The sequence below is a fragment of the Girardinichthys multiradiatus genome, chromosome 20, assembly GCF_021462225.1.
Source record: "Girardinichthys multiradiatus isolate DD_20200921_A chromosome 20, DD_fGirMul_XY1, whole genome shotgun sequence".
Taxonomy (NCBI): domain Eukaryota; kingdom Metazoa; phylum Chordata; class Actinopteri; order Cyprinodontiformes; family Goodeidae; genus Girardinichthys; species Girardinichthys multiradiatus.
In genome coordinates, this window is record NC_061812.1 from 12,352,193 (window position 1) to 12,496,371 (window position 144,179).

At 38.8% G+C, this 144,179-nt stretch overlaps 7 protein-coding genes, 1 long non-coding RNA gene and 1 pseudogene across 12 annotated transcripts in view; 3 read left to right on the plus strand and 6 right to left on the minus strand.

The window, feature by feature from the left end:
* Window positions 1-1,578: 1,578 nt before the first annotated feature.
* Window positions 1,579-3,057, minus strand: LOC124857190 (transcription factor HES-5-like). Its single transcript, XM_047348344.1, has 2 exons — window positions 2,947-3,057; window positions 1,579-2,833 (listed from the first exon to the last, which is right to left on the minus strand). The coding sequence occupies exons 1-2, from the start codon at window positions 3,013-3,015 to the stop codon at window positions 2,408-2,410; spliced, it is 495 nt and encodes a 164-aa protein (XP_047204300.1). The 5' UTR covers window positions 3,016-3,057; the 3' UTR covers window positions 1,579-2,407.
* A 3,335-nt stretch (window positions 3,058-6,392) lies between these two features.
* Window positions 6,393-8,298, minus strand: LOC124857316 (transcription factor HES-5-like). The gene is made up of 2 exons (XM_047348530.1): window positions 7,318-8,298; window positions 6,393-7,220 (listed from the first exon to the last, which is right to left on the minus strand). Exons 1-2 carry the CDS (start codon window positions 7,354-7,356, stop codon window positions 6,954-6,956), a joined length of 306 nt encoding a protein of 101 aa, XP_047204486.1. The 5' UTR covers window positions 7,357-8,298; the 3' UTR covers window positions 6,393-6,953.
* Window positions 8,299-15,962: 7,664 nt separating this feature from the next.
* LOC124857197 lies at window positions 15,963-17,795 on the minus strand. Its single transcript, XR_007035533.1, has 2 exons — window positions 17,698-17,795; window positions 15,963-17,584 (listed from the first exon to the last, which is right to left on the minus strand). It is a non-coding gene; the product is annotated as an uncharacterized LOC124857197 (long non-coding RNA).
* Window positions 17,796-26,148: 8,353 nt separating this feature from the next.
* Window positions 26,149-27,909, minus strand: LOC124857282 (annotated as a pseudogene).
* A 4,149-nt stretch (window positions 27,910-32,058) lies between these two features.
* LOC124857417 lies at window positions 32,059-49,133 on the minus strand. Its single transcript, XM_047348669.1, has 6 exons — window positions 48,681-49,133; window positions 43,993-44,216; window positions 43,310-43,412; window positions 42,176-42,271; window positions 40,988-41,502; window positions 32,059-39,420 (listed from the first exon to the last, which is right to left on the minus strand). The coding sequence occupies exons 1-6, from the start codon at window positions 48,720-48,722 to the stop codon at window positions 37,944-37,946; spliced, it is 2,457 nt and encodes an 818-aa protein (XP_047204625.1). The 5' UTR covers window positions 48,723-49,133; the 3' UTR covers window positions 32,059-37,943.
* A 5,871-nt stretch (window positions 49,134-55,004) lies between these two features.
* LOC124856701 (ATR interacting protein) lies at window positions 55,005-65,058 on the plus strand. 2 transcript variants are annotated; one of them, XM_047347451.1, is made up of 18 exons: window positions 55,005-55,307; window positions 57,379-57,698; window positions 58,291-58,373; window positions 58,831-59,001; window positions 59,083-59,195; window positions 59,436-59,581; window positions 59,683-59,784; window positions 60,673-60,766; window positions 61,058-61,222; window positions 61,488-61,749; window positions 61,857-61,913; window positions 61,990-62,168; window positions 63,201-63,337; window positions 63,484-63,575; window positions 63,902-63,985; window positions 64,058-64,130; window positions 64,207-64,395; window positions 64,738-65,058. In XM_047347451.1, the coding sequence occupies exons 2-18, from the start codon at window positions 57,380-57,382 to the stop codon at window positions 64,809-64,811; spliced, it is 2,340 nt and encodes a 779-aa protein (XP_047203407.1). In that variant the 5' UTR covers window positions 55,005-55,307; window position 57,379; the 3' UTR covers window positions 64,812-65,058. The 2 variants fall into 2 exon arrangements, with proteins under 2 accessions (XP_047203407.1, XP_047203408.1); XM_047347452.1 differs by having other exon boundaries at window positions 61,857-61,901.
* Window positions 65,059-66,698: 1,640 nt separating this feature from the next.
* On the minus strand, window positions 66,699-75,958 carry LOC124856702 (tribbles homolog 2-like). Of its 3 annotated transcripts, none has more exons than XM_047347456.1 (5): window positions 75,363-75,958; window positions 73,782-73,895; window positions 72,087-72,371; window positions 71,679-71,971; window positions 66,699-68,442 (listed from the first exon to the last, which is right to left on the minus strand). In XM_047347456.1, the coding sequence occupies exons 3-5, from the start codon at window positions 72,357-72,359 to the stop codon at window positions 67,956-67,958; spliced, it is 1,053 nt and encodes a 350-aa protein (XP_047203412.1). In that variant the 5' UTR covers window positions 72,360-72,371; window positions 73,782-73,895; window positions 75,363-75,958; the 3' UTR covers window positions 66,699-67,955. The 3 variants fall into 3 exon arrangements, with proteins under 3 accessions (XP_047203412.1, XP_047203411.1, XP_047203410.1); XM_047347455.1 differs by having other exon boundaries at window positions 73,782-73,898; XM_047347454.1 differs by lacking the exon at window positions 73,782-73,895 and having other exon boundaries at window positions 75,363-75,956.
* Window positions 75,959-115,149: 39,191 nt separating this feature from the next.
* On the plus strand, window positions 115,150-123,711 carry pnp4a (purine nucleoside phosphorylase 4a). Its single transcript, XM_047348212.1, has 7 exons — window positions 115,150-115,251; window positions 116,061-116,224; window positions 116,691-116,794; window positions 118,562-118,737; window positions 118,864-119,054; window positions 123,030-123,109; window positions 123,285-123,711. The coding sequence occupies exons 1-7, from the start codon at window positions 115,229-115,231 to the stop codon at window positions 123,435-123,437; spliced, it is 891 nt and encodes a 296-aa protein (XP_047204168.1). The 5' UTR covers window positions 115,150-115,228; the 3' UTR covers window positions 123,438-123,711.
* Window positions 123,712-129,320: 5,609 nt separating this feature from the next.
* rem1 (RAS (RAD and GEM)-like GTP-binding 1) overlaps window positions 129,321-144,179 on the plus strand; it is a 19,641-nt gene continuing 4,782 nt past the window's right edge. The window contains exons 1-4 of one of the 2 annotated variants that reach the window (XM_047346650.1): window positions 129,321-129,396; window positions 133,514-133,629; window positions 136,652-137,040; window positions 141,407-141,489. In XM_047346650.1, coding sequence (XP_047202606.1) covers window positions 136,686-137,040; window positions 141,407-141,489 — 438 coding nt within the window. In that variant the 5' untranslated portion in view covers window positions 129,321-129,396; window positions 133,514-133,629; window positions 136,652-136,685. Of the gene's footprint in view, window positions 129,397-133,395; window positions 133,630-136,651; window positions 137,041-141,406; window positions 141,490-144,179 lie in introns of those variants that run through there. The other variant, XM_047346649.1, reaches the window with a different exon arrangement.

Sequence of the window (144,179 nt, forward strand, 5' to 3'; positions counted from 1 at the left end):
TTCTATGATCTCTTAGTTTTATTCTGTTTGATCCACTTTAGGAAAACTAACTACTATCTAGCTACCCTGGAGCCTTTCCATGCTGTTATTAGTTTAGAATTGTGGTTCACATTTGAGTTTTAATTCAGATCTAAAACAGATTTACATTGAAGTCAATGTGAATGATAAACTGACCTAATTTTTCAGTCTGACTTTAAGATCAAAAAATTTAAAAGCCAAAAAATCGGAGGTTTAATTGAGCTTTTATTGCAAATGCTAAATCTCTGTCACTGAAGAAAGTTTCACCAAGTACGTATAAAACAAAACATCAGAAGTTGTCTTTTACCTCTGCTCATCTTTCAAATAATCTAAAATCTTTTGGAAATATTGGTTATTTGACATATTTTGAACTTTCCATAATTGGATCAAATGTTTAGACCCATTTAGAATGGGAGGGGCTGCTTTTCGACTTGTGCCAAATCCCTTTGGGGCATGGTCGGCTGCTGGTGAAGTCAATTAAATGACATCCACTCCTCCACCAAATGAACATTCCAGTGTTCCTTGTTTTAAATCATTTTCCTATGTCTTCATAACATTTAGAATTGATCACATTTCTTGAATGCAAGGGTATTAAGAGTCAAACATATTATTCCATTATCTCTACCTCAGCTGAAATCAACATATGACAATATAATACTTAATTTATTTTTACTGAATACTTTGCTCAGTGATGAGTATTTATGTTCCTAAACTAAGTTAAGCAAACTGTATTTTTTAAAGTATACACATTTATTTCAGATTTATCCTTCAAAGATATGTCTTTTAACTTTAAAGAGCCTTTCCAACAAGGTAAAAAGGGTCTTACAAAAACATTAATAAAGTTTGTTTCTATTTATGTTAAATTAAATTAGCAAAGACCAACAATTCAATAATATAACTAATAATTGAATGAAATACCAAAACAATACAATCATGAATTCAGACAAGATGTCTAATTTCAGTACATTTATCTTGTAAGAACTTGAAGAAAGAGATATTAGTATTGTGTAAAGATACAAAGTTATTTAAGAATAAAAAAAGTAGATATCAGCTGGATTACTAAAACATAAAATAATACATTCTGAAACATGCAGGTCTTTTACAATTAGTGCTCAGTCTCCCAGTTGACCTGTTTCTCTTCTGGTCAAAGGACCGAATCTATTGTTCCACAGTGGGTTTCCTCTGGTTTCCCACAGTCTGTGCTTTCATTGCAGGAACAATAGAAGTGTGCCCCATCATGCATCACATTAGATATGCTGTCAGAACTCTTAAAAGGGGAAATGCTTCAAGCCATATTTTAATTCGAACCCTGAGATCTAAGCCAACACATAAAATAATGCTGTAGCAAATTTTGGAATTCAGATGTGCAAAATCTTATTAATAGAAATTAGATATTTAAATAGAATGTATAGAACCCTCTTTTTCCTCATCGTCTCATCTGTAGGTCAGTTATTGCTCTAAAGTTTGTGAAACTTCAGTCATCTATTGATTATTATTATCTGCTCTGAATTTACATAAATCGTGTTGATTGTACTTTGTTACCTAAAAAGCAAGAGGAAATAAAGATAAATTATGCAATGAGGTGAAAACATTTTAGTTTCAGCTCAGTTGTTTATTAAAGGCACAATGAGACAGAAAGTACAGAAGCTCCAGCAGGAAGAGATGATACATCACAACAACAACTTGTAGATTTCAACAAGACATAGTGTACTCACAGAGTGTAGAGATCAGAGAAACATCTTTTTAAAAGACAATACATTTGCAGCAGTTGCAAATACAACTCATAGTATTGATAAAATACTTAATAAACTGAAGATAAAAATTGACTGACCTTACAAAAGATCACATGAGCCTAAACCTTGCTTAAGTATGAGACAAACCCACTACAACAGTGATAAAATAACATTGAAAAAAAAAGAATATATGTTGCCAAAATGTTTAGATAAGTTTTCAATCATCGGACAAATAAATCCCTCAAAAATGAAGGTATTCAGTTATCACTGCGGTGATGTTGTTTCGCGTTAGGTGATAACTCAAGTAAAGTTTAAAAGAAAAATTTGTCCTAAAGAAGGGCAATTTCTTTTTTGACCATTATGATCAGCAATACACAATTTGTAGTAAATCACAGAATTACAGAGAAATCAAAATTGCAAAGGCAATAAGATTTGGTCAATGTGACATGACAGATGTTTCTTTTGTTTTAAAAGGAAACATATTATTGTCATTTCCACAGGAAATGTGATAATGTACAGTATAAAAGCACAATTAAATTCAAGGCTAATATACATTTAGAAAAGGCAGTCCTTAGAAATACATGATATTCAGCTGACTAATTCAGTCTACCAGTCTGGTATACTTTCTTGAGGGAGTAACTTCAGTCTGTAGATGTCTACCATGGCCTCCAGAGGGCGCTGTTGATTGGACTCTCATCTTTATTAATGCTTGTCTGGACTGTGGAGTTCAGAGTAGAGATTTCAACCTCTTCCAGGTTCTTGTCAGAGGAAGTCTGCAGCTTATTCAAGTGGTTCAGCAGTCTTCTCTGGGACTGGGTCTCCAGCTCACCTTTGGACAGGAAGTGCACAACTCTCTGGACACATTTGGAGTAGCCCAGATCACCAGCTCCTTTGTCCACAGCTGCATGCTGCTGCTGTTGCAGTTGTCTCAGGAAGCAAACTGTCATCTCCAGGATGTCTGCCTTCTCCAGCTTGGAGTCTGGCTGCTGTTTGAGGAACTCTGGACCCAGGAGAGACTTGAGCTGTTCGATGCTGCTGTTGATTCGCTCTCTGCGTAACTTCTCCACCAGAGGCTTTCTGAGCTGCAAAAACATAAACAAAGCTGTTATTAAACTTATTTTACAGTTTAGCATTGGTATTAACGATTACAAATTCCCCTGAATGATAATTAACCTTCTCTGAATTTCATATTTACCTTGTGCTTAAGAATCAAATGCTCCTGAGAGTTGGTCATTGCTGCCACGTCTGTCATTGTGGGAGCCATGTCTGGATCTCTGTGCTGTAAAGGTCTCTGTTGAGAGAATCTGATCTCTGCTGGCTTTATCCCTTCTATTTATAGGCCTGCATCTCCATCTGAATGTGTGGGTCTTGGTCTGGAAGACGTTTCCCACACTCTGAACCAATCACAACACAGGCCAAGAAAGAATAGAAGTCTGCCCTGCCACATGCTCAATGCTCATGTTAGTAGGGGACAAAAGTTTGACCTCAGGGGAAAAAGTGGAGGAGTGGTGAGAGATAGAGGCAAATAGGCACTGAGCTCTGTATGAATCTGGGAAAGAAGTGACTCCTCATGGATATCAGATCTGCTGTGGAGATCAGTTACATTACTGAGTACACACTCATTTTCTTCCCTCGCACTGGTAAAACATATTCATTCTAGATTCAATATTTAAGATTCATTATTGTCATTATGTAACCATAATGAAATTTAGCTGAGAAATTTTAAAAATTTTGTATTTTGTTTTATTTCTTGACATGAAAGATTTAGCATGTTGTGCTTGCAGCGGTGTTTTTTTTATTTATAAAACCTTAAGAGGGTATATATTTGGTTCTTTTATAAAGTCAAAATTATTCAATTTTAAAATATCCAATGGATGTTTGCTTTAATCTGACTCAAATTCAGCAGCAGGTGTACCCATCAATAGAGGGTTTGCTCACATTCTTGTGCTTCGGAGTGTGAGCAGAAAGTTTCTCCCAGTTTCCCACAATCAGTCTTTTATTGATGTGGTCAGTGTACTACAAAAGGACTTTGAAAGGATCCTTGGGTGACAGATGCAAGACGTGTGCTCTAACAGAGATAGAACCTGACGTCACCAACCATCTGGAGGGAAACAATGTGATTGGTTGCCTTTAATATTTGAGCCAAACTTTTGATGACTTATATCATTAACATGTTCAGCTTTACATCTTTATGGAGGGGTGAGACACAACTGAAGCGTATCAAATTCAGTTGTTGTTGTTGAGGTTAAGAATATTAATTAAAGCCACACACATACTATTAAACAGTATCTGCTGACAGTAGGTACAGGTACATCTCAGTAAATTGGATTATGAGGTTCTTTTATCAGATTAAAAGCTCCTTTTAAAAAGAACCTTCGAGGATTAGGTATTAAAGCTTTTCATTAGGTTTAATACATAATAATACAGGTTTATCACTAACTTCTAAAAAACTGTCATTCAAATGATCTTTTAAAGTTTCTGAAGTTCCTTACATGACGAATAAAAAGAAAAACTATTTCAATATTGAACAGAATTAGTTTCAGTAATTCTTTGCTACTTACTTAGTCTTCAAATTCATGGTTGAATTGTTTCGGGTTAGGTCATTATTGGATTGACCTGAATAAACTTGCCAGAGATAACTTTAGAGAAACATCAATCCGGTTATATAACTCACTAATATGTCTAAATTAGTCTTTTCGACAGCTTTCAATTTAAACATGTTTAGAAGGGGTCTCCCACCATATTTTTTGTCCCCTGACACTGTTTGATAAAATGGATGTATTGTCCTTTAGGGATTCTGTGAGTTTCTTCTGGTTTCCCACACTCTGTCCTTTCACTGGTCACTGCTTTAACTAAAGGAACACAATAAGTGTGTCTCCTTACCCCTCACATTGGTTCTCCTAAAAGTTTTGATATTCAATACCTGGAAGTAAAGATTGCTCCAGTTTGATTACTAGAAAAAGGTCTGTAATTGTGTTTTTTAACCAGTGAATTTACTTTGTTTAGGCTGGAAACCCTTATACAGGGTACATTTCATGTGCGGAACACATTGTTATCATACAACTGACCAATCAGCACAATAACTGAAATCCTCTGTACAAAGATTTTAGTTATGTTGATGTTAACTACAACTTGGTAACATGTCAAAAACTGTATGCTAAAACTAAATAAGGGACTAATTGACTTCACAAATGACTTCTGGGAACACTCTTAGATGACAGTTGCTGTTTCCATTGTTTAAAATCATTTTTAAAATCATTTGTAAAACTATAGTTATACAACTACATTTTGTGAGCTTGATATTTTTAAATTACAGTCATATGTCTGAGTCAAACTTTTATCTCTCCATGTTGGGGGGGTAAGATGTTGAGGCAGCTGCTTTTTGACACGAGCCAAATCCCTTTAGAGAACAATTGACAGGGCTGGTGGTGCTAATCATACTAAATGCTCCTCTCCAGAGCTTTCGCAGACTCCATTAAGGCATGTGCCCAAATATAAACTGAAAATGTACAGATTCCCATTTTACTATATTTAGTTTTTATTATTGAATTTATTAATTTTGGAACTGATATTTTTTTTAGTAAAACAAACAATTTTAGAATAACCAGAAATATTTCATTAAGCCTGTATCTCTATTAAATGAAACTAGGTGATTTTCTTGCAGCCATATTATTTGAATAAATTCTGTCTTGTGAAGCATAGTTACCAGACATTTAATTTAACAAATGTATAAAGAATTCTATTGAACTTATACAACTATTTTGTTTTTCAACTTTGTCAAATTGATGAGGATGTATGCCATTTTAAACTGGTAATTATATGCAAAAACATAATATAGAGCAATGAAAAGAACAGAAACACAAGTATGAGCTAAAATAAAACTTAGTGACTATTCAGACCAGAAAATGCATTTTAAGTGAAATATATAATACTATATACTAAACTATATATACTAAAATATTTTACATTGAAGGAAAGATTCATTTGATTTTTGAGATTTGCTAGTGTTCTCTCAGGGCAAAGGTTCAGCTCTATTGTCCCTCAGTGGTTCTCCAAGTGAGGTTCCTCCAGTTTCCCACACTGGTTTCACTGGTTGAACAATAGACACGTGCCTCATTCTACATCACAATAGGCCTTCATAAAAAGGGGGGGGGGGACAGTCCAACCTGTTTTGGACACCATCATTTAGTAACTTTGAGCACAAGACAATTTTGGTCAGCAGATATATTGCATTTAGGGCTTATGATTGGTTTTTAAATTAGGCTAAAGCCTTACTGAGGGAATTTTATAAGGTCAGTGTTCATGATTCAACATAAAGAGCAAACATGTGGGTTTGGATAGATTTCTTTTCATGAATGAAATCATTTCAAAGCTGTTTTGTGTTTACTCATGTTATCTTTGTCAACTGCTGAAATAAGTTTGATGATCTGAAAGCTTTAAGTGTGATTAAGACAAAAGAAAAAACATTTAAAAAAATCTTTAAGGGGGTAGATATGTTTTCACGGTACTATTTGTCACATTCATCTAGCAAATTATTATACTCAGATTAAGAGCATATACAAAGAACAGAAAGGACGCTAACAAGTTATGTTTTGATTGATTTAAAAGAAATGTACTTAAAACATTCACTGGAGTCAGAAATCTGATGATACATCACTAAATGAATGCAATTTACTTCACATTAAACAAAATCTGTACATTTTAAAAATGAATGAAACAATTACATTACACCAGGTCTCCAATATTACAAGCATATGATAGATTAATAATACATACAGTATCAGTTTCCTTTAACCACGTTTTGAGTCTCACAAGATCTCCTTTTTGCGAAAAAAGTGGTATTAAAAACGTATTGCTAAGTATTAGTATTCCTCAAGGAAACACTACATAAAAATACACTGAGATAGAGAAAACCCGTCTGTAAATATGAAAAAACTCCTTACATTTTAGAGGATTCGGTGCCATTATTCTTTGTCCAGCATTTTTTATTTCCATTGGAAAAGGAAAAAAACATTATTTTCTCAGAAAATATTTCAGTAAATAACACAAAAAAGGTTAAAACTGATGACATTTCAAATTTAACCCAGTCATCAATGACCAATATGGTCTTATGGTTATAACCTCAGTCTGTCCATAGAAGGCGCTGCTGTCTTTGCAGATACTGATCTGGTCTATGAAGCTCACATAGCAGAAGTCAAACTCTCAAAAGTTTTTCCCAGAAGAAGACTGCAACTTATTAAATGTATAGCAGTCTGTTCTTCTTTGGACAGGAAGTTCACCGCCTGCTGCTGCCTCAACCTGCTGGATGCTGCTCTGCTGCATTCTTCTCAGGGAGCAAACTGTCATGTCCAGGATGTCTGCTTTCTTCAGCTCAGAGTCAGGCTGCCCTTTGAGGAACTCTGGACCCAGGAGAGACTTAAGCTGCTGTTGATTCGCTCCGTTTAATTTCTCCACCAGAAGCTTTTTGAGCTGCAGATAAAAGACCAAAATCATTAGTAAACCTTTTATTTAAGGAAGCAGTGGTATACTCAGATCTTAACAGGCTCTCCCTGAGTCTTATTTGTACCTTGTAGTTGAGAGTCAGATGCACCTGTGAGTTGGTCATTGCTGCTGTTATTTTAAAGGGCCATGATTGGATCTCTGCGCTGTAGAGAGAATCTCATCTCTGCTGGCTTCATCCCTCCTATTTATGGTCCCACATCTCCATTTGAGTGTGTGGGTCTCGGTTTGGATGAGGTTTCCCACAGTCTGAACCAATCAGCGTTCAAGCCGCAAGAGAATAGAAGTCTGCCCTGCCACATGCTCAGTGCTCATCGTGTGATTCAAGTTTGGTCATATTCTTAGAGGGTAAGAATTTGATTTTAGGGTAACAGATGGAGGTCTGATGACATCTAAGGAAGCCTCATTGTTTTTGGAATTTATTACAACTATAAAATGAATTAAAATGTTTATATTAATTGAAAAGTAGGGGAAAGGGTTGTTTAGAAGTTTAGGAGTATAAAATTTCATCGGTGACCAAAACATGCCAACATAACAGCATCATTAGGGGACTTTAAGAGCTAAATGTGAAGGTTGAATTTTAAGAGTTAACATTTTATGGAACAATTTCTTTCAGCGTGAATGATACATTCTTGGTCCAATTCTTTTTTTTCCACCCATATTCTGATACATTTAATTGATATAATCTCAACAGGGTTTCAACTTTTTGAGAAAGTATGGCTTTGTTTAAGATGCCTGATTGAAAATGTAACTTTCTGTAAAATGTTATAATTTTACCCTCTAAAACTGATGATGGTTCAGGGTTAGTTTATCATTGATGCCAACTCCAAATTTAAAATATAATCTGTTAAAATTCACAGAGATAAGACTGTCATGCTGTGTTAAGGTAGGACTTAAATTTGAAGCATAATGGAGTAGATGAGGAGGATTTAATAGTAAAGAAACTTACAACTTGCCCAAATACAGGAACACAACCAGGTGAGTGACATGAACAGAATGATAACAGGAGCATGGGAACAGAGAACATGGACTCTAGCAGCAAGTAGGGTAGAAATCAGGGAGGAAACAGTGGCAAACAATAAAAACCAGAGAGGATAAATACTAAGGGAAGTGGTAAATGGACCAACGAACTGAGGAGGCTAATCAGGGAGAGAATCAGGAGCAGCTGGTGAACGGGAGCCTAAAGAATACTGAGGGAGAGTGACTAATTAACACAAGTAAGCATAGAGTACAGGGAGGTAACAAAAGTTACTTGTACTTGTAACAGATCTGGGCTCATTTATCAAACTTGGATAAAGCTAAAGCTTGGGAATGTTTTCAAAGACAAAGTGACACATATCCCATTCTTTCTGCTTAGAATAGGCCAAAGCTTTTGTCCAGACCAAGAAGGCGACTGTGGGAAGAGGACTCATCATGCACTCTGAACGCTGTGGGTTTGATTCCAGCTTCCTCCTGCCATATGTTGATTAGCCCTTGGGCAAGGTACTTAACCTCAAATTGCCTACCAATCTGCACATCGGTGCATGAATGTGTGCGTGGTTGTATATGCGATTGGGTGAATGTGGCTCTAGTGCAAATTGCTTTGAGTGGTCGGTTTGACGGTTTAAAAAGCACTGTTTAAATTCAGTCAACATTTTCTAGATCCATTTTCTTCAAATATTTCACTGCTCTGTGTTGTTGAATAATATATTGAGTGATTATTGTTGAGCAGGTGAAAAAATGAATCACAATCAAATCATTTTTGTGTTTTTACGTTAAAAGCTGTAATTGTTGTGTCCCATGAGGAATTTCAATTTAACAGCTTCTGGACATTACTGTGTTAGAATATACTGTGAGCAAAGACATAACATTTCAACAGTTTGTATGTGAGATTCTTTTCCATTTCTTAGCAGCGTGTAAATGAATCACAACTTAAATAGAAACAGTTCCAGTTCCATTTTTCTTTGACTGTATGACGCATCTCAAAGGGAAATTGTTTTTTTTTTTTAGTCTTAAACATGTTGAGTTCATATAGGGAAATTTTACTTTTATAGAGAAAAAAATCTATTGAACATAGAAAAGTAATTTAACATTGTCAGTCAATCAAATCTTTCACAGGCAGGGAAATACTGGATTAAAGGAATACAGCATGGAAGGAAAATTCTAAGCTTGTTGAATTAGAGTTTTTGTTTATTGTATATAAAGTCCATCAGATGATGCATTTCTAAACAAACATGTTGTTCATTACATCATAACATTAACTTGGACAAATCTCCAAAACACTTTGCTCAAAAAAGAGTTGAGAAACAAATGTCTTTACAGACAAGACTGGAACATTACGGGATGAAGCATTATTCTGTTTTTCATAGAAAATATTTCACAATGTGCATTATCTGCGTTTCACATAAAAGATAAAGAAAATTCTGATCTTAGAACAGATCGTTTAAAATTCAGCTCAAAAGGATTTGAGGATATTCGTAACAGTAAAAGCCAGAATATTTTCAGAAGAAACAAGATTCCTGTAAATTCCAGTACAGACAGAATCTGCCGACAAGATCCCCTTTTAGATAAAAGGAGTATATAAAAACATTACAATCTCATATAAGATCACGACTGTTATATAATTTTCAAAAGAAACAAGTAATAAAATACAAATATCACAAAACCCTTTCTATAAATACCAGGGAATAGGCTCCTGTGAATGTTTTTGATTAATCTTTGACCAACATGATCTTTGAAGCTTGTTACACTTTTTTTCTTTCTAAACAAAAAAAATCTTCTGGCCATTTCCTCAGGAAATATAATGTGGTAAAAAAAAAATGACACGATGTAATTATCTGTGAATTCACAAAAACAATAAATAGAACTTGAAGCAAGCCATTCCAGCTATCTTTGACCAATATGGTCTTCTCAGGGTAACTCCAATCTGAAGGTGTCTACCGCGGCCTCCAGGGGGCGAACTGACCTCACTCTTTCTATTGAAGGTGCTCTGAACTGTGGAGTTTAGAGGTGAGACTTATCAGACTTATACTGTAGCTTTTCTAACTTGTTTTCTTTGGGACTGTGTCTTCACTTCATCACACATCTGGGGCACATCTGGAGTAGGCCTGATCAACAGCTAGGAGCTGTTGCTGTTGTCTCAGCAAACAAACTGTCTGCTTTCTCCAGCTTGGACTCTGGCATCAGTTTAAGGATCTTTGAACCAAGGAGACACTTGAGCTGTTCGATGATTCTGCTGATGTGCTCTCTGTGTAACCTCTCCACCAGAGGCTTTCTAAACTGCGGGGTGAAGAAAAAAATGACCATTAAACTTCTTCTGAAGTTCAGCTGTGGTATCAACAATCACAAACTCCCATAAAGGATAGTTAACTTTCTATGAATCTGATGTTACCTCGTGGTTCAAAGTCAGATGCTCCTAAGAGTTGGTCATTGCTGCAGGCGTTGTGGGTGCCATGGTTGGATCTCTGTGCTGTAGAGGGAATCTGATCTCTGATGGCTTCATCCCTCCTCTTTATAGTCCCACATCTACATCTGAATGCATGAGTCTTGGTCTAGATTGAGTTTCCCACAGTCTAAACCAGTTGGCTTATCCGAAGCTAGTTTGAAAATAATGTAAACAGGCTTACAGAAATACAAATCTTTTTTTTTTTGACAGAAATATTTTGATCCATCCAACTGGGTTATACCTGAAGCTGCATGTAAATATTCAATATTAAATGAGCAGACTCTTCTCTGCATGTGCCAAATTCCCTTTGAGAATGGCTGGCTGCTGCTGTGGTTGATCCTACAAATCAGGATCAGCTTTTCTGTCAAAAACATTCCCACACAGATCATAAGAACTTCATGTTGGGACCCATCATGAAGTTCTAATGTATACAGATGTTATCAAAACAGGATATTTTCTCTTTAATGCTTGTGGTTAAAAAAATGTTTGTAAATGCAAAAGTAAACGTATGAATCTAGTGCTTAAAATGAAGTTATTTTAGTATTCATATTTGAACATTTTTGATACCGTTTTCCAAAAAGGGTTTATATATAATCTATTATATTATATTACTTATATGGCTAAAATGTGTATACAATGAATTTACAAGTTTTCAAGGGTTTTGTTTTGGAAAAGTGTTTAAAGATTTCTATCACACATATATACAAGTTGAATACTGTGATTTATAGCATGTCAGTATCTTTTTGCCTTTCAGCCTTCCAGTTAAGCTGCTCCTCAGGTCAAAGGTCTGGGTCTGTTGTCCCACCGTGACTTCGAGCGTGAGTTTCCGCTGGTTTCCCACACTCTGTCCTTTCACTTCAGGAACAATAGAAGTGTGTCTCATTATGCATCACATTAGATACACAATCACACTTCTTTTGAAATAAACAAATGTTTTAAAGTTGAACGTTTTCTTCAAACACTCACAGCTGAGCTTATTCATAATGTCATGCTGCAACAAAAGTACAAGTTTAAGTTACTTAAATCATGTTACTGATGCTATTTATTTATAGATATACAAATTTCTTACAACAACCAGAAGAAAGAACTGCTTTAAAGTTTTTATTGCCTAAATATGCATGTTTTTCTCTATAAGCTTCATATGCAAAGATAATCTTTATTTTATATATTTAATTATACGATTATTATTATTCCTGCAATAGAATCTCCCTTTATTTTTTTCTTACTTTGGCAGATGGACAGGTGTGTTTTGTGACATGTAGTTGGCATCAACAGAAAGTTTCTCAGTTTCCCACACTTAATAAATGACAAATGTGGTGTGCAACCAGAAAAAGACTTTGACAACAGCATCTGTGATGGATACTGCCCGTTCGCTCCAACAAGGACCGAGTCCGACATCACCGACCATCTGGAGGAAACAAGACTGCCTCAAATAACTGATAAAATCCACAAATATCTTCAAACAGTATCAGCTGTAAACTGTCACACTACCTTTCCATCTGTGCAAAGTTTTGTGTTACGAAATTATTTTGACAGAGTTTACAGACAGGGAAGTGTGTCAAATCCCCTCGGGTTTACGTTAAATAATTTCAACACGTTCGTCAACAGCTTTCACACACATTTTTTTTTTTTTTAACAGACAGAGTTGAGGAGCAAGTGGATTGGTTTCCAGCTTGAATTAAATGTTGCTTAAACTGATGAATGCTTTATCAGCAAGTATATATATATTTCAAACACTTTTTTATCAAAATTGCTCATAATTAAAGGGTTGTATTTGTAGGTGAAGAAATTTCTGGTCTGTTTTTACATAAATAAATAAAATAAAGAAATCTATACATTGATATCAAGAGATGTGAAAGAGTTATGAGTAATCTTGAATACAGAGATTTATGTAGCTTTCAAGTAAAATTTGATGAGCTAAGCTATGTTTTTGGGTCTATGTATAGAAATGTGAAGGAATAAAGAATAAACTGGGTGATTTACATATCTGAAAGTCCACTGAACAACAAATATGTCTCGAGTCCAAATGTAGCAGGTGATCTCTGTTTGGGATGTAAGTGTGAGCAGAAAGTTTCTCCCGGTTTCCCACAAGTCTTTTATTGATGTGCTCATTGCACTTCAATAGGAATTTGAAAGCAGCTTTTGTGGTGGGTGCTGGTCGCGTCTATAACCATCTGGAGGAAAGCAATATTGGCTGCCTCAGATTTTCCTTTTGGAAAACATATTGTCAGTAAGAAATCTCCTGATAAACATAAACTGGCCTTCTGTTTGGTTTAAATTTCCACAAATTTAAAATTTTCCATCACGTGACATTGTTCATTTGATCAAATAGTTTACATATTTATTAATGAGAGATCCTGGCAGATGCTTTATTAAGTGTGCCAAATCAACAATTGTCAGGTGTTGGTGTTAAAGATGCAAATTAACTTGAACTTTCACACACTTACCCATAATTAAAGCTTGGCAAGTTCTCTTTTAGGTTGACATAAGTAGTGACTTTTACTCTGATTTATTTTTTTACATTTCTGTTTTTTTCAACCAGCGTTCTCAAGTTTTGTTTATGTTAGGCTTGGCATGAAACACACAAGCATGATCCAGAAGACAAGACATTTGAAAAATGTTTCTGCGATGAATAACTGAACAGGTGTGTATATATGGAGGGTAAACCAGGTGGAGCAATGAGACAGATTAGCTTGGAACAGGTGAACCAGATAAAGATAATTAACAGACAGAACACAACATGACAGGGACAAAACAGAACTTCAAGGATACAAACAAATACAGGTCCTTCTCAAAATATTAGCATATTGTGATAAAGTTCATTATTTTCCATAATGTCATGATGAAAACTTAACATTCATATATTTTAGATTCATTGCACACTAACTGAAATATTTCAGGTCTTTCATTGTCTTAATATGGATGATTTTGGCATACAGCTCATGAAAACCCAAAATTCCTATCTCAAAAATTAGCATATTTCATCCGACCAATAAAAGAAAAGTGTTTTTAATACAAAAAACATCAACTTTCAAATAATCATGTACAGTTATGCACTCAATCCTTTTGCAGAAATGACTGCTTCAATGCGGCGTGGCATGGAGGCAATCAGCCTGTGGCACTGCTGAGGTCTTATGGAGGCCCAGGATGCTTCGATAGCGGCCTTCAGCTCATCCAGAGTGTTGGGTCTTGAGTCTCTCAACGTTCTCTTCACAATATCCCACAGATTCTCTATGGGGTTCAGGTCAGGAGAGTTGGCAGGCCAATTGAGCACATTGATACCATGGTCAGTAAACCATTTACCAGTGGTTTTGGCACTGTGAGCAGGTGCCAGGTCGTGCTGAAAAATGAAATCTTCATCTCCATAAAGCTTTTCAGCAGATGGAAGCATGAAGTGCTCCAAAATCTCCTGATAGCTAGCTGCATTGACCCTGCCCTTGATAAAAGACAGTGGACCAACACCAGCAGCTGACACGGCACCCCAGACCATCACTGACTGTGGGTTCTTGACACTAGACTTCTGGCATTTTGGCATTTCCTTCTCCCCAGTCTTCCTCCAGACTCTGGCACCTTGATTTCCGAATGACATGCAGAATTTGCTTTCATCCGAAAAAAGTACTTTGGACCACTGAGCAACAGTCCAGTGCTGCTTCTCTATAGCCCAGGTCAGGTGCTTCTGCCGCTGTTTCTGGTTCAAAAGTGGCTTGACCTGGGGAATGCGGCACCTGTAGCCTATTTCCTGCACACGCCTTTGCACGGTGGCTCTGGATGTTTCTACTCCAGACTCAGTCCACTGCTTCCGCAGGTCCCCCAAGGTCTGGAATCGGCCCTTCTCCACAATCTTCCTCAGGGTCCGGTCACCTCTTCTCGTTGTGCAGCGTTTTCTGCCACACTTTTTCCTTCCCACAGACTTCCCACTGAGGTGCCTTGATACAGCACTCTGGGAACAGCCTATTCGTTCAGAAATTTCTTTCTGTGTCTTACCCTCTTGCTTGAGGGTGTCAATAGTGGCCTTCTGGACAGCAGTCAGGTCGGCAGTCTTACCCATGATTGGGGTTTTGAGTGATGAACCAGGCTGGGAGTTTTAAAGGCCTCAGGAATCTTTTGCAGGTGTTTAGAGTTAACTCGTTGATTCAGATGATTAGGTTCATAGCTCGTTTAGAGACCCTTTTAATGATATGCTAATTTTGTGAGATAGGAATTTTGGGTTTTCATGAACTGTATGCCAAAATCATCCGTATTAAGACAATAAAAGACCTGAAATATTTCAGTTAGTGTGCAATGAATCTAAAATATATGAATGTTAAATTTTCATCATGACATTATGGAAAATAATGAACTTTATCACAATATGCTAATATTTTGAGAAGGACCTGTAGAAATCTAACTAGAAAAACATGAAACCAAAGCATAACCAGAAGCCCAATCCAAGTACACAACTAAGCAAAACATGAATACAAAAACTAAAGCATGACCAGGAAAACAAACAGAAACATGATTCAAAATCTAAGAATAATAATAATAAACAAAAGAACTATTCAAAACCTTAACTGTAAAAAACATATACAGAAAAAACCTGAAACCAAAACAACCCCAAATCATAATAGTTTAGAGAAATAATGATAATTGCACAAGGATTCAGATATGAAGATGTTTGCAAATATCTACTGGATTTTATAGTGTATGGTAAAAAAAATAGCTTCAAAATGTCCTTGATCGTTTTGTAACGCCATCTCTTTTTATTTTTAACTCATAAGAAGTGCAATGGGGATAGTACAACTGTCCATGTATATTGATCTTAAATAATATGGGAAATTTAAGTGACATAACTTGCTGTGTGTAAATGAAGGTAAGGAACAGTTTTAAAACTGATTTAGGCACATATCTGTCATTTTAACTTTAAATTTTTATTTAGGAAAAATATTGTTCCAGGGAACACTAAGAAGGTTTATTCTAATTTCCGCCTGCTTTGAATATACGTGATCACTATGTAATGCAATGCAACATTTTAACTCAGGCCAACACATTCCAGTTATAAGGTTAACCTTACACTGGGTTTGGGTCATAAAAGACCCTGATTTAGTGTTAACTTTTTAAAACTGTCTGTTCAGAAAATATTCTGTTGCACATAAATTATCACCAGTGATTACTATGATAGAGGTTTATACACAGAGCAGAATGATCACTTAAGGAATTTGTATGTCATCACTGCGAGAAAGCTGTGCATTAAAACTCCACCCTCAAACATTATTTATGAACAGTTACAAACCACACAGAAATGGATTTGCTTTTTTTTTGTGCTTTGTTTTTAATAAAAACAAATTCAATCAAAATTATGACAGTAACATGATTATACATTACAACAATACTTGGAAAAATCTCCGAGACACTTGACACACAAAATGAGTGGAGGAACGACTGTCTTTACAAAAGACTAAATCATAATGACAAAAATCATTCTTAATTTTTTCATAGAAAATATTTTAAGGTGTGCAAAATCTGCACTTTACAGAAGTTTTAAAGACAGAACTAACCTCAGAACAGATCAGGTTTTAGGTTTATGGTTGTGCATAGCATGTTTATAAAAAAATAAAATCCAATACATAAAAATAAAAAACCGAAAATTTAAATATCTTTACAGCCAAGACAATCTCATGCTGAAAGAATATCCTTTCAGATAAAATGAATAAAAATAACTTTTAGATCTGTCAGAAGATCAATTCTAAACAATCCACCATTGCATAAAGAATGGCCTTTAAAATATGCATACCAAATTAAAGAACTTCCTGTGCATACAGAAAAACAATTCAGCTGCATTAATTCAAACCAACATGGTCTATTATTGTTCAGTGGTAAAATTATTGTCCTTCTCATTTTGAAAGATATTGTCATTTCCTCACAAAATATAAAAATAAAGAATTAAAAAATATTTCAACAGAAATATTAATTAAACAGAATTTAAACAAGTTTAGTCCAGTTTACTTTAACCAAAATGATCTTCTTCATGTGTCTGCAACAACAGTCTGTTTGCTGTAGTGTAACAACAGGTGACATGCCAAGAAGAATAAACGTCTCTAAAAAAAATAGTTTTGAATTTCAAAAATACAGTAAAATGAAGAACAATAAATAATCACTTAGATCTCCTAACAGATTTTTGTGAGAGGAAGTTCACTAAGATCATTTATCCTCAGAAAAGAAGTGAGAACATTGACAATTTGATGAATATGATCAGGAATGAACAACCATAAATGTGATCATAAAAATACAAAGGAATCACAATTGCAGATGCAATCATATTTTGTTCATGCAACACATAATTCTTTGTTAAAAGAACAAATATTTATGTAATTTCCACAGGAAAAGTAATTCTATGCATTAAAGTGCATCAAGAAATATATTCTTCTGTTCCTTCAGAAGAAGCAGTCCATATGACTATATATAAATCAATCAATAATGATTTACCAATATGGCATAGTAAATTTATCTCGGCCACTCCAGCCTGTAGGTCTCTACCACTGCCTCCGGGCGCTGTTTACTGGTCTCCTGCTTTTACTGATGCTGGGCTGGACACAGAAGAGAGACGTCAGCCTCCTTCAAATTCTTCGCAGAGAAGGTCTGCAGCTTGTTGAAGGGGTTCAGCAGTCTTCTCTGGGATTGTGTCTTCAGCTTATCTTTTGACAAGAAGTGATCCACCTATTGGATACATTTGGAGTAGCCCTGATCAACAGCTGCTGAGTCCACGGCTGGATGCTGCTGCTGCAGTTGTCTGAAAGCATCTCCAGGATATATGCTTTCTTCTGTTTGGAGTCTGGCAGCTTTGAGGAACTATTAACTCTGAAGAAACTTAAGTCTTTCGATGCGGCTGTTGATTTGCTTTCTACGTAACTTCTCCACCAGAGGCTTTCTGTGCCTGCAGAAACAAGAACAAACTCATTAGTCAACTTATTTTGCCCTGCACTGTTGATATGAAGTAACACAAATCTAGGGAATAAAGTGTTAGTTTTCCCTTAATCTCATATTTACCTTGTGGTTGGGACTCAGATGCTCCTCAGAGTTGATCATTCCTGATCTGCTTGTAGGTGCCATGGTTGGATCTCTGTGCTGTAGAAGTCTCTGTAGAGAGATTCTGATCTCTGCTGGCTTCATCCCTCCTATTTATAGCCCCACATCTCCATCTGAATGTGTGGGTCTCGGCTTGGAAGAGGTTTCCCACAGTCTGAACCAATCAGAGCTCAAGAAAGGAGAGAATAGACATCTGCCCTGCCACATGCACAGTGCTCATAATGTGATTCAACTTTTTAATCTCAGGGAAGCAGGTGGAGAAGCTGTGGTGGGGGTCCCTGAGCTCTGAATGAATGTGGGAAAGCAGTGACTGTTTATGGAGATCCATCTTTTGCCTGATGCTGACATCAATGACTTACTGAGTACATGTGCAGTGCTGTGTTTTGTAACTACAACCAATAGCTGCTGTATTTACATAGATCATTTTGTCGCCTCATTTTATTTAACATTTGACTTCAATAACCATGAAACATTTCTTTAAGACTTTAATTCTGACAGGTGTGTTAAAAGTCAATCTTTGAATTTAAAGAATGATAGCTCACTCATTATCACTCTAACTGTAATCATTAAACCACAAAACTTGAAAAATTTACTTTGTGACTCAAACTTGTGTTTATTATACAGAGATATTGAAACATAATAGATGAAACACTAGTTTTATGTTAAGAAAAACGATAGCAAACTTCTCAAACTAAATGTAGATTTTACATTATGGTGGGATTTTTGACCCACTAAAGAGCCTTTGAGTCTGCAGCAAATAAATTTAAGATGCATACACAAAGGTTGGATGATTAAGCAGCTATTTTCCCACACGTGCCAAATCCCTCTGGATAATATTCTGCTCCTGGTGGGGTTGATCATGCTAATCATGTTAAGTCTTTGTCTCAAAAACATTCTCATGCGCAAATCATTTAGCAGGCATTAAGGTGTCTCCATCAAAATTAACATAGGTTTTTAAAATGTAACATGTTAATATAAATCTTTTCCCACTTTCATCTGGTTTTAACCTGATAGAATTTCAACAGAAAAAACAATGAAAACATTTTAGATGTTACTAATGAGGACTATGAGCTGCCAGTGACAGCTTATTGTACTTCAAGCAATGACATTTAACAGTTTTCCCTTTTTAACAGTCTCATCTCTAGTTTCAAAATGACTTGGATGTCTTAATTGTTAATATTACTGGACTGCCTGAGTCGAAACATGAACATTTAAAATTAGCATATTAACTTTAGCATTGAACTGTTGCAAAAGAGATTTACAAAGTTTTCTTCATTTTTGTAATAGGACAAAAAAAAAACTGTGAAAAAGTAAAAGTTTAAACAGTGATTGAAAGCATGTCAGTATGTTTCTGTTAACCTGCTTCTCCTCAGGTCAAAGGTCTGAAACTATTTAATGTTCTTGCTATCTAATTTGCGTGTATTTGTTCTTAAAAAATCTGAGCGTTATTTGGTGCTGATGTAACAGGTGTGTCTTCTGTTTTGCTATATGCAGATCGCATGAGCAGAAATGTCCTCGTTTTCCCACACATTCACTGACCATTGTGGTCAGTGAAATACAAAAGGCCTTTAAAGGCAGCTTTTGTGAAGGATGCTGACTGTGTGCTCCAAAAGAAACAGAGTCTGACGTCAACATCTAACTGGAGGGAAACAACAGGACTGATTGCTTCAAATAACTGATAAAAATGTAAAATACACTCAGACATCATGAGTGAACATTTATTATTTTAGAGATCAAGCACATGTCTCAGTGAAGGGCTTTGCCTGAAATTCATAAATGAAAAATGAAAAATGCTCTTTATTTGTTTAATACCTTTTGTTTTAATATCATTATATAAATTTTGCCCAACTTTTATTTTTTGCAAAATCCAAAAATGTTAAAATAGCTCTTTTCAAACAATATTGTTTAGATGATTTATTTCTATCACAGAACATCAACTTTATCACCATGCAGGGTTTACTCTCATTCCACCATATTGTGCCCAGTGTTTCTGCAAGACAGAGGTCAGAATCTATTGTCCCTCTGAGCCTCTGAGACTGAGATTTCTTGGTTTCCCACACTTTGTGCTTTCACTGAAGGATAGATGTAAGTGTGCCTTTGTTTAAAGACATTTGGACAATAGTTTTGTGTTTTGACATTCCTCCACCTCACACAGTGAAGTGATCGATACATGTTTGTTACTGAAGTACAGATACCACCAAAATACCAAACCTTGTTAACATGCATTCATTTTTAGACTACAACTTTTGCATTCTCACATGAAAGAGATGACTTGATTCTTTTTATAATATTAAGCAAAAACATTTAAAAAAAAAGCTAAGCTTGATGCATCTTTGCATGGAAAAAATTAAAATGTTTTTAACAGTTTGGCAAGAAATAGTCAATGACAACTTCTTGTCTCTTGAAAAGATTGATCCTTTCATGGAGTCTGCAAATACTGACTCAAACACTAACTCAAACACTGACTCAAACATTGACTCCGTTGTTAATAAAGCTTATGCACTTTTCCAGAATAGAGCCCACTGTATTTTCTAAAAACTGTTCTTGTGCTTTTACTGCTTCCCACTTGAATTTTGAAGTTGGGAGTGCAGATGGGTTAAAATCCTATATTTGTTTAAATTAGGAAGCTTGGAAAAAATTTATTTAGAGAAATATTTTTTTTTTCTTTCATTGATGTGCTCAGTCCACCACAAAATAACCTTTTTTTGAGACTTTTGTGCTACTCACGTGCTCCAACAGAGAGAAAGACTGACGTCACCAACCATCTGGAGGGAAACAACAGGATTGGCTGCCTGAGAAACTTTTCATGAAGGGTATCAAATAGCATTAAGCAACTCTCAGGAAGAAAAATGGAAGTCAACTTTGCTATTAAAAATTTTCCTACACTTTGTATTATTGAAACTCTGCCAAGTTAAAACCACACAAAATAAATAGATAACAGTGAAATATATTTAATTTATTTTTATTTCTGCAAACAAATCTTCTCAAAAATAAATTACCAAAAAATAAACCAAGCGGTTAATAGAGAAAATCTGTGCAAACGTTGGTTGGATTTTAAGATTTTATGATAATCAAACAAAGTCTAATTAGAGAAAAAATGGGATTTCACGACACATGATAATCCTATCTGTTGTGGCATTTCCTTTGACTGTAATCTCAGAAGGTTACAAAGGACATCAAACTCACACATCCATTAGCACACACATGTACAGTACTGTGTTTTAGGCAGGTGTGAAAAAATACTGTAAACAAAGGATGCTTTTAAAAATGGAATTGTTAATCATTTATTTTCATCAGTCAACAAAATGCAGTGAATGAACAAAAGAGAAATTTAAATAAAATCAATATTTGGTGTGACCACCCTTTGCCTTCAAAACAGCATCAATTGTTCTACACTTGCACACAGTTTTTGAAGGAACTCGGTTGGTAGATTGTTCCAAACATCTTGAAGAACTAACCACAGATCCTTTGTGGATGTAGGCTTTCTCACATCCTTCTGTCTCTTCATGTAATCCCAGACACACTCCGTGATGTTGAGATCAGGGCTCTGTGGGGGCCATACCATCACTTCCAGTAAGACTTGTTTTTCTTTACGCTGAAGATAGTCACTTAGCATTTTGTAAATTAATAAAAATAGACAATCATCATTTTTATTTCTGAAAGCATTCTTTGTTTACAGCATTTTTTCACACCTGCCTAAAACTTTTGCACAGTACTGTATGATAGCGTCTATGATTCAGAGCGTTTTATTAAATATTTAACCCCTACTTACTTTTCACAAAAATAACACACTATTCAAAATAAACTTCAATATGTGTGGTAAGAAAACTGTTGCTCTTCTCTCCAACCTGTCAGCCAACATGGTTGGCCTCTAGTCTCCCTAAGAACACACAGAAGGAGCAGAATAATTGCTGTAAATAATTTAAAGAGACAAACAAATGTAGAATAATGATTATACAGGTCCTTCTCAAAATATTAGCATTTTGTGATAAAGTTCATTATTTTCCATAATGTCATGATGAAAATTTAACATTCATATATTTTAGATTCATTGCACACTAACTGAAATATTTCAGGTCTTTTATTGTCTTAATACGGATGATTTTGGCATACAGCTCATGAAAACCCAAAATTCCTATCTCATAAAATTAGCATATCATTAAAAGGGTCTCTAAACAAGCTATGAACCTAATCATCTGAATCAACGAGTTAACTCTAAACACCTGCAAAAGATTCCTGAGGCCTTTAAAACTCCCAGCCTGGTTCATCACTCAAAACCCCAATCATGGGTAAGATTGCCGACCTGACTGCTGTCCAGAAGGCCACTATTGACACCCTCAAGCAAGAGGGTAAGACACAGAAAGAAATTTCTGAACGAATAGGCTGTTCCCAGAGTGCTGTATCAAGGCACCTCAGTGGGAAGTCTGTGGGAAGGAAAAAGTGTGGCAGAAAACGCTGCACAATGAGAAGAGGTGACCAGACCCTGAGGAAGATTGTGGAGAAGGGCCGATTCCAGACCTTGGGGGACCTGCGGAAGCAGTGGACTGAGTCTGGAGTAGAAACATCCAGAGCCACCGTGCACAGGCGTGTGCAGGAAATGGGCTACAGGTGCCGCATTCCCCAGGTCAAGCCACTTTTGAACCAGAAACAGCGGCAGAAGCGCCTGACCTGGGCTACAGAGAAGCAGTACTGGACTGTTGCTCAGTGGTCCAAAGTACTTTTTTCGGATGAAAGCAAATTCTGCATGTCATTCGGAAATCAAGGTGCCAGAGTCTGGAGGAAGACTGGGGAGAAGGAAATGCCAAAATGCCAGAGGTCCAGTGTCAAGTACCCACAGTCAGTGATGGTCTGGGGTGCCGTGTCAGCTGCTGGTGTTGGTCCACTGTGTTTTATCAAGGGCAGGGTCAATGCAGCTAGCTATCAGGAGATTTTGGAGCACTTCATGCTTCCATCTGCTGAAAAGCTTTATGGAGATGAAGATTTCATTTTTCAGCACGACCTGCCACCTGCTCACAGTGCCAAAACCACTGGTAAATGGTTTACTGACCATGGTATCACTGTGCTCAATTGGCCTGCCAACTCTCCTGACCTGAACCCCATAGAGAATCTGTGGGATATTGTGAAGAGAACGTTGAGAGACTCAAGACCCAACACTCTGGATGAGCTAAAGGCCGCTATCGAAGCATCCTGGGCCTCCATAAGACCTCAGCAGTGCCACAGGCTGATTGCCTCCATGCCACGCCGCATTGAAGCAGTCATTTCTGCAAAAGGATTCCCGACCAAGTATTGAGTGCATAACTGTACATGATTATTTGAAGGTTGACGTTTTTTGTATTAAAAACACTTTTCTTTTATTGGTCGGATGAAATATGCTAATTTTGTGAGATAGGAATTTTGGGTTTTCATGAGCTGTATGCCAAAATCATCCGTATTAAGACAATAAAAGACCTGAAATATTTCAGTTAGTGTGCAATGAATCTAAAATATATGAATGTTAAATTTTCATCATGACATTATGGAAAATAATGAACTTTATCACAATATGCTAATATTTTGAGAAGGACCTGTACAGACATGCCTGTAACAGTATTCTTTCTTTAGGACAAACACCTGTATGTATTGTTTTGTGGGGTTCTAATAGGGTTTATTTTGATTTTGTTCTAAAAACAGCAAGTCACCAAAAACCTGTTCATGTGATTAGTCATTGAAGGTTTGTGTAAAAACCTAAAAATGTGTCGGATAATAAAGACTCTCATCATTTTGTTAACAACAGTCCAGTACATTCAATCTCTTTTTAGGTGCACAAGAACTATCACCACCAGTGTTTGATATAAAATAAGCCATGAAGAGAGAGGATTGAGATTTAAGCCAGCAGTCACAACACAGCTGATCATCTGGAAAGAATTATTTCTATTGAAATCAGTACTTCATTATTGCTGTAAGGTTGTGCATTAAAACATATGAAGGGGAATGTTTAAAGGTCTTCTCTTTTTAATAAAACATCCAGTCAGAATAATGTCAACTTACACAAGAGGTACAGGAATGTGATGATACATCACAGCAATTACTTTAAGAAATCTTAAAGACACTTTACTCAGAAAAAGTGGAAGAACATATGTCTTTATAAAAGATGAAACTCTGTGAGACACGTCATTCTGTTTTCATAAGAAAATACCTAAAAATGTGCTTAACATGCAGTTCAACCTGGAAAGACTCACAAATGAGAGAAACACAGAGATGGCAGTTAGAGAAGTTCATTAGCTGATGTTTGATTTCTTTTGGCGCTCGGACCCCGGTGGAAGACATGGATGCTGATAATGATATGAGCTTGAATAAACATCTTAGGGTTAGAATTAGAGAAGTCTTCCACCCGGGATCCTGAAACTGGTGGTGGAGTGGAGGCCTGAGAAGATAAGGGAGTCGGAGGGAGCTTAAAGGCTGATGGCGGAGATGGGGTGGAGGAGGGTCGAAGCTCAGCTGAAGATCAGGAGATTCTGCGTTTGAAGATCTTTTAAAGCAAAGCCTGGAGGGATGACTGGCTGGAGAGGAATGTAGATCAGGAGCTCATTGGTTGGAACGGAGAATGTAGTGGAGTAATTAGATGGAGCTGGAAGTGGAGGTGAGTCTTCCAAGTTGAATTTTCGTCAAAACTCCATGTTACATTGAAGGAAACGAAAAACGAAATCTAAACGGAAAAAAAATCTGATCTTAAAACAGATCATCTTATGTTCCTTACAAAAGCATAAGCAAGGGGAAAAGAATCAGCAGATAAGAACATATCAGGGTCTTCACAATTAAGACATGTCATGCTGAAAAGATACTGTTTAAAAAATGGAATAAAATACCCTTTAGATTACATAAATCCTCAGCACTGCATAATTTCTAAGTTTGAGAAGATGCACATAGATTTAATTACATTGAGTTGGACCAGCATGGTCCATAAATGTCTGCATCGCAAGACTTTTTTTTTTTCTTATTTTGAAAGATTGTTTTATCATTAACTCAGAATATGACATCTTTTGAAAAATAACATCCAAAATAATTTCCTCTGTAAATTCAGAAGAACATGTCGACAAAAATTAAACTAGTTCTTTCCACTTAACCTTGACCGATATGGTCTTCTCTCACAGTCAGGAGGTGAGCTGTAGAGCAACAACAGGTCCTGTACAGCAGTAGTTTATTGGTTTCCCAAAGAAAAAGTGGAATTTGGTTGAAGTCAATGGATGACAATTTAGATCTCCAAACAACTTTTTTTTTAAACTAAGTTGGATGAAGTCTGGACAATTTATTCTCAAAGGACAAAATAAAAAATTTATTTGAGGATAAAATAAACAATTTGAACCCAAACAAAGACACAAACACCCTCAAATCACAACAGTAATGGAATTGCACTCTTTTCTAGATATTGACAAAACCATATGTGAAAGTTTCTTTTAAAATAATTCATAATTTAATAGGTTATCCACATTTTATCATGTGAATGTAGAATTTTTTTCTACTGTGTTCACTATGCTATAACAATAGCTACAAAGTTTTCCATTCTTAAATGATTTATTGACAATAATTTTCCATGACCAACTTTATTTTGACTTTGGTTGGAGGGTTGATTTCACTCATTGTTCAAATCAAAATCAGACAGTTTTTTGTGTTGTTTTGGCAGAATTTGTTTTGAATTTTTTTCTATCAATAAGACAAAGTTGTTCTTTCCAGATGCATTATGTGTATCAACTACTTTGTGACATGTAGTTGTTTAAGCAGATGTTTCTCTCTGTTTCCCACACTTTACAATGATCTGGTCAGTTTACAAAAGGACATTGAAAGCAGGTTTCATGACAGATGCAGCTTGCCCTTCTGAGATAGCCTGATGTTAACCATCTGGAGTGAAACAACAGGACTGACTATCCAAAAGACAGTTGTCAAAATAAAAAAAGATATAATCTCTTAAAATAGTTTTCTCTTCATTTGCATCTTTCTTTTTTGGATTGAATTATATGACTTAACACAGAACAAACAACCAGGCACACACACACTCACACCTGGGAGCCAGCTAACCTAACCCAAGCATGCATGGGAGAGACATGCAAACTTCATGGAGAAAGACCTCAGGCCTGGATTTATACCCAGTACATTCCTGCTGCAGGACAACAGTGCTAATAATTGTGCCACCATGCATGCCTGGCCTGTATATCAATAATCACTTTTTACCTGCTTTGTTGATGCACATAATTTTGTGAATCACACATAATTTCACTTAGGTTTATTTCTCTGAAGTTTATTATGAGGTACTATAAGGTAAACAAGCACTAAACAGAGCAGCTCAATATTAAGGTCTGGCAGACTAGACATAGCACCACATTAGCATCTGAAAAGAATTAGCACTAAACTGGCCATTAAAATAACAACACATTCAAATGCAAATGTATCTGAATTTATTAAATTTTTTAGGAAACTAAAATAACATCAAGAAAGATTCCTCAGGAGTTACAGAAAAACGATACATCACTGCAACAACTTGGGAAAATCTCCAAGACGCTTTACTCAGAAAGAGTGGAGGGGCAGTCGTCTTCACAAAAGACAGGAATGATAAAACGTGCTTGTAATATATACATTTCCTTTATATCAAAGCCAAAGATCAATCTGATATTTGAAAAAATCATGATGGGTGAATCATAAAGTCACATAGGCAAGTTCACAACATGTGAATTCAATATATTTTTCTTTTAATGAAATGCCTAGATCTCCATTTAGGTAAGAGGAAAAATATGTGATCCACTAAAAAAATCAATATGTAACGATTCAGTATTTCCATAGGAAATTAATTGAAAATGCCAGAATGAGAAGTCAGGTGAACTCTGCGCATTTAAAATAAAATGCAGTTATCTTTTATGACAAAAGAATGTAAACAGACCTGACAGATCAAAGCTATCTGAAAATAATTAATACTAATAATCAGTTTCAGTTCAGTTCAACAACCTCCTGTACATACAGAAGAATCAGTCTTTGAATTTCAAATATTTCAGTGTCATTTATATTTGACCAACATGGTCTATAGTATAAATTTACATCTGATGAGAAATCAGTATACAGGGGCCCAATCTTTCCATAAGAAAGAAAAATTCAAAGTACAAAAAACTAAATGAAAGAAAGTTTAGGTACACTTCAGGTAAAGTCAGTAGATTTTAAAGAAAAGTTAAAGTTCTCTTTTAATCCCAAAGAATGAAAATACTTTAAGATCTGACAGACCAAAACTGTCTGGTTGGATTTACCCGGTTCAGTGAGGATTTTCCTGTTTCAGTGCAGTTTAGTCATTTTTTTTCCTAAATAGTAGAATAAGTCTCTAAATTTCAATAATTTCAGTGTCATTAATCTGTGACCAACATGGTCTTTAGGTTTTTGCCAAAGTCTTTCTAAGCATTAAATATATTGTTCTAATTTCCTTAGGAAATATGTCATGAAAAATAACAACTCACAAAGGATCAAAAAGAACAAACTTCCAATAGAAGCCAGATAAATTCAGCTAAATAATATCTGACCAATGTGGTCGTCTTAATTTGAGTCGTTTTCACTCAAATCTTCAGATTTCTACCATGGCCGCCAGAGGACACTGTTGACTGAACTCTTGTCTTCATTGATGCTGGTCTGGATTTTGGAGCTCAGAGCAGAGAAGTCAGCCTCTCCTAGGCCCTTCTGAGAGGACGCATGCAGCTTGTTAAAGTGGTTCAGGAGTCTTCTCTGGGACTGTGTCTTCACTTTAACCTTAGACAGGAAGTGGACCACCTCTTGGACACATCTGGAATCAGTAATGACTGCAAGAGCAGCTGGGTGCTGCATTCATCCCAGGAAGCAAACTGTCTGCCTTTTCCAGCTTGGAGTTCATCTGCTGTTTGAGGAACTCTGGACCCAGAAGAGACTTGAGCTGCTCGATACTGTTGTTCATTCGGTCTCTGTGTAACCTTTCCACCAGAGGCTTTTTGAGCTGCAGAAACAAGAACAACGTCATTAGTAGACATATTATAGTATGTAGTGCTTCTATTAACATATATTTAAATATTAACATGTTATCCATGGATCTAATATTTACCTTGGGGTTTAGAGTCAGATGCTCCTGAGTGTCCGTCATTGCTGCCCTGGTGGTGCCATGGTTGGATCTCTATGTGTGGAGGTCTCGGTAGAGAGAATCTGATCTCCGCTGGCTTTACCACCTCCTATTTATGGTCCCACATCCCCATCTGGGTGTGTGGGTCTCGGTCTGGAAGAGGTTTCCCACAGTCTGAACCAATCAGAGACCAGGAGTAGAGAGAATAGAAGTCTGCTCAGCCACATGGTCAATACTCATGTTAGTAGAGGACAATGGTTTGATCTTAGGGGAACAGGTGGAGGACTGGGGGGAGTTTATGTGAATGTGGGAATGTTGTGACTTTTTGATCAGTAATGTTTATCACACATGCATCATTACAACACATCTGTAAAAACAAAAAGTATTCTCTTATTTCTTGTTAGTTTAGGGAGAACATGATTGCATTTTGTTGTTGTTTATGTTGTTTGACTGATCAGCCTCGTTTATCTAAATTTTAAAAGACTTTGTTCAACTTCACGTGTTTTAAAATGTGTCATACAGATCAATTTAACACTGGCAATAATAAATTGCATTTATCGTTAAAAATTTGCTGTTCATGTTTGCTGCAAAATCTGTTCAGATTATTAATTTTTTTAACATGTGTTTTAATAGTATTTTCAGAAATATGTTTGGTGTGAGTGGATCGTTTTCCGTAGTTTCCCACACCCAATCCTTCCTAGATGTGGTCAGTGATCTACAAAAGGACTTTTAATGGAGCTCTTGTGACAAATGCTGGTTATGTAAATGAGACAGAGCATGACTCAGGCAGTCTTAAACTATAAGCGCTGACAGTTAAAATTAATACAACTAAGCATTCAACAATTATCGACTTCTTAAGTTTACAGAAAAGGAGTTTTAGATTATTAGTAAACTTGGATTTTTTCCCCTTATATTCAGATGGTTTCAATTTCACAGTCTTATCTGAAGCAGGAATCAGAGCAGATGTCTCCTGAAGTGTGCCTCTTAAAAACTGTCTGCTGTTATTGTTGCTTAAGATGCAAATTTATTTGAACTTTGACTTTTCTCCCCAGAGGTTACTCAAATGTTTCCTTCACTGAACGTTTAGGCAGGCGCTCACGTAAGTTGACCAATGTAAAAATAAAAAATTTAAACTTTAAAATACAGCGTTTCTTTTTAAATTGTTCAAGTTAAAGCTACTGAATATCTTACTCAAGGACATTAAAGAAAGAATTTAGCATTCTGCTAACAATGCAGAACTATAAAGCACTAAGTTAAAATTGTAAAGTTGATCTTTCTCAAATGTACAGCTTCAGAATTAGATTGGGTGCATCAAACTATACATTAAAAAGATACTTTGTTAAAATTGATACCAGGATTACAACCTGCTGAATGAAAAATTTGCTTTTTATACAAGATCAATACACACGCATGAGCTGCAGCTGGTCCAAAATGCTGTTCCCAGAGAGAACATGTACAGTTGAATTAAACAACCCACACAAACAATATATTCAACTGGGCCATATTTTTGTTTTTTAGAAATAAAACCATGAAACTAAACTAGAGTGTGAAACATATGCTAATACAACATAATTACTTAAAATAGTGTGCAAGGCCCAATTGCCTTAAAGACTGGAGTATTGAATATTTACTAAAAACACAAACATGATAAGACATACTGTATGCCTCAGTTTTTCTTAAACACAGGATCAAAATAAGTTCAGTCAAAAGAGTTTTCTATCAAACAAAGGTTATATTTATAGAACAGACAACATTATGCTAACCATTTCACCTGTCAGGTAAAAGAAACACTATGCTTTCAGATCTGATAAGTGATCAGTACTCGGTACATCTTCTACGGAAAAGCATTCTGTACCTAAACTTGAAGAATTCTTTTAGGTTCATCTTTGACCAACATGAACTAAAGTTTGTTACATAAGGTTTTGTTCTGTCCATAAGAGATGTTGTTTCCTTACAAAAAGCCAAGTTGTAAAAAACGTAACACAAAATAGACTCCTCTCTATTACGAAATATTACCCCTGTGAAATCTTAAAGAATCCAGATCAATAATTTCTGACCAAAAATAGTCTGTCAAAAGGGAACTCCAGGTTATTGGTATCTACTATGGCCACCAGATGGCGCTGTTGGCTGGTCTAATGCTTAGTTGATTCCAATCTGGATTGAGGAGGAGAGTTGTCAGCCTTGCTCAGATTCTTCTCAGAGAAGGTCTGCAGCTTGTTGAAGTGGTTCAGCCGTGTTCTCCAGGACAAGGACTTTACCTGAACAGCAGTCAGAGAGATAATCTCTGAGCGTTGCAAACATCAGGGAAAGTAGGAATTGTGTTTACATCAACTCTACTCCCTTATGCCTGAATCAGTAACATTTACCAAGCCTTTGACAGACCTTTCAGATGTGCCACACAATTTTCCTATCCCAAGCCTATGGTGTCCTGAACCTTCAAAATATGAATGTTTTCATGACCGTGTCATGTTTTGCTGAAAATAAGTCCTGTCTGAACACCTGTCAGTGTTTCAAACCATCTCTTATGTAAATAATCTTATTTCACTGATTCAGAAATTGAGAAGGAGGTTTAAAATCTTTATTCGTTATAATTATTTATTAATTTTATATTCAGATTAATAAGGTAAACTCAGTCATCTAAACGTTCAGTTTTATTCAGTCTAAAACCTTGTATGAGGAGAAAGTATCAGACATTGTTATCTAAATTGTATGTGTACAATACTTGGTCTCTCTGTGAATTTAAAGAATATGTTAAAAATATATATATAATCCGGTTTTTTTTTATCGGCTATTGAGTCCGATATGGTCAGATGTTTCCTGAAGTCTGCCTCTGATTTGTTGGTCAGGCCCTTGTAATGACTCCTTCGACTGGAAGTTCTGATACACGGAGGATAAAGAAACAAAACCAGAACCAATGAGAGGTTTTGCCCTATTGAGTCAATGAGAAACCAAGATTTTGGGTTTGTTTTTTCTTTGTATTCAAATGGATGGTGGGGAATCACCAGTACAACCAACAATCTGAACCACAACAGTCAGCCTTCAAATCTCAGAGTTACCTGGCATATAGCATCTGTTGTGCCAGGGTCTCCCCATCAGGCAAGCTACGAGACGGGACTATGGGAGTTACTTTTATGATTTACCCAAGAGTCCGATCCCAGATCACAAAGGCACTTTGTTTAGCTGTTCTGTATTGGTAACTTTGGTGTGTGAAGCTGACTAATAAATGACTTTAAATACCCCCTCCTCATTATTTCCTCATCAGTCTCTGATTAACACCATTGGATCCCAGAATGATCTGCAAGACCCATTCTTTAAACTCATGAGAGTACAGAACATTTCTGATTTAAAGACCTATCTTTTATGACAGCTAGACTTTTAATCAAGTTAGTACTTTGAACGCCCATTTGAAGAAAGCTTTCCCCATTTTTTTCTGCTGTTGCAGAGTTGACAAAAATTGATAATGACTAATTGACAAAATTAGTTATTATTTCTCCTTGGTTTTTTTTTTTTTATATAATACTTTTTTAAAGTGTAATAATTTTAATGATCAAACATAAAACTTAATCTGAGAAATTTACTAGATTGCCCTTAATTTTTTTAATTTGGGAACTTAAAGAATTTTTTCTTCAGACATATATTTTTGATATACTGATCATAATAGGTATTATTTATGTGTATTTAAGTGCGTTGTCTATTAATGCATTAGTTAAGCGCCAAATCATTCACACCTCTGGAAAATTTAGCTTTTAAATAATTTTTATTTACTTAAAAGTTTCTTTCTCATAGGGTATCCACAACGCATCTCTCAAAAGATAATAAAACATCATATGTCATTTTTAAAAGTCTGTTCTTATTTTTACTGTATTAATAAATGACATATTGAAAATTATTAATTACCAGCTATCTGAATGTTTTCATTTGTATTTAGAAGTTTTATCTTTAGTGATGAGTCTTTGAGGTTAGAAAGCCTCGTTGCAATCTCCCTAATCTTTAGCTCTTTCCACAGATTCAGATCAGAAGTAACATGTTGGTAAAACAAAAATATTATTTATAAATCTTAATCTGCCAGAAGTTTGAATAATTTTGGGCTTAAATGTATGGTGTAATGGTGTATTAAAAATATCAGTCACTATTTTTAGCCCATCCAATGTAAGGTTTACAGCTTTTTAAAATCAGCAGTGTTTTTTTTTTTTTTTCACATAAAAATAAATCCCAAAACAGTGGCATAGCTAATTAAAATCTCTTTATTACAATCACATGTACATCATATTTTAAAAAGCTTGCCGTAGTGAAAAGTACCATTGCACAGACAGATGGGGTTGGTGTTGCAGGCTGGATGGAGGGATTGTCAGATGGAGTAGAACAAATGTTTCGTTTCCCAGCAGCAAGTGTCCCCGCTCCAGTGTGCTTTTAATTTCACATCACATGAGGACAGCAGAGCTATTTTCAGCCATCCATGTCCTTGTGTAACGTAAGCAAAGAGGGTGAAGGAGGGTGGGCGGTAAGGAAAATTTCTCTCTTCGTCATCCATTATTCAGACTGCTTGAATCACAACCGAGAGAGAAAGGAACATGGAAATAAACACAGTGAATGCAAGATTCAGTGAGAGAAGGCTTCTCTTACTAACCACCCAGCTCTCTGTTTTATTTTGGCCAAATGAATAAGAATCAAATGTTAACCCAAAAATGGACAGTTTACACAAATGCTGGAGGAAGTGGAAAGTTAAATTAAATGTACTAAATCCAGAGTCCACAGCAAATTAACTTAATGCCATTGTTAAACCACAATTTGGTATAGTGGTGACATTTTCAGGTATTTATCAAACAGTTCCCTTCACACTTGTTGACACCCCTTGTGAAGTTGTGTGAAAAACCTTAAAATAAATAACTTAATTTTAGTGCCAAGCATAATCTCACACAAAAGAATTGAGAAAGATGCAATCTTTAACTTCAATGCTAATTTCTTAGCATGGGAGTTTTTCCCCTTAACTTGTTTTTATCTACAACAACAGCACCATAATTATTGGCATGCACGACAATTCCCATTGATTTCCTTTTTCTCTGTGGTATAAACATGGGGTAGAGAGGTCTGTTTCTCTGAGCCACTCTTCAAAGTGAGAAAGACAAAAGGACACGTCATTCAAGTCAGGCAGACGTGTTGGGATCTTTACAAGTCAGTAAATGGCTACAAGAAAATAGTTAATTGCCCAAACCTGCCCATATTAACAAGCAGCGCAATAATTCAAAAGTTTAAATACCTGTTGTTATGACCAACAAGGCTGGATGAGGACCAAGTTTGTCTTCCCACCATGCACGGTCAGGAGAATGTTAGGGAAGGTAAAAAAAAATGTATGAGCTCACTATTGAGGAGTGACCGCATAGATTGACATCTTGGGATCATCACGTCTGCATAACAGCAATTTATTTTAAGGCTTTTGTTCACACACCTTGGCACCTAGGGTGCGAGTGAATGTATGGCGTTTAAAATATATTTTTAAGAATAAATGGTTCACACAGTCACATTTGTTTGTATGAATTGTATAAATTGGAAAAAAATTGAAATAGAGTCACATTTAATAAATTAGAATATGCATTCAGATGATGCTCATTTTCAGATTAAAAGTACTTTTTGAAAAAAACAACCTTTAAGCAGGTATCAAACATACTCTTCATTAGGCCCACATTTCTGTATCAAAATGTTTTTATAGGTCTGCTGTTATATTCTAATCTTAATTGTCATCTTTTAATTAGCTGTAAACGGAAAATCATCATAATCAACAGAAATGCTATGACTAAATAATACGACTATATCGCCATTACTGATGGATATGTAGGTCATAGAGTTGGGCTCAACATTATTCATCCCCTGGGAGATTAAGATTTAAATTAATTTTCATTCCAACAAGAAGTTTGTTTCTAATTGGAAGTGGTACTAGCATTTATAACTGCTAGAACAACATAGTAAAGATAATAATAATAAAATTTCTGGAAAAAGAAATCTATTTTTATTTACATATTATTAAACACAAAACAGTGTGTAAAAAACCATACCCCTATCAATGATCACTGGTAAAGCCTTTGGGGGCTGATGCATGTCTAATGGCCAAGAAATATTTTCATCAAATTAAACATAAGTTTAAATCTAAATCTGCCAGGGGTATAAACAAATATCTAACCTAACCATAGATGAAAAGATTAACCCTTACAAAAGTTCTAATTACTTTGTTTCTTTATAGTATCATGTTTAAGTGACTGACATATTTAGAGGTTGGTGTTGCAGCCTTACACTGTCACTAGTTTTCTTTGTACCGATTATGTAACAAAGGAGAAAAAAAATCATCGGATTGAACAGTTTTACAACAGCAAGCAGAATGAAGTGACAAAATGTAGCTTTTTAAGGCTAACGTTGGCACCAAGAACAAGTGATGTAACTTAAATTGTTTAATATTAACTCCACTTGCAGATTTCAGAAAACTTCTCCTGAAAAAGGAAATAGCATGACATAACGCTGTATTCCCTTGGCAATGTTTTCAAATTATCTTTGCAATGCAGTCATGTCATATATTTTGAGTGACATCTTCCAAAATTCTTATTAAATAACAGGGCAAAAAGGCATAATTTTGCATTAAAACTTTTCTAATTACTATGTTCTCACTCCTATTTGCTATCATATCTGAAGATGGAGAGAATAAATATAAAAAAAATAAAAAGGTGATGTCAACCTCACTCCAAACAGGGGTCAGATGCACCAAGTCTTTCAAAATCATACCTGAAAATTAGAATTTCTCTTTATATAACACATCTTATGGATAGCACTCTTAATTTTCAGAACAAACAGAAATTACCACTTATGAATAATGACGTGATGTTTTAAATATTCCGATGATGCAATTTTCATCTCTGTGCTGTATGTACAGCCTCCACAACACAGCTATAAATCTACAGAATCACATGATAAATCACTGGAGGCATCAGATGGCATCATCATCCCCTCAACTCTACTCTCAGCCGCACTGTGTGACAAAATCAATATGTACATATCATAATGACACAAAACAACAGTAAAATTCAATTTCAAAAATCCATTTAAAGAGACAATAATATTTATATAGTGTGTTCTCTTCATAAGAAAAGTAAATGAAAATCTCACTAGCTTTTAAATTACTTCAACTAGTATTGAAAGATTTAAAGATTATTAAAACTGTCCACCTTGGTTTTGAAACGTCACAAGAAAAATACTGAAATATGTTCAACACAACCACAATAAACTACTTTTTTTCCTCCATAAATCACTGTGATAGTTTATTACGAAAACATCAACAAACACTATCGTTCTATCTACAGCTGCTCCACTGGCCTATGTCCCTGGGACAGAAAGGTAAGGAAAACTTTTTATATAAAAACGATGTGCAAAAAGTTTTTTATTCTTAGGTCCCTCTCATGGAAAAACACTGTAAATATCTATATAACCTTTGCTGTTGCTGCTGTAGACTCCAAGATTACTGTGCACTTGTGGTGTCTTGTCATTTTGTTCATCCGTTTTGATTTAAAACAAATTACTGCATTCGCTGAAAAGCTGACACCGTCATAACCATGATAAAACTAACTTGAGGTATTATTGCACTTGTTCCTGAACTGTGGACCAGTCACCGGCTTGAAGTGGAATGTTTCTTGAGCTCTACCTGCAGAGCACACGCTGTGAACATCAGAACACCCCTGATTTGTAAGGTTAATCAGAGTCCAACTCTCCTTTCTCAAAAAACCTATTCTCCACAGTCAACTTGTCACTCTTGGTTTGAGTAAACATGCATAAACTCTTTTATGCGTAGATCTGTAAACATCCTGCCAATTGTTAAATCCCTGGCAGGAAAGGAGAGCCATGACCTAAGGTAGACTAATTATTCTATGCTGCATTCATGTCTCTAATTAAACTGTTTTGTATTGAAGCATAGAGATAACACAAAATATCAGTGGTGTTTAGTTTTCTAATGCTGCCAGATTCTAGTCAACTTGCTTGAATCCATTTAGTCTTATCTCCCTGGTAAAAGCAGCATGTAGCTAAAATTAGCAGGGACAACTAGAGACATGGTAATTATAATATTAAGAATTAAAGCTACTAATAGTGTAGTCACTGTAATTATCTGAATATTTACATCAGTCCTAACAGTAGATTCTAATCAGAGATAAGCAAAAACAGTGATCAGTTTACCACTGCTTTTACTCTGACGTGCTTTTACTTGAAATCACCTGATTACTTTTCCCTAAAGTGGGAAACATTTGCAATCATATGCATGTAGTTTTATAGTGCCATTAACAATGTAACATGAATGCAGCATAAAATCCTGCCCAAGCATTGCAGCATATGATTTTACTGATTAAAGTTGTCGGTAAAACCTTTTACATGTTGCTTACCACTGATCAACACCGTTCTGTTTGTGTTGCACCAACTCCTACAGATTAATGTTTTTAATATTTTTTTGTAAACAGTTGTTATTTAAAAAAAGACATTCAGGGTATCAAATCTCATAGGTATCATTATCTGCTTTCCTACCATTTATTTTTGTCTTTGTCATCGATGTAAAAGGAGTTTGTGATCTATTTTAGGTGCACAGACAAGAACATATATCTAGCAGATATAGTATTGCTCTCAAAATATCCCATGGCCTGCTGGAGGTTCAAACCCAATTATCTGAAATTGTTTCAAAGATTCTGTGAAATATATTTAGCACTGGATGTTGCATGAATCACATGGTGCAAACACACACGAGCTCGTCTGGCCTTGCTCATTTGTTATTTTAAGCGTCATGCATTGACTCACACGTTTTGTCCGGAGTGCTGTACAGTGGTCACACACGCACACAAGTAAAGCTATCAGTTGAGGTGATGCAAAGCAGTGAGAGTGAAGTTCCCTTTCAGACATAATATGTTAAAAGAACAATGCAACAGTTGTGTAAATGCTCTTGTTTTCTGTCTTCCACAGACACATTAGAGAATGGATGTCAGTTTTCTCTTTGCATTTCACTGAAGGTAATTAGTTAATTAATGAAGTTCCCAAAGATTTTAGTAAGAACTCTTAGTTGATAATAGACCAGAACATTAATAACTGACTATCTGTGAATGCAGTCAGACAGTGGCAGTTCTAGCATGAATTGAGCCCAGGGGGAACTTCTCCATCTACCCCCCATCGCCGGATATAGTTGTATAGTTTTGCTTCTTGTTTTCCTTTTAATAGAAATCTAAGAATTTTCTTTTCTGAAAAAAACAAATTGGACATTTTACAGCCTGTGATCAGTGCAAAAATATATAGTTCCAGGTTTGATGATTGTATATATTGCAGGTTTGACTAGTAAAAGTATTTTAGATTTTGTACACAACATGATCAAAAACATGGAGCAATTAAGCTCCAAATTGAAAGCTGGGAATCAGACACCAACCAGCATAATTTGCTTCCATACTGCCCATTGACTGCACATGCAAAAATCAATATAGAGCTGGTTTGGGGACAACTGACAATTGCTTTTTTTTTGTCAAGTGCTCCCGACCACACACAACTCATCATCCCCACCACACCCATATACTCCCTGGGCAATGTTCCATATAACATTTATCAAAACCTCCACTGAAGTCAGGTTCTAATGGGGCCATTAAGGAACTTTGTGCTCTGGAGTTATAGCTGAAGTCCAGCAAAAAAGACTGAATTGAGGATGGCTGACTGGATTTTTGGTATTTCCTTTTTTTATAAGGGTTCTGTAAACCCAATGATGAATCCAAACATGCCTTGTTGAAGTGACGCAAGAGACTCAAGAAAGATTTATGTTTTCAGTTTTGTTGGGCAAGAGACAGCTGCCTGTCATGGACAAAAGAGTTTATTTAAAATAAATTGCTGCCATTGCTAATTTTCTTTTAAATTGTTTGGTTTTTTTTTTTCCTCCCAACTCTGAATGGACCTTCCACTATTCCCTAACTTGCTTTCTCTACAAGATGCCTACTTTAGCTGACATCCATCCTATCATCGAACCTATCATAGAAAGACAGAACAGGCAAATTCACATAATGTTACATTTTTAGGTTAAGATCACTCACACTTCCAATTACACATTATGTCAGTGCAGTTAGACAGTGGTGACTGTCAACAGGGAGCTTGGACATAACATGTCCTCCTGGTTGTCCAACCTGGTCCCATGAGTCAGCAGCTCTTCTACAGTTGTCCAGTCATCCAACAGCTTTCTGTTCCTCAGACGACTCAGCTTCCTTTGACTCAGTTCCAGGACAGTCTTGCATCGTCTCTCAGCAAAAGGTCCAACTCCCCTGCTTTCCACCAAGCCTTCTTCTCCAATAGATGCTCCTCCCCAGCTAATAGCATCTCGTACAGGCCCACCTCTGGCCAGCAGCTGTTGCTGCTTTTGCTCCCGAGCCAACAGGAAATGTTCTCTTCTCTCTGTTCGACTCCAGTAGCGACCCAGGAGCATGTCAGTGTTGGTCTCTTCATCGGTGCTCATTCCACTCCGTTCATCTGCCAGCTGATGAGCCCGATCTCTGAGCAACTGGCTCCTTGTGACTCGTGAGGTTGTGTTGGATCTAGAGCTTGAATTAGGTTTTGGCTGCAGACTGGAACTGGGATTAGGACTTGAGTTTGCATTTATTTGTCCATTCTTTGCCACACATTCAGCAGCAGTTCCAACACCTGTGTGGCCCTCCAAAGTGCTGTAGAGACCTCTACTTCCTCCACCACCATAGGACTGACGACTGGCTGGTTTTGGCCAGGTGTCATTGACGTCTCCTGCCTGGGGAGGGACGACATGACTCTGGAGGTGCTGCTGCTCTCTAGCTCTGCTCCTTTCCAGCTCCAGTTGCCTTTCTCTTTCCTTCTCCTCTTGCAGCTTTGCCTCCCTCTCCCTCTCCCTCTCTCTCTCTCTCTCAATCTCTCTTTCCCTTTCCCTTTCTCTCTCCCTCTCCAGCTCCTTTTCCTTTTGCAGTTGTCTTTTTTGTTCCAATTCCCTCTCCATCTCCCTGTCTCTTTCTGCCATCACTGGCTCAGGCATTAAGCCTCTATCTTGAGTGTGCCACCAGTCATTTTGATTGATCTGGCCACTCAAGTTGTTGTCATAGCATCGCTCATTGGTGTTGGTGCCCCTGACGTGCCCCAAAGCAACCGGGTGTTGTTGGGGTGACAAGGCCATGCCTGTTGGGTGAGAAGCCATCACACCAGCCTCTAGCTCACCTTCCTCTGGCAGCCCTGCTGGAAGGATGTTGTGTGGCATGACACCTCCACAGTAGTGCAGAGTTGCAGCACAATAGGAAGGTGATGCTGGGTGGCTGGCCCGGCGGCGGTATTCCTGTGGAGGAGGTCGATGGTGCAGGGTTCGACTTCTCCTTAGCATCCCTACCGAGCTTGAACCCTGGTGGTTGTACTGCTGCTGCATGGGTATTTGTGGTCTTCGATGGCTGGAGGGTGTGCTGCAGGTGGAGAGGACCGGAGCATTAATTCGTGGGACTGCTGCATAGGAGGGGTTGAAGAGGGCTCCACTGCTGGAACTGTGACGGTTCAGACATGGTCGGTCAGCTTTATGGAACTGGACTGATGAAACCCTGAAAAGAAAATCATCTAATTAACCAACAGAACAACAGAACCAGATGTTTACATACACACTATAAAAAGACACATTACGATTTTTTCTCACTACCAAACAATAAATCAGACAACTGATATGTCGTGTCAGTTGGGATTACCAAAACTATTTGTATTTGCAAAATTCCTAAATAATGAAAGTGATAATTGTTTTTAGAAAATTGTTTATTACTTTCTATGAATTCAGAAGTTAAGATGCACAAAGATCTATGGCTTTAAACAACTTGGGAAAGCCTCTTGTGTAGCATTAAGTTAAAACCAACCAAGAGATCAGGAATATAACTGTGGACCTCCATAAGTCTGGTTCATCCTTAAGTACAGGTTTCGAGATGCCTGAGGATACATGATTCAGCTGCTCATAAAATTGTTGGCAAGAATAAACCCCTAAGGAATGTCCAGTCATAATACCATTCAGGAAGGAGGCAGGTTATTTGTCCTGTTAGCAAGGAAGAGGCAATTACTCGAAAAGCAACATAAAAAGACAGATCACTGGTGGCACAATCTAATTTGTATGAGCAAAACAATTCTTGATTCACATACTATGAATGTTTGACAATAAAATCCAAAATTAAATATCTTGATCTATTTAAACTGGAAAGTGATGCCTTAAATGTATCTGAACAATTTATTTTTTTATATATATTGTTACTCTTAAACAAGCCAGCCCATTTATTAATGAGCAGTGAAAAACAAAAGGTTTTGGTGAAGGACAAAATTATGTCAAAGTTTTAAACACAGGTAAGTGAAGGAAAGTACTATTTTTAAACGAAAGGCTATGAGCTGCAAGGCAGGTTGTCCAAAAAATAAACAAATGGTTGGCTGAGTACAGATTTGATATGACAGAACACACACTGCAAATAAAGATAGAAATCTAACATAGGACTACTGAAAATTCACTGTTACAAATACTAAAATAGGTGATGAATATTTTTTGGAAAGTATAATAACATGGATTCAAAAACCTGGTGATTGGTTAGCTGAAAATGAAAACAAAACATAAGCAAAACTGAACAGATCATGCCTAGTTCTTTATATATGAAAAAATACATGGCATGACAAGCCAAATTTAAAGGAACTTGAACAAGCATTAAACCAGTTAAAACAGAGTCATTTAGTAAGAGGTAACTTTATCTTATCTTTTAAAAACAAGATTTATTGTTTTGGTCTGATTCAGGTAAATACAATATTCAAAACACATAAGACTCATCCCTCAGGTCAGTCTCACTATAAACCAAATTTCTATTCTGAAGCAATTATCATGAGTTGTAACCCTGATATTATGGTTTGGAAAAAATGGTCCCAAGGAAACTTTTTACTCTTTTGTGTCCTGCTAAAGCAAATTTAAACAATAAGCTTGACAGGATTGTCTTTTTTGTTGTTACCAGCCCATTCTTGGCATCTGTTTCTGACTTATTGCTTTCCTGAAAACTGTTTTGAGTTTTGGATTTCAAATGATTTCTGTACTCACAATAAAAAAATCTAACTCAAAGTAAGTAAGAATGCATCAATGTAACTGGTCCAAATTACCTGAAAAGTCCACGAGGCTGGACGTCCATGACTGGCCCAGCTCCATCCTCCACCCCATGCTGTAGGTGCTGACATGGGGGCTGTATCGTCAAGGCCTCTGGTATAGACTCGAGCAGCTCTCTGTGGCTCTTGGGGCAGCTGTCACGCCTCTCGCGTCTCTCACATGGCTCACCCTGATGCTGCATCCTGGCATTGTACAGACGCATCCTTTTTTCTAGGAGCCTCTGGAAGTGCCTGAACTCCCCAGTGCTTACACTGTAGAAGCCTGAGTCGCTGAGCTCTGACGAAATGAAAGACTCTGAGGACGGAGATCCCCCACCTCCGAACCCCCCACACCCTGCTGTGGCAAAGTTCCCATGTGGATGGCAGTCTTCCAGACCTCCCTCCTCTGTCTCTAGTCCTGAGAGCTCACCCTGATGGAGGGAGCCATCCGTCCAACCCAGGCCACTGTCCAACTCATGGTGGAGGGGCATGAAACCCAATGGCTTCTCTAGGATGAAGTCCTCATCATCTGTCTAGAAGAAAATAGATGCTCATTCTAATGGGCAGTTCACAAACAGACAGTTGAGAAGCTAAAAAGAGCTGCATGTTTTACATTTTATATGTATTTTCTCAGAACAAACTGAATGAGTTTTTGGAACAAAACTCTGCCAAATACTAAAAGATATATTGTAAAAACTCTGTAACATTTTCAGTTTATTTTATCTAGTTTAGATTTTAATTGACTGATTAAAGCAGAAGATGTATATTAAAGAGACGATAGGCAAATTGTATACAAAAAGGTCTCCAAAATCCCCAAAACAGTTAAATAATCAACAGGTGTAGACTCCTTCAGTCTTTTTTTTTTTCAGTCTCCGGCCTTTATAAAATCTTGCTCAAATGTCTTTACTTTTCTTTTTCAAATATTTAATTTTAGTTTTACTAAAACAAAATATTTGCATTAACTAAGGTAAATTGTGCATTTGCAGAAGGTTTTCATTGCCAAAGACATCTGACACTGCATCCTAATGTTATATAAGTCATGTACATGTGTAGGGATCATTAGACATGCTCACGGATGTTTGATCCGACATGTTTAAGAGCTACACTAATCTTCTCACCTGGTGGTTGAAAAAGGACATTGGTTTTGGAAGAGAGTACTAGCAGACAGAATTACTGCTACTGTAAAAGAGGTGTTAATCTAGATACCTGGCTGTGGCAGGTGGTAGGTTCATCTAAGTCAGGATTGCAACATCCCATCAGGCAGTTCTTCTTTTTTTGTCGACGACGGGCGAGTTCTAGATCCTATGGAATCCAGGGTGAGACAAATAGGGAATAATTAATGTACTGAACTTAAACGCCCTACTTTGCTAGTCCTATTTACACCCATAACGTATTTCTAAAAAGCACTATAAGAATTGACAGTGAGTAAAACCATAATAGACTATTTAAAACTGTTGGTGAGCTCTTCATCTGCCATGGATGTTTTTACCCAATATGTTAATCTAGAAAACACTCCATTAAGCCACACAGTGCCTTGCAAAAGTATTCATACCTCTTGCACCTTTTCACATTTTATTATTTTACAGCAATCTATATTTTATGTATGTGATAGCCTAGAGGAAAGTCAACAGAATTGGGAAGTAGAAGAAAAATGAGACAAGTTTTCAAATGATTTGCTCATAAAAAAAAACTAAATAAGGACACCATGCTTTAGGGATGGTCTTATTTAAAGGTGAAAGGGAAGCTGGTCAGAGCTGATGGGAAGATGGAGAGTTTAATACAGAATAAATCTGAAAGAAAACCTGTTTGAGGCTGCAAAAGAGTGGGGTGAGGTTTATGTTCCAACAGGACAAACACTCATAACATCCAGCCTTCGCTACAATGGCATGGTTTTAAAGCATGTTCATGTGTTAGTATGGCCCAGTCAAAGTCCAGATCTAAACATGTGGTAAGACTTGAAAGATGTTCCCAGAGGCTACCCTTCCAATCTGACTGAGCTTGAAGTATTGTGCAAGAAGAACGATTGAAGGATTCAGCCTCTGGATGTGTAACGCTGGTAGAGACATACCTCAGAGGACTTTTAGCTGGAAGTGCAGAGAACAGCAGTTTTATGAAATTTTTGGACTCAAGAGAGTTGAATAACGATGCACACCACGCTTTATTTTTATTTGTGAATAAGTTTTAAAAACAATGTATCGTCTTCCTTCCACTCCACAATTATGTATTTCTGTGTGCTGGTTGATCAAATAAAATCCCAATTAAACACACTTCTGGTGGTGTATATGTCACAGACATATATTCATTATATTGTTAATTTCTTTGAGTTTTTTTAAGTGTCACCTGATGGTTGATTTCCACGGTGTCCCGTGGAGAGCTAGACATGTAGCTATACCGTCCTCCATCACAGTGATCTTGTGGCAGAGACAGATGACCGTAATAATGTCTAGGAGAAAACAAAAATAAAGGTTTAGACAGTTTTAAAATGATATGTCTCATGAAGGCTGTGTTTAAAGTCTATTCAGAAGATTGGAACTTTTGGAAATTCATAGAAGGTCTTGAAGAATATGTGCTTAATGAGAACATTTTATTCTAAAAGTTTCATTTGACTTTTCTCATGAGAACACACTTAATTTACTGAATTAGGCTCAAAATGACCAAGTACGGGCCCAGAATACTTTTTGTGGTGTTTAGGCCTATATTACAGAGCAAAGCAATCAACACACCTTTAATTAATTTTAAATGTTTATGCAACCACATGATACCTTAGACTGGTCTGTTCTCCTCTGGCAGTTTTTGGCTGTGGTATTCATAAATAATATATATTTTTGTTTGTTTTCTGTAAAAAACCTTAAAATAAGTACATTTAGCAAATGAATGAAGATATTGTGATTGGTGGTAATCACTTATTCAAATAAAGCCATTTAATACACAGATAAACAGTTCTTCATAGAAACTGTTTATTAACATGCAGACCATAAATGTCATTACACATTATGTGTGTGTATGTGTGCGTGTGTGTGTACCTATCTGGGTAGGAGGGGCTAGATGTGTTAATTCCTGCCCCCCTCATTGGAAGCGGTAGGTTGAGGTGCTGCAAGTTGAGCGGCAGGGGTTCCCAGGAGCCCCTGTCTCCCTCATTGCCCCGCCTCCTTTGGCCCTTGATCTGCAAGGTGATGGGGCGCTGACTCGCAGCAATAATCCTTAAAGCATCCCGCTGGTTAAGGTGCGCTAGACTCCGCCCACTCATCTGAGTTGAGAGAACAAACACATATACATGATGTTTGGGAGTACAAGACCTCAATTTGCTTTTCACTGTTTTTACAATTAAGTTACTACAAATTAATTAAACCCCACATCTTCATTAAAGGCATATAATTATTTTTCAGAGCCAAATATTTTCGATAGTCCTGATATACATAAATTTTGCCTGTCAACTTTTTTCAAAGCAGGTAAATAATGGTAAAACACACTTACTATAGTTTTTGTAGAGAGTTACAGAACCTGGATGGTTTGTTGTAAAAAGAAGAGCACAGCAACAAGGACATGCAAATCATTGTGTGGCCAGCGTTAATGTGGCAACAGTGTAAAGGATGAAGTGAGCATCTTTACTTTCCCCAATGATTCAACTATGTGGAAAAAGTTGGTAAAATTCATGTCAGTGAAGGGGTCTGACTTTTTTACCTATCAGAAACAACATTATGGAAACACTTATTGCCATAAATCTTATGCACAATCTTGGCTTTAAGGGGAAGAATAACACAAGACTGATCAATGGGGCACACCCCACAGTTACAACCACCGAAACAACATGTAGCTCTAGCAGAGTCAGCAGTCAGACTATCAAAACAACTACAGGCATCAGTTGTATTGATGTCTGAATTTTATTAGGTTAGGAAATGTGTTTACCAACTTGCCAAATTATTGTCTCTTGTGTTCCCTCTATCAGATCGTGTCACTAAATAAATCAATTACTGTTCTCTTTAACGTTTTCCACAGCGTAGTTTTACCCACACTTATCAGCAGCACTGCCAAGTAATTTTTTCCTCAGTGTCTGAGTAAGATGAACAACGATTGACTGCAGTCTGACTTTATATGAGTATTTTAACCCTAACCATATACCACATGTTTACCAATACCTTGTAGTGACTTTTCAGTGTCAAGCATTAAGAAACTAACTACCCACTGAGCAATGGACCAAATTTCAACACTGAGGCCAAATATAGATCTCACTTAGACATCAGTCGATGTAAAGTCTATGTGCAACCCTGATTTAGACAGATATATTTATTTTAGATTTTCACCAAACATAAATGTCTGGTTTAAACAAGGTCTAAGCACAGACTTAGAAGTAAAAAATCACAAGGACCAAAAACAGGTTTGTGGAACATGGAAAAATATCAAAAAGCATGAACTCAAAAACTGCCTCATTTGATTCAGTCATTTTTCCCATCCTTTTTTCATCTACCATATCATGGTAATAATATCAATTCAAGAAAAAAAACTTTTCAGACTTTTAAATAATTTTTGTTTGTTTGAGAGTGAAAAACTGAGAGGACAGTGATGTATCTGAGAACATTAGACATTTGTACTATAATGTGATGCAAAAACAACATGCATTTTAATAAAACCTGTCATTAAATATTCAACCTGTAGGACAGCACTGTTAACAAGACATTTCTAACCAGAAATGTCTTGTCTCATACATGGGCAGCCTCTCACTGAACAACTTGTTGGTAACACAGATACAATGAACTGCTGAGAGAAGTTAATTATCGAAGGTTATCAGTCTATCACAGGACAACAGGGACATAAAGGACACACAACCATGCACACACACAAACTCAGTGGGCAATTTAGAGTCAACCTAATGTGTTTGCTTTTGTACTGTGGGAGGAAGCCACAGGGCCCAGAGATAACATTCAAACTCCATGCAGAAGAACCCATGAGCTTCTCATTCCAAGGCAACAGTGTTGACAATTGCACCACCGTGTAGCCCCCAAAAAACCAACTGTTGCATATTATTTAAACTCTACATTTACAGTGGGAGGTAATTTCACCACGCAAAATGAGAACGCCAAAAATAATATCAGAGGACAATACAAATGAACAGCAAACAGAATCTAGATACGAGTGAATGAAAACCAGTATATATGCTTCAGTAAAAACAGCAAAGCAAGCATCCTACTTTTCACTGATTGCAATCTAATGTGTTTTTCTTTTTGAGCTTCCAGTCCAGCAACCAGAGCTTTATTTAACAAAAATAATTTATTAAATTTAAATATCATTTAAATATCATTAGAAAACTAAATGTTCATTTGAATGCCTAGACATGACTGACTAATTAAATAAATTGGAACAGAAGCCAGGAAACCCCCAGTAATAAGATTATCCCTATTCACATGCAGGTTGGTTCTTTTTGAATTACAAAATCAAATTTGTAAACTGCTAAATTTGTATAACTTTACTATTGACCGAAAAAACTCAAAACTCAAATACAGTGCTGCAAAAAAGTGTTTGGCAGCTTAAATTTTTTTCAGTTATTTTATTTTCACATAAAATGTTTTGAATCATCAAGTATTAAATAATAGACAAAATAGCCCAAGTGAATACAAATTGCAGTTTTTAGAATGATGAAGAAGAAATATGAAAATGTAAACCCATAAACCTAATGCAGGGTTGCTCTACCTTTGCCAGGAACATGTCCCATCAAGAGTTTACTGTCAGGTTGTTATAAATAGCTTTGTTTTTTTCCGGTAATATACAAAACTATTGCCTGTATTTACACTAATTATATTTTTTCTGACAATAACATTTGCTTGATGATCTTAAAATCAAATTTGCCTGATGATCTTAGAGGCAAAAACAGAAGAAATATTTCCTTTTTCCCAAGGGTGTAAATAAAAAAAAAATGTCATGAGGATTCAGTGTCCTGAAAGCTGTTGTTGAAAACAATTCAGGTACAAAATGAATCAGTCCATTTGGGCTGTTTCGTACCAACCATAGGTCAAACGTACCCCCCAGGCAGACATTTCATGCTGCTTTTAGTGCTGCTTATTTATAGTAATTTTCTATATTCTACTGAAAGTCTTCTGTGAGAACATCTAGAAGTAGAATATCATTTAGAGTTATTCTGGGGGATCATAACCTCATGTATTTGTAGTAACAGTAGTAGAACAACTGGAGAAAAAAAAGAATGTAATAAAAATGGGACCTGCCATACTTTAGGAATCAGTTTAGGCCAGAAAATATGCAGACAGCTGCATCATGGAGAAAACAGTATGAACTTCCCTGCAGTTGCATTTTAGAATGTAGTGAAGACATGCAGATCTTACATTTTATGACACCACTTAATGTGGGAACCAACATGTACATATGTGGCATTGTTTATGGTACATCTTGCTCCCTTAGCCAATTAATGTCACTGTTACTGTACAATATTTGTGCATATCATTTTGGGCATAACCTCTTGCAGCTCTTAGTAGAGCAACTAGATGAAAGTACATAAAACCCTGGATTTGGGCAATCACTTTTTTCTTGACTTGAAGATTCAGCAAACTGCACACTGCACATCACAGTTCTGCGTGTGTATGAGTCAAGAGAAGGAAAAGCACGAGGACAGGTTTTTGTACTTTTTTAAAACGGAGAACAAACTCTCAGAAAAACTGGATAGATTGTTTGCTTAATCCTCGATTTAGCTTCCAATAACTTTATGACTTCTGTTGTTTTCCATTTCCTACATCCTTGTTGAAATTATGTCAACTTGGCCTTCATAACAAATTTATTGTGAGAACAAATGTTATGAACAGAGATGGGAATGCAGCTTAGCTAAAGACCAGATGCTGCTCTGTGGCATCAAGGGAACCACTGAGTAATTATTCCAGTTCAGTCATGGATTGTGGAAATCTACCATCCATCGGCAACACTGCATTTTTTGGAATGCAAGCTGCCATTTTGAAGCCAGAGTTCATACCATCATCTTTACGTCATCTTTTTTATTATTATCTTCATGGTTTGAACAGGATACATGCTGTAAACTGACAAAATTATAATACATAACTGGGCAGCAAGATTCTTCTGCTTTCTGACAGATGGTTGGATTAGTGACACCTAGGCAGTCACAATGTGGTGATCAAACACAACAAATATGAACATGGTCTCTGTAGGTCTGCAGTGAGGAGTGTTACCTCTGAAAAGCAACATAAACCCCATCCTGCTGGAAACATATAAGCGCATGCAGCTCAGCGGCCATCGAATTAAACGCATGAACAACATTGTTAACTCCAGCGCATCACAACCATGAGTCACCCTCCGCTACATTCAACTACACACACACACACACACACACGCACTCACATACACACAAATGCATACAGCGTGAGCAAGGGAGCACAAAATGGCACCTGTATGTGAAGACAGAGGATGGCAGCAGAATGAGTGTGATTCTTGAGGAGGTGTCAGTGACAGAAATTAGAAAAACTCTTACATAACTAAAAAATGACACTGGCAATTTAACATTGTGTTTAATAGTCTCACATTCAAGTACAGAGTCCTGCAGAAATCCTAATAACCCTTTTAAATCTCAATAAACACACACATACTGACACATCCACACAAACACATGAGCATTGACTTCTTTTTATCTCAGTCAAATGAGATTTCATTAAAAACAGAGCACAATTTCTAGCAGTCAGGCAGGTCTTTAATGGCTTACCGTTTGGTCACCCATCCATGGTCCAGAAAGCCAACAGCCCATCTCCACAGCAACAGAAGACAGCTGCCGAGGGTCTTGTAAAAATCAGCAGCGCTGCTGCTTTACTTCAGCAGATCGCCTCTTCTGCCTCCTCCTCTTCCTCCTCCTTACAATCTCTCTCACTCTTTCTCCTTCTCTTTTTCTCTCTCCCTCTCTTTCTCTCCTCAGGGTACCTCTTATCCTACTATTCTCTCCTCAGCATCTGTTTCCCCTCATTTTTGTCCAAGCAAGTAGCTCTTCTTTTCATCCTTTTTCTATTCCACCTATTTCTTCAGCATTTCTGGCATCGCTCCCTCCCCTTTAGTAACTGTGCAAAATTACAGCATTCTGCACACACACACACAAACAGATTCATGACATGCATGCATGGCAGGGCTGCAGTCATAAAAAAATATGCGCAGGCTGACATTGCGTTCAGAGATGGAGGGGGAACACATAGTCACACAGCAAGGATGCTGTCTGATTGGTTTTCTTTAAAGAGTCATCAGCCAATCGCATGCACTGTTCTCCTTGTGGAGGTTTTCCTCTGTGTCTGAAACTCCTCAGCAAAGCTTCATGCAAGAGGCAGCCTCCACTGCAGTGATACACTCAGCAGCAGGGGAAACACCATCAAACTATCCATCTTCTTGCTCTTCAGCTAGGATCCCCCTAGCGGATGCATGCTGGGAGATGTAGTGAAATCCTTGTGGCTGTTTCTTGTGTTTCAGAATCAACCTGAAAGATTTTGTTCTTTAATGAGTTTATTAATCACTAAAGAAATGGGACCTGCAGTAAACTGAGCAGAGGATGCAGCTGTCATCTGTTATATTGTAAGAACATCTCTTGTCCACAGCCCTCTCCAGTTGACCCCCAGGATTTTCAGGGATTTAATTCTGCACTTCCAATTTTTTTTTTGTCTCCCATTTAGAAATTCTTTTGTTGATTTAGAAAAATGCTTGGACTCATTGTGATGATGAAAAAAAAACCTCTTAATCATCAGCATTCTAGTGGACCACTGACAGTTTGGGGTCAATACTGTGGTATTCTGTTTATGATTGTTTGGGTTTTCATGCACCATGACTAAAATGTGTAGTTCAACCTGAAGAAAAGTAAACTCAGAGCATGGGGTGGGACAGTCTGAGGCACAACCTGGTGGCTTCGGCTGAACCTAAACATGATGTCCCAGAGATGTTTTATTTGGATTTAGTCAGGAGAACATGGAGGCAAGTCAATAGTATCAATTCCTTCATCCACCAGAAACTACCTTCATATTTTTGCCACATGAAGCTGGGCATTATCATTCACCAGGAGGAACCCAGGAGTGCACCAGCAAAATGGTCCAACATTCCATCCTGATATCTAATGGCAGTCAGCGTGCCATCATTGATCCTGTACAAATACAGGGTTGGACAATGAAACTGAAACACCTGTCATTTTAGTGTGGGAGGTTTCATGGCTAAATTGGACCAGCCTGGTAGCCAGTCTTCATTGATTGCACATTGCACCAGTAAGAGCAGAGTGTGAAGGTTCAATTAGCAGGGTAAGAGCACAGTTTTGCTCAAAATATTGAAATGCACACAACATTATGGGTGACATACCAGAGTTCAAAAGAGGACAAATTGTTGGTGCACGTCTTGCTGGCGCATCTGTGACCAAGACAGCAAGTCTTTGTGATGTATCAAGAGCCACAGTATCCAGGATAATGTCAGCATACCACCAAGAAGGACGAACCACATCCAACAGGATTAACAGTGGACGCAAGAGGAAGTTGTCTGAAAGGGATGTTCGGGTGCTAACCTGGATTGTATCCAAAAAACATAAAACCACGGCTGCCCAAATCACGGCAGAATTAAATGTGCACCTCAACTCTCCTGTTTCCACCAGAACTGTCCGTCGGGAGCTCCACAGGGTCAATATACACGGCCGGGCTGCTATAGCCAAACCTTTGGTCACTCATGCCAATGCCAAACGTTGGTTTCAATGGTGCAAGGAGCACAAATCTTGGGCTATGGACAATGTGAAACATGTATTGTTCTCTGATGAGTCCACCTTTACTGTTTTCCCCACATCCGAGAGAGTTACGGTGTGGAGAAGCCCCAAAGAAGCGTGCCCAGAGTGAAGCATGGGGGTGGATCAGTGATGGTTTGGGCTGCCATATCATGGCATTCCCTTGGCCCAATACTTGTGCTAGATGGGCGCGTCACTGCCAAGGACTACTGAACTATTCTTGAGGACCATGTGCATCCAATGGTTCAAACATTGTATCCTGAAGGCGGTGCCGTGTATCAGGATGACAATGCACCAATACACACAGCAAGACTGGTGAAAGATTGGTTTGATGAACATGAAAGTGAAGTTGAACATCTCCCATGGCCTGCACAGTTACCAGATCTAAATATTATTGAGCCACTTTGGGGTGTTTTGGAGGAGCGAGTCAGGAATCGTTTTCCTCCACCAGTATCATGTAGTGACCTGGCCACTATCCTGCAAGAAGAATGGCTTAAAATCCCTCTGACCACTGTGCAGGACTTGTATATGTCATTCCCAAGATGAATTGACGCTGTATTGGCTGCAAAAGGAGGCCCTACACCATACTAATAAATTATTGTGGTCTAAAACCAGGTGTTTCAGTTTCATTGTCCAACCCCTGTATGTGTGTCCCTCCATGGATATGCCTCCCCAGACCAACAATGACCCACCACCAAACCAATCATACTGAACAATGTTACAAGCAGCTTCCCCAGACTCCATCACGTCTGTCACAAGAGCTCAAAGTGAACCTGTTGTCATCTGTGAAGATTCAGGTGCCAGAAAACACCTGAATCTTCCAATTCAGGTGTTTTCTGGCAAATGCCAGCTGACCTTCATGGTGCCGGGCAGTGAGCAAAGGGCCTACTAGAGGACATTGAGCCCTCATGGTTTGATGTGTGTTTAATTATTTGTTCAGAGACATTTACACCAGTGACCACGTCACGATTGGCTCTGGCGGTACTCATCCTGCCCCCCTTGCACAAAAGAGCAGATAGTGGTTCTGCTGATAGGTTTAAGGACCTCCGATGGCCGTGTCCAGCTCTCCTAGAGTAACTGCCTGTCTCCTGGAATCTCCTCCATGCTCATGAGACTTTGCTGGGAGACACTGCAAACCTTTGAGCAATGGCTCGTGTTGAAGCGCCATCTTGGTGGAGATGAACTACCTGTGCAACCTCAGTACAGTCCAGGTATTGCCTCATGCTACTAGTAATGACACTGACCCTGGTCAAATGCAAACTACTGAAAAAATTATTCAACTAATTAATTTAATGCTATAATTATTATCTTCTTTTTAAATTTTATTTTATTTAACTTTTATTTATACAGGTTGTCTCAATGAGATCCAGTATCTCAATTGCAAGAGAGACCTGTTTGAAAAAACACAGAAAATGTTACGAACGCAGGACCTGAAAATGAGATGTTTCATTTGAGGGGTTAATCTATAGAGGAGGTGAGAGGTTGACCATCATCGACTGTTTAAACAGCGACTGTTTAAACAGACGTGTCGAAAAATTTTCTGCTACCGATATAAACCAGTTCCAATTAAAAGCACCCACCAGGACGATTTCTTGAAAATTTAACTAGACTAATGATGCCAAAGTATCAGAATGGGCAGAAAGAAGTCTGTAACAACCAACAACAGTCAGAAACTGCCCACTAGACAAGTCATCTTTAAAGATGAAAGTTCAAACTGTTCAGGAACAGATTTTGGGAGAAGGATCTGAACTCTAAGGAAGGATCTACCATATACAGCTACACAACCTCCTTTACATGGGCCGTCTGAGCAATAAATATTAAGGCCAAGAAAAGATACATCTTTCCATCTTGCAAGCTACGGATATGTATATGTAATATAAGCAGACCACTTGCCTTTTTAAAATTAGCAGGTGTATTACATTCAGTAATAGGACCAGGATTTGGCTGGATACCGGAAAGAAGTAAGAGAATTGTGGTTTTGGCTTCCTGAGGATGAGGGCTGTGGAGACTAAAACACCAAATATTCAAAACCCAGTGACATTGAAGATAGGCAAACCAGTCAAAGTCAACAATAGTTACAGATAAGTCCAGAAGAAAAAGTTCCCTGTATGGAGTTGATGTTACAGGATTCGTAGTTAGAAAACTTGGGTGTACAGAGTCCGGATTGCCTGGACCAAAGTCACTGAGACTCCATGCTGCAACAATGCAAAGGGCCACAAATAACCCCATCACAAAGAGAGGCCTGTTTGATGAGTTCTTCTCAGGTAACATAGTGAACAGAGCAGATGGCTAACAGCCAGAGCCGGTGGCTTTACATTTTTATTTGTAGATAAAGGAAAAATTAAAACCCATATACCCTTCTCCTTCCAATTTATGGTTAAGCTCTACTTTGTGTTGGTTTATAAAATAGAGTCCTAATAAAATGTATTGTAGTTTGTGGTTGTATCATGACAACGTGAAAAAGTTTAAGGGGTATAAATACATTTGTAGGGCATAGTACCTGCCAAACTGCTCAACCTCCTGAGCATAGGTTTTACCCTGGTTTTACCTTTGGATGGGTTAGGAAGCCATCACTTGATTGTAGAAATTGCTGTAAATATGTGTGATTTTGGTTGACAGCTTCTGAACAGCTGGTGAAGGAAATTTTTTACACAATATTATTTCCATCATAAATTGACATGTCTCAGATTTTCATAAGACAGCAGACCAGCTCCTGCTGCAAAGTAACCGTTGAAAACGTCTTCTACACCACTACCAGAAAACAGATATCTGTATGTCACTTGAAGATATTCATTTCATCTTGTTCATTCTAAATGACCTTAGTTTTTAACTGCTTGGTTGTCATGGTAACGGGATTGCATGAGAAAAAGTGATTGTGTGCTGTTTGTGAATTCACTGGAATGTCTTTTTCAGGAGCAGCTTTCTTTTTGTGCACCGATGCAGAATATGAGCATTACTGGTGAAACTGTGGAAGAACAGATGTTGATAGTAATGAATGCATGTCTTGCTGCTGATGATCGCGATGATGAGGAAGATGACGGGTGCATCTGGATGCCTGCAGATGAGCTCTGCCATTTTTGTACTGAAGTGCGGAGGCGGAGAGAAGGAGAGATGGAGATTGAGCACGTGTTCTTACGAGTCACACACACACACACACACACACATACTGTAGAGCCTCAACTGCGACACACAGACCTGTCTGTGGCTAAAAATGGAAAACATACTTGCTGTTGCTGAGAAGCCACACGAAGGCTGAATATGAGGCAAATGTACATGCTGAGTTTTATACTTACATACATTCACTTGAAATTACATGCCGTTTTAAATATTAAATAATAAAATCTATTTTAGCAACATTGTCTTTCCATTAAATAGCAACAATCCAATATGCTGAGCTACCTAATCTCATGTAATTATTCAAAGTTAAAAGGCCTTTTAAACAAGATGTTACACTGATAAATAAATTGTAAATAAATTGTAACACAATTCATGTATAATTGTTTTTTCAGGTTTATTTATTTAAACAGGGACAGTGCATATTAATGACAAAATGCACAGTATTTGTAAATATGCCAGATTATAACCGATGGCTAGTTTCCAACTGCTTGTCCCTTCACAGGTTGATCTTAACATACATAGATAAGAACCTAGACATAATGACAAAAGTCCCCCTTGAAATACAAACACAAAATTATGTAAAACACAAGGGAGAAAACACTGTGTTATGCCATCAGTGCCATCTTTCAGCACCCGGTTTTTATTCTAATGAGTCCATCTTTTATTCTGGTGATAATCACATTCAGGACACGATACAGACTGTGAACTCGAGTATGGTGACTAAAGTATCTAGGCTACAATTCACTTGTGTAGGAGTGTCTTGGTGCTTCCACATAAAAATTGGGTTTGATTTTTTGACAGTTAATTGTGGAGATGATATTATTTATAGGAAAACCTCAAGTTGAAGCTTTTCTGACAGTTACTTTTTTTAGATTTGTTTATTGTTTATCATTTGTAAATGGGTTTGCTGTCTATATATTATGCTTTAGAGCCACATCAAAGAGTGTGATTATGGACAATGGGGTTTCTTAATAATTAAACTAATAGTGAGCTCATCACTGGGCTTTAACTTGCTATTTGGCAGATTTTTTTATTATTATCTAGCTGGTCTAGTCTACCTTGTAATTTCAATTCAATTCTACAATGTTCGCGTTTAATACAGTTTGCCCTCGTTCGGCCCTTGTAGAGGGTCAATGCAAGTGAAGGGATGTCAATGATTGGTCAGATTGTCCAAGCTGTGTTGTGATTGGTTAGATTTGTGGAAGTAGCGGGGCGGGTAGTAAAGTCGCTCTACCGTGACTTCTTGTTATTTGTCTTCAGTTTTACTATTTTAGTAATGTATTTTTAGTGGAACCTAGTTGAGCAACAGTTGTGAAAGACTGCTGGCTACAGAAGCATCTTTTTTTAACTACATGTTACAAGATATTTACATGCTTTTGTGACAGAGTTAGCTCTGTTAGCTTAGCAGGCTAACCTCCCATTGGAACCACGATAGATAGCTTCCAAGGAGCTACAAAAGCAGCAGTAGTGACACCAATAGACGAGGTAACGAATCATAACACGGCTTGTAATAAGGTGTTAAGTTCGTGTTTTTTGACATTCTTTAAACTTAAAGCAAATGTGAGTAAATCGCATTAGGCTGTAGACAGCTGCTTCATTCTGACGTCGCATCTTTTTTAGCTTAAAATGACACACCTGTGGATTTTTATTTGGCTGAAGACAACTAATGTTAAGCAGCCAACACTAAGATAACTATTAAATGTTTACCTTTGACTTTTAGCTTTTCTTACCAGAAAGTTGAGCTGAGGCGCTTTAAGTAAGGTCCATGTTAATATTAACAAGTTTTAAGTGTTGGTCTTCAGTATGAATTGAACGTGTTTAATTTCAATTTGACCTAACCTCTATGGAAAATAGCCACTATAAAAAATAGTTTGGACCTTTCACAGTTGATGTTATGTGTTTTCCTCAAAGTAAAAATTGTATGCTTTTCAATAGCTAAGGTAGCAACATTTCAAAGGAGTTTCACGTCAAAATAATTTAATCTAAAAGAGCGATAAAATAATGTTGAAATGATACCAAGATTATGTTATTTATGTAGTTCCGTTATTCACTGAAACTTTAAAACATATGACAAAAAAATGTCATCAGTTATTTTTAGATATTGCTATGTAATGTTTAACAAGGGATCTTCGATGAATGCTCTTTAGTGGTTATAAATGTCAGATTATTGATTGATAATTGCCCTTTTTGTCAGCCAATAGGTCAAGTTTATTAATAAATGCAGCATATTATATTTTCAGCATTAATAACAGGCAACAAAAATATCATGCTATGAAAGCAAAGCACATTAAGCTTGCTTTCTTTTTTAAATGAAACATTATTGTTAAATCATAAACTGAAGATATAAATTATGTCTAATCTTTGATGGAATACACAACTTTAAATGTGAATTGTTGTATTCAGCATGTGACTTGCAATATAAAATATCTCTTTTTATCTATTGATACTTTGTTGGATGCTTCAAGGTTGGTGCTTCAATATCTTTTGTATTTTGAAAGAAAGATCATTTGCAAAATAAGAAAAACTCAATAAATATGTGAATATTTAACCCTTGGTTAGAGACTGGTTCTGATATGTTTTATTCTTTATTATTCTGTAAGAAAAAGTACAAAAGATCTTGCATGTTGAATTAATGGAAATGGCATGAGGCTTTGTGCACAGATGGTGTGTCATAAAAAAGAAATAATAAATAAATAAAGGACTGGACATAGTTTCCTCTCTATTATTCTGTGACAAACTTGTTTTTTCCCCTGAATATGAAGGGTCTTTTCAAGGTTTATCTTGTTAGATGGTGGCTTATTGGTGTGGTAAATTTTAACCACTAAACTCCTTTTACGTTACCTTATGCAAAAATTATGCTCATCATGAAACATTTGTTTACGGAGAAACAATGTTGTCAACAACCTGAATTTCTGATCTCGGAGGCAACAGTGATGATGATGGACCAATTACCAAGTTTTACACAAATTAATCAAACTGTGGTACAACATATGATATCATTTCTTTCCCATTACTACATTTCAATTTGCTGCTGTTCTCAACAGCATGAATGCAGCTAAGTAACCGCGTTCATGCAATTAACTATTATTATTTAGCGCTACACAATATCAGAAAAACATGTAATTGCGGTACTTTTGGTGAGAATTGCAATGATGATATCGATTACTATTAACCCACATTTGCATGACACCTTTCGTTCTTCAATATTACAGCAGGTAAACATCAGGTGTGACCATAAAGGACAGTTGGAGTCCATTCAACTGACTAAATTCCCGGCATATGAAGCACGGTATCCTACTAAATATTGCATCCAAGCACCTGTTTATGATTGTGATGTTGCACACTGGAAATTGTGATTTATTGTTATTATTTCCTAATAGGAACTTGCATATTTTCAATAATATGATACTTCTTGCATATAGTGCAAAATGGTGCACATTTCTTTCACATTCCTATTATTATTACAGCACTAGCAAGCCAACCAACAGATGATGATATTTAAAAGTCTTAGTGAGACTCCAGTTGGTCATCCCATCTGCTCCTTTGCTCCTCACAGCATGAATTGCCCACCCACAAAGCGTCTCCGAGGCCTAAACCAGGATGTTGTGACAGCAGTTGCCTTCGATGACCCTTTTGGAGATGATGAGGAATTCACCCAGGATGACTTGGATGAAATAGACGTCCTCGCCTCGCAGGCCTTCACTTCGGCAGTACCAGCGCCGGCGTCTAAACCAGTATCCAAACCCAAGAACCAAGCCCTTGGCTCCACCTTGCCATCCTCTCTGGGGCAAAACAATTCTGCAACCAACCAGAGCAAAGAGAACAAGTCTGAGATATACAGAGGAAATGCTGGAAAACACAGCAGGGAACATTTTGGTGAGTTAAAGGCAAATACAATTTATGTATCTCAATTAAAGTTACAAGAATTAACCTAATTAATTGAAATATTTAACTCCACCTTTAGCTGTTTCATTTCCTCCTATTTTACGTTTTTCTATAATAATTTTGCAGTTTTGACTGTCAACACTTAGACACTCACTATAAAGTTTGCACCTCTCAGCAATTCTGATCTCAGTTGGCTGCCTTTTTGATGACACTGGCAAAGCTCTGTTGTTTTAGTCTCACAATGTGTCATAAAGGTAATCATATCTAAGTGTTTAATAAAACTAACCTGGTAGCAACAGTAATAAGAGACTTTTCAAGGTAACAAAAGCTAAGCAGAGATTGCAAAGAAAAATACACAAAGGGTCTAAAAGTAAGGTTTAAAGAGGACAGAAGGCCTATTAGTATTTTATTATTCTACAAATCAAAGTTTAACGGTATAATAGAGGTTGTTTAGACCTCCACCAAAACATGCAGTGTTCATAAAGACAAAGGTATCCAAGTCAGTAAAGTTTAGTCTGTAATAGTTTGTGTTGTAGCAGTGTGTGAAGCAGTATTTGTTTTTTGTTTTTTTTATTGTGTTCAGGTAACATTCAGCAGCAGTTTGGGTCAGACAGAGAGGACTCCTATAGACTCCTGGAGGCACAGCAGGCAGAGCTTAAGAGGAAGGTGAGACTAACTGATTTTACAAAATGTCTGATGCAAGAACATCTTGTCCATCGTGTTATTTTGTTCAAACCAGGTTTCAAGAAAGTAACTGTTGCATAAGTGAATTCAAATATAATGTTCGCCGGACTTCTATCAGCCTTTCTTTTTGGTTCTCCCACTGTTACTTTTAATATTTACAATTATATCTTCACGTTTTTCCTATTTGCGTAATATGTTAAAATATATCCTTAAAAATTATAGCAAAGCTAAATCAAAATATTTGCATAGATTGCAGGCTTTTAAAACACTGTAACCCCATAAGGTTAATTTGAATCAAATCTGCAAAATGATTCTATAATGTAGCACCTGTTTACTACTTTCTGAGTATGTGTCTAAACACCTGAGCAGTTTAAGAATGTAGGTGTTTTGTGTTTTACACTCCGTCTTTTTTAAATCTGGGTTGTGTGTATGTTATTAGTTAAAGGAGGTGGAAGAGGAGATTCTGTTGAAGAGTGGTGAGATCCGTGTCCTGAGGGACTCTCTGAAATCAGCTCAACAAGAGAAGGAAGCGCAGAGACAGAACCAGATTCTGCTGGAGACTCAGAGGCAGAAGGAGCAGAGTGACCGAGAGAAGGAGCTCAACAGGAAGGTAAAGATGTTAAGGACATGAACACACATACACTGAGCTGATCAACCTTCACCGCAACTCTGACATGTTTTCTCTGCACAGGTTCAGTCTCTGCAGTCTGAGCTTCAGTTTAAAGAAGCAGAAATCAATGAGATGAAGACCAAACTTCTCACTTCAGACAAAAACAAGACAGCCTCTCCTCTGGCTAGGAATAGGTAGGCATCTACCACATTAACAGCAGCATATTTTTTTGTGAAATGTGTTATGTTACGTAGCTGCATATAATACTTTTTTCTTGTTCATTTCTTTCTAATCAGTCATTAAATTGCAGCCATCTTAAATGTTTTTTGGTGAACTCCAGCTCCGAATTTCTTATTGATCATCATGTAACATATTAACAGCTTAGTTTTCTGCTCACCCTTAATGAGATTGACTGCTTGTTTTTTATTTTTTAGTCCTAAAGTACTTGGCACTCTCAACCAGATGCATCAAATGAGTGGCAGCTCCTCCTCCTCTCCAGGAGGAAACGGTTTCATCACCAAGGAGGTGTTTGGAGCCCAGATTTCATCCCGAATGACACCAGTGAAAACTCTGAGAGATGGTGAGTCCTAAGATCATTGGGGAACTCATGAAGATCCTGAAACAGGGCACGTTTGCCTTATCTTTAGTTACAGTTAAACTCTGTGTGTGTGTGTGCTGCAGCAGCAGACAGAGGAGTATCTAACAGCAGATCTGGTGATGGACAGGAAACATCTCATCCAGACCCCTTCCTGTCCATCAGACCTGCACAGATGCACCACACAGGTATGTTACTTTGCAAAGCTGCTTCTAAGGGACTCCTGAGAGAGTGTTGCCGTTTCTTCATGCGACACAGCTGGGCTACTTGTGCAGAAAGTGATGAGAAATTATAAGCAACTGATTATGTTTGCATCTAAGGGGACTGTCATAAATGTCCTTTAGTTCTGAAAATAGACCAGAAGAATTTGTCGTGCATAATTTAACTATTAGTGTGGAATGTCCTGATCAGGTTTATTTTTAGTCCTTGATACTGATCCGAGTTGATACAGAGGCTGAATTGAAGAGCAAAATAACTCTACATATAAGTCTTTCATGGTCTATGTCAGTATGATGATTGTGTCCCTGTTTACTCTTTGATTAATGTCATTCAGGACACTGAAGTCTTTCCGTTTTAGTTGATTGGGACAAATATAATTGTACCTATCAGAGTTTCCGCAGGACAGAATAACTCCAACTCAAGGTTAAGTGGGTTATGGAAGGGACTGTAATGTTCTGATAATGCCTCATCTAAAATAAAGCAGGGAAGATCTGTGTCAGCTAAAACCATACTATACTATTTATTGGAGCAGAATCAACATATGAAAGCTGAGTGTTATGTATTGTGTAGTATAGTATCTCTTTTAATGAACTGAAATATCATTAACAGTTTGTGATTCAGTTCAGCATATTCTGTGTACATATCAGATATGATTACACACAGAGGGATTTATGCTTTATTCAGATATCTCTGTATGATGATCCAATGTAATCAAATTTTCGGAGAAACTGAAATTTGGGTTTCATTAGCTGTAATCCAGTGTAACTAAAATGCTTAATATACATCACTCTGCGTGTAATAAATCTATATGAGTTTCACTCTTTGAAATTAATTACCATTACTGTTTTGTCCTCTAGGTGGCGTCTTGCTTGGGGTGCTGTTGCAGCAGCCATTACTTCCTAGCAACCTCGGCCTCTCCCACCTGCTGTCGATGAGTGTGGCTGAATTCAGGTAAACATCTTAATCATTAACAAAGAATCTAACTTCCACCTTTACAAAGTTGTGGAAGCTTTAGAGAAGGCCCAGGCAGCAACAGCTTCAGAGGGAAAAGAGCAGATTCAAATGTTTAGTGTTTCACAATAAGTTCTGAATTACGAATTCATAACCATATTGGCCCAGAAATGACAATTGAAACTCAGGTTAAAGTCCGCATGCATGAGAACGTATCCTTCACACTCATTTTTAGGTAACTGTGTCTAAGTAAAACTGATGATTTGTTGTTTCATGTCGCTGTGTGTTCAGTCAGCTGTCGACTGGTCCTCAGCTCCACTCTGATTCCCTAGATGGTGCCAGCGCTGTTGGAGCCCCCAGAGCTTCTCTGAGTTTGGTCCAAAGTCTGGCTGCAACCGGATTCAACGTGCTGAGTCAGAGTCAAACAACAACAACAGTCGGCAACAGAAATAACAGGTAGTCTGGCAGACTTGGACCTTTCAAAAGGCTCTACTAAACCATGCTTTGTGGGCAGCAGAGTCCTCTTGTGGTCAAATGTTGTAAAAGCAGCATTGGCACAGCTGTTGTGATGTAGCTGTTTTTAAAAATATACTCTGCTACAAAATTACTCCATATCTATGTAGTTGTTCTTTTTAACCATTTGGTTTAAATAACAGCATTTTTCTGTTTTTCATATTTTTAGACATTTGTTTAAGTATGAAATGAAAAGTCTTTTTTGCAGGTCATGTCCTGGAGCAGTCTTCCTCCTCCCTTTGTTAGATCTTCATCTTTCTCAGCTCTGTTGTACTTTGGACTCCCTTCGCTCCTCCGCCTCTGGCGTTCGTGGGTCAGACTCTACCACGACCAGGTCACTCCCACCATGCCAAACTGTGTCTCCTGTTCTGGGGAGACTGGATGAGGCTGGTGTCACAGGTTTCAGTGTGGAGGAAACTGGTTTGACTGCACTCAAGCTTCTTTACCTACTTTTGGCCCAAAGTGATGAGGTGATGAAAGAAGTGTGGATGGGAAAAACATATAGGCAGATTTAGGTTTTTTTTTATATTAAAGGTCTTTTTCAGTTTTCTATGTTAATTTTTGTACTGCTCTTCAGGTGGTGAAAGCAGTGTTGTTGAGGAGAAACCTGACTACAGGCAATGTACATGAAAATGTAAAATTGAGCTTAAAGTTATACATAAGTTGCTTTTCTTTAATATGGCATTGATTTGTCTCTCATCTGTTTGTAGAATTATCACCCTGATACACACATGGGTCTTTGCTCCCAGAATGCCTTGCTGCAGTCACTACTCCGGTTGTGTGACGTACGTCTCGGTGGTAATGGCGCTCAAAAAGAGAAGCTCATCCTTAACGCTTTGAAGACTGTTTGCATCCTCATAAAAAGGACGCCACCCACTCATTCTGACAGGTACGTTAACATCAGCTGTTTTTTGTCTAGAATTAACCCCAGTGCAGAGATTCAACTATAGTTATGAAACACTGTCATTCATATTAACATCCTAAATTAAACCTTGCCTTAGATGGCTTATTTTCCCCTATGTGATGCAAGGTACCGTTAAAACCAGGTGTTTACATGCACAAAAAACACCTAACCTTATTTTTCTCACAGTTCAACATTAAATCAGACCAAATGTTTCCTGTTGTAGATCAGTCAGGGTTACCGAATGTATTTTTATTTGCTGATTGCTAGAATAATGAGAGAATAGATAAAGATTATGTAGTAAGCCTAGATGAGTTGAGTATATCATTACTTTATAAACTTCTAATGGGATTATCCAAGCATCAAATTGCTCCAGAAAGAAACTGGCTCTGCGTTCCAGAGATGAACGTGTTTTAGAGAACAAATTCTCTATCAGTCCTAAAGCGGAGGCAGCAGATCTGTGAATTTGTGACAAGAAAGATTTGTATACTTAAAGTAATTTAATGAACCGGAATAAAATATCAAAACAAGTATTAAGTGAATTAAGTTTAAATATAAACTCTAGAAATGCAAAAACTGTATGCTTTGCTTTTTCTGAATACTTGGAGGCCCCAAAGGTTCTCCTTGGCCAAGTTAATGTAACTAATGATGAAACATGAAAAACAGTTAGAGGGGAGCCTCTGAAGTTCACATGGTTCCTACGCTGTCTGGAAGGTATGGAGAAAAACTAGAGTATGCAAAAAAAAAAAAAAAAGGTATCTATCCATCCACCGCAGCTCATTTCCCAGCATGGTGGCACTCTTCACTGAATCAGAATAAGATCCGATTTTTCAGTTTCTGACTCACTAATAACCAGTCAGGACTGATCAAGCTAAAATCATCCAGTTCTCTTTACCAGCTAACTTCTCAGTGCATCATTACTTTAAACTACTCAGTCATGCATATTTATTTGGTTTCCTATGAACTTGCTATATTTATATTGTGCTTCTGTGAGGTATATTGTTTCTTTTCTTTCCTCAGGCTGCAGTGTGTGTTGCAGGTGGTATGTCTGTGTTTATCACAAGACACCAGGGTACAGACAGTTTCAGAGTGCGTCTCTGTTCTCACAGCCATGGCTGACCATCCGACACTGGCCAAGCAGCTCTGTTCCCAGCACGGTGAGACTCTTCCCCCATTTAAGCAAAATACTCCACCAACATAAACTCTGATGTAATTTAATGGCACTTACACACCACTGTTGTTGTGGTTTCACGTTATAAAAACAACTGTTAGATTTTTCTCTTTCTTCTCCATTCTGCGGCAGATACTTGTATTTTTCTTAAGTTGTTCCATTTGATCAGGACCAGACCAGACAACCAAGCAACACATGCAGATTTGATTTTGCTGGACCTGCAGGTATTTCCATATATGCATGTGGGAAGAATTTACAAGTAGATATTGTCTTACTGGTAACATATACAGTATCGTTTTGGAAACTCTTTGGAAAAACCTTTTTCTCTTGGTACCAAATGAAAGGTCTGACACCTATAAAAGCATCGGTCATAATGGCATCTGCCAAATGTGTGCCGGTCTTATATGAAAATAACACTTTGAAAATTAACTGAAGAAAGGACAGAGAGCTCTGGAAAAGTAACGATTTTTTATGTGAAAAATGTGTAGGAACCCTGCTGAAACTCCAGTTGATGTTTGGCACTCATTATATTTTTGCTGTTGTGCCCCAGGTTGTACGTTTGTTGAGCAGAGTGACTCAGAGGACCGAGAGCTGGCCAAACAACAACCAGAGCCCCTGCCAGTGTTATACTGAGGTAAACTAGTCTCACCCTGAGCTCTGTTTCTTATCGAATGTTTTTCCTACACATTTTTCTTTTTCTTCAAAGTTGGTTCAGGCAGTTGTGATCATTTTCCATCGTCAATGGTTGGATCTTCGCGGCTCTCAAGAGCAAACATCTGGTAAGTTGGGCAAATAAAAAGGAGATTCTCTTAAACGCACAATGAATCCTTACAGGCTTTGTGTTTTTTCCTTTAGCATCCTGCTTTCCTTATTGGAGCGGCGCAGCATCACTCCTCAGAGAGGCTCTGCTGCTGCTTCACTGGCTGCTGCTGCATCACAGGAGCTTCTCTGAAAGTTGCAGGCCGGTGTTGCACATGTATGACCAGATGATCCCTGCTGTACGTGAAACATTGAACAAGATCCCCGAGCTGAGTGACAGTGAAGGTACTGGTACACAAAACCTGAATGATCTTAGATCTTTACAGAGGAATTTATCCTCGGATTGTTGGACCAACCTAGCAGAAGTTGAATATTTTGTTGATCACTGGGTGGCATTTCAAAGAGGCTTCTCTGTTTATTATGGAATTGGATAGCTGCTTATTTATGTCCAAGTTAATGTTTAGGAAATGAGCACCGCTGAATGTTTGTCTTTGGTTGATAATCATTAAAAATACATCGACTTATATTTGAAAATCCTCATATGACCAGTTTTTCATTGAGTGTCCGTTTCACACAGCAGAGTAATGGCTGTTTGGACCTTACCTGGATTGTTTCTGTGTTTGTCAGAGCTGGCCTTGGAGGAGATATGCCGCTCTTACGGTGATGACACTGATGATATGGAAACTGACACCGCCTCATAACCTGCTGCTACTGTTCAGTCCGAGTCTGTTGGTGACTCCTTCAGCAAATATGAAGCACTGCTAACAGACTGTTAAAATAATTCAGACTAAGATTAGGACAGAACAGAGGCTTTCTGTTAAACGCTTGTCTGAAGTGAACATTACACAAAAATGATGGGTCAGAGCTGAGCTTTGACTGAAGGATCAGACTGGGATGAAGGAATCATTCTCCTTTTTGACGGATTCAATAAAAAATAAGGTGAATGAACTAAAGGTTTCAGAACCATTGTCACCTGTTTTTTGTCACTTTTACTTCAGAGGTGAGCTGACTTTAAGGGGCTGAAATAATCAATCCTGATTCATTCTTCTAACCAGACGTTTTATGAATGCATTGTGTACAACTGTCACAAACAGAAAATGTTTATTTGGATTTCCTCATAATGAAGATTTCATTGACGCAACTACTTTAACCATCGTTGCTCGATCCTTTCTTATGAATTACTGTCGAACTATTTGTTTTTTTAGAAATTTCAGATTTTTACTTGACAAAAACTTTTCCTGATTTTGAAAATGGTCAAATTAAATTCCAGATTTTTTAAGGTTGCATATCAAGCAATAACATTACTTTATAACGTAAAAAATTGTTTTTCCCTTAGCTGTCGTTAGTTATTCATGACCAGAGGGGACATTACACTGTCTGTTTTTGAGAGATTAAGCAAATCCAGAAACAGGATAGGGACATTAAACTCATTTTTGTTAGTAATTAGCACTATAAGCATGGTTAACAGTCTTTTTATATTTTCAAAATTCTAAATATTCCTACATTTTTTAAAATCTTCCAACAGGCTGCCAATATTTCCAAATCCTTCAAGGACCATGGCAGATAGAGGTCATAATAACTGAAAGCAACATGCTGTGATCTAGGATAAGCTTTCTTGATGTCTGTGCAGCTCCAAAGTTTCCTCCTTAGTTATTACTGTAATTAACAACCCAGCATAACTTCCACTGCTATAAATGTTTGTGAAAAACACACTGTACATATTTTTATGGTGAGCATTATAGTGCTCACTGCAGCAGACTGTCCACTGGCTTCTACAACAAGCTTTACCTGTATGTTTAAAGCTGTGCCAAATTGAGAAAATCTATTTAAATCATCTGTTTATATGCAGTTGAGGAGATTACCGTGTATATTTTATTTATGTGTATGACTATTTTTGTTTTGGGGTGTTAGTTTTGATTATCATAGTAAAATCAACTAAAAGATCTTTAGAAACATAAGACTGATCTGTGACCTTGGCTTGATATTGCGTTGGATCAGCCCCATTTCTAGTAATTTCCAAGCATTTTTATGTAGAGTTGTATGTCTTATGTTAAAGAGTAACTCTGGGCATATAGCACGCTGATATTATTTGGGCTGTCTGCTTGGGTATCCAGCCTGAAGACTGATGTTTAGTAGAGCTGTGGCTTGTAGCTTAACAACTGTATCATTTTTATATGTGCTTCTAGTTTCCACATCATGACTGTCTTTCATGATCTAAAATATTTGCAAACAGCTACATTTGTATTTCTAAGCAAGGAAAAAGTTTTGTGGCTGTTCTTTTTTTTCAGCCAGCTGACTTGCAGCACAAGGTGATAAGGGACGAGCAGCGCAGCATTACTTACATCTCTGCAACCCTGCAGAAAATGCTGGTCACTGGGACTTTCTCTGGTATCTTTCTTAAAAGGACTTAGAGCTATAGAAACAATGACATTCCTAAAACTGACTTTTTAAAAACTTATACCTTGATACCTATAAATGGCCCATACCCAAGTTTTACAAAAATGAAAGAAACGAGATGTTTACATGTACGTAACAAAACAGCAGTATTGAACAAAATTATCCAAAAAAAGTCCCATTTGGGACCAGAATATCTTTTAAAAGCCTTTATTGTGTCACAACTAAAATCAGAATTGCGCTGTACAATAAAAGCCATCCAGTTTGAAAACTTAATGCTAGTTGGGTAGTGATTTTTACCATCACTCACAAGTAAAACATACATTGAGTAAGGAATAATTCTCCAGTTACTTTAAAATCGTCATTTGTTTTTCATTTTAAGTGCTTATAATTTATCACCATTATTCTGAGATGGGATTAAATCCCAATCTACTCGAGGTTGGTCATGCAATTTGCACTATAAAAATGCCCCAAAACGTTTGATACTGATGCTTTGAGAAAACATTTCTTTTTATTTATATTGATGTGTTCTGATTAAATCTGATCTAAAAAATGTTTTTTACTGAACTTCAGAACCATCTTTTTTGTGCTACTAAAGAAGAATTTTGCAGTGATTATCTAATGCAGTTTTCATCTTTTTAACTGAAAACAAAATCAAAAGTAACATTATTGGAAAACTAAAAACACAATGGACCCCACCAGGATTCATAATGTAAACACTTGAAGGAAGTTCTGCCCTCTGCAGAGACTCTGGTTGAAATTCTGTGGTGCGTTCAGGTGATTTTCAACACCTTCAACTAACATCAATACAGCAGCAAATGGTGACTGAAGCTCGTTTTAAGTATCGGCAAAAGAAACTTGAGCACATTAACAAGCTCAACATTAAATGTTTAGAAATGAAGCCTACCTTTTTTAAGTTTTACCGACCAGTCTGTGTGTTGAGCCGAATTTCCAATAGGCTAAGTTCGACAAGATTTCGTTACATACATAGAAAGATCTTATTAAATGTAAATATTCGTCGTGGAAGGGCAAAACCAGGCTTCCCTTTGCAAATACCTTGTTTATCCATTTTCCAGACTTTGAAAAATCTGCCAACAGCAGATTAACTGGGCAACCTAAAAAAATAAAGGTTTCCACACTGCATAAGCTGAAACCCCTTATATGCTGTTAGAACTAATACAAAGCGTTACTTATGGGAGCTTAGCTGCAGCACATATAATCAGAGAGAGAAACAGCAGGTTTAAGTCTTTAGATGAGTTGTCATGTGGGACCAATCGGTCTGAAAGAGGTGTAAACTGAGACAACTACACAGACGAAGGCACTTGTGGTTCAAGTAATCCAGGATCATACCATTGGTAGCGTTTATCACTTTATGTATGTATACATTTATAAAAAGAGAAATTCACTGTAGGTTCTCACATGTATAAAGGTATAGTGTGTCTATAGAAGTTTTATTGTTTCTCAGTCCATGTTGGCACCACTTGGTCTTCCTCCTCCCGTTTGTTCTGCATCGTAATTTGGTTGTGATGTGCCTTGCGCACGTTGTGGTGTTGCATGCAAGGATTGGTCAGCCATGGGTGCATGAGCAGTTCAGATGCTTTTAGTCTCTCAACAGGCTCCTTCCTCAGCATGCAGCTTATCAGACACTTTGCCTGTGGCGACAGGCTGTTGGGGAGGCTGAACACTCCACGGCGGATCTTGGCAAACAGAGCAGCTGGCTGCATGTCCTGAAAAGGGTACCGCCCAATCAGCATGGTGTACAGAGACACACCCAGGCTCCAGATGTCTGCAGCGCGACCTGAATATGACCCGTTGCCGTTGGTCAGCAGCTCAGGGCCAACGTAGGCAGGACAGCCGTGTCTGTCTTTCAGAGAGTCGTCATCGAGATTGCCGTGCAGGACTACGCTGTCGTTTAGGCCGAGCAGGGCAAGACGAGTCCTGCAGAAAAAAAATATATATATATATATACAGGTCCTTCTCAAAATATTAGCATATTGTGATAAAGTTCATTATTTTCCATAATGTCACGATGAAAATTTAACATTCATATATTTTAGATTCATTGCACACTAACTGAAATATTTCAGGTCTTTTATTGTCTTAATACGGATGATTTTGGCATACAGCTCATGAAAACCCAAAATTCCTATCTCACAAAATTAGCATATCATTAAAAGGGTCTCTAAACGAGCTATGAACCTAATCATCTGAATCAACGAGTTAACTCTAAACATCTGCAAAAGATTCCTGAGGCCTTTAAAACTCCCAGCCTGGTTCATCACTCAAAACCCCAATCATGGGTAAGACTGCCGACCTGACTGCTGTCCAGAAGGCCACTATTGACACCCTCAAGCAAGAGGGTAAGACACAGAAAGAAATTTCTGAACGAATAGGCTGTTCCCAGAATGCTGTATCAAGGCACCTCTGTGGGAAGTCTGTGGGAAGGAAAAAGTGTGGCAGAAAACGCTACACAACGAGAAGAGGTGACCGGACCCTGAGGAAGATTGTGGAGAAGGGCCGATTCCAGACCTTGGAGGACCTGCGGAAGCAGTGGACTGAGTCTGGAGTAGAAACATCCAGAGCCACCGTGCACAGGCGTGTGCAGGAAATGGGCTACAGGTGCCGCATTCCCCAGGTCAAGCCACTTTTGAACCAGAAACAGCGGCAGAAGCGCCTGACCTGGGCTACAGAGAAGCAGCACTGGATTGTTGCTCAGTGGTCCAAAGTACTTTTTTCGGATGAAAGCAAATTCTGCATGTCATTCAGAAATCAAGGTGCCAGAGTCTGGAGGAAGACTGGGGAGAAGGAAATGCCAAAATGCCAGAAGTCCAGTGTCAAGTACCCACAGTCAGTGATGGTCTGGGGTGCCGTGTCAGCTGCTGGTGTTGGTCCACTGTGTTTTATCAAGGGCAGGGTCAATGCAGCTAGCTATCAGGAGATTTTGGAGCACTTCATGCTTCCATCTGCTGAAAAGCTTTATGGAGATGAAGATTTCATTTTTCAGCACGACCTGGCACCTGCTCACAGTGCCAAAACCACTGGTAAATGGTTTACTGACCATGGTATCAATGTGCTCAATTGGCCTGCCAACTCTCCTGACCTGAACCCCATAGAGAATCTGTGGGATATTGTGAAGAGAACGTTGAGAGACTCAAGACCCAACACTCTGGATGAGCTAAAGGCCGCTATCGAAGCATCCTGGGCCTCCATAAGACCTCAGCAGTGCCACAGGCTGATTGCCTCCATGCCACGCCGCATTGAAGCAGTCATTTCTGCCAAAGGATTCCTGACCAAGTATTGAGTGCATAACTGTACATGATTATTTGAAGGTTGATGTTTTTTGTATTAAAAACACTTTTCTTTTATTGGTCGGATGAAATATGCTAATTTTATGAGATAGGAATTTTGGGTTTTCATGAGCTGTATGCCAAAATCATCCATATTAAGACAATGAAAGACCTGAAATATTTCAGTTAGTGTGCAATGAATCTAAAATATATGAATGTTAAATTTTCATCATGACATTATGGAAAATAATGAACTTTATCACAATATGCTAATATTTTGAGAAGGACCTGTATATATACAAAAAAAATAAAGGGAAATCTTAAACAACACAATATAACTCCAAGTAAATCAAACTTCTGTGAAATCAAACCGTCCACTTTGGAAGCAACACTGATTGACAATCAATTTCACAACTGTTGTACAAATGGAATAGACAACAGGGGGAAATCTTTGGCGATTAGCAAGAAACACTCAATAAAGGAGTGGTTCTGCAGGTGGGGACCACAGACCTTTGCTTTCTGGCTGATGTTTTGGTCACTTTTGAATGTTGGTGGTGCTTTCACACTCGTGGTAGCATGAGACGGACTCTACAAGCCACACAAGTGGCTCAGGTAGTGCAGCTCATCCAGGATGGCACATCAATGCGAGCTGTGGCAAGAAGGTTTGCTCTGTCTGTCACCGTAGTGTCCAGAGCCTGGAGGCGCTACCAGGAGACATGCCAGTACACCAGGAGATGTGGAGGAAGCCCTAGGAGGGCAACAACCCAGCAGCAGGACCGCTACCTCTGCCTTTGTGCAAGGAAGAACAGGAGGAGCACTGCCAGAGACCTGCAAAATGACCTCCAGCAGGTCACAAATGTACATGTGTCTGCACAAATGGTTAGAAACCGACTCCATGAGGATGGTATGAGGGCCCGACATCCACAAATGGGGGTTGTGCTCACAACCCAACACCGTGTAGGACGCTTGGGATTTGCCAGAGAACACGAGCAATGGCAAATTCGCCACTGGCACCCTGTGCTCTTCACAGATGAAAGCAGGTTCACACTGAGCACATGTGACAGACGTGACAGAGTCTGGAGACACCGTGGAGAGCGATCTGCTGCCTGCAACATCCTTCAGCATGACCGGTTTAGCAGTGGGTCAGTAATGGTGTGAGGTGGCATTTCTTTGGAGGGCCGCATGGCCTTCCAAAGAAATGCCACCTCACACCATGTGCTCACACCATGTGCTCGCCAGAGGTAGCCTGACTGCCATTAGGTACCGAGATGAGATCCTCAGACCCCTTGTGAGACCATATGCTGGTGCGGTTGGCCCTGGGTTCCTCCTAATGCAGGACAATGCTAGACCTCATGTGGCTGGAGTGTGTCAGCAGTTCCTGCAAGATGAAGACATTGAAGATATGGACTGGCCCACCTGTTCCCCAGACCTGAATCTTATTGAGCACATCTGAGACATCATGTCTCGCTCCATCCACCACCGTCACGCTGCACCACAGACTGGTCCAGGAGTTGGCGGATGCTTTAGTCCAGGTCTGGGAGGAGATCCCTCAGGAGATCATCGTCCGTCTCATCAGGAGCATGCCCAGGCGTTGTAGGGAGGTCATACAGGCACGTGGAGGCCACACACAATACTGAGCCTCATTTTGACTTGTTTTAAGGACATTACATCAAAGTTGGATCATCCTCTAGTGTGTTTTTCCACTTTAATTTTGTGTATGACTCCAAATCCAGGCCTTCATTGGTTAATAAATTTGATTTCCATTGATGATTTTTGTGTGATTTTGTTGTCAGCACATTCAACTTTGTACAGAACAAAGTATTCAATGAGAATATTTCATTCATTCAGACCTAGGATGTGTTGTTGCCACCTGGGGCTGTATCTTACCTGTATTTGTCCATAAAGACGAATCGCCGCAGCTTCAGGTCTCTCAGGATGACTCCTTTGTGATGGCAGTATGTCACTGCATTCAGCATCTGAGCAAACAGACGCCCTGCCTCTTCCTCATCCAGGTGCTTCCTGCTGCGCACAAATGCATGCATGTCGCCATGGTGATCAGGCAGAAAGACGTACAGGTTATCTTGACCGACCACCACATCCTGCAGACCACAGATGTTGTCGTGTTTGCCAATGCGGTCGTAGGCCGCCAACCGTTCCTGGAAACCCTGCAGAGGGAGAATCTGCAACCAGGACACACAATTGCTTATAGTACGAAATATTACCTTCAACTGTATTTTTCAGAATATTGACATAATTGTCACCACAAGCGGCGTTATTAATGTTAGTCCGTCTTACCTGACAAGTGTACTGCTTTTGTGTACTTGTGTGCACGGCCCTATAGGTTTCCTCCCTCTCACAGCTTTCAAACAGGAGGTATGGTCCGACTCTGGATGGGGGCTGGCTTGGGCTGGACTTTGGTGCGGGATTTGTTGGTGTGAGGCAAGCTGATGGAACCCTGGCAGTATGGGAGGTCTCCAGATGGGCTCGTTTAAATTTCAGTAAATTTTCTTGAGGCTCAGCCAGCAGCCTTTTCAGACACAGCTGATTTCTGGTTGTAGCCACGCCCATCCTCGTTTATTACTGGCAATGGCAAGTAAAATCAGTTTTATTATTAAACATATATTTCACATATTCTCTATAGAAATGCAGAATGTATGGAAAGATAATTGTGATTTAGTTACAAACTGGCCTTTTTAAATTTTTATTTGGGAACATTGTGACTCAATTATTAACGAATTAAAAATCGAAAGATTTTTAAAAGGAAAATATTTAATCCCAGCCATGAATCCCCATGAAGCTTGATATAAAGAGAATTGCATCATCTTAACCTTACAGTGTCAAACATCAAATCCTATACCCATTTTCTGTCCTGTGGTGATGGTACTGGAGGTAGCAACCAACAGGTTTGTTCTAAAATCCATAATGTAAACTTTCTAAAAGCTTTTACTGAATATAAAATCCTTTCTTGCCCTGATATCAACTAATCATCTTACCAAATGCATTTTACACATTCTTTTTAAAAATGTAAAATGCATTGAAAAAGATTACAATGTAGTTTCAAAATACCAAGTATGGTAAAATACTGTTTAACTGTGCTATGTGGGTTTTTTTTTTACAGTGCATATAAATGTATCTTTTGGTTATGAAAACTACATGAGCCTAATGTTTCAGTTATAACACAAGAAATGGACAAAATCAGCCAGAGTTAGAAGACATCCAAATTAATAATTAATTTGAATTAATAATAATTTATTTTATGTTTCTTACACAAACAAGGTAAAACAGCACACTTCTTACAAAGCACTTAAATCAACAATGCTCTAGTTCATGCATCATTAATTGCTAATGCACATTTTTTATTATTATTTTATAAACAGTTTTTTTTCAGCTTCATGTAATGAAATGTGATTACTGATACAAAACATATTTACCTGAGTGTTATTTGGTGATCATGCAATATCCAATTTCATTATTAGGCTCATATTTCTCCTCACACTGTGACTCAAATATAAATCCGGTCTATTTTGTGTTTTAAATATAAAAACAACTGGGTGAAAAAGTTTATGGGATGTTGCATTTTATTTATTGATGCATTAGAAAACACTGTTTAATTTAAAATGTGGTGTTGGCTAACATGCTTGATTGGCTATTCTAAAGATCTTGTTTTTTTTAATCAAATTTAAAATTTGGTACAAATAATTAAAGTCGCTTCAAATTGCACAACAGCACCCCCTTCAGGTGAAACTGTAACTCTGCCTTATCTTATTACCAAAACCTCCTCAGTGACATTTTCACATGAAGTAAGAGCATGTATTAGTAACACATCTGACTGTGTTCTGCATCCCTGCTGCTTACATGTTACACAGTCGGTGTCTATAGGCTTCCTGATGCAACTTCCTGTAAGCTGACAAACACTACAGCTTTCAGATCGTTGCATCAGAGCAAAACAGTTTATAGTTTAAAAAGACTTTAAATATAATCAACACCTACATGCAAGCACATCCTCCAGGATGTGTGTTTGTGTGTGAGTAAGTTTCTCATAACATGTGGTCACCTTGGTGACACTAGGTGGAAACCGGCTGTGGGGCAACAATGCTTTCACTCCTGCTGAAACACCGAGTCACAATGTTAGTGTGGCAACGTCATCCACCCACCCACTTTTACACACACACACACACACAGAAAATCTGGCCTTGTTTGACACATTTGATTGTGAAACTGCAACTCAAAATAAAGTGACGGAGAAATTTCCAGAGATCTGACTGCTGAGTTATTCAGAAAGAAAATGTGATATTCCATGTGATTTCTCATTTGGCACTTAATTAATTCTTTTTTTTTTTTTTTTTTGTGGTGGGGACTATAAAAGTTGATTTCTCATAAGTGAGATTTTAATAAAGTTAGCCTGTATGTTTGTGAAAATGCACAAAAAGTACATCAAGAACAGTTCAACAGGATTATTTCTGAACACATAACTTTTCTCATGTCTATGATATCAATCAGTGGTCTTTTACAGTCTTTACTGTCTAATTAAATAGTTTAAAAAACACACATTGAATCAAAAGCATGAAATACCACAGGAAATAAAGATAGTGATGCAACTAAAAATACTTATGTGAGATTCATTCAAACCATCACTCTGATGCATCTTTATGAAGTTGCTTTATGAACATATTTTTCACAGGATACCAATGATACTTCCTTACTGTAAAACCAAATTATATTAAATTGGAATTGGACACCACCACTTTTAACCCAAAGAAAGAAGGCAGAGCTGCACAACATGTTAAAGTACAATCTTCATAACAATGTCAGCATGTGCAATATTGCCATTACAAACATCTACTTAGATGCAATATTCAGTTAAAAATGCTATTCCTGCATATCCACAATATATTTGGCCAGGTGGATGGGCTCTAACTGCCCTTTAATGCCCACACCTGATGCATATCTTTTGTGGCTGAGAAGCTAAAACAAAACCAGAGTGGTGGGGACATTGTGTTGTGGTACGGAGAGACATGCGGGTTAATCCTAAACCATGTTGTAATAACAATTTTCAGCAATGCTACATATTTTCCTGATATCCTGCAGCCCCGAAGAAATCAGGTTAGAAACAAAAACATTAAATATGTGTTTGCTGTTTTATCACACTAAAATAACCAACTAAGCAAACCTGGTTTGGTTTCTGTTTGTTTTATGAAAAGGTGCCAATCAGATACTTCAGACACTTTGTTGAATTAAAACACTAATTGTGACTTTCAGACTACTTGCATTTTTCATTTGGTTTTCAAAGTCAAAATAATGGATATGAATTTAATCCTCAAACTCCACCTGTTTATGAGTCACCGGAGCATAAATTCATATATTTCTGTTTCCAGTGCAGACTCGAGCAGCTTTAATATAGTGTACTTTTAAATAGTAAATTCCTCGTGTCTTTCATAATAGATTCATCTCTGCGAGAAAACAAACAGATCAGTTGGAAAAATCAGAGTTACATTTAAAAAGTAGCACAGTTTTTGTTTGGTTCTGATACTCATTCCGTTCAGTTCTGCTGATCTCAGGTCAGTTTCTCACCTTCAGAATGACTGACTGGTCCGGACTGCAGTCAACCCAGTAAAAACCACTGTGGAGATGGTTTTGGTCACTTGCCCGTGCTGCAGAGTTGCTAAACACAGATCTGAGAAGTAGTTTTATATTCCTGAAGCTGTACTCCGACTGGGACCAGTTATTGTGACTGGGAGAACTGGAGATGACGATTTTGCTTCTTCTTGCTGCTTCAGTTGCGCAACCTGTCGTTGGTCCGTTAGCTGGTCGCTCACTTTTGTTGCTCGGCGTAAATTAATGAGGTTAAGATAAGCTATCGACAGCTGTAAAGTTAAAAATGAATCTTGTTGAGTCTTTGTTGTTACTTCCGGCGCTGAAGTGGAAAAAGTGCGTTCAAAGCCGGTCCTCCTGTCTGTCTTGTCAACTGAAAACAGAAATCAGTCAGTCTATATCCCCACCGCTTTCAGCTGACCCTGTTGCTGGTTCTCCAGAACTTTCAGCTGGACTGGGGGCTCCGACTGACTCCGGGTTTGTTTGGTTTCGTTGTTTCCTCCCGCGGTGGCGTCAACCCGGAGGGGCGGTGCTTCGATGTTGCAATCCACAGCAGGTCGGTCGTCAGACGGAGCCGATCCGAGGGGAGTGGGGCATACCTCACACATTTCCGCTTAGAGTCATCATGACTTATAAGTCACAGTCTAAAATTATCTAACGACGCAAAGTTCCCCAGTAAAACCACAACAAAACATATCTGGAGACAACATCTCATGTGTTTGTGTCCTTAAGAGGAGCTTTTTCTTTTTTAGTTTTGGCCAACTATAATGAAAAAACGAACTCTGCATGTTACGCGCTAAGGCAACATAATTAATTATATTTTAAATAAGATTTTCTGCTCAGAATCAGGATTTCAAGTATCCGAAATCATTTAATCCTATCACATCCACAGCATGGCCAAAAAGCCAGTCATCCAAAGTCATAATCAACATTTTTGTCTTTAAGTAGTAATTTTAATATTAGAATCGCTGACAGTTTTATACCGCCTACTAACACCAGGAAGAGTGTTTTATCAGAGAACTTTTTCAAACGCATCTAAAAAGTTATTTTTAAACAAGGATTACATTCAATCTTGGCGTCAGGCAACTTACCTTTTTCCACTAGGGGCGCTGTTTTGTTCGAGAAACACAGCCCTAGCTACTTTTATCATGAAGCAGTGACCTTGTTTGCACCAGAAAAGTTTACTATAGATCTGTAACTGTACAAGGGATCCTTTATATATTCATAAAGCCTAGATTTAAAAAGAAAGTATTTAATCGTGGGGTTTAAGAGATAGATAAAGGGCATAGGGGCTATTGTTGCCCCTATGGCTTATGTTGTTAAATGGTTACCCAACTGTAACCTGAAGTAAATAAAACCACATGCCATTTATGGAAAAGTTTGCAAACAAATTAGGTGCACACGAAAAATATTACACATCTACAATATCCATTAAACCATAGGATTAAAAGGGTGTATACTTTCTATTTATTGTAATTGTATCATGTTTAAATATATGAAAAATGCTTGCCATGTACATAACTGCACAAGGGTGAAATTGCTCTAAACAATTCCAGTGAATTCCATAAAAAAAATAAACATCCAGAATCTTCTGTGATAAATAAAGGTGTGATAATTTAAAATAGGGCTGAAACATTACCCAGCAGGAATATTTGTCTTCCTTACACATATTTTTGTAAATTAGTAAACATGTTTTTCTTCTGTTCAGAAAGGACATAAACATCAAAAGAAAAATAGAATAAAACCATAACCTAAAGGTCCAGGCGTGTAAATAAACTGTTTTGTAATTTGAACTGTTGTTATTTTGCAGCTCCACCTGTCCCATTTTGGTTATAGGTTTAGGTAACAAAGATACATTTTACAAACGGAGGCATCCTCCCTTTGAAGCTGTCATTTTAGAACTGTGTTAAGTAAAAATTGCATGAATTATCTGCTGAAAGCTTCTGCTATACATTCTAAGCTCTGTTTAGATTCCAATCATTAGTGTTTGTGCAAATATACCTTCTAACTCTTTTTCTATTGTTGTAAATTAAGTGTACTAGGTGGGATATACATTGGCTGCAGGTGGCGCAGATGGTTGCACTGTTACCTTGTAGTGAGAAGGCCCTGGTTTCAAATCCTGACATGGGGTCTTTCTGCATGGAGTTTGCATGTTCCCTGCTGGCACTCTGGCTTCATCCCACTTATTTCATTTTAAAAAGAGATGTGTTTTTTTCATAGACACAAGGACAATTCTTGGAGTGAAATAATTTAGCAAGGCTTCGCAAAGGAAACCAATCTTTCCTAATTACAACATTATCAGATGATTATCAATGAAGGTAAGAATCTGATGCCTCACTAAGAATAACATTAAATTAAGTGCATCAATCATTATGTATTTTTTGTTTTATTTAAAAGGATTCTTACTTGGTTTCATGAAAATGCTGTGGATGCATCTTTAAAAACAGTCACGAACCTGTCTGTGTAATTTGTATTCCTTAAGACTGATTGTTGACCTCAATCCATCTAATAAGAACAGACCTTAATCTGTGTTCCTTCTGTAGTCATAGCTTCAGCAGCCACACTCTGTTAACTCACTTTAGTTACTTGTTCAAGCACAAATGATCATTTTAGTCACTGAAACCTATTAACCCTCTCAAATAGCATTTATAATATTGTAACAGAACTATTTGACCTAAATGTGTGTATTTCATTGTTGTTGTTATATTTGGCCAGATGTTCATTAGTGTGTAAAAAAGTCATGATTTTTATTATGTCCGTTAGGTCTTGCATTCTATAGTTAATTTCTCTTCTTGTTGAATCTTATTGTTTGGTATATTCCCTATTAGTTTATTCTTTGTAGTGTTCTTTGTATATTTAGAAATATTTCTGTTAGATCTCAGTTATTATCAACCTTGGGTTTTCTTTATGTTTCTGCTAAGCTCCTTCATGTTACTTAGCCTCCCTCCTTCAGTTGCTTTGCATTCCTTCTTCCACAGTTGCTCCAAGTCTCCTCTGATTGCTCTTCTGGTTTGCTTGTCATTTCTCCATTTAAGCTCTCTGGTTCTCATTGTTCTCACTGGATCCTACTGTTTCTATGCCTGTTTTTCCCTCGTTGTTTTCTCAGTCCTTTGTCCATTGTCCTGGCTCTGTTCTCTGTATTTTTCATTAAATCATTTACTCACCATGCTGCTTCCACGATCCTATCTGCAGTTTGGTCCAGCCCCTCCTTCACAAACCATGACATACAGGTCCTTCTCAAAATATTAGCATATTGTGATAAAGTTCATTATTTTTCATAATGTCATGATGAAAATTTAACATTCATATATTTTAGATTCATTGCACACTAACTGAAATATTTCAGGTCTTTTATTGTCTTAATACGGATGATTTTGGCATACAGCTCATGAAAACCCAAAATTCCTATCTCACAAAATTAGCATATTATTAAAAGGGTCTCTAAACGAGCTATGAACCTAATCATCTGAATCAACGAGTTAACTCTAAACACCTGCAAAAGATTCCTGAGGCCTTTAAAACTCCCAGCCTGGTTCATCACTCAAAACCCCAATCATGGGTAAGACTGCCGACCTGACTGCTGTCCAGAAGGCCACTATTGACACCCTCAAGCAAGAGGGTAAGACACAGAAAGAAATTTCTGAACGAATAGGCTGTTCCCAGAGTGCTGTATCAAGGCACCTCAGTGGGAAGTCTGTGGGAAGGAAAAAGTGTGGCAGAAAACGCTGCACAACGAGAAGAGGTGACCGGACCCTGAGGAAGATTGTGGAGAAGGGCCGATTCCAGACCTTGGGTGACCTGTGGAAGCAGTGGACTGAGTCTGGAGTAGAAACATCCAGAGCCACCGTGCACAGGCGTGTGCAGGAAATGGGCTACAGGTGCCGCATTCCCCAGGTCAAGCCACTTTTGAACCAGAAACAGCGGCAGAAGCGCCTGACCTGGGCTACAGAGAAGCAGCACTGGACTGTTGCTCAGTGGTCCAAAGTACTTTTTTCGGATGAAAGCAAATTCTGCATGTCATTCGGAAATCAAGGTGCCAGAGTCTGGAGGAAGACTGGGGAGAAGGAAATGCCAAAATGCCAGAAGTCCAGTGTCAAGTACCCACAGTCAGTGATGGTCTGGGGTGCCGTGTCAACTGCTGGTGTTGGTCCACTGTGTTTTATCAAGGGCAGGGTCAATGCAGCTAGCTATCAGGAGATTTTGGAGCACTTCATGCTTCCATCTGCTGAAAAGCTTTATGGAGATGAAGATTTCGTTTTTCAGCACGACCTGGCACCTGCTCACAGTGCCAAAACCACTGGTAAATGGTTTACTGACCATGGTATCACTGTGCTCAATTGGCCTGCCAACTCTCCTGACCTGAACCCCATAGAGAATCTGTGGGATATTGTGAAGAGAACGTTGAGAGACTCAAGACCCAACACTCTGGATGAACTAAAGGCCGCTATCGAAGCATCCTGGGCCTCCATAAGACCTCAGCAGGGCCACAAGCTGATTACCTCCATGCCACGCCGCATTGAAGCAGTCATTTCTGCAAAAGGATTCCCGACCAAGTATTGAGTGCATAACTGTACATGATTATTTGAAGGTTGACGTTTTTGTATTAAAAACACTTTTCTTTTATTGGTCGGATGAAATATGCTAATTTTGTGAGATAGGAATTTTGGGTTTTCATGAGCTGTATGCCAAAATCATCCGTATTAAGACAATAAAAGACCTGAAATATTTCAGTTAGTGTGCAATGAATCTAACATATATGAATGTTAAATTTTCATCATGACATTATGGAAAATAATGAACTTTATCACAATATGTTAATATTTTGAGAAGGACCTGTACAGTTCCTTCTGGGAACACCATGTAGCAAGGATACAGGAAAAACCTGTTAGTCTGTCTGATTTCTCTGGTTAAACATCATATTTTTGGGATGATTGAACCAGTCAGTTTCACAGAAAAGGATAGTTGGACCAACAAAGGCTGTACTCCCATGTTTCTGCATGCATGTTGACTTTCATGTTTTACTGGAAAGGAATTGTGCAATCTGTACTTGGTAAGAGTTAGAATGTAATTTCAGGCATATTGCCATTTTTCTTTGAGCTGTCATTGTGATATGTTGCTCTTAAATAATTTAAAGTGGCTTTATTAATACCCATAGCTAGATTAGTCTTGCAGACAAAGGAGATCGGCACCTGATAAAAACAGCACAAAAATTGGTAAAAAAAAAAAAACAGGTCTGCAGTTTTAGCACCGGTCTTCACAGATATTTTCTTTGCAGCCAGTATCAGAGGACTGAGTTCACTCTGCTGCTCCCTTCTGTTGAATGTGTAACCTTTGATGAAAGTTGTACAACTTTAAGCAAATGTGGAAATATGGATTTGCATACAACTTACACTCTCAGGAGTTTATTACCATAGGATATGATACAGTTAGCCTGAAAGCTCCACCAATATGATTGATAACATTGAGAAGTTAAAAGAAGATTATAAGGTGCTTGGAGTGTCAATGGCAATAGGCAATTTTAAAATACAGGGGTTGGACAATGAAACTGAAACACCTGTCATTTTAGTGTGGGAGGTTTCATGGCTAAATTGGACCAGCCTGGTAGCCAGTTTTCATTGATTGCACATTGCACCAGTAAGAGCAGAGTGTGAAGGTTCAATTAGCAGGGTAAGAGCACAGTTTTGCTCAAAATATTGAAATGCACACAACATTATGGGTGACATACCAGAGTTCAAAAGAGGACAAATTGTTGGTGCACGTCTTGCTGGCGCATCTGTGACCAAGACAGCAAGTCTTTGTGATGTATCAAGAGCCACGGTATCCAGGGTAATGTCAGCATACCACCAAGAAGGACGAACCACATCCAACAGGATTAACTGTGGACACAAGAGGAAGCTGTCTGAAAGGGATGTTTGGGTGCTAACCCGGATTGTATCCAAAAAACATAAAACCACGGCTTCCCAAATTACGGCAGAATTAAATGTGCACCTCAACTCTACTGTTTCCACTAGAACTGTCTGTCGGCAGCTCCACAGAGTCAATATACACGGCCGGGCTGCTATAGCTAAACCTTTGGTCACTCATGCCAATGCCAAACGTCGGTTTCAAGGGTGCAAGGAGCGCAAATCTTGGGCTGTGGACAATGTGAAACATGTATTGTTCTCTGATGAGTCCACCTTTACTGTTTTCCCCACATCCGGGAGAGTTACGGTGTGGAGAAGCCCCAAAGAAGCGCACCACCCAGACTGTTGCATGCCCAGTGAAGCATGGGGGTGGATCAGTGATGGTTTGGGCTGCCATATCATGGCATTCCCTTGGCCCAATACTTATTCTAGATGGGCTACCAAACCATTCTTGAGGACCATGTGCATCCAATGGTTCAAACATTGTATCCTGAAGGCGATGCCATGTATCAGGATGACAATGCACCAATACACACAGCAAGACTGGTGAAAGATTGGTTTGATGAACATGAAAGTGAAGTTGAACATCTCCCATGGCCTGCACAGTCACCAGATCTAAATATTATTGAGCCACTTTGGGGTGTTTGGAGGAGCGAGTCAGGAAACGTTTTCCTCCACCAGTATCACGTAGTGACCTGGCCACTATCCTGCAAGAAGAATGACTTAAAATCCCTCTGACCACTGTGCAGGACTTGTATATGTCATTCCCAAGACGAATTGACGCTGTATTGGCCGCAAAAGGAGGCCCTACACCATACTAATAAATTATTGTGGTCTAAAACCAGGTGTTTCAGTTTCATTGTCCAACCCCTGTAGATGTCGGGGCTGAAAGCAAAAAAGAATCACAACACTCCAGCACATCAACAAAAAGTACATATCAAGATGGGCAAAACATCTGGAGATTTGTGCTATCTTTTTACTTCTGCAAAAAGTAAGATTCAAACGTCAGTACAGAAAGAAGTTCTGAACTTTCCTCCAATAGATCGTACAGTGGCAAATATGGTAAATTAATGGTGTTTTATTTTTTTTTATGAGAGCGGATACCCCACTGTTCAGCTTAAAAGAAATGCATGACATTAAAGTGAGATTGCACAGGGGTGTTCTCATTTCAGATGTATAGTGTTGCTCTACACAGACTAAACCGCATAATATCTGACAATTTGTTCCTCCACAGAGTCGAACCTAAGGTATAAGCATGTTATTCTTGTTTGTTTCAGCAGATCACGCAAAAGCTGCCGTGTAAACTTTCATGACCCACTGTGCCTACCTGGAGCATGCATAAAGAAGAAAACTTTACTTTGTTGGATGTATGTTTGTTTGTCTGCAGCTAGCAGGATCAGAACAGACATGCACAGATGCACGTGTAGGTGAACTTGTCCTTTAATCCCTGCAGGAATCACAGACAGACATCTGCTCCTCCGCAGGTAACACGGTCACATCTTCATTATGCAGATTTCCTGTGCATGCATGCTGACCTCTGTCCTTTGTGTGTGTGGTGTGTGTGTGTGTGTGTGTGTGCGCATGTGTGTGTGTTTGTGTGTGTGCGTGTGTGTGTGTGTGTGTGTGTATGTGTGTGTGTGTGAGAGAGAGAAAGAGAGAGAGAGACCAGCTATGCTGATTCAAAGTGACAAGCAAAGAGCTTTACTGACCTGGTTACACACTCACACTGCACACACACACTTTTGCAGCAGGTTATCTCCACATGGTTAGCGTATTTTTACGCCACATGATGAAATATTGAAGAAATAGAGTAGGAGGAACACAGTGCGTGTTTGCATGTGTGCTTGTTAAACTTTACTGTCTCTTTCATAACCGATGTGATGAAATCAGAGGCCAAGTGTCTGATTCAACTACGGCCTGCCATGGGAACACACACTTACTGGGAGCAACACTCGCATCTTTAGCACACACACTCAGTACACACATATTTGTTCTCATTCTTCTTACACGTGCTGCCCTCGTTCTCAGGGTTATCACCTACTTTGCACCTGTGCTGCTGACACGACGATGTGTTGATCTCCACCTGAGTTTGCAGTCTGTCAGCCTTTGTAAGTGTGTGTGTGTGCGTGTGTGTGTGTGTATGTGCTTGATACAGCTTTAAACTTCCTGTGCATCAACCTGCTGTCTGGTTCCGAGTCTGTTCTGGTGGTCTCATTCTGCTCCTCTCTGTGTTTCGCCTCAGGCATCCTGATCCGTTGAGCCTCAGGGAAACGTTCAGTTTAAAGTTTGGCTAACAGTGGGAGTTTTAGAGACTGTTAAAGCCTAGGGATGGGTAAACGATGAAACATCCTTGAGCATGTTCTGCGCCTGGGCCCGCTCACTCTGTGGTCTGTGCTAAGTGCTGATTATATTAGTCAACTTTGTTCATATTCAAGAGATGAAGTAATCATGCAGGTGAACTTTCCCGAAGCACACCTGCTTTTCTTCAATCACATGACAGGCATAGTATTACTTGTGTTTCATTGTAAACATGTTTTCATTAATAATAATTAAAACTCAAACGTTACACATTTACTTTATGTAAAACAACTTGTAAGAGGACTCTAATTATGCCTAGAAAAATATGTTTACGACCACAGCTCTGCTTCAAATATTCACTCGTTGTCTCACTATTACATTATTGATAATAAAGATGAATTATACTTTTTTTTTTTTTTACTTTGTAACCCCATCATTCAGCATTTAAATATATTACTATAAAAGAAAAGTCTGGCAAAAAAAATTTATTTGAGGAAAATAATCTTTTTCATGTATAATTGTAATTTATTGCTATTTTTAGCTTTTTTTATTTGCAATTATCAAACTTGACCTCAGTGCTTCAGGGACATTTTCTTTAAACTAGATACTAGTTTGTGTTCAAGAAAGAGGCATGCATAGCTTTCATGTGTTTGCATCATTTACGCATCTGTCTTTAGATATGGGTCTTGTTAAAAATGTATAGTGCATTCATGAAGTGGATAATCAGAAAGTAATGACCACTGGCTGCTGCTGCAGCTGCAATATTTTGATCAACAGGAATAGACACGGATGAACCCTTTCAAAAGTCGGAACAGTATACGTGAAAGGTTGGTAAGTTAGGAACACCTGGATCCTATTTACATCTGACTTACAATACAATAAATCCTCCAGTTTCTTTGAAAAATAAAGTTTGATATTTAATGATGAACTTAAATGTTAGCATCTGAAAAAGATTAAATGGCTTAATACTAAACTGAATGTTCTTTACCCAACTTTAATTTGGCTGTAAAATGCAAATGTAACAGTTTTTGTAACTTCAATTTTTGAACAAGAAGTTATAATGAGGCTTTCCCATCTTTAAGCACAGCTGGAACCAGAAGCTATTTAGGTTAAGTAATTTTCATCAATCTGTTGAAGGGTATCAATGACTGACACAGATTGAGTAGAATCTACAGCGCTGTAAAATGTAAATGCTTTTTCAGATCATCACACATATTTTTATATCACACAAAGACAACCTGGGTAAATATGAAACACAGTTTTCAAATTATGATTCGATTTATTGAGGGAAAAATGCTATTCAAACCACCCAGGCCACAAGTAATTTCATCCTTCTCCAAATAACTACTTGTGGGGCCCTTAGTGACAACTGTCATCAGCCATTTGCAATGAGAAAACTGAGAACTGTGTTAACTCAGCACATCTTCCTTCAGGAAATTCTTGTATAGCTCAGAATGGTTTGACTTGGAACTCATGGATGCAGTTTCTGCCAAGACTCGTTGTCATTGTTGAATCATGAACACTGACTTTACCTGAGGCAAGTGAGGGCTGAGGTGCTTAAGATGTTGCACTGGGTTCTTTTATGACCTCTTGGATGAGCTGTTGGGTATTAAAATGTGATTATTTGAAACATTTAAGTGACAAAACGGCAAAAACAGAAAGGGAGCACATACGTTTGCATTGCAGCATATGTATTTTTAAGGTTTCAAATTACTTTTCACACGTATCTTTTTCTTAACCGTGGTATGCTGAAGCATTAAAAGTTCCATTTATCCATCCAGCCATCCTTCATCCATCCATTCATCCATCCATCCATCCATCCATCCATCCATCCATCCATCCATCCATCCATCCATCCATCCATCCATCCATCCATTCATCCATCCATCCATCCATCCATCCATCCATCCATCCATCCATTGTGTATAACCGCTTATCCGTGCAGGATGATGGAGAGGCTGGTCCCTATCTCCAGTGGTCATTTGGTGAGGCGGGTTACACCCTGGAAATCATAGGCATTGAAGGTTCCTTTCTCTGTGTTGGGACCACAGCCATGGGTACAAAATGAATGGGCAGTAACAACTTTTCTGGAACTTTCAAAATAAATCACATAAACCTGCTTCCAGCACAGCCAGGAACAGGGAATAATAGCGGACTTCCCGTTACATCACTGTCCGAATAAAAACACCGCTTTTGCAACAAACTGACCTCTTCCACGCAGGTCCCCAGCAGAACTGGACGGAGGGACACAGCACGCTAATGTCTCTTTGCAGGCAAATAGACATAACTCTTCAAACTGGATCCAAGAGTGTCATGCGATCATATGCACTAAGTTAAGTAGGAATGAATTGTTGTTTGTGTATCCGGTATTGATTCATGAACGGGGTAATTAAGGTACAAGTCTTGCTTGACTTTTCTCTCTGAGGTCTACAGAAGCAAACTGTGTTCCGGAGAGTTCCCAGCAGAGACCCTGTCTCTACAACGTCGAGTGGAGCAGTTTTCCTGGTCTGAAGGAAAGACAACGGGACCGCATCACCGTGGTTACAACAGTAACGTGCAGTTTGGCCGGCCGACAGATCGAGCCGCCCCACCCCACAGCTAAAGAGGTTAGCAAGTTAACCCTTTGTTCACTGTGGATGCTTTCTTCAACTTCGTTGTTAAGGACAACTTTTCCTCAGCACGATTCACATAAGAGGTTGTGTTTTGGGCAGAGAGAAGTAGTTTAGAATGAAATAATCTAAACATTTTTCGTTTTATGACGTTTGGTTTTGTTTATGTTGAAAATTCAGCCATCTTAGTGCTAGCAGATTATCTGCTCAGCACATGTGCTCAGTTTATGTGTTCTGTGTTTGTTTGGTTTTTAAGTTAAGACAAACTTTATTTAAAGGGTTATTTTAAACACAGAAGATCGGCCATAACACGCCGTCCATGCTCATGCATTTTAACCCTTTTATTAATGGTATTTTAAAGGTATGTGTTTGATTCTGATGATAAGCTATAAGCTTCTTTTGTTAGCTTTAACCGCTAACCACTAAGAACACGTGCTTGCCTGCTAAAGATCATTTACCCAAAAAGGTTATTAGTTTTCAATCTAGGAAATAATATTTCCCTAAATATTATTTTACTAAACTTGAAAACTAAGTAAACACCATTAAGCCCCATTTCTCCAGAAAGATTTGGTTCTTATTCAAAATAATATTTCCTTAAATATTATTTTACTATTTCCTTAATAATATTTCTTTAAATATTATTTTAATAAATAAAGACAGCTAATTAAACACCGTTGAGAATTGGTCTTCCAGAAGGTTGGTTTTATTCAGCAAATCATTCTTTAAAATATTGTTTTATTAAAATATTTTATCTGATCTTGCATTGTGAATGGTTGTTTAAAGGTATACCAATTATTGCCTAAGTTGGCTCCAAGACTAACTTAACTTCCAGATTCTTCAAGATAATCCTTGGTTCTTAAACATAAATATTGCATGGTAATATTGCATCACTCTTGTAATCATGGCTTTCAGTCATCTTTGAAAAACTTGTTTATATTATACATAGCCCATTAGTCTTCCTTATTCTTTCTGCTTGGTAGTTTAGTTGGAGTGTTTTAGCATAGTAAAGAGTTTGTTGATTGAAATATGTGTGACTTTGAGTTGACTTATTTTTATTAGTAAATTCTTGTATTTTAAGAAATTGTGTGAATTCATTCCATGTGTGAACAGAGTTTTGCTGTTCAATAATGTCAGAGCTTGGCTCATCCCTTTCAATGTTGTCCTAATACCACCGCCTTATTGAGCTGGTATTCACAGGACAACCCTTAACAGACCGAAATATCATTTAATAAAATATTAAAGTATTAATATTAAATATTAAATAATATATTCATATTCATAATCACAACATCTGGAACTAAGGGGCCAAGCTAAATTCCTGAAAAAACAGCCCCACACCATAACCCCCTCTTCAATAAACATTACACTTAACACATTGGCAACTGCCAAACTCAGACTTGTCTATTATTTTGCCTGATGGAGAGGTAAGTTTTGTCACTCCAGAGAAGGCATCTCCACTGCTCTAGAGTATAGTGGGGCATGCTTTACACCACTGTTCCCAATGACTTGGATTGCTGTTGGAAATCTTGGATGCAGCTGCTCGGCCATGGAAACCCATTCCATAAAGCTCTCAATGGATTATTTTTTAACTAAGACCACATGAAGACCACATGAAAATTGGAGATCTGTAACTACTGCCTGCAGAAAATTGGTTGATCTTTGCACATTGTGTGCCTCAGAATGCCCACACCCCTCTCTGTGATTTTACATGGCTTGCTCCTTCTGACAGAGTTGCTGTCATTCCGAATTGCTTCCTGGTATAATGCAACAAATATATTGTTTGTTTTGTCACTAGTTTTTTTGCACAGTAAATATCTTTTTAGATATTTATTGTCCAGTTATTCAGTTAAACAGTTTTCTGAGCACACACTTCATCTTTTAATTATTAACAGTATTCATTTATTTAAAGAACACACTCTTTCAACACTTTTTCAGTGTCTTTGACCTGGACAAGTACTACCATATAGATGAGGCAGAAAAAGAAGCTCCCCAACAATGCTTACAAGTTCTATTTAAAAGCATAATATGTGGATATAGATATAAGTAAAGATTTGTTACAGAATGAACCCTATTTTAGCAGCTTTCTTTAACAAGTCAAGGTTTGCAGTAAATGTAAAATGAACAGGTTGTGTTTTCCAGATCTTTGTTTTTTTTGAAAGACATATCTTTCTGAACCAAACAGACTTTACCATCACCACATAAATCAGCTTTTGTCGCTCTGCTGGAATTCTTAAGTTTATATCCACAAAACTAGGGAGGAGTTTGAATACTATCTTTGTTTTATGAAAACAAATAAAAATGCTAAATAATTAAGAGGATGTCTTTCTAAATATGGGTTATATTACAAAGAGTAACACTTATTCTGATTTTAAGAGACATATAAAAAAAGTCAAATGTTGCATTTGAAAAAAATGAAGGGATCCAGCTTCAAATTTTAACATCTCATAACGCTCTGCATCTCATAATATAGACTCCTATCCAACACTTTTGTTTGTAAAGGACTTTTTGTTGGTTCTAGTAAAATGTTCTTGATTACACTGCACATGCCTGCTTTACAAATCATATCAAAAGAGCCCAGATTATAATACAAGGAGGCAGTCAGTGTGTATTCATATATAGATGTCATAGCTTTGCTGTGACCACAACTGCTTGCTGTCAGTCATTGTTTGCTGCTATAGAACATTATGGCATAAAACTTATTAGACTTATTTTTTTTATGTTGCATTAAAGCTTGTCCCGGCCTGTCCCTGCAGCATGCAGACACACATACACTCATAGGTCACCAGGGATGATGCAAAACTTAGATAAGAAGACAAGAAATACTGTGTGTGTGTGTGTTTGTGCGTGTATGTGTATGTGTATAAGAGAGAGAGAGAGAGAGAAGGAAAAAAAAAAAAGAGGGATGGCTATAAACACACACACTGAGGCCAGCCTGGGATTGTCTTCGTGATGAAACCAGCAGTAATGTCTGTTGTCGGCATGACGACTCCATGCACCATCCTTTGTGACAGGACCCCTGTGTGCGTGTGTGTTTGTGTGTGTTATGTGTGTGTTTGTGGTTAGAGGATGGATCCAACATTTGATCTGGACATTGTGACTGGACAACAAAGCTTTTCAAAGACCTTCTAGGGGAGTCCAATCTTTCACATCAACTGTATTTTCAGCTGTTTTGAGCCGTTCAAAATTTTGGACCCCGAACTCCTGAATTCAAGACATCTCAACTAATTCTTAATAAATCCCGAGTTCATTTTTAGGTATCGTAGACGATTCCTGATTGATTTTTATGCATTCCTATGTGTTTTTAACTCAACTTGGGATATGTGAAGGATTGTCTTTATCACTCAGGGCCATTGTACCCCATAAAACTGCCCAAATTTCTTTCTGCCCTTGGAAAAAAAAATAAACTATAGAAAATATAGAAAATAATTAATAAAAAAGTGAAAAACAAAATATTCATACTCGTCGTCTTCCGCTTCATCCAGGACCGGGGACCGGTGGCAGCCAACTTAATAGAGACGCCCAGACTTCCCTCTCCCCAGACACCTCCTCCAGGGGGAGCTCAAGGAATTGCCAGGCCAGCCGAGAGACATACAGTGCCTTGCGAAAGTATTCCGCCCCGTTGAACTTTTCAACCTTTTGCCACAGTTCAGGCTTCAAACATAAAGATATAAAATTCAAATCAACAACAAGTGGGACACAATCGTAAAGTGGAATGAAATTTATTGGATGTGTCAAACTTGTTTAACAAATAAAAAACTGAAAAATGGGGCGCCCAATATTATTCGGCACCCTTGCGTTAATACTTTGTACCGCCACCTTTGCTGCAATTACAGCTGCAAGTTGCTTGGGGTTTGTCTCTATCAGTTTTACACATCGAGAGACTGAAATTCTTGCCCATTCTTCCTTGCAAAACCGCTCAAGCTCAGTGAGGTTGGATGGAGAGTGTTCGTGAACAGCAGTCTTCAGCTCTTTCCACAGATTCTCGATTGGATTCAGGTCTGGACTTTGACTTGGCCATTCCAACACCTGGATACGTTTATTTGTGAACCATTCCATTCTAGATGTGGCTTTATGTTTTGGATCATTGTCTTGTTGGAAGATAAATCTCTGTCCCAGTCTCAGGTCTCTTGCAAACTCCAACAGGTTTTCTTCCAGAATGGTCCTGTATTTAGCCCCATCCATCTTCCCATCAAATTTGACCATCTTCTCTGTCCCTGCTGACGAAAAGCAGGCCCAAACCATGATGCTGCCACCACCATGTTTGACAGTGGAGATGGTGTGTTCAGGGTGATGAGCTGTGTTGCTTTTACGCCAAATATATCGTCTTGCATTGTGGCCAAACAGTTCGATTTTGGTTTCATCTGACCAGAGCACCTTCTTCCACATGTTTGGTGTGTCTCCCAGGTGGCTTGTGGCAAACTTTAGACGAGACCTTTTATGGATATCTTTGAGAAATGGCTTTCTTCTTGCCACTCTTCCATAAAGGCCAGATTTGTGCAGTGTACGACTGATTGTTGTCCTATGGACAGACTCTCCCACCTCAGCTGTAGATCTCTGCAGTTCATCCAGAGTGATCATGGGCCTCTTGGCTGCATTTCTGATCAGTCTTCTCCTTGTTCGAGATGAAAGTTTAGAGGGACGGCCGGGTCTTGGTAGATTTGCAGTGGTCTGATACTCCTTCCATTTCAATATGATTGCTTGCACAGTGCTCCTTGGGTGTAAAACTTGGGAAATCTTTTTGTATCCAGATCCAGCTTTAAACTTCTCCACAACAGTATCTCGGACCTGCCTGGTGTGTTCCTTGGTCTTCATGATGCGCTCTGTGCTTTGAACAGAACCCTGAGACTATCACAGAGCAGGTACATTTATACGGAGACTTGATTACATGCAGGTGGATTCTATTTATCATCATCTGTCATTTGGGACAACATTGGATCATTCAGAGATCCTCACTGAACTTCTGGAGTGAGTTTGCTGCACTGAAAGTAAAGAGGCCGAATAATATTGCACGCCCCACTTTTAAGTTTTTTATTTGTTAAAAAAGTTTGACACATCCAATAAATTTCATTCCACTTCACGATTGTGTCCCACTTGTTGTTGATTCTTCACAAAAAATTTGAATTTCATATCTTTATTTTTGAAGCCTGAAATGTGGCAAAAGGTTGAAAAGTTCACGGGGGCCGAATACCTTCGCAAGGCACTGTATTCCCTCCTGAGGGAGGCGTCCAGGAAGCATCCAATACAGATGCCCAAGCCATCACAACTGACTCCTCTTGATGTGGAGGAGCAGCGGCTCTACTCCGAGCTCCTCTAGCATGGCTGAGCTCCTCACCCTATCTCTAAGGAAGTGCCCAGCCACCCTTCAGAAGAAGCTAATTTCAGACGCTTGTATCCGGGATCTCGTTCTTTCGGTCATGATCCAAAATTCATGCCCGTAGGTGAGGATAGGAACATAGACCGACTGGTAAATCGAGAATTTCGCTTTTTGGCGCAGCTCTCTCTTGACCACAACGGACTGGCACAGCATCCTCATTCCTGCGGCAGCCGACCCGATCCATCTGTCAATCTCCTGCTCCATTCTCCCCTCACTCGTAAACAAGACCCCGAGAAGACTCCTCCACTTGAGGCAGGAACTTTCCCCAGAACATTAGGGAAAATATTCTGTGGACTGATGATACAAAAGTGGAACTCTTTGGAGGGTGTGCATCCTGTTGCAGCTGATCTTAAACTAATACAGCACATCAAAAACAAAACATTAAGAAACAAACATTGTGGTGTAAGGTTAGTGTCCTAGTCTGGGATTGGTTGGCTGTTGTGCTCTCCACCAGAAAATCCTAAAAATGTAATGTTTCAGTCTGTTTGTTTTCATGCCTGTCAACATGTCAGTCAGTAGACAGTTTATTAAGGCCACCTGTGCCTGCTTATTGTGCTGCTGCCTCTCACCTGTACCCTGCCCTATTTGGGCTCCTTCCAGCCACAGACACCTTGCCAGATTGTCAAAAGCAGTTCTGTGTGTAAATGTCCAGTATTACTTCATTGCCAGTTTTTAAACATTTGGTAATGACTTTGCTTCTGCACATTTAGATTTTGTTGCTCTGCCTCGCCTCTGTCAAACTCTATGTTTATCACTGCTCTCTGGACAATGATCATGGAAACGGATTTCAACTTTTACCCTCAGCTCACCCCATGCCTGATCAACGCGCTACCTGCCTCTGTTTCTGACTATTGCTGTGTTCTGTGCTTGCTTGAAGTTATCGAGTTTGCTAAATCAGACTTTACAGAAGGAGAAATCTGGCCATTAGTTCATGATCTTACACTAAGATGCACTTCTACAGCAGGACAATGATCTAAAGGACTCCAAGTCCCCTTCTAAATGGCTAAAAGAATTATGGACTTAAATCTGATTGAGATGTTGTAACATGACCTTAAATAAGCTGTTTGTTATAGTATTGATATTAATAATAATAATAATAATAATAATAATAAATTTCGTTTGAAGGTGCCTTTCAAGTCACTCAAGGTCACAGAACAAAAATAACAAGAACAATAAATGAGCAAATAACAATACAATTAAAAGCCATTGGTAGAATACATTTAAACCAGAATTTGTTTTATCTGAAACATTTCAGAGTGAAAAATAGCAAAAACAGAAGAAATCTCTAAGGAATAAATACTCCTTGACTGCATTGTATTTATGTCTTTTATGCTATTAACTGCAGGGGTTGGACAATGAAACTGAAGTATGGTATGAAGTATGAAGTATTAGTATGGTGTAGGGCCTCCTTTTGCGGCCAATACAGCATACATTCGTCTTGGGAATGACATATACAAGTCCTGTACAGTGGTCAGAGGGATTTTAAGCCATTCTTCTTGCAGGATAGTGGCCAGGTCACTACGTGATACTGGTGGAGGAAAACGTTTCCTGACTCGCTCCTCCAAAACACCCCAAAGTGGCTCAATAATATTTAGATCTGGTGACTGTGCAGGCCATGGGAGATGTTCAACTTCACTTTCATGTTCATCAAACCAATCTTTCACCAGTCTTGCTGTGTGTATTGGTGCATTATCATCCTGATACACGGCACCGCCTTCAGGATACAATGTTTGAACCATTGGATGCACATGGTCCTCAAGAATGGTTCGGTAGTCCTTGGCAGTGACGCGCCCATCTAGCACAAGTATTGGGCCAAGGGAATGCCATGATATGGCAGCCCAAACCATCACTGATCCACCCCCATGCTTCACTCTGGGCATGCAACAGTCTGGGTGGTACGCTTCTTTGGGGCTTCTCCACACCGTAACTCTCCTGGATGTGGGGAAAACAGTAAAGGTGGACTCATCAGAGAACAATACATGTTTCACATTGTCCACAGCCCAAGATTTGCACTCCTTGCACCATTGAAACCGACGTTTGGCATTGGCATGAGTGACCAAAGGTTTGGCTATAGCAGCCCGGCCGTGTATATTGACCCTGTGGAGCTCCCGACGGACAGTTCTGGTGGAAACAGGAGAGTTGAGGAGCACATTTAATTCTGCCGTGATTTGGGCAGCCGTGGTTTTATGTTTTTTGGATACAATCCGGATTAGCACCTAAACATTCCTTTCAGACAGCTTCCTCTTGTGTCCACAGTTAATCCTGTTGGATGTGGTTGGTCCTTCTTGGTGGTATGCTGACATTACCCTGGATACCGTGGCTCTTGATACATCACAAAGACTTGCTGTCTTGGTCACAGATGCGCCAGCAAGACGTGCACCAACGATTTGTCCTCTTTTGAACTTTGGTATGTCACCCATAATGTTGTGTGCATTTCAATATTTTGAGCAAAACTGTGCTCTTACCCTGCTAATTGAACCTTCACACTCTGCTCTTACTGGTGCAATGTGCAATCCATGAAGACTGGCTACCAGGCTGGTCCAATTTAGCCATGAAACCTCCCACACTAAAATGACAGGTGCTTCAGTTTCATTGTCCAACCCCTGTATATCTGGCAGTGGTGGCATAGATACATTACATGCAGTCTATCTACTTAATCTCAAGTCATTTTTATATACGCACATAGGCATTTCATGAAAACTGTCCAAATATAACTAGATCTACCCAGTTCTGATCGCCATGTAACATATGATCATATTTATATACATATACCTCCTTGCACAAATTCACTGCTTACAGCATATTATATATTATATATTTTCAGTTGTACATATCATGCATTCCGCAGTGTATATTACACTTCATATATCATATCTCTATTTTAAGAGAACCCCCCCCCCCCCAGTACAAAGAATAAAGACTTTTCTACTCTATTCTGTACTATTCTATTCTAAGACATGATTATACCATGAACGTTTTTAAGTGTTACAATCAAACATGGAGTAGATTATGGATAGCTTTATAACTTCAAACCAAAAGCTATGTTTTTTAATTGTATACACAATGTCAAATTTGTGTATACAAATAAGGGAGACAGAAATGTTCCAAGTTTTTTGAGCTCATCCAAGATGGAAAAACATACCAAAAACTGAATCAGAATCTGTGATCCTCAGCTCTAAATATGGGATTCATCAGGCATTTTATGTGTTTACAGTTTAAAGCCAGCATCTTTGATAGTACAGTCAAACACATTACAAAGTTGCACATTATAAAACAAAAATACAAAGAAAATGCTTGTGTCCCAGTCAAATCTTTAAAAAAAAAAAAGTCAACCAAATGAAGCTCTGTGAGAAGCCTCATCACTCGCTTCTCAGGTGTGTTGCATCAGAAGCTAATTAGGAGTCTGACTCTTCCTCCCAGGGGTCCATCAGGTCTCTCTCGCTAATTTACCAAAGTAAAACATGATCGCTGGATGAAAAACAGCAGAGATTAGGGCTTGATGTTTTTTTTAATGATTAAGATTAAGGCACTGATGTTTTCACGAGAGAGCTGATGGAGCTTTACATCTGAGAGCCGCTCTGGTGACTCTCGGGTGAGGATGTTTTTTTAAAGTAGACTCACTTTTTTTTATATATAAATATTTCATGTCTGTTTGGAGATATATACTGCAGAAGAAGCAGATCTACATTAACTATATTTTTCTATGTTTTATTTATCAAAACATGGTTTTAAAACATTAATATGACTGAAAAAACATTTAGCAGAGGACTGTGCAAGCCTGAAAACATTCATTCATCTTCTATACCGCTTCTTCCATAGTAGGTCACAGGGGAGCTGGTGCCAATCTCCAGCAGTCTACAGGCCTGGACACCCTGGACAGGTTGCCAGTCCATCGCAAGGCAACACAGAGACATAAAGGACAAACAACCATTCACACCTAAGTGTAATTTAGAGACCTAAAAGTCATGGTTTTGGATTGTGGGAGGAAGCCAGAGTACCCAGAGAAAACCCGTGCATGCATGGAAGAAAGACTGGGAGTTGAACCCAGGACCTTCTGGCTGCAAGGAAACAGTGCTACTAACTGCACCACCATGCAATCTTATCCAAGGCGATACACTTTCTCAGGGTTAAAAGTGAAGCCGTCATTGCTTAATGTATCCAGCCAGCACTCCAAAAATCCAGTTATCTAAAGTCACACAAACTTCAACATAAATAGGGTGCGATAGATTAGTCAGCAACACAATGACCTTAATGTTTTTTGTGTAAACTAGAAAAAATGGGAACGCATATGGATTTGAGTCAGTTTGTCAATAGTTAAATTGTGATGGCTAGACAACTGGGTCAAAACATCTCCAAATATCCGGGCCTTGTGAGTTGTTCTTGATCAGCACTAGTGAACATCTTATCAAAAGTGGTCCAAGAAAGGTATGAACCTGCAAAAATGGTGCAATAATGGTCATAATATTATGTCTGATCAGTGTATTTCAGATGTACTTTTGAATTAAAATGTGATTTCTTCTGAAGAAGTGCCCAGTACCTTATAAGATCTCCAGATTTTGTTGAAAAAATAAAAAACAACACAAGTCGCAAACATATTTACATTCAGAATAGTTTTTTTTAAAGAAAAGCAAAAGAACATTTTAAACAGTAAAGTATTTCATCAATAAAATACAAAGGAAAATAGGCACACACTAAGATCAGAATAAACCTTACAATAATTTATACATCAGTCATTTTATCTTTATTTTGTTAAAGTCAATACCTAGTTTCATTGATAGAAATATGTGTCCTGACACAACAGAAGCAGCAAAATTAAAGAGGACATGTTTGTTATTACCAGTGTATGGGCAATATGATTTTCTGCCCTGGGTGGCCCACCATAAGGGGCATCACGAGGTCTTTCAATTGTGCACAAATATTTATTTTAATGTATTTTTGATTAGCCCAGTCAATAGAAATGTAAGAAAAGATATAGAATAAAAATGTCCAGACTGGTCGAACCTCGGTGACATGATTAAAGATGCTTTCATTCTTGTGTCTTTGGTTGCATGTGGGGTAGCAGAAGGGGGACGGGGTCACACCCAAAGTGCCATTCAAGCAAGAATCACAACTGCTTGAACTGGCAGAATAATGAATATTGTCCCTGCTACTTGAGAACTGAAGATTAATGTTTTACAACTAATATACAGCTGGACGTCTCATCCCCCTTTTCTATTTTTCTGTTATTTTAAGCTAAATTCTTTCACAAAGTGAATTTGTCACTGAAGTTGCTTTACCTGTAAAAATGTTAAGCAGAAAAGTTAAGCAGAAAAGTTCATTATCACTGCAAGAAAAAATAAACAATTTGATTTGTTACTGACTAAAACAATGTAAATATAGTAAAAACAGTAAATATGCACCTTTTGTGTCTTTGCTGTGTTAAAATGTGTCTTTGTGAGTCTGTGTCCATGGTTCTGTTGCTCTCCTGTGCAACCATCAAATGCAACTTGAGGCAATATCCTACGCACATGCAGACATACACACACGCATTCGCCCATCCGCCTCCGACTGAAACAAACAAAACAAACAAACACGCATCACCATCCGTCTGGTTTCTGCCGTAACGAGGTGCAATCAACACGCAACGCTGACCAACACACACACACATGCAAACTCACATGCATACACCCAAACTGAGGCTTCAAGGATGAAGTCAGCCTCTGATTGCAGAAGAGTTACAGAAGTGTTGACTTGTGTGTGTGTGTGTGTGTGTGTGTGTGTTGACCTCATACTGACATGATGTCACATCTAAAATGGTTGCATTAACAGCTGCAAAAGTTTTCACTTCAACACACTTTTAACTTGAAAAATCAATACAAACATCTCCTTAAAAGTTTTTAAATACTTTTTGTTTTACCGTGTTTTAAAATTATGCATTGCAAGTTTTAGTAAACAGCCCTTCAGGGAGTTAAAGAAACTCAACTAAATATGAAAACTGAGGTCTTAATATTTTGAAAATTTCTAGTCAGAGCAATTTTCATTCTTTCTGAAAAAAATCTACCTAAATGCAGCTTAACCAACAAAAGCCCAAAAGTCTGAGGTTCAATGATGTGAAATAGTTAATCATGCTGTAGTCACCATATTATGCAAAATCTGCAGACAGTTGCACTCAACAACACAGAATTGCAAAACAAATGCCACAATTAAGCACTGTTTTGAATAGCTCTCTCTGTTAGTATAGACAGCTTTAACCTGCTCCACGTAGGAGATGTTTTTGAACACACTGAATGTTTCAGCAAAGTGTTTTTGTTATAAATCAGCCCAGTTATCTCACACCTGCTGGCTCCTAAGTGATTTTGTGTGAATGTGTGCGTGCCATTGAGATCTGTAAAGAATGTTGGCATGATGTAACACACACACAATCGCCAAAGTGGTGACGGATCAGTGGAGAATTCCTGATTCTGACAATCAGACAGTGAAGAAGTGCAGGCAGATAAAACAGAGCGTTAACTGAGTCGCAACACCCTGGCATCACAACCTCAGACTCTGCAGTGATGTCAAACCTGGTTGGTTTATTGTTCATCAGCTCTGATGTGCTGCTGACAAGAAAAAAACATTTGTCATTATTGTTCACACTCACGAGGAGCCACCTTCAACCACTAGAGAGAGACAAAGAGACAAACTCCACCAACTTATCAGGTCTGTTCTTCATTAAAATGTTCTAAACAAATCTTTACATAGATGTAGTAAAATATAACACACTCTTTTATTCTGTTTCTGTTGACCCCAGGTGTCCATGAGGGACACAGAGGGAGGGAGCTGGGGTTCAAACCAGCAAACACACCACTTACAGGACAAACCCCTACCAATATCGCCACAGTCACTGCAAGTGTTTGTGCATGCATTTTAGAAAGCTGCAGTTGCCTGACAGCTATATACTCGTGCACAATAATTTAAAGTAAGACAGATATCCCAGCTACACAGTGTGTGCATGCATGGTTGTGTGCCTCTGTGCTTTACTGTGATGGACCCGCGACTAGGTGTACCCTGCCCTTCACCCATTGATTGCTTAGGTACCGAGATAGGCGCCATCCACCTCCCACCCTGCATGGATTGGGTAGGTATAGAAAATGGATGAGTGACTAATTGTTATGCTGAAAAAAACAGATTTTTTTTTTATCGGAGCTGTTGTAGCTCATGTTTTCCTTTACGTTACACCTGTAGCTAACAAGTTTATTACCTTAAATATGTTTCTGTGTGTGAAAATCACTGCATTTTGCATCTATCTTCTTTTTTTTTTTTGGATTTGTTTTTTTAAGTAAGAGGCCAGCAGGCATTCAAACATGTGACTCTGGGACGATGATCACAAGTGATTTTCAGATAGGGTCTTTATGTGTTTTTGGAAGAAGCTGCAGGGGGTTATGAGTTGCATTTTCAGCAAGATGAGGTTTGTGTATGAATGGACACATCTTACAGTGCTACACAGTACTGTAGGGTTTTAATTTCTGCAGCTGGAGAAATTAGTTACCATTAAACCCAAGTGATTGCTTGTAAAATATTGAACTTTAGCAATAGGTTTCTTAACCCTCTTAAGACAAGAGAACCACATTTTGGATGCAGTTTCAGATTTAATTTTCAGTGTTTACACTGTCAACATTTTTGTGTATACTGTAAGTACTAGCCATGCTTACCTTTATGCTTAGTCAGTTATAACAGACAAAATTCTCCTAAATTATGCCTTTATTAGAATGTCATGTTTTCACTGTATCAATAAAATATCTCAGTCATTTGCAATTAGATCACAGAATAAAAGGGGATGATACCCATCCAAAACACAACTCAGTCACAGACAACAAAACAGAGTCTCAAGAGGGGGGCAATGCCATAATCTTGCCCCTCTCTTGGAAACTCTTGGAAATGTCATAGTAGCAGAGATGAGTAGGCAAGAGTTAATACATAAGCTAAGCCCCCCCAAAAAAGAAATTGGCAAAGAAGTCAAGCACCAACTACTGGCCAGTAGTGAGTCAAGACCACAAGACCAGACAAATAGACCTGTGCACCTACCTAAGAAAGCCTGTAACTCAATGCCTCTTGGATCCTGGAGGTTTTAAAACTATGCAACGCCAATATGATACTAAGAACCTTTACTAAGAACTAAAAGTGAATTTGGATTACAGCTCTAGTGGTCAAAAAAACACAGCAAGGACACTGGAATACCATTTAAACAAGCTCATACACAGATCCAAGAGATGCTTAGTAAAGCGAACGTTAACGGTGACCACAATGGACTGTGTCCACCATGAAGGAAATGGTTGGAAGCAGAAATCAAGGCAATGCAAAAACAAATAAGTCAAGTGTCAGAACCCCAGAAGGGTGCAACTAGAAAGGGAATAACTCAGAAATATAAACAGATGCCCATACCTGAAGCTCTGAAAAGTGCCAGACAAAGACTACAAGCCTTGGCCTTCTGACCGAAGAGATACACAAAGGAGATAGAAGCCAGACAAGCAAACCAGCTGTTCTCCACCAAACCAGCTAAAGTTTACTCTCAATGGCAGAGTAATAACACACAAGCGAGCCCACCTAGGTGGGAGATTGAACAGTACTGGAAAGACATATGGAAGAAGGAAGCATCACATAACAATGATGCACCATAACAGACCAAAGAGTAGTCCACACAAATCTTCCTGAACAAAGTCCAATGAACATTACAGTGGCAAACATCCAACAGAGGGTCTCATGTATGAAGAACTAGACAGCACCAGGCCCCAATATGATCCATGCCTACTGGCTCACGAAGCTGACTTTTCTCCATGAGCATGAGCCTAGCAGCACAAATAAACCGACTGTTAAGGAATGGAACTCACCTAGAATGGCTGACAGAAGGCTGAACAGTCCTGATATTGAAAAATCCCCAGAAGGGAACAATCCCATCCAACTATCGGCCAATAACCTGTCTCCCCACAGCATAGAAGCTCTTGTCAGCCATCATAGTGGCCAAGACAAGCAGACGCATGGATGAATGTATAACAGAGGCACAAAAAGGCATTGTTAAAAATACCAGAGGAGCCAAACACCAGCAGCTGGTTGACAGAACAGTCCCCGAGACTGCAAAACCAGACAAACAAAACTGTGCACTGCCAACTTTGAGCCAATTATGCAAATCTCCATCAAATGTGGCATATACCAAGGAGATGCTCTGTCCCCACTGCTGTTCTCCATAGGCCTGAACCCCCTCAGCCAACTAATCAACAAGACTGGCTATGACTACTAACTCAGAAATGGGGCCAACATCAGTCACTTCCTCCACATGGATGACTGTACGCTGTATACTAAGAGTGAGCGAGACATTAACAAGAAAGAGGGGAGTATTGAAATAAAAAGAAATTTTTTTTTTATCCCAACTTGTATAAACTTGCTGTTGCTTTTCTGGCTTCCTCTGCTCTATAAAATGGTATTTTCTAAAGCAGGCAAAATCATCTCAATAAAAGAGAAACTGCCTGAAGCCCAGCACAGTGGACAAGTTGTTATTTTTAAATGAACATAAATAAAATATTGTCACCAGTAACACTAGCACATTTACATCGCAATCCTCTCCCTTTATTAGTTTCCAATTTCTGATCAAGCCATTGTAACATGCAGACATATAAAGATAATATTCAGACCATACTCAGAATGTATGCATTGGCATCAAAAACGTCATTCATTTATTTATTCAATGTAAAGTTTGACACACCAAAGGTTTGCCATTATAATCACTCTGCCGGTTTTACCTTTATTGTCCACTGGGTGGCACGGTAGGGCAAATGACGCATCATAAAGCTTTGGCTCATGTGTGGACAATTTGGATGGAAAGTTGCTGTGCTTCACGAAGATACATCTCGCCACCACTACTGGAGACCCCTAGGTCAATGTGGGAATCAACTTTAAAGTGGTGGAAAAACCCAAGCTAAGATCCTGTGAAGCTTCTAGATACAAACTGACAAATTAAATGGTGGATTTTACCATTTTCAGTAAAAGAAGCTTGGATTAAGACATTTATGACAAAACATAAAGTCACACCTACAAGGTCTAGCTCCACACCGGTGTGGAGCTAGACCATATTCCTATGACTAGTAACATCCTTACTATGGTCTGCAGCAATTCTCTGATTAGCGTCTGATTAGTGTTAATTCATTTGATATTTTCTTTCTAGCACACACTCCACAGGTAATTTGGATGAACTTCGTTGCACATGATTGTGTCCAGACTTTAGCTTTCAGCGTGACCTCAACTTGTGCTCCCACAAGATGATATATTATATTTTCATAATTAGTTTTCCTGCCTGACTGTTTTTTGCCCTAAAGATCTTTTGTGACTTCAAATCACTGACTATTTGCTGGGGATAAAAAAAAAAAAAAAAAAAGCTTGTGAGGAATCCAAACACGAGGAGACATGTGAACATCAAATTACACAACTTCTCCTGCTGATGATGGTCTCTCTATGCTGATAACTCAGTGCAGAGTTCAACTGTTAATATGAAAAACATGATCTCATTGTATCCCAATATGAGAGCAGTTTCTCTGAAATAGTGAAAACACCACCCTGAGATCTATATCTGTCAGTTAATCAGATCTTTATAGTCTTATCTTTTGCTGTGTAACTCTGACATCAAACTAAAGGAAACTACGCTTTGCCCAGGCATGTACTTAGTCAAACATTTAAGGAAATCTCGGGCTGTGAAACTCAAACATCTAGCAGACATCCTGAATCACTCACAAATCCTTAAACTTTCTTTGTCCTCTTCAGCATTTTACACACCGTTTTTCTTTAGAAACATGTTAGTTGGCCGATTTTGCTTGGGTGTCCTGCTTACCTAAAGAAAGAAGGAAAAACAACTTTATAGTGGTGATGGTCAGTTATTTACAATAGAGAGCACAATATTTACAATACTACATATTCTAAATTAAGTCAATTTAGAACTCCATCACTAATCCTGAAAGTTTGTGAAATAATCTTTTTAATTTAAGGTTTTCATACCTGTTCTTTGTTTATGTTTGTCTTATTTTATGAAATACAACTGTCAAGAAACATTAACATGTATTATCTATGGATTTGTGTTAAGTGAATACATTTTGTTTTTTAAACTGTATATACAGAGATGACAGTACTGGAATCCAGTCTAGCAGCATTTTGAAAAAAAAAAAAAAAAAAACAACAACAAAACACTACTTAATTTAATTCATTATAGTTTTATGTCAGCTCACATCAAATATCATCACAAGGCACATTACAAGACAAACAGGCCAAATTAATATTCAGTTAGAGTGCTGAGAAAAAGTGCTTACCCCCTTTCAACTTTCTATTATTACTCTTTTGTCACATTTACATGTTTCAGAACATGAGACAATTTGAGTCAGAGATAACCTGATTAAATAAAAAGTGTTGTTTTCCAGAGGTTTAAATAATTAAGGGTTAGGGTTCAAACCTCAAGAACTAGCTGAATCATCTAGCCCTTGAAAAATAATAGCATCTCCACTGAATTTAAGTCCATACTTTAATTTGGCCACTTTATTTTCTTATTTTTTAGCATTTAGAGGTAGATTTGCTGATGTACTTTGGATGACTGTCCTGCTGCATAGCCCAAGTGTCTAATTTAAGGTCACAAAGTTATGGCTGGACATGTCATAGTGCAAAGGAAGTTTTGGACCCACATTCAGATATAACCAGGAGAAACAGGAGAGTAAAAGTTTAAGAGTTAATTGAAAACAGTGCAGAATCACTGAGAGGAATGAGGGGAAGAGAGGTGAGAAGAATTGTTGCCAACAGTGAGGAATCTTAAAGAAAAGGGAAAGATCTTACTGGTCACCAAGGTGTAATCCAGATTGGGAGGGTGTTGGTGTGTACTAAATGTAGGTAGCTGCATAGAAGCCTAAAAGTTGCTGGTCATGGAGTCTGAGGACCGTGTGGTTATTGTGCAGTTTGGTCTGAGCCATGTGAAAGGACAATCCAGTTTACAGCAGAAGATCCAGGAAGCAACCCAAAAGATAACCTTAAATAAGGAACACAGTACAGGATTAGCTGATGCAAAACGACGAGGAAAAAGCTTAGTGTTGACCTCAGAGGACTAGAGGTACCACAACCACAGAGGTACCACTCAGGTGTTGAATGACCGGCAACTAGTTCCTTTTAAGATCCCCTGATGAGCCCAATTAGAAGCAGGTGTGCAGGACTCCGCATCACAGCTCTGCCCACCAAGTGAACCTGCAGCTCCTGGAAATAGAAAAAAACCACATAGGCACAACATTCAGATGCCTGACATTACCCCCACCTTAACGACTGCCACCAGGTGGTCTGAATGAGGTGGAGGGGTGAGAAGCCTTAAAGTCTTTAATCTAGAAAACATAAAAGGTGGGATGAACGCAGAGACTCTGGGTAAAGCAAAGGCAGAGCAGCGGGACTGAAAACGGAGTCTATCTCATAGGGGCCTATTAATCTGGGAGATAGCTTGGCGGAAATGGAGTAAAGTGGAATGTTTTTAGAGGAAAGTCATACCTTCTGTCCAGGAGAATGTTGTTTCCAAAACTGAGAGATGAACTGAGGACCATGGTCGGATACTGCATGTCCTGAGCTTTATTGGATCAGGCAAACATTGGTGAAGACCAAATGGTGATTGATTGCTGGCACAGTGAATGGATGGCCACCAAAACGTTCGGTTAAGAGCAATTGTGTGGCTTATTCCAGGATGGCAGGAGAACTTTGTTGTATGAAACCAATGAATGAGCTTAGAGAGGACAGAAGAAGGTATGTAGGTGAGGTTAGGTGGACTGGTGCCAGGAACATTGTCCTTCATGATTTTCTGGTACAAAACAGAAGTCATGATTTCTTGAGTTACAGCAAGTTATTAATTTCCTGAAGAAGCAAAACAGCCCAAGACCATCACACTGCCACCAACCATGTTTGACTGCAGATATTATTTTTCTTTTCTGAAATGCAGTTATAGTTTTATACCGGATGCAATCGAACACACATCAAACATGCAAAAGATGGAAATTGTCAAGATGGTTTTTAGGCAAATGTAAAACAGACCTCTTTGTTCATTATGGTCAACCATTATTTTTATCCTGGAACTCTCCCATGAATCCCATTATTGCTCACTCCCTTTACATTGTTGACTCATGATTCTGTGTTCACGATTCAACAATGTGAAAGAGAGTGAGCAAAATGGGATCCACGATTAGTAATTTCTTGATTCTACAGATCTGGCAATAATCAAAAATTTGTGTGGAGAGTGAAACTAAACCAAAAACATTGGTGAAGCAGAGATAATTAATGACTCAAAAAGGAGGACAATCAAAAAGGGCCCTTTTCCTTTAGGTAGATGTTTTTCAAATCAAAATTTGAAAACTGCACATTCTAGGTATTGAACTTATCTATTTTTGCAATTAAATTAGTTCGATGACCTGAAAAATTTAAGTCTTGTGAAAAAGCAAAACAATAAAGAAATCTGAAGTGGGGGAAATACTTTTTTACAGCACAGAATTCCTTTTATTCCATTTCAGTCTAAAATGGCAAAACGTTATCTGTGATTACTGATTGCATTGAGTCATTGACTTTGCACCAATTCCTCATTCCAACCAAGCATGTGGCAACAGTGGAGAGCAATTCCTCTCCACACAAGCAGAAACATGAATCAGAACCAGGTTCAGTCTGAGCATCAATATGCTGTGAATGCCTGGGGGTTTAAAGGGCAGAAAAGAGACATAGAAAAACACAAAGAAATAGTCAAGGAGGACCATCCAACACAAATGGCAACTAATTATAGAAGCACTAGTCCAGGATTACCACTTTCTATTAGTAAGAATAGAAAGTACACAGAATGAGTGGCAGCAATAGCTCGACAAGTGCCTGGGAAAAGTGCTTTCTAAGGAAAAACAAAATCGAGGACACAACTCTTACTGTTTGATGTCTCATTTTATAGTCTTATAAAGTGATGCATGACTGTGAAAGAGACAAATTTGATGCTTCCATTAAAGCATCTTCTCATTCAAATGTTTTTTTGAGGTTTAGCATAAAGTCCTGTAAAATTCATACGAGCAATGAATCAGCAGTCTGCATCAAAAGACGTTTGTGCCATGCCCATTTTCCTTTGAGAATCGCTGACGGCTTATTGGTGGTTGGGTTTAAGAGGTATGTTTTTTACATTTGGTTATACATCAAAACTTCAAACAGATAAATGTTTTGACCTGATGATGGCTTTGGATAAAATGTGTGAATTAATACAATTTTATGGTAAACAGTATTGGGTTTGTCAAGACATTTCACTTTAAAACCATGAATACACTCATACAATGATGCTCTTTTACCCAACTCTTGGTATCACCCAGCAGGTTTAAACATTTTGTATGTTGAGGGCAGGAATGACATGCAGACAGGAACTTGGGATTAGCATGGTGGAGGTTTATTGGTAGAAACAGAAAACCTACAGATCTTGCACAAAGTGAACAGGACATAGAGCACGGGCAGAGTAACAAGAGGAACCACAAAGAGCAATAAAAACCAGAGTGCTTATATACTAAGGGAAGAGTGGATAATGACATTGTCAGGATCTGTCTGTTAGGCTTGTGTTTATTTACTTTTTGCTCAGCCAGGTGTTTTTCTATTCATTCAGGTTATTTAGATTCCTTCTGTTTAGTTTTCACTCCATAGATTCTTGTGCTCTTGGGTTTGTTTTCATTTCCCTTAGATATGGTTTCCTTTAGTTTTGTCATTCTGTCTGGTCCCTTGTTTACCTTCTGTTATGTGCTTATCTTGTTAATTGGTCACACTCCCTCTGTCTCCCTGCAGCTCTGGTTCACACCTGTTCAGCATTCCACCTGATTACTTTGTCTCCTTGCTCATTGGCTATCAGTCCACTTTCCCTCAGTACTTAATCTCTCTGGTTTTCAATGATCACCACTGGTTCCTTCCGTTAATAGCCTGTTGTCATCCCGTTACCTACCCTGTGTCTTTGCCTGATTCCCCTTGCCTGGAGTTTCTTGCACCTGCTTCCAACTTGTTTATGTTTTTCACCTGCCTGAGTTCCTGTGCCTTGTGGTTTGTACGTTTATTTTTTCATTAAGCATTTTTCATTACCACTCTACTCTGCAATTGGGTCCCACCTCCAAAACTCATCATGATAGACATTGAATGCAGGTGAGTTAGTCAGGGGATTAAGAACACCTGTGGAAGAGAACAAACAGGCAGACTGAGAGAATGTGAATAATTAACACAAAAGAAATTGCAAACCAAGGGGACAAAATACTAATTTGATCTAAGGAAAAAAAAAAAGAACACAAGAATAAACTAAGAAACTAAGCACAAAGGAATCAACTAATTTGGCAACACCTTTCTAACAATAATTAAGAACTCAAAAGTGATCAAAACACCAAAGAAACCAAACCCAAACCCCAAGGGTCATAACTTATGGGGGCAGATGCTGAATCTATCCTTATTTTTTAGGCAACTCTGTTCCCCTTATTAGGCAATGGCTGCCTTTCTAATAATGAAACAGTTTGGAAAGTCACTCCTTTATGATTAAGAATTACGTCTTGTATGGGGTACAACATATGTAACAATAAGCTTGTGTAAATGTTGTGCCTCACAGCTGAAACAGCAACAATGAAAAAGACAGAAGTAACATTTGTATGTCATATATGCCCAAGAATGCTAGATTTCTAAAAGACATTTAAATGAACAAGGTCACATTTCTGACATTCTACCGGAGTGAAGGTATGCAGTAATGTTCAGCGTTCAGCTGAGCATTAAACACAGACATGCACAAATCAGCAGTCGATGTCACAATGGGTTCACCAACTTATATGTTAGCTGTTCTTACTGTCTCTGTTTTATATTAAGTCTTATTTGTATCTATTTTATTTGTACTCTGTAAAACCCTTTGTGATTATATCTGTATTCTATCTCTATTTTCTGTATTCTATCTCTATTTTTGATACACAAATATGACCTACACAATCATGAGTCAAGTCAAGTTTATTTATATAGCGCTTTTCAGCAACAAGGCACTCAAGGTGCTGTACACAAGGAAAAACCTTACAATGATACAGAAAATCAAACAACAGAGGTTATTAAGAAAAAAAAAGAGAATAGAATGATGGATAAGAAAATGAAAGGAAAGTTGGACTGAAAACATAACTAATATTTAGATAACACATTCAAAGGCCACTCTAAACAAATAAGTTTTTAATCTTGATTTAAAGCAATTAAGGGTTTTGGTACTTTTACAGTTTTCAGGGAGTTTTTTCCAGATTAGTGGATCATAAGAACTAAAAGCTGCTTCTCCATGTTTGATTCTGGTTCTGGGTATGCAGAGTAGATTTGAGCCAAGACCTGAGGTAGATTTCTGCCTCGACAATTTTCAAGCAGTCATTGGCTACAATTTTCAAGCAGACAGTCATTGGTTACAAAACGTTATTGCCGTAGAGGTTTCCTCTTTGCAGACTTCTGTATGTAAGCATATTATTGGAAATTTGAGTAGTAAAAAAGCATGGTCTGTAGAGTATGATTAAATAAAATTCATTCAATAATTTAGAGGCCATGAACAAGACATGGACTGCAGATGAAAGCAGCGATTTAAGAATCTCTATAGAGATATGCCCACGGGCTGCAACTGTCTCATTCTCTGAGTTAAGCCACCGCTGAACCAAAGACAAGGTCAGAAGTGTCTTACCTGAGCTAAGGAGGAAAATCCCTCAAATATTGCTCACTGGCCTGAACTCCAGAGTGTGGAGGAAGAGTGGAAAGGCACAGAATCCAAGTTGCTTGAGATCCAGGGTGAGAATTTTCACTGTTAATGATGGATTAGAAAGCAATATAATCTGCAGGTGTTGATCCAATGTTTTACATAATCTAAATTTAGCACAATCAATCAATATCAATTTATATTGGTCTAAAGTTTTGAGAAACTGAATTTGAAATTTAATTAGCTGTAAACCATAAACAGAATTTACAGAAATAAATGCTTTTGGGCTGCTCCTCGCGGGACCCGGCCGAGCCAAGCCCGAATGAGAGACTCAAGACCATCCCCCAGTGGGCCCACCACCTGCAGGGGGAACCGTGAGGGACCGGTGCAAAGAGGATTGGGCGGCGGACGAAGGTGGAGACCTTGGCGGCCCGATCCCTGGATGCTTAGGCTGGCTCTAGGGACGTGGAATGTCACCTCAATGGGGGGGAAGGAGCCTGAGCTTGTGCGGGAGGTCGAGAGATATCGACTAGAAATAGTCGGGCTCGCCTCCACGCACAGCGTGGGCTCTGGAACCCATCTCCTTGAGAGGGGTTGGACTCTCTTCTACTCTGGAGTGGCTCACGGGGAGAGGCGGCGGGCTGGTGTGGGTTTGCTTGTTGCCCCCCAGCTCAGCCGTCTCGTGTTGGGGTTTACCCCAGTGGATGAGAGGGTCGCATCCCTGCGCCTTCGGGTTGGGGAGAGTTCTCTGACTATCATTTCAGCCTACGGGCTAAGTGGTAGTGCGGAGTACCCGGCCTTCTTGGCGTCCCTGTGGGGGGTGCTGGATAGTGCCCCTCCTGGGGGCACTATTATTCTGCTGGGGGACTTCAACGCCCACGTGGGAAACGACAGTGACACCTGGAGAGGCGTGATCGGGAGTAATGGCCTCCCCGATCTGAATCAGAGTGGTGTTTTATTATTGGACTTATGTGCTAGTCACGGATTGTCCATAATGAACACTATGTTCAAACATAAGGGTGTCCATCAGTGCACTTGGCACCAGGATACCCTAGGCAGGAGGTCAATGATCAACTTTGTTGTTGTATCATCAGACCTTCGGCCGCATGTTTTGGACACTCGGGTGAAGAGAGGGGCTGAGCTGTCCACTGATCACCACCTGGTGGTGAGTTGGATCCGCTGGGGGAGGAGAAAGCCGGACAGACTTGGCAGGCCCAAGCACATAGTGAGGGTCTGCTGGGACCCCTTGGCCAGGGATGTATTCAACTCTCACCTCCGGGAGAGTTTTGACCAGACTCCGAGGGATGTTGGAGACATAGCGTCCGAGTGGACCATATTCTCCGCATCTATTGTCGATGCTGCCGCCCGTAGCTGTGGCCGTAAGGTCTAAGGTGCCTGTTGCGGCGGCGATCCCTGAACCTGGTGGTGGACACCGGCAGTAAGGGACGCTGTCAAGCTGAAGAAGGAGTCCTATCGGCTGTGGTTGGCTTGTGTGGACTCCTGAGGCGGCTGACGGGTACCGTGAGGCCAAGCGTGCCGCGGCCTGGACGGTGGCAGAGGCAAAAACTCGGACCTGGGAGGAGTTCGGTGAGGCCATGGAGAAGGACTACTGGTTGGCCCCAAAGCGATTCTGGCAAACCGTCCGGCGCCTCAGGAGGGGGAAGCAGTGCTTCGCCAACACTGTTTACAGTATGGGTGAGGAGCAGCTGACCTCGACTGGGGACATTATCAGGCGGTGGAAGGAGTACTTCGAGGATCTCCTCAATCCTGCCATCACGCATTCCCTGGTGGAAACAGAGGCTGGGGACTCGGGGTTGGACTCTTTCATCACCCAGGCTGAAGTCACCGAGGTGGTTAAAAAGCTCCACGGTGGCAGTGCTTCGGGGTTGGATGAGATCCGCCCTGAGTACCTCAAGTCTTTGGATGTTGTGGGGCTGTCATGGTTGACACGCCTCTTCAACATTGTGTGGCGGACAGGGACAGTGCCTTTGGATTGGCAGACTGGGGTGGTGGTCCCCCTACATAAGAAGGGTGACCGGAGGGTGTGTTCCAACTACAGGGGGATCACACTCCTCAGCCTCCCTGGTAAGGCCTACGCCAGGGTATTGGAGAGGAGAGTCCGGCCCATAGTCGAACCCCGGCTTCAGGAGGAGCAGTGTGGTTCATGGGAGTTTGCCCAACCGGTCCACATGTGTTTTGTGGACCTGGAGAAAGCATTCGACTGTGTCCCTCGTGATGCCCTGTGGGGGGTGCTCCAGGAGTATGGAATTGGGGACCCTTTACTAGGGGCCATCCAGTCTCTGTACAAGTGTAACAGGAGTTTGGTTCGCATTGCCGGCACTAAGTCTGACCTGTTCCCGGTGCATGTTGGACTCCGGCAGGGCTGCCCTTTGTCACCGGTCCTGTTCATAACTTTTATGGACAGGATTTCTAGACGCAGACAAGGGCCGGAGGGGGTCTGGTTTGGGGACCAGAGGATTTTGTCTCTTCTTTTTGCAGATGATGTGGTCCTGCTGGCCCCCTCTAGCCAAGACCTACAGCATGCACTGGGGCGGTTCGCAGCCGAGTGTGAAGCGGCTGGGATGAAGATCAGCTCCTCCAAGTTCGAGGCCATGGTTCTCGACCGGAAAAGGGTGGCTTGTCCTCTTCAGGTTGGAGGGGAGTTCCTGCCTCAAGTGGAAGAGTTTAAGTATCTCGGGGTCTTGTTCACAAGTAAGGGAAAAATGGAGCGGGAGATCGACAGACGGATCGGTGCGGCTGCTACAGTAATGGGGGTGCTGTGCCGGTCCATTGTGGTGAAGAGAGAGCTGAGCTGAAAAGCGAAGCTCTCAATTTACTGGTCGGTCTACGTTCCTACCCTCACCTATGGCCATGAACTTTGGGTCATGACCGAAAGAACGAGATCCCGGATACAAGCGGCTGAAATGAGCTTCCTCTGTAGGGTGGCCGGGCACTCCCTTAGAGATAGGGTGAGACATTGAGAGGAGCCAGTTGAGGTGGCTCGGGCATCTATACTGGATGCCTCCTGGACTCCTTCCTCGGGAGGTGTTCCAGGCACGTCCCACCGGGAGGAGGCCCAGGGGACGGCCCAGGACACGCTGGAGGGACTATGTCTCTCGCCTGGCCTGGGAACGCCTTGGGCTCCCTCTGGAGGAGCTGGAGGAGGTGTCTGGGGAGAGGGACGTCTGGGCGTCTCTGCTGAGTCTGCTGCCCCCGCGACCCGGTCCCGGATAAAGCGGAAGACGACGAGTACGACGAGAAATGCTTTAATGTATCACTCTATGTGTAATGAATGTGTAATAAACGTTTGAATAATTCAGATTTGTTGAGATGCAGCTGCATATTTCATCATAGTCATAGAGCCATGTAAAGATAAAATAAGCTGTAAATGTAGACTCACCTATTATGCTGACAGCTGCTCTCAATCAGAATATCATGTCTTGCTCTTTTTTGCTGTCTTGCTTTTGGTGCAGGTTTACAACACAAAGATTAAAATGTATCTGAAAATACTTGTGACTAATAATATAAAACATGTCTGTGTGTCTAACCATCTGCATACTCTTTTCATTAACCTGCTAACAAGAGTCCATATGGCTCCTATTATGCACATTTACAAACAGATTCATCTCACTGGTTTTGTACACTGCTCAAAAAAATAAAGGGAACACTTAAACAACACAATATAACTCCAAGTAAATCAAACTTCTGTGAAATCAAACTGTCCACTTAGGAAGCAACACTGATTGACAATCAATTTCACATGTTGTCCAAATGGAATAGACAACAGGGAGAAATCTTTGGCGATTAGCAAGACACACTCAATAAAGGAGTGGTTCTGCAGGTGGGGACCACAGACCACTTCTCAGTATCTATGCTTTCTGGCTGATGTTTTGGTCACTTTTGAATGTTGGTGGTGCTTTTACACTCGTGGTAGCATGAGAGACTCTACAACCCACACAAGTGGCTCAGGTAGTGCAGCTCATCCAGGATGGCCCAACACCGTGCAGGACGCTTGGCATTGCCAGAGAACACCAGGATTGGCAAATTCGCCACTGGCGCCTTGTGCTCTTCACAGATGAAAGCAGGTTCACACTGAGCACACGTGACAGACGTGACAGAGTCTGGAGACATTGTGGAGAGCGATCTGCTGCCTGCAACATCCTTCAGCATGACCGGTTTGGCAGTGGGTCAGTAATGGTGTGGGGTGGGGTGGCAATTCTTTGGAGGACCGCACGGCCCTCCATGTGCTTGCCAGAGGTAGCCTGACTGCCATTAGGTACCGAGATGAGATCCTCAGATCCCTTGTGAGACCATATGCTGGTGCGGGTTGGCCCTGGGTTCCTCCTAATGCAGGACAATGCTAGACCTCATGTGGCTGGAGTGTGTCAGCAGTTCCTGCAAGATGAAGACATTGAAGCTATGGACTGGCCCGCCCGTTCCCCAGACCTGATCCGATTGAGCACATCTGGGACATCATGTCTCGCTCCATCCACCAACGTCACGTTGCACCACAGACTGTCCAGTAGTTGGCGGATGCTTTAGTCCAGGTCTGGGAGGAGATCCTTCAGGAGACCATCCGCCGTCTCATCAGGAGCATGCCCAGGCGTTGTAGGGAGGTCATACAGACACGTGGAGGCCACACACAATACTGAGCCTCATTTTGACTTGTTTTAAGGACATTACATCAAAGTTGGATCAGCCTGTAGTGTGTTTTTCCACTTTAATTTTGTGTGTGACTCCAAATCCAGGCCTCCATTGGTTAATAAATTTGATTTCCATTGATGATTTTTGTGCGATTTTGTTGTCAGCACATTCAACTTTGTACAAAACAAAGTAGTCAATGAGAATATTTCATTCATTCAGATCTTGGATGTGTTATTGGAGTGTTCCCTTTATTTTTTTTTTAGCAGTGCATTTATCCCTTTAAAGTTCAAACAAAGATGCTGTAGGACCTCTAGAGACATGTTTCATTGGTTTCACATATTGCTCCTGACTGTGGTTTGCTTGCGAAAAGAGACTTTATTACAGATAATGTCTACCCTTCTTCAGGTTTCCCAGATCTTCTGGTTCTGTATGTAGTCCGCTGGTTCGAGTCCATCTATATTCAGCATCCATCAAACTCACATGAGCCTTATTAGCAGCATCTGATTAGAGCAGCAGCAGAGGAACATGTGAAGTGTATTAGGGATCATGAGTTGCTAGCTGCTCCTTATTAACCTGACAGAGCTCTGGAGTCTGGATTAAAAGCTTTGATGTTTTATCTACACAATCAAGAAGAAGTATTATTTCAGTGTCTGGGAAAATTAAGATAACTAATATATTTTTACACATTTATTGATATGAAACCTTTTCTAAAGTTGATCCATTGCCTTTTATTCAGGATTTAAAATTGTATGTGTGGAGAAATGGACATATAGTGAACAAATAGAATATTACTGCACAGACGTTTTATCTTAGTGCTTTCTATAGATACGGCTTTCAACTTTGGACCAAACTCTATCAGTGAGTCATTGATTTGATTGAAATAAATTCGTCCACATAAATTGGCAAACAACTTGGTTTGACACATGATTAATATTTTAAGATTTACGTATCCAAACCTAGGTAGGTGCTGTTTTGTTTTGTTTTTTCTCTGGAACAAAGGTAGGTTTCTGCTGTTTGGTGATGATGACTTCAGTAAAGACTTGGCGATGCAAAGTGCTGAAATTCTGTTTAATGCCTTTAGATTAGTTTGAATGACAATTGTTTTAAACCATCTGTATTTACTGTAGACTAATTCACTCCATAATTAAGTCCATATATAGATATAACTAGTTTGTGCTTTTCATGTTTGTATGCTCAATATAAGGTAGGTCTATGCCAAAATAACACTGAAAAGTATATGTTTTGCTGCTGATGAAGGTTTCATTCATGACAAGGCTTTAATAAACTTTTGTTCATTGCAAAATAATCTACTTAATGTCTGAGCAGTCTAAATAAGTAATATTTTAAGGAAGACAGAATAGTCCTTTAAATTAATTTAGAATCATAAGCTTTAAATCATATACTAACTTCAGTAGCATCAGCCAATGCATGCTTTTACCAAGGATGCTCATTCTCATTGACTGGACATACAAATGAGCAAAATGAAAAATTGTTCATGTAGCAAATGACAGATCAGATTTTCTTTTCTTTTTTACCTCAAGGCGCCCAGAAGGCAATGCCACCCTGGCCAGACAGGAAGCCATATTGGTGATGAGAGCATCATACTATGCTGTGATCTTCTAACATGTAGCTGAATCCTGGTGCAAGTAATGACAGGTAATGGCCCAAAGCTTGTCTTTGCAGGCATATGTGGTAAGGATACCATAAAAAAAATTATTGGTGAGGGGTAAAAGCAAATGAGTATACCGTTTGGCTTTAAAATGGGGGCAGTTTCACAAATTTGTAGCATTCCAGAAGGTCATAGAGGTCATACAGGGTCTAGAGGGGTCCTCATCCTGTGTAATGGCGCTTTAATTAATTTAAGGATGCTTACTGATGCATAACTTGTATAGTTATTAATATTATTATTATTTTTATTATAGGGTAAGTCAGTTAACTTTTTTCACTTTTACAAAAATGTGCAAAAAGCCTTATTTTCCCGTCTATCTGTAAACACACTTAGAATAGGTCTGGCTCCGGGTATGTGCTCTGAGAGTTTGAAAACTGGGAGAAAAAACTTACAAAATCCCTACATGTTATGTCACACCAAAAAAAAAGGAAAAATGTTAAGAATCCACACAACTGAGTTTGTACTCTATAACTGTAATGCCATTGGCTGCTTCTGATGAATGGGCAAGTTGTAAGCCAATCAGAAGCATGTGATCAGCAAATATGTAGGCTGATCAGCATCCGCCGGCCACACTGTCTACTCATCTATCACACAACACAAACCCATACATACATCTGGAAACAGTACTAGTCATCATTATTTATTCGTCATGCACAGCAAAGAACAGATTGGGTAAGAAAAAAAACTTTACAAGATTACATAAATGGTTTAGTATGTGATGTTACTGTTAAATATTTAGAAAGCTTTTTAGTCTTGTTAATATTATTTTTAACTTTGTGCCATTTTCAGGTGTTCAAAAAGTCTGTTTTATTTTAACAGATAAAAAACACAAATGTTAAACATATTGGTGATATATTGCTTTTGTTCTTCTTCACCTGACATCCACTCTATTGGTTCTTGACTTCAACCACACTTTGGTAACATTTCTTAACAAAGTCAATAATTCACTGTGTAAAGAGATTAAACTCACTATAAAATACTAACCAAGTTCAACCGATGCTTAAATGTTGCAAAATGAATAACATACATAAATAAGCCTGTACTTGTAATATGTAATGAATGAACTGCTCATTTATTTCTGGCAAGTTACCAAAAAAAAAAAAAAAAGCTTTACTTGTTGGTGTTTTATAAACCATAGAAAACGATTCAAGATTTTTGCTGGCTTCAAATTTTCCAAACCATCTACAATCAACATTTGTTTATGTTTCATTTTACAGTAATTTATAGGGGTGTAAATCCAATGTAAAATATATATATATAGATTTTAACTTCTCTGAAATTGACTGGATAATATCAAGTTTATCCAGAATGTTTTAAAACTCAAGAAGTTTAAGCAGACATGAAGCTTTCAAAAGATGCTACCACACATCATGATGATGCTTCTGTGGTCATAACATTACAACTGAAAATATAAAATTTTTGTGAGTAATTTTGTGCTATTTATTTAGTAAAGATTGTGTTGTCCATGTTTTTCCTGGCAGTCATGATGAATACCAGAACACAGCCGATTGGCTGATGTCTCACACAAAGCATCGCCCCCTGGTGGCGATCATTTGCGGTTCTGGACTGGGAATGCTTGCTGACACACTTAAATGTCAAGACTCATTTGATTACTCTGACATACCAGGCTTTCCTCAAAGCACAGGTAATTTAAAAATACATGCTTTTATAAACATATAGCTATAAAAATACAGATGATAATTACAAATTGATACATATCACTATTACTGTATTTTAAAGTTAGAGTGTATAATCACTTGTTTTATATTTCACTTTGCACATCCCATTATAGGGCCTACAGACAAATATGTAATAGTAAAAATACTTTAATTCCTAAATTTAAGTACCTGTTAAGAAGCCTGAATTAAAGTATGATATTTAAAGTATGAACTGTTTAATTTGTTGACCTATTTTAGTTTTAAAGTATTGGTCTGTTTGTAGTTTTACATTAGACACATTTTTTATGCATCAGCCCTGCAAAATCATAGCCAGCCCGTTGGAAATATCTCTAACTTCACCTGCTATCTGATTGATAATATAAGCAATCTTGGTCTGTGAAATTGTAAAAGCAAAGCAAGAAAATTAATGTTTTCCTAATGTTTGTGTTGCAGTGCAGGGTCATGCAGGGCGCCTGATTTTTGGGGAGCTGAAGGGGAAGTCATGTGTTTGCATGCAGGGGCGATTTCACATGTACGAGGGACATTCACTCCTTAAGGTAGGTACTCACATATTTAAAGTGTACTAATTGTTATTCCAAATGTCAAATTTGTTTACAGGACACATAAAAACAACCAAAGTTGGATATGCAATTAGGCAAAACAAAATGTTAAAATACAACGTAGAGGATTACAGAGATTTTAATTCCTAAATGGTCTGTGGGTATATCAACTCTGTGTTAAAATGTGAATCAAACAGCTTGTATTCATTATAACAGAGAAATGTTACTTGAATGTGTCTTGTGATTTTGGGTTTGGAAAACCTAATTCATCCATGTGTGTTTTTCATATCTTGTGTGAGTAAATGTGTGAAGAAATTGGTAGAAAATGAAACCATAAGAAAACATAAACAAAGAAGAATAGTGGTAATCCTGAAGGCATGCCAGCTCATGAACAGTTAAACATTGACCAGGGAACCTACATCACTGTCAACCCTATTTATTTATACTCGGAGAAAACAACGTATCACACAAACACACGGAGTAAAAAGAACATGCTTCTGTTGCAACAATAAATACCACAAACCTAAACTACACTCATACACACAGTTAAAAAATTTCAGTCACGCAACCCTGGAGCGACACTTGCATAATAATCAGCAGGATAAGACCTAACCTGTAGTCGCATGGATGTGTGTGTGTGAGAGATTGTCATGCCTGGGTCTGGTCACATGCGGTCTTTTAGTAGACTGTTCAATGCTGCCTTTGTTTCCTTCAGTAGAACACACATTTACACACAAACGTGCTCTCTTCTGTGTGGCACACTGAAACTGCCTGACTCTCCTTTAGATGGCGCTCTGTGAAAAGCTCTTTTCAAAAATTCAAAACGAAAACCTTCTCTAAAAAGTGAAAAAAAATACCCGGTGTATCCTTAAATGTTAGTCATGAAACATGGTTGTGTGACTGTCAGGAGACAGCCTGAGAGTTTTAGCTTTTTAAGTTCAAATTCTGCATCACCTGACAAACCAGTGCAGATCTCTGGGAAGTTAATTTGTGGATGTTAGAAAGCAGGCATGCCCAAAATAAATATTACATATCTATCGTTTTCTCAGTTTCTGGTTTGTACAGCAAATGTCAAAATAATTCATATCCTTGAACTTTTTCAAATTTCTTCAGGGTACAACTACGAACTTCTATGTATTTCTTTAGAATTTGATATGACAAGCCAACACAAATTAGTGTATAATTGTAAAACTTTTTTTAAATAACAATTGATAGTGGTGGCATGCATTTATATTCAGTATTGTTCACAGTAAAGGCCACTGAATACAATCCAATACAAAAGTCACCTAATCAGAATCAGAATCAGAATCAGCTTTATTGCCAAGTTTGTACATACAAACAAGGAATTTGCTCTAATAAATGATTAGCAAACATCTCTCTTGGAGTTTTCTACAAGCAATGTAGTCAACACAACAAACACGTGAAAGAAAGTCTTCTGGTCTGAGAGACAAACATTTTTTCCAACATGCAAAATGTTTAGTAAAGAGGAAAAACACTGTACCTTGAACAAAACATCTTCATTCGTGTAACATGAGGGTTGCACCTTCATGCTTACTATGATACACCTTCCATTTTATCAGATTATATTAGGCTTGTTGTGTACTTTAGGTTGTCTCACCCAGTTTCTCACATGCCCAGACCATGCCCAATGTAAAACAAGTTCCAGAAGCTATGAACCTTTGCACAGGACAAAAGGATAATTTTTTAGATTTAAATCCAAATAAGCATCTTTATAATATAGATACTGAACTGTCTCTCCATCAGACAACCTTTCCCATTCGGGTCTTCAAGCTGATGGGAGTGGAGACACTGATAGTGACAAATGCTGCCGGCTCATTGGCTGATGTCCTGCAGCCTGGTGACATCATGATCATCAAAGACCACATAAATTTCCCTGGGTTGGTTGGTCTGAACCCACTGTGTGGGCCCAATGATGACAAGTAATTATATTTCCCTTCACATGCATGGTTCTTGTGATAGTATTTTACAGTTTTCGCAGTGGTGAATTTCTGATTTTCCTGGTTTCGCTTCACCTGTCAATGATGCCAAAAAATTGTTGTTTACAGGTTTGGGCCACGCTTCCCAGCTATGTCAGGTTGCTATGACAAAGGGTTGCGTAGCCTCATGATGGAGATTGCCAAGCAGATGGGTGTTGCTGGCCTTGTGCAGGAAGGTGTTTATGCCATGGTGGGTGGGCCCAACTTTGAAACCATTGCTGAGGCCAAACTGTTGCATCGACTGGGAGTGGACGCAGTCGGTATGATATGCTAAGACACTAGAAATGTATAGAATCCCATTTTGGCCATTCCCCCTCTAACCTTAACTTTTGGGCGCTCGTGCTGGAGTTTGTGTACCAACTTTATTCCTGTTCAGTGGAAAATTCTCACATGAATGTAAATAATTTTCTCAGTTAATATATCTTTAGTGGCACTCATCCTAATGCTTAGTTTGGCATGCTATGCAGCTGCATTTTTGCCGGGTGATGCACCAAGAGGACTAAATTGCAGTAAAAATTATTATTATTATTAATTATTTTTTGTCAAAAAACAAAATTTTCAAATTGTTTTATTCTATTCCATTGTGCATGTCAAGTCGATGGTAAATTGGCATACACCTACATTGTACAACAGCTGAAGTTGATGTGTCAACAAGTCGACATATGTGAATCAGTTCAATACATAGACACATCTTCTATCATATTTAAATGTTTGTTTATGATCCAAAATTCAGTTAGTGTGCTAAGAGAACTTACTGTAATGATAATATTGTAAATAATCTACTCTGTTCGCTAAAAAATTGATCAACTGCTCGCATCGTATTAATCACAAGCATATAAACATACAGGGGTTGGACAATGTGGCCAGGTCACTACGTGATACTGGTGGAGGAAAACGTTCCCTGACTCGCTCCTCCAAAACACCCCAAAGTGACTCAATAATATTTAGATCTAGTGACTGTGCAGGCCATGGGAGATGTTCAACTTCACTATCATGTTCATCAAACCAATCTTTCACCAGTCTTGCTGTGTGTATTGGTGCATTGTCATCCTGATACACGGCACCACCTTCAGGATACAATGTTTGAACCATTGGATGCACATGGTCCTCAAGAATGGTTCGGTAGTCCTTGGCAGTGACGCGCCCATCTAGAATAAGTATTGGGCCAAGGGAATGCCATGATATGGCAGCCCAAACCATCACTGATCCACCCCCATGCTTCACTCTGGGCATGCAACAGCCTGGGTGGTACGCTTCTTTGGGGCTTCTCCACACCGTAACTCTCCCGGATGTGGGGAAAACAGTAAAGGTGGACTCATCAGAGAACAATACATGTTTCACATTGTCCACAGCCCAAGATTTGCGCTCCTTGCACCATTGAAACCAACATTTGACATTGGCAAGAGTGACCAAAGGTTTGGCTATTGCAGCCCGGCCGTGTATATTGACCTTGTGGAGCTCCTGATGGACAGTTCTGGTGGAAACAGGAGAGTTGAGGTGCACATTTAATTCTGCCGTGATTTGGGCAGCCGTGGTTTTATGTTTTTTGGATACAATCCGGGTTAGCACCCGAACATCCCTTTCAGACAGCTTCCTCTTGCATCCACAGTTAATCCTGTTGGATGTGGTTCGTCCTTCTTGGTGGTATGCTGACATTACCCTGGATACCGTGGCTCTTGATACATCACAAAGACTTGCTGTCTTGGTCATAGATGTGCCAGAAAGACGTGCACCAACAATTTGTCCTCTTTTGAACTCTGGTATGTCACCCATAATGTTGTGTGCATTTCAATGTTTTGAGCAAAACTGTGCTCTTACCCTGCTAATTGAACCTTCACACTCTGCTCTTACTGGTGCAATGTGCAATCAATGAAGACTGGCTACCAGGCTGGTCCAATTTAGCCATGAAACCTCCCACACTAAAATGACAGGTGTTTCAGTTGCATTGTGCAACCCCTGTATTTTCAAACAATATCACCATATAGAATATACTTTATAAACAACTACTGTGCGTGGTTCCAAACCAGACTATTTTTTTATGTTAAAGATAGATTATAATCATTGTCAAATGTAATGCATCACAATACATTGAACTAGAAATTATAATGGTTGTTGTGACATTTAAAAGTGGCAGTAAGTTAAATACTGAAATTTCTGTTTTTTACAAGCACAGCTCCTAAATACAACTCTTTTTTTTTTTGTTTGGCCTTAAAATACCTCCTGCTTGACCTCCTTAGCCTTCCCTTAGGCCTTTAAAACAACTATTCACAACTTGCATTAATATCTGTGCTGAAGTAATCAAATACAATAACCCTTTAAACATGTTAAAATACAAATAGGCTTGTCACAGAGTGGGCTGTCAGCTGAGCAATATGCAGGACATAAACAGGACAACTGATGTTTCTGGAACATTACAGGTCCATCTCAAAATATTAGCATATTGTGATAAAGTTCATTATTTTCCATAATGTCATGATGAAAATGTAACATTCATATATTTTAGATTCATTGCACACTAACTGAAATATTTCAGGTCTTTTATTGTCTTAATACGGATGATTTTGGCATACAGCTCATGAAAACCCAAAACTCCTATCTCACAAAATTAGCATATCATTAAAAGGGTCTCTAAACGAGTTATGAACCTAATCATCTGAATCAACGAGTTAACTCTAAACACCTGCAAAAGATTCCTGAGGCCTTTAAAACTCCCAGCCTGGTTCATCACTCAAAACCCCAATCATGGGTAAGACTGCCGACCTGATTGCTGTCCAGAAGGCCACTATTGACACCCTCAAGCAAGAGGGTAAGACACAGAAAGAAATTTCTGAACAAATGGGATGTTCCCAGAGTGCTGTATCAAGGCACCTCAGTGGGAAGTCTGTGGGAAGGAAAAGGTGTGGCAGAAAACGCTGCACAACGAGAAGAGGTGACCGGACCCTGAGGAAGATTGTGGAGAAGGGCCGATTCCAGACCTTGGGGGACCTGCGGAAGCAGTGGACTGAGTCTGGAGTAGAAACATCCAGAGCCACCGTGCACAGGCGTGTGCAGGAAATGGGCTACAGGTGCCGCATTCCCCAGGTCAAGCCACTTTTGAACCAGAAACAGCGGCAGAAGCCCCTGACCTGGGCCTGAGTCTGGAGGAAGACTGGGGAGAAGGAAATGCCAAAATGCCAGAAGTCCAGTGTCAAGTACCCACAGTCAGTGATGGTCTGGGGTGCCGTGTCAGCTGCTGGTGTTGGTCCACTGTGTTTTATGAAGGGCAGGGTCAATGCAGCTAGCTATCAGGAGATTTTGGAGCACTTCATGCTTCCATCTGCTGAAAAGCTTTATGGAGATGAAGATTTCATTTTTCAGCACGACCTGGCACCTGCTCACAGTGCCAAAACCACTGGTAAATGGTTTACTGACCATGGTATCAATGTGCTCAATTGGCCTGCCAACTTTCCTAACCTGAACCCCATAGAGAATCTGTGGGATATTGTGAAGAGAACATTGAGAGACTCAAGACCCAACACTCTGGATGAGCTAAAGGCCGCTATCGAAGCATCCTGGGCCTCCATAAGACCTCAGCAGTGCCACAGGCTGATTGCCTCCATGCCACGCCGCATTGAAGCAGTCATTTCTGCAAAAGGATTCCCGACCAAGTATTGAGTGCATAACTGTACATGATTATTTGAAGGTTGACGTTTTTTGTATTAAAAATACTTTTCTTTTATTGGTCGGATGAAATATGCTAATTTTGTGAGATAGGAATTTTGGGTTTTCATGAGCTGTATGCCACAATCATCCGTATTAAGACAATAAAAGACCTGAAATATTTCAGTTAGTGTGCAATGAATCTAAAATATATGAATGTTAAATTTTCATCATGACATTATGGAAAATAATGAACTTTATCACAATATGCTAATATTTTGAGAAGGACCTGTATACACATTCAATCAATATTAAATAATAATATTAATAATAATAAAGCACCATTATTATTTAAACACCCACATGGTTGAGAATCAAGTCAGTTGCATTTTGTTGAGTTAACTCTTTATGAGCCTAATTGTGTAGCTTCACAGAAGAAAAGGAGAATAAATAATTTGTGACTTCACTGAGTTCAGGAGTATAGTACAGTTAGGCTAACTGAGGCAGAGGGTTAAAAGGAATTGCGCCATTGTGGATTTTGTTATTTATCAGTAGCTGCAGTCTGACATACCCCTTTAATGTACCACTATTTTCAGGTATGAGTACAGCACCTGAGGTCGTTGTGGCAACTCACTGTGGTCTAAGAGTCTTTGGTCTTTCTCTGATCACAAATAAGGTATAATAACTATCAGTAATACTGATTGTGACCAATCACAATGCTGCATGATGTTAGATTGAAACTTTATTTGATAAGTTTGAAGCTAATGAAGAATATAGCAATTTAGCGATTGGTTTGTGGGTCGTTCATCGCTTGGTTGGCTGATTACATGGTTAACTTTTATCTGTGGCAGGTGGTAAAGAGCTACGAGGACTCTGAAAGCGTGAACCATGAGGGCGTCCTGGAAGTTGGTCGGTTGCGCTCTCACACTGTGCAGCAGCTGGTGACTGAACTGATCAGCAGGATGGAGATCAATAACAATGAAAACACAAATAATGCTTCCTGAACTAACAAAGACAGCTTTTTCTTGTTATATTTTTATTACCAACGTGTGTGTGTTTTTTTTTTATCTTTGCTAAATTGAAAACCTTATTTATGTCACTATGGTGGCTACCTGTTGTTCATCAATCTAAATGAGATTATTCATCTATGATAGTTGATATAAACAACAAAAAATATAGAACAATAACTGTGTTTAATGGTGCTTTATTGAAACAACTTTGATAAATGTTTTGTACACTGTCCTTGAGTCAATAAAGTTTATGTTGTGAAGTATGCCAGTCATGTCTGGACCTGATCATAATATTCTACCAATCCTGCTGATTTCTGCTGAGTTTACTCATTGCTGCCCTCTTTTGGGCATCCTGATAAGTGCATTCTCTATTCCTCCTGTTTGTTTTTAAACAACTCCAGCAATGATGCACTGCTCCCTTATTACAGACTGCATAATTCCAGATATGCATGAAATTCTTTAGGTTTATATTTTTTTTTACTTCAAAGTTGTTTGATTTTTGTCAGAATGACCATAGATGTAGCTTTGGAAAGCACATCTATAAAGGATGAAGGATAAAGGATCTATTATCTTTCCAAGGTAAACAATTTAACTGAGTTTGGATAGAAAAATCAAACCAAAGTTAAGGTAGACTGTGTTGATTTTATTAAGATAGAAATGTGAATCTGCAGTCTGATAATCCATTGAAAATCCATCAAGGTTAATATGAACCAATGATCAAATCTGCTTTGAATCTACTAAGCCCTACTCAATACTGATTAACTAAGACAAAGGGAAAAAAATAGCTTAATCTACAAGCTACTTAACAATGCTATATAAAAACTCTATTAACTTTCAGTTAATACAGTTTTTTGGTGAAAAAAATAGGTTGCAAAGTAGCAAAGAATACCCATTTAGGAAAATCTTTTAAAGGCTTAAACACAGTTTCAAACAGCTTCCGTCAAATAAAGACAACAAAGCAAAGCTTTACATTTAGAAAAGAAACATTTATTACAACCACAGTCTGAAAAGGTTGATCAGGCCTGGTTCCAGAATTCTTTGTTTGAAAAAACATTTCTGAGCGTTCAACTAAAGCCCACGGTAGAGGAGTAATCCCCAGGGATGACAAGCCAATCAGAAGTTTGTATATGGCCAAGAGAAGCATGAAGAGGAAATATTATATTAACAAAATATGGACTTTTTTTGCAGTATCTGACAGAGCTTGTAACACTGAATGTTTTCACAATAACATGGCTTTGTATGTTCAAAAGGGTAGAAAGAGATGGACTCACATGAATTTGAATGAGTGTTAATATATTTCTTAATGCCCTGCCATGGAGTGGCGACCTGTCCAGGGTGTACCCCGCCTCTTGCTAGAGAAAGACGTCGGCTTCTCTGCGACAATGTCAGAAGCAGTAGAAAATGACTGACTGACTATTTCTTAAAACTGCAGAACCTAAAAGGCCCTTTTTTCCACCTCTTTTTGTTTTTGTTATAGCAACCACAGTAAACCTCAAACAACAGAAGAAGAAATTCCAAAAGAATGTTTTCTTTTAACTTCAAATTAAAGGCTTTTTGTTTAGTGGTAATAGAAAAACAAGGTGCAGAGAACAGCAGAAGAAAGCAGGTACGTTAGAAATAAAATATATAAAACTTAATCTTTCTTATTTCCTTTACAAGGGGTTTGCTAAAGCAGGTTTGAAGAGGAATATTCTGCTAGCTGCTCTAATTTTAATGAGTTTATTCTCTTATATGTTGAGGACTTTTTCATTTGTGTTCTCTGTATAATTAATCCTGTGAATTTATAGGTTTATTAGCTTTTCTAGAATCAAACTGAGAATGTAGAATGTAAATAAAATGTAATGAATGTAAATAAATATTGGTAAAAAGGAAAATTTTTTTGGTCTTTGCTTCAAACTGCTGTTTAGTGACAAAGTTTATATCACTGCCCTCTACATGACAGGGATGAGCAATGCCATGGCCAAGCAGCAATCGATTGACCTGCTGTTCATATCTCTCCTGATTTTATTCCTGGTTCTGGTGGTTTTGATTATGCTCTGTTGGATTTTCAAACATTTCAAAAATAGGTAAACTCTTTAACTCTTAAAAGTTTCTTTGAACAATTTCTTAAGTTGGATTTATTTGAGCATATTGGAACACAATCTCATTGTGGCAATGTTTAATTGTGTCATACAGTCAGTGAATAAGTTTAATTTATTTTTTTAAAGTTAACTAGGTGCACTTCAAGTATTTGATAAGAGTTTTAAAGTACTTCTGTGGGGTTCTGGGTCCTCAGAAACCTAACTGAGATGAGGATCTCCGCCGGACAACCTCCACTGCGAATGGTCATCAGAACTAAACCCGAGCATGCACAGCAGCTCATGGATCACCTTATGGACAGATTCATTTTTCAGGAGGAAACGGGACCAGATTGCGAGGAAGCATTCACAGAAGAACATGAGCAGGTCACCTCCAATCCTTCCAAGTGTAGGTGTTGTTCATCTTTTATTTAAACAGTGATCACCAGTGACCTCAATTCTGATTATATTTGCTCTACAGCATTTGCTGTAAAACAGCTTTTTCTCCCTGGAGCAAAACATGTGATTTAGGTGAAGATTTGTTTTGCATTGTCGTATCGTTTGTGTCCCCTCCGCAGTTCAAAACGTAATTCCTAAGAAAATGTCCCAGTGGATCAGTATGGCGCTACCTCCATGGCAAGCAAGAAAAAGGGAAATGAGTATGTTTACAAACACCAGTTTTGATCTGTTTCATTTTCTGGATTTTATATTTGAAAAATCAAATTCATTTTACATTATTATTCTTCCTTCCAGCTCTAAATTCTCGCTCACCTTGCACTGATCAAAGTCAAGCCGAAATCCATGATCTTCAGCAGTAAGATGAACCCTAGCATGCTTTATCCTGAGCATCCAGCAGTGAAATCTGTAAAAAGAACAGGCAAGAAGAAGAAAGCTGCCTTTAGACAAAGATAAAGACAGAATTGTTCATAACTCCTGTGACAATAAAGAACTTTTGTTTTAAAACAAATAACCCACCACACTTTGGACTGACTGACCTCTGTCTGACTGAACCTGTCATGTAACAGATTTTACTGAAAGTTCGCATTGATGAAAACACAAATATCACTCATCTATTTTGTTACATGTATCCATCCTTCCATCCTCCATCCATCTTTTACCTTCCACTTATCTGAGTTCGGGTCACTGGCGTAACAGGTCCAGGAGGGAAACACACACATCCCTCTCTTTCTCTCTTTTTAAAAAAATATAGCATAAATATTGTATACTTTACAATTATTATTTATGTTATTTCTTTAATTACTGAGTAGGATTCAAAGACGCCACAATTGTTGGTTCGTGATCCCCAGTGGGTCTTTACGCCAACTTGGGGAAACACTGCTTTAATCCATTTCCACTTTTTAATTGCAGCATGAATACATGTATTGATAATACCACATGGGGGCAGTAGTAGTTAACATTATTATGCATTATAGTATTAGAACCTTATCATTTGTACACCAGAAAAACATAATTGGGTTTTTATTAGAAAGAATTCACTTTAATAAATTTATCAAAAATCGATTTAAAAAGCAAAAGTAAAAGTCTACTTTTAATACTCTTCTTTGAATCTCAAAGTGAGGATCACCGATTGTTAGTGTTGCTATGTAAATTTTAAATACAGTCTTTTTATGAGTTAAAACACATAACTGAAACTTGTTTTTTAATTACACAATCTGGATGAGGTAGGTATAAACTGACCTTTGGGCTAAACCCAGCATTGCATATCTTGACAGGTGGTCTTTTACAAAAATGAATCTAACCTAAATGAACCTAACCTACAGATTTAAATATTCTCTTGAAGAACAGAGTAAGCCTAAATCATCTGCAGAAAAAAATTTACAACTTGTTAATTTACACCAAACATAAACCTCACTGATTTGACCCAGGAACTGGTGGTAACTGCAATAGAGAGCTGCAGTTAACTCTTTTGGAGACCTCAACTGGCTTTCTCTCCCTAAAAAGACTGCAAAAACATTAGTTCACTTGTAACAGTGAGTTTTAAATATAATATTTCAACATAGAAAAAGTATTTGGCTCATCAAAGCAGTAAAAAAAAGTTAGAATAACAACAATTAAAAAAATAAAAACAATTGTGTTTTGTTAATACCAGAGCGAACAGGGCAAGCAATACAAAAATAATCACTTTAATCATCTATTTCCAAAGATGCAGTACTCTGTACATCTCTTCAGCTGATAAGGTGCTTATTTATTACTTTATCCTTCTACATTTACAGATGAAAGAAAGCTGCTTTCCAAAATGAGTCATCTGGAAGGAATGGAAGTTCAGGTTTTAGACCAACTTCGAAGGCTAATGTTAGCTAAAGCAGCGTTTTAAACTACAGATGATTCAAGAAAAAAAAGGCTGTTATGTTTGTTTTCTAAAACCGAATGGAAAACAGCTGTTGTGTGTACATTTTTGAAAAAAAAAATCTGTTTTATTGGAATAAAACAACAAGCTTCTGCGAAGTTTTTCTAATGTACAGAGAATAGATGGAAACGCTTCCTCTCACACTTAAACCTTTGAACTGCGTGGGTGTGGACAATATCTAAACATCTGTGATGTGTTGAGTTTCATTCACTCACACTGACACAAAGGAAGTTCTGTGACTGTGTGCCCTCTCTAATCTAATTTTCCATCAACATACATGTGTACATATGGAAACCCATTTGTGCCAGAAAAGGTATACACTAACAAATGACTTCATATTTTTCCTGCAAACATGAAATGTGAAAATGAATTCTCATGATTTTTATTTGTAGTGAATTATCAGTCTGAATTTGTTAAATCCAATCACAAAAAATTAAACTGATTTATCTGCAAACTGATTAATGCAGAACAGTTTGATCCAACTTCTTAAAAGCCAGAGATACTTTAAAGACCCCAGCTTTCTGCAGCAGTTTCACATAGATCTCACCACCTTATTTTGGTTCGTCACTATTTCTTACGCTCTTTAAATAATCAAGCTGGGGTTTTGGAGACTTCTTTTAGCACCTTGTGGTCTGCTTTCAGGGTGAACTTACTTGGAGAGCCAGACCTGTAGATACAGTAGCTTTCGTCTTGGCAGCCTTCCATAAAGGCCAGATTTTTGGAGAACATGACTAATAGTTCTGCTGTTACAACATCTTTATCTCTGATCTGTGTGGTGTGTTCCACAGTCTTCATGCTGCTGCTTGTTCTCTAACAATCCTCTGATGCCTTTACAGAACAGTTGCATTTATATTGAGATTAAATTACGCACCGTTGGACTCTATTCACTAATTAGGTTACTTAGTTCCACATTTTCCAAATATCTGTTTGTAAAAGAAATTGCAAACCATGTATTATATTCCTGCACTTCACAATCAACAGTTATTTTGTGTTACTCTGCCAAATAAAACCTAAACAATATATATGTATATATATATCGATATATACATATATCTATATCTATATATATTTTATTGTAATGTGGCAAAATGTGTGATTGTGTCTGTTATTAGTTTAACTCTTGCTTTTATAGCACCCTTGCTTTTCTAACTCATCTAACAGCACAGAGTGAAAGAAAGTCGGACTGAAGTTTAAAAGTGGAGTTTGTGGTAAATACTTAACATACCAGTGGTGTCCAAACTCTATGTCACAAGGGCCAAAATCATTAAATCAAAAGTACTCGTGGGCGAAAAATATATGTATTTTTAAAAGCTAAAATGACAAAAAAAATATGTGATTTCTTTTTACCTGCGCAACTATAAATTAAGCATGCAATATTTTTTAAACGTTTTTTTTTTTTTTTTTTGCAGAACTAATGGCATTTATTTTTCAACAGTATGGTGACAGGAAAGGTGTGGAGAGGAGGAAGATGTGCAGCAAAGGTCACCCTGGCCAGGAGTCAAACGTGCGGTGGCTGAAGCCTCCAAATGTGAGTTGCACATTTTTCCCCTGTGCCGCGGCCACACCAAAACACGCAGTATTGTAATTAGATTAATAACGTAGTCTGTTTTTTGTTGGAAAGGATTGTGTTACTCATTGTAGAACCAAAACTTTAAAAAGGGTTTCGCACGTTTGCCTTATTTAAAGAAACGCATCCAGTTTACAAATTTTTTTGGAAAAAACAACAATTTAGTGCATTTCTCTGAGCTCAATTTGGCTCGTAGGTATTGCTATTTAAAGGTTTGTTATATTAGTTCATGCTTATGTGTTTAGTTTCTTAGTTTATTCTTCTCTTGCCCTTTTTGCAATTGGATTTATGCTATTAGATCTTTAGACCGTTTTATTCACCGAGAGAGTTTTCCTCGTTTATAATAATCGGCTCGTATTTTCCACCGCATGGCAGCACTTCTGCCACGGAAAAACATCTTGCTGAGCTGATCATGGACGTGGAGAAAAAATACACTGACTCTTTCATGATAATACTGGGAGATTTTAACAGAGCAAACCTCTCAAATGAACTCCCCAAATACAGACAGCATATTAAGTGTCCCACCAGAGACAAAAACTCACTGGACCATTGTTACACAGCTTTAAAGGACTCATATTATGCTGTTACCAGGGCTGCTCTGGGTTTTTCAGATCATTATCTAATCCACCTCATCCCAACCTACAGACAGAGACTAAGAGCTTCCAAACCCAAGGTTCACACTGTTAAGAAGTGGACTAAGGAGTCAAAGCAGATGCTACAGGCCTGCTTTGAATGCACAGACTGCGCAGACGGTTTACTCCACACCTCAGGAATCTGCGCAGGGAAAAGGAAGAAGCTCACAGCAGTGGAGATTGGGCGCGGTACAGGCAGGCCAGGAACAAACTGACAAAAGAGATCAAAGCAGCCAAGAGAAGCTACAGTGAGAAGCTTAAGAACAGCTTTTCTACTGGTGACACTTCGGTTGTATGGCGGCCTGAGAAACCTGACTGCCTACAAGAGCCCCTCCACCCATCCTGAACAGAGTCGTCTCCTGGCCAACCGTCTGAATGGCTTCTACTGCAGACATGACAAGAAGCCATTCACACCTCAAATCATCCCCTCTACATCCCATTCAGGAACAAATTCCTCCCATAAAGCAACCAACCCCCCACCATCAGATCCTCTGCCTGCACTAAAGATCTCCGAGGAAGAGGTAAACAGGCTCTTTCAGCGCATGAAAACAAAGAAAGCTGGAGGACCTGATAACATCTCCCCATCATGTCTGAAAGCCTGCGCACATCAACTTGCCCCAATCTTCACGAGGATCTTCAACAAGTCACTGGAGAAATGTGAGGTCCCCTCCTGCCTCAAACGATCCACCATCATCCCGGTGCCCAAAAAAACCACCATCGTAGGATTAAATGACTACAGGCCTGTAGCCCTGACGTCTGTGATCATGAAGTCCTCTGAGCGGCTGGTGTTGAAGCACCTGAAAGACATCATGGCAGCCTGCTGGACCCCCTGCAATTTGCTTACCGAGCAAACAGGTCGGCAGATGATGCTGTTAACTTAGGTGTACACTTCATCCTGCAACACCTCGACCACCCAGGGATGTACGCCAGGATCCTGTTTGTAGACTTCAGCTCGGCTTTCAACACTATCATACCAGACATCCTCCACCAGAAGCTCACCCAGCTCAACGTCCCAGCCTCCACATGTCAGTGGATCAACAGCTTCCTGACAGACCGACAGCAGCAGGTGAGACTGGGGAGCATCTTCTCCCGATCCAGATCAATAAGTACTGGTGCCCCCCAGGGGTGTGTTCTATCCCCACTCCTCTTCTCTCTATACACAAATGACTGCACCTCACCGGACTCGTCCGTGAAACTCCTTAAGTTTGCAGATGACACCACTGTCATTGGACTGATCCAGGACGGTGATGAGTCTGCATACAGACAGCAGGTGGATCGGCTGGTACACTGGTGCGGTCAGAACTACCTTGAACTGAACCCACTCAAGACTGTGGAAATGGTGGTGGACCTTCGGAGAACACCACCCCCATACACCCCCCTCACCATCCTCAACAACACTGTATCGGCCGTGGACCACTTCAGGTTCTTAGGAACCACCGTCTCTGAGGACCTGAGATGGTCCTCACACATAGACACTGTTCAAAAGAAGGCCCAGCAGAGACTGTACTTCCTGAGGCAACTCAAGACGTTCAACCTTCCACAGGAGCTGTTGGTCATCTTCTACACTGCCATCATTCAGTCTGTCCTGTCTTCATCCATCTCAGTGTGGTTTGGCTCATCCACAAAACAGGACAGGTCCAGACTGCAACGAATAATCAGGACTGCAGAGAGAATAATCAGGGCTGACCTTCCCTCCATCCAAGACTTATACAGGTCAAGGGTCAAGAAAAGAGCTGCTAAAATCTCTGCAGACCCCACACACCCTGCACATAAACTGTTCAGAGCTTTACCTTCAGGCCGCCGCTACAGAGCACTGTTTACTAAAACCAGCCACCACAGAGACAGTTTCTTCCCCCAGGCTGTTTCTCTGATGAACATTCAATATAGTACAGAACAACAGCATACAGATGTTGCAAATGCACCTTTTTTATTAGATATGTGTATATTGTACATTGTAAATTTGTATATTCTGTAATGCAAAAACAGAACAAAAGAGCAAAGTGTACCAGAGTCAAATTCCTTGTTTGTATGCACAAACTTGGCAATAAAGCTGATTCTGATTCTGATTTGTCTTTCCTCATGGTTGGTAGTTTTTTTTATTTTTTATCTTTGCTCAGCTCTATTCATGTTAATTAATTTCCTTCCCTCAGCTTCCCTGCTTTCTTTCTGCCGCGGCTACCCCATATTTCCTCTAATTAGCTCATCTGGTTCCTTTGTCATCTTCAACCCCTGCCTCAGTATTTAAGCTCCTTATTTCTCCCTGTTTATGGCTGGTTTCTTCTGTTTTTCTATTACTATGCCGGTTTTCTCCCACATTGTTCTGCCTTTTGCTATGCTCCATGTCTTGATCTCCTTTGGCCATGCTTTACTTTTTTTTTTGTCTTTTATTTTAATAAATTCTTCTACTCACCGTGCTGTTCCCGTGTTCCTGCCTGCGCTTGGGTGCTTTGCCAAACCACACACTATTATGACACACTATTTCTTTGAAAACGCTGGCTTTATGTAGTCATGTTTAATAAATTAATTAAAGGCAGACTCAGGTGCATCGAAGTCTGCTTTGAGTAAACGTCCCTGGACAGATATGATTCTTTTTAGTATAAAATTGAAGAGAATGCAAAAAATGTGGATAATAAAAGACAAATGCTTTAAGTTGTACCTAAAATTTTCCATTGTAAAAAGATTTTGAATTTGTCAGTAGAAATGTTCCTTTTAATTTAAATTAAAAATAAAAATCCTCCAGGATCAGATTTGTATCATCCTTGAATTGCAGTCAGAAGCTTCACAAAATCAGTACAGGGGCCGCAAATGGCCCCCGGGCCACACTTTGACACCCCTGTAATACAATTATCTGGGTTTTACCTAATGAGCATTAATGTTAGTATATGTGGGATGTTTTATGTGGAAGAGCTTTGTGGTAAAGGTGTAAATTAGTTTATTGATTTTCTAATTTTAACTATCTATTCCCTGTAAGCCTCACAGTCCAGCTAAATAATAACAAATCCAAGGAGTAAAAGATTAGAAAAAAAGATTATTTAGTTAGTCAGACAATGTGTAATCTTCTAACAGTTTAAACAATGGCCTTAATCTGCTTTGTCACCAGTGAGTTTGGGAAATCTAAGACTTTTTGTAAACTATGGAAGTTAGGTTTTGTTATAAGAAAAGATAGTATTTTATTGTTTTTAATAAGGTTTAAAGCAAGAAATTTGACTTTAGTCAACCAAGTTATTTCATGTGTTTAAGTGTCTTTTAGATGAAGCAGGAAGTGACAAAAATGTTTGCTAAGCAGCTCACCCTCCACTCTGATAAAAGTCCTGCACACTCTCCCTCCTCAGATATCTGTTTCTGCTCTGCTGTCTCTCTGGCACACACACTCACACAGAGGGAGGCAGATAACTGTGATTCCGCTGCTGAATTTTTAACGCTGTTGTGGAACTTTTTTTTTCCAGCCGGGTTACTGTGGCACCGGGGTACTGTTACACTGACAGAGACAAGGAGAACGGGCTCAACTCTTTTCTGTTGTTTACTGAGGCTGCACTGACCCAGACTGTGCATGGAGTGTATGGTAGGTCTTTATATTTATCTAAACTTGTGCACATAGTTATGTTGCAGTTGGGTGTTTTAAGTAAACTGTGCAGAATCTAATAGAAATCATAATACTCGTAATACTGTTTTTAATTTCAGCTATATCTTTTTATATTAAACAATCACTATATATCAGCGCTTAAGTTTAGTGAATATGAGCTTATGATATTGAACATATAAAGATAACATATTTTACTTTCAGCCTGACATATTGAGTGCATTTTCGCTGTAAATTTCTTCATACACATCTGTGTGAGTTTTGTGTCATGTTGAGATTTGCCGTTATCCTTTTATTAGATTAGGCATAAAGTTAATAAAAAATGTCTTATGTCAACTTACTAAGTCGTGTAATATGTGTTCTTTTATATCAGGAACTGTTCATGATAAAAATTAAGTCTTTTAGTTCTGCTGTCAAGAATTAAGCCAATTTTTTCAATAAAGTCAGTAATTTTATAGGATTTCGCTCGGTTGTTCATGTTTTATGCTTGGTTTATAACTGAAAGCTCTCGGCTCATCTAATTGGTGCTCACCATCCCTGACTGTCATTCTTGGCATCTTTAAATGTTTGAATTATTTATTGTAGTAGCTTTGTTTAAGTGTTGCTACGAGGTCCTCCATAGCAGATGTATTGAAAAGTTTGTTTAATATTTTACAAATAATTGTTGTCTGTAGTGTCAAATATTTGAGCCATTGTTGTTTTTCCAGGTGAATTAAGAAGGGTTTAATTAGTTTCTGAGGACAGTTTATCTGAAACAAACAAAGATAGAGATATTATGTTCTTTCAAGACAAAGTCTAACTGCCTCATTCAGAATGCTGGTAATGTTATAAATATGTGAAAAAAAGAAGAAGAGGCTAAAAATGCAGGAGCAGCTATATGACGAATAAAAGCTGACTTTATTTAATTTCTAACCAGACTAAAGAAGCCCTGTAATGGAGAAAGTTCAGTGAATTATAAACCAACAAACCAAAATCCCTTTTAACCCCACATACCAGCCATTTATGTTTTAAGTAAAGTTCCATAGTGTAAGTATGAGTAGTCAGTGTCTGACTCAGAACAGGTACAATCTAGAAAAAATTCCACCCTTTAAAATAATTCCAAAGAAAAACCAAATACAGGCAAATGCAAGAGTTATTCATATTATGACCTTTTTTTTAAACTTTGTGTTTTTGTTTGTTTAACACAACTCTATGCTCAGAGGACTGTGAATGTTTTCTGCTGGTTACAAAGACAAAATATCTCCAAGTGAACTTATTTATCAGCATCAAGACTATTTATCTCTCTGAATATATAGAAAGACAAATTTGTTGATCAGTTGAGAAAATAGTCACAACGTAAACAACAGTCTGATGCAAATATAATGAGGTCAAAACATACTTGGAACAGTGTTTACACAAAGTGCCAGTAAAGTTTTGACATTTGAGTTGTTTCGTGTGGCATAAATTCAGACTTTCACTCTTTCACCTGCTCTGAGTATCTGTTAGCTTAATTCAACCATGAGTTGAATTAAGTTTTCTGATGACCCAAAGTGAGACTACTATTAGAGGTATCCACTGCAGTTAAGCTTCTGACTACTCAAAAATACTCCACACACGGGCCCACCAGAAATACCTAAACCTTCCTTTGAATAAAATTTACTAGAATACCAGATATACAGGCATGTCTTTGGACTGTGGGAGGAAGCCAGAGTACCCAGTGAGAACCCATGCATGCACAGGGAGAACATGCAAACTCCATGTAGAAAGACCCCTGGCTGGGAGTTGAACCCAGGACCTTCTTGTTGCAAGGCAACAGTACTACCAACTGCACCACCGTGCAGCCCCAAAGACATGCCTGTTAGGTTAATTGGTCACTCTAAATTGCCCCTAGGTGTATGAATGAGTGTGTGCATGGTTGTTTGTGTGTTGCCCTGTGATGGACTGGCGACCTGTCCAGGGTGTACCCCGCCTCTTGCCCATAGACTGCTGGAGATAGGCACCAGCTTCCCCGTGACCCACTATGGAATAAGCGGTAGAAAATGACTGACTGACTGACCAGATATACAAACAAGGCAAACGTCAAGAAATCGGAACTGTTATAAATAAATAGAACAAGGTCTCAAAAATTAATTACACTGAGACAAATGAACAAACACAACCTCAAAATTGTGTGCAGTTTGATACTCTTGCTAGTAAAGGATTTTGATAAAAACTATGTCCACAATTTCATACAAAGTCTTCTCAAAGATGATAAAACACTTTAAAGACAAAGAGCTTCATAAACATCTACATTGCTTGTTTTCTTCTGGTTACTTCATCAACATAGTTCTGAACCCTACAGTATAATATGTTCCTGAAAATAAATAAGGAATACGTCACTTCTTAAATTAAAATAAAAAGAATACATAATAATTCCTGTAATTATTTAATTCATCGTAAAGCTGCTGAGAGATTTTAAGATTATTTTGAACTTGATTATAAATGTTTTGCCAGTAAATACAGGAAATGTACCTTAAATCTTACATTTGAGTCAGAGTGTAATTTCATACTGTCTAGAAATTATTTAAGAAATAGAAAAGTACTTTAAATATATTATAACAGTATAATTTCTCTACCTTACCTTTCCGTCCACCTCTAACTCTGTCTCTTATACCTCTGTCAGCAGAGAGAAATGCCTGGGTGATCTTTTGCAGAGATATGGCTATGTTCCCACTTGCTTTACAGGATAAAAGTTGTGACTGAATCATACATTTATCATATTATTTTGATATCTACTACTCTGTTTAATGATACTTTAGTAGCACAGCTCATTCTGTGAGTCCCAAAGAAACTGCATGTAAGTTGAGGAGGATCAAGTAAAGTTCTACTCAGTATTTTAAATAAATAAACATTACCTATTTAAAAGATGGATGGATGAATGGATGGATGGATGGATGGATGGATGGATAGATAAACATGTATGTTGAACAAGATTTTGTTATAAAATTAAATCTAAACCTAAGCTGAGTTCACATTTTCCTCCCAGGCCCATCCAGTCCTGATGCTGTTACCATAACATTATGACCCTCAACACTCAGAGAGAGAAGGAGCCTCTGCGGCGTCGAGGGAGCACACCGATTCATCCCCTCTACCAGCAGCTAACTGGGTCTTGGGACTTTAAAAGGTCCACAAGCACACAGCCGGAGGGCTCTGGTCCAGCTCGCAGCCATCCTCCTTTAGGGCAGTCAGCATCTTACCATCCTGGAGACAAGTCCCTCCACTACCGTGCTCACTGGAGTTCTGACTCAGATGATGACTCGCAAAGTGAATCAGAGTGTGTTTACAGAGTGGTGTTGCTTGGTGACCATGGTGTCGGAAAGACCAGCCTTGCAGGAATCTTTGCTGGAATCACGGAGAAAGATGAACAACCTGGAGGTGGGATGCTGTTTGTGGAACTCTTTAATAAATTAGTTGTCAGTATACTTACATGTCTTCACCAGTGCTTTAATTTATTGCAGTTTCATTAAACAACATGTTCAATTTATTGCACTCTGTAAACCTCTCTCTGAACTCTGGTTTCCATCAGTCATAATGGGGTCCAAAGTTCTCAGCATCATTCACAGGAAATGAACAATGTACACAGTGAAAACAATAACTATCAGGTTTAGTTTGCCACTCTTTCTCTGGGTGTGTAGCTGCCTCAGCATCTTCTGTCGGTCCGCACAATCCCAGATTGACTGTGAGATAGGGCCTCCACAACCTGCCACAGTGCTTCTTGTTCTTCTGTTCCCATCACAGCTGATTTATATTTTGATATTGCACAGAATATAAAAAAATGGTTTAAAATATGGCAGCCCAAAGTTAATTCTTCTTTTATTTCTTACAGAGGTTTTATTTTAATGTTACAGTGCAGGGATGCCTCTGGAAGATTTGAGTTCATTTTTGATAAAAGGACAGCACATCATGATAAACATTCACAAAAAGAAGTGTAATTATATAAGATTGTAGCGTGATGGCAATTTTCCTATTTTGTCCATTGGACAGGTTGGTAGTCCCTACAAAACAGCAACAAAACCACATAAATGAAGCTTTCAATAAGGTTTTGAAATAGGTGGTGACTACTTATAATCTTGGAGTAGCACAGGAAGCAGAAAGGCCACATAAAACAACCAAACTAACACATTTTGGAGTTTTATAAAGCAGTTGGTTGACACTTTTAAGTTCCATAGTATGAAAAGCAATAACAGGCTTGAGGATAAATTAATCAATTACAATAAATAAATAAATAAGAACCCTGCTGTTGGCACCACTGTTACCATAAAGTTGAAAGTCATCCTCAACATTTTACTTGTAGTTTGGTTCTTTACACACCATTAATTACTTTTGGTGTGCAAAACACTGCACATAAGCAGAAAACAGGGTTTCTCTGTACAAACTGGTGCACAGTATTTTTGACTTTGTTGTGGCATGGCAACCTTCAGAGGGCTGACATTATTGATCAGCTCTTGTGTCATGTGACTTTGGGCCTCTGGCCATGATTGGCAACTTGTATTGATCCATTGGTAGTCTGACATACTGTGAGGACAGGGTCAGTGTGCAGCTAGTTGTCAAACTGAAATTTTATGCATGCTGTTGAAATAATATCAGCACAAACGACTTCGGTTTGAGGTTGTTTGTGCTGATATTATTTCCTATTTTTTCTCAACAGTCATTATAATGACAGAGATGGATTTTTGAACCTTTGTTTAGTTTTTGGCCAAAGCTTGAGGCAGTTTAACTTTTTAGAAGTCAGTTTCTCTTTGAAGAGTCATCTTTTTTGGATTAAACAAAACTTTCTCAACACAAATGTCACATTCAAATTGAAATATTACAGTTTAAATGTGACATTTTTGCATTGTCTGTATAACGCCTCAGTTGTGATCTGGTAATGAACTGAAATTAACTTATTACTTTTTCCTCACAGGATTTTAAAGAAAAAAACTAACTTGTGTTTGATTCTTGTGATTATAACTATAAAAATTATATTAATTTCCATACAATAACACGGGTTCTGACTGTTGTTTGTGCTTATGCATCAAACGGCAGTTCAGACTACCCACCCTTTTTGGAGTCCTTGGAGGGGGTGTTGGAGAGCGCCCTTGTTCTGCTCCCTTGTTCTGCTGGGGGACTACAACGCTCACGTTGGCAATGACAGTGAGACCTGGAGGGTTGTGGATGGGAGGAATGGCCCTCCATCCCTCCATTCCTGAGTGATGTTTTGTTATTGGACTTCTGTGCTCGTCATGGATGTCCATAACTACCACCATGTTCAAGCATAAGGGTTTCCATATGTGTTCTTGTCACCAGGACACCCTAGGCTGTAGTTCGATGATCAACTTTCTTGTTTTGTCATCTGATCTGCAGCCGCATGTCTTGGACACTCAGGTGAAGAGGGGAGCGGAGCTTTTCACTGACCACTACCTGGTGGTGAGCTGGCTCTGATGATGGGGGAGGATGCCTGTAATCCTCGAACCCACTGGTGGACACCGGCGGTGAGGAATACTGTCCTACCGGGTCTTTTTGGCCTGTGGGACTCCGGAAGCAGCTGATGGGTACCCGCAGTCCAAGCGGCATGCGGCTCGGGTGGTTGCTGTGGCAAAAACTCGGGCGTGGGAGGAGTTCAGAGAGGCCATGGAAAAGGACTTCCATACGGCTTCGAGGCAATTCTGGTGCACCATCCGGCCTCTCGAGGGGGGGGATACACCACCAACACTGTTTACAGTGGGGAGGGTGTGTTGCTTACCTCAACTCGGGACGTTGTGGGTCAGTAGGCAGAGTACTTCGAAGACCTCCTCAATCCCACCGGCACAATGCACTCCATATGTCTTCCACTGAGGAAGCGGAGCCTGGGGACCTTGGGGCGGGCCCGCCAGTCTCTGGTGCTGAGGTCACCAAGGTGATTAAAAAGCTCCTCGGTGGTAAGGCCCCGGGGGTGGATGAGATTCACCCGGAGTACCTTAAGACTCTGGATGTTGTAAGGTTGTGTTGGTTAACGTGACTCTGCAGCATCGCGTGGACAGAGGTGGTGGTCCCCCTATTCAAAGAGGGGGACCGTAGAGTGTGTTCCAACTATAGGAGAGTCACACTCTTAAGTCTCCCTGGTAAGTTCTATTCAGGGGTCCTGGAGAGGAGGGTCCGTTGGATAGTTGAACCTCGGATTCAGGAAGAGCAGTGTGGTTTTCGTCCTGGCCGTGGAACACTGGACCAGCACTACACCCTCAGCAGGGTCCTGGAGGGTTCATGGGAGTTCGCCCAACCAGTCTACATGTGCTTTGTGGACTTGGAAAAGGCATTCGACCGTGTCCCCTGAGGAATCTTGTGGGGGATACTCCGGGAGTATGGGGTACCAGGCCCTTTGATACGGGCAGTTAGGTCCCTGTACGACCGGCATCAGAGCTTGGTCCGCATTGCCGCCAGTAAGTCGGACTCGTTTCTGGTGAGGGTTGGACTCCACCAAGGTTGCCCTTTGTCACGATTCTGTTCATAACTTTAATGGACAGAATTTCTAGGCGCAGCCAAGGTGTTGAGGGGATCCATTTTGGTGGCCGTAGGATTGTGTCTCTGCTTTTTGCGGATGATGTGGTCCTATTGGCTTCATCAGCTCGTGATCTACAGCTTTCACTGGAGCAGTTTGCAGCCAAGTGTGAAGCGGCATGGATGAGAATCTGCGACTCCAAGTCCATAGCCATGATCTTGAGCCAGAAAAGGGTCGGGGGGGACTTGTTCAAAAATGAGGGAAAAATGGAGCGGGAGATCAATAGACGGATTGGTGCTGCGTCAGCAGTGATGCGGGCGCTGTACCGGTCTGTCGTAGTGAAGAGAGAGCTGAGTCAAAAAGCAAAGATCTCAATTTACCGGTCGATCTACATTCCTACCCTCATCTATGGTCATGACCTGACCCCAGAAAAGCAGAAGACGATGGATGGATGGATGGATGGATGGATGTATGGATGGATGGATGGATGGACAGTAACATGGATAGGTTTGAAGGATGTGTTTAACTAGTTCTATTCACAAAATAACCTGGTTTCACCCGTAGCAATTATATATTTTATTGCTATAGGATTTAAACTTTACTGTTCAAGATTTCAAGACAGTTGCAGGATTATCAAATGTATGTTTTTGTATCTCTATGTTGTATCTATGTAAACAAGAATTCCAGTAAAACAAAATTGCAAAATGTTGCAGTTTACTTTAATAACCTGTCATAGACTTAAAATCACTCTGTTGTATAGGTAGTGAAATGACATGAAACTTACTTTCGTGTTTCATGAAAAGTCATAAAAAGATTCAGATTATATTGAATTATATTGTGTGAAAATGTTTTATTATTATCAATTCATCAGTCCTATGAAATGGTCCTAAATTGACAAATGTTTTCTAACAGGTCATCCAGGACACAGTCTGTTGTACGCAGCATTACACGTAGTTTAAGTAAAAATAAAATCTTGTTCAGTTTATTTGTTAGCATCATCTTAAGTTCAAATTTTGATTTTCCTAAATGTTTTGTTCCAAATAAGATCAAAGGTTTAAATTCTCACAACTGCCATAGTTAATATGCATAAAATGCATTCACATTGGAAAAAAAGTAAAGAATCAAGAAATCTGTTGCACAAGGGTCAGAACCTTTTCATATGAATGAATGAGAAACTCAGACCCCAAATAATAAAACAACTTGTCTTGAGGGCATGAAGGAGATGTTATAATATATATATAAAATTTTATCTATTGCTAACTGGTCTGTGTTTGAATCTCATTACAGAGGACACGTTCGAGCGGACATTAACCGTGGATGGAGAGGAAACAACACTGGTTGTCATGGATACATGGGAGAATGACAAATTGGTATGCTGAGTGTGTGCGGATATATTCTTTACGCTTAAATTATAACAATTGGTTTTCATACTTCTCAGCAGGTATAGTTCTGTCCAGGTAAAAAAGAAACATGTCAAACAAAAATGTATATACTTGTGATGCAGAATTCTTTCAAAATAGTGAAATTATTTAATACAGAAAAAGATTTTAATTGTTGAACATAGTTCTAGTCAATTTAATGCTCCATTCATTCAGCAATAAATTTCAATTCAATTCAATTCAAATTCAATTCAAAAATACTTTATTAATCCCAAAGGGAAATTAAATGTTGTAGCTCATTATGAGGGTTTCCTCAAAGAGCCGTATTAGATGCTGTTGGCTGTGGGCAGGAAGGATCTCCTGTAGCACTCCGTCTTACAGCATATCTGAAGAAGCCTCTGACTGAAGATACTCTGTTGTCTGAGGTGTACAGAGTGAAAAGGAATGGTGAGAGTACAGTCCCCTGTGGTGCTCCTGTGCTGCTGACTACCTGGTTAGACACACAACCCTTCAGTCTCACAAACTGTTTGTCAGGTAGTCTTTGATCCAGGAGATTGTTGAGGCCACCTGAGTCTTTTGGAGTTTCTGACAAAGCAAATCAGGTTGGATTGTATTAAATGCACTGGAGAAATCAAAGAACATGATCCTCACAGTGCTGCTGGCTTTGTCCAGATGACAGTGGGTTTGCTGAAGCAGGTGTATGATGGCATCTTCAACTCCAACTCCACAACGATAAGCAAACTGAAGGGGGTCCTGATGATTTACTGTTTGCTTACTCAGGTGGGCCAACAGGAGTCTCTCTAGGACCTTCATAATATGGGATGTCAGGGCAACAGGTCTATAGTCATTGAGGACTGATGGGTGAGTTTTCTTTGGTACCGAAACAAGACAGGAGGTCTTCCACAACACCGGAGCCTTCTTCTGGGCCAGGCTAAGGTTGAAGAGGTGCTGCAGAATCCCACAGAGCTGCTCTGCACAGGCCTTCAGGACTCTAGGGCTGACATGATCTGGACCTACAGCCTTATTCCGATTCAGTCTCTCCAGTTGCATCTTCACCTGACTTCCTGAGACACACAGGTGGAAGGGGGAAGCAAAGGAAGCATCAGCATCTTCTGATATAGTTGAAGGCAAACATGTAGAAGCAGAAGGTTCTAGGGCTGAGGTGGAAGATAAAAAATGTGAGTTGTTACTGGACAGCTGTGGGTCCTGTGGGTCAAAGGAAGGTGGAAGGTCTGTTTGCCTGTGAGCAGGAGAGGAGGATGTGAAGCTTGTTTCTGAACTGAACCTATTGAAGAATGTGTTCATTTCATTGGCTCTGTCCAGACCTCCATTGGTCTGATCATACTTCTGCTTGAAGCCTGTGATCTTCTTCATCCCTGTCCACACATCTCTGATATTGTCCTGCTGGAGCTTGCTCTTCAGCTTCTTCTTGTACACCTCCTTGCTGTCTCTTATCTTGACTTTAAGTTGCTTCTGTATACTCCTCAATAATTATCTGTCTCCCTCTCTGAAGGCTCTTTTTTTCAGTCATGGCATTGATGTCCTCTCCATGTGGCTGGCACAGTGCGTCCCAGTCTGTAGCCTCAAAGCAACCTTGCAGAGCTTCTTCAGCTTCCTGTGACCATTTTCTCACAGTCCTCTTTATTACAGGTTGCCTCTGAACAAGGGGCTTACATTTCGAGCAGAGAGAAACAAGATTGTGATCTGATTTTCCTAGAGGAGGTCGCGCTGTAGAGATGTATGAGTCCTTGACATTTGCATAAAACAAATCCAATGTTTTGTTTTCTCTGGTAGAGCAGCTGACAAACTGTTGAAATGTTGGAAGTGTAGCAGAGAGTGAAGCATGGTTAAAATCACCAGAAATTGCCAGTAAGCATTGGGGTTTGGTGTCTGTAGCTTAGCAACATCTGAGTTGATGGCATCACATGCAGTGTCGGCAACAACGGAAGGTGGAACATAAACTGTTGCCAAAATAACACTGGTGAACTCTCTGGGTAAATAATATGGATGAACACTTACTGCCAACAGTTCAATATCTGGAGATGACACTTCACAGTTACATGTCCTGGATTACACCATCTGTTGTTCACAAGTACTGCCAGTCCACCTCCTTTACATTTGCCGCTCCTCTTTATATCTCTGTCTGCTCGTATGGTTAAAAAGCCCGGCAGAGAGATGCTGGAGTCGGGGATATGATCCTGCAGCCATGTCTCAGTAAAACACATAATACTGCATGCCCAGTACTCTGGCTGGGTCCTTTGTAGGGCTTGGAGTTCATCCAACTTGTTTCCCAACGATCTCACACTGCCCATCATAATCGACGGAAGAGATGGTTTGAACTTCCTCCTTCTCTCTCTTCTCTTAGCTCCTGCTCTGCATCCACGGCGTCTCCTTTTCAACTCATCAGGGATCTGGGGTTGTAGTTGAAGTATTATTTGAGCTTTTGAGATATTAATCAGCAGCTCCCGGTTGTAAGAAACAACCCCGTTGCCATGGCAATGCATCATAACAAATGTCCAAAAATAGAAAGTATTAAGAAAAATCCTCCAAGCTGCACAGCATCCGACACCGGAGTGGACAGTCGTCCAAAAAAAAATCAACTGTATCCACCACAAGAGGAATAGTTCCCAAAAAAGAATAAATCAGAATCAAAAGTAACAGAGCTACTCCAACCTGCTGCC

Bases quoted from the DNA above. Each gene is read 5' to 3' on its own strand.
- LOC124857316 (XM_047348530.1), bottom strand. From the start codon at position 7,356: ATGACCAACTCACAGGTGCATCTGACTCTCAACTACAAG. The intron at 7,221-7,317 runs GTACAAATAAGA...TTTTATCTGCAG, and splicing joins ATCTGACTCTCAACTACAAG to CTCAAAAAGCTTCTGGTGGA.
- LOC124857417 (XM_047348669.1), bottom strand. From the start codon at position 48,722: ATGGGCTGTTGGCTTTCTGGACCATGGATGGGTGACCAAACG. The intron at 44,217-48,680 runs GTAAGCCATTAA...CTCTCAACTCAG, and splicing joins CATGGATGGGTGACCAAACG to ATGAGTGGGCGGAGTCTAGC. The intron at 41,503-42,175 runs GTATCTAGATTA...ATTTTCTTCTAG, and splicing joins CTACCACCTGCCACAGCCAG to ACAGATGATGAGGACTTCAT.
- LOC124856702 (XM_047347456.1), bottom strand. From the start codon at position 72,359: ATGGGCGTGGCTACAACCAGAAATCAGCTGTGTCTGAAAAGGCTGCTG. The intron at 71,972-72,086 runs GTAAGACGGACT...TCCTGGTTGCAG, and splicing joins AAAAGCAGTACACTTGTCAG to ATTCTCCCTCTGCAGGGTTT. The intron at 68,443-71,678 runs GTAAGATACAGC...TTTTTTCTGCAG, and splicing joins GTCTTTATGGACAAATACAG to GACTCGTCTTGCCCTGCTCG.
- LOC124856701 (XM_047347451.1), top strand. From the start codon at position 57,380: ATGAATTGCCCACCCACAAAGCGTCTCCGAGGCCTAAACCAGGATGTT. The intron at 59,785-60,672 runs GTATGTTACTTT...TTTGTCCTCTAG, and splicing joins TGCACAGATGCACCACACAG to GTGGCGTCTTGCTTGGGGTG. The intron at 63,986-64,057 runs GTAAACTAGTCT...TTTTCTTCAAAG, and splicing joins CCTGCCAGTGTTATACTGAG to TTGGTTCAGGCAGTTGTGAT.
- LOC124857190 (XM_047348344.1), bottom strand. From the start codon at position 3,015: ATGGCTCCCACAATGACAGACGTGGCAGCAATGACCAACTCTCAGGAG. The intron at 2,834-2,946 runs GTAAATATGAAA...ATGTTTTTGCAG, and splicing joins ATTTGATTCTTAAGCACAAG to CTCAGAAAGCCTCTGGTGGA.
- pnp4a (XM_047348212.1), top strand. From the start codon at position 115,229: ATGCACAGCAAAGAACAGATTGG. The intron at 116,225-116,690 runs GTAATTTAAAAA...TTTGTGTTGCAG, and splicing joins AGGCTTTCCTCAAAGCACAG to TGCAGGGTCATGCAGGGCGC. The intron at 119,055-123,029 runs GTATGATATGCT...CACTATTTTCAG, and splicing joins ACTGGGAGTGGACGCAGTCG to GTATGAGTACAGCACCTGAG.